This window comes from Psittacula echo, assembly GCF_963264785.1.
Source record: "Psittacula echo genome assembly, chromosome: 10".
Lineage (NCBI taxonomy): Eukaryota > Metazoa > Chordata > Aves > Psittaciformes > Psittacidae > Psittacula > Psittacula echo.
In genome coordinates this window covers 11,598,279-11,742,457 of record NC_137741.1, presented here as the reverse complement: position 1 = coordinate 11,742,457, position 144,179 = coordinate 11,598,279, and the positions used below count along the sequence as shown (strand labels likewise).

Below are 144,179 nucleotides of genomic sequence, written 5' to 3'. Positions count from 1 at the left end.
ACGAATATTGCATGTAATTTGCATAATCAAATCTTGAATTATTTATGTGTGTTTTTTCTTTTTAAGTTAGCCACTTTTAACCCTTCACCTAGGTCCATATATAGCATAACTATAAGTGTAACTTGGTGGCTAAACATTTTAGGGACCATATAAAAATAATTTACTAATAACCTCTAAATCAAGAATTAAGCTTTATTGCCATGAAAATATATATCCATTATTACCATGCCTGTCTGCTGTTCTTTTAATCCTTGAAAACAGTTTCAGTTTTTTCTAATGGGAGCCCCCCTGAAAGCAGATTTTGGAGGACAGATTTCAGTTCTTTTGTTAATTGTTTTGAAATCTTGTTAAACAAATATTGAGCATGAAAAAATATTCTCTTATTCAAATATTTGTTTATATCTCTAATTAAAACCTAGTCATGGAAAATAGCTAGTTTGTGCAAATTATATGGTCCTCTCTTTGACCTGCAGTACAGGTTGCACTCTGATTAATCCACAATAAAGCTGAAATTATTAGTAGGCTTCCAGTAACTACCTGTTGGCATCTAGTTAGATGGCTGTGCATGAAGCACTGCATTTTCTGATACAAAGATGCTACCAGTTAAAGTAAGAAATAAAAAACTGTTAAAAGGATTAGTAAAAAAGTACAGCAAGTATAATGGCACATGGCTTAACATCTTTTATAGATACAGACATGTACATGATGAAAGGACTTGCAGTATCACCTAGTAGTAGGTAACTTTACATGTGTCTGTGTAAGGTAGTCTATAACTCATTTGAGAGTGAGCTGGGTGGACAAAGAGAAGAGACAGTAGTTGCTCAGAATTTGGGGGAAAATGTTTTGGGTGGGAGACCACTAGGATTTCATGAGGAGGCTGGGATTGGACACTCCCAGGAATGTGCAGAGGAAGAGAAAAGCCAGTACTGAAGGGAGAAAGTTCAGACAGGGAACTGAGGAAAGGACAGGGACCTCAGTATGGAAGTTGTGAGTCAGTAGACAAGGAAAAAAAACAGGAACATTTCCAAAATCCTTAAGTGAAATGAAGCTTTGCAGAAAAGCAGTTTCTTCAGCTGCCCTTGGGCCTACATTGCAAATCTTTTGCCATGGCCCCAAATGTTATGTGCCTCTGTCTACTTACAGCCTCTTTCTACAGCTGTGAGTTTCTCCACTTAAATAGGTGTGATAGATCCAATACCTACTGCCCCTGTTGCATACTCTCGGTGTAAAAATGCTCCTGTAATGGAATTTTAAAAATCTAAGCTCACACATATATATGCTCTACATTGAAACGTTATTAATGCTGTGATGTAAAATACTCCAACAGCACAAAATGCAAGTTTTCAATCTCATGCATTAAATCAGGGAGGGAACTTGTGAAGAAAACTATGATAACAAAAATTAGTCTATGCATACTAAGACACAACCAAAGTAGTGTTACCAAAGTAAGCTTTTGGCATTGCCATCTACTTAACAAGTCCAGGATTTCACATGAGGTTTAGCATGATTTTCTTCTTTATGATTCTGTTATTTGCAAGTAGTTTAGGTCTTGAGATTTGCCTAGACATTTTTTCAGTGACTGGCTCTTTTCTATATAAAGTAGACAATAAAGCAGGTTGGTATAGTCAGTACAAACAAATATAAAATAACAAAATGTGAGACTGTATGCAACAGAAATGCTACTGGATTACTACTATGTACTTAATACTTGTTTTTAGGAAGCAGGTGGAGTAAGACCTTTCCTAACCTTCAGCTAATTGTATGGTCTACTATTACACGTGTTCTAAAAGCAAAATAACATAGGGAAAAAATGCCCTGTTCCCCTCCAAAGCTGTACAGTTTTCAGAGAGTTAAAAATTCACCAGCAGATTCAGAAAAAGAGCAATTCTCTGTAATGACTGCATTATTTATTACCCATCTGTCAGAGACAGGGACACCACTTAGTCACAAAAGTGTAAGGTTTTCCAGCTGTTTACTATTTGAATTATAGATAAGCATTTGCTGAGCTGAGGAAATCCAATAAAAGTGTGTCTTCACTAGAGAATCCGCATTGGTAGTTGGTTTACAGAATGAGCTCCACCATATTTCCTCACTTACTGGTAATGAAGTCCATGATGTCCTAATAAATCTATGTGAATTCAGGCCAGAATAATAATTTGATAATCTACTAAGGGTGTGAAAGAAGGAGGTAAAGTGCTAGGGATCTGAGTGCATATCAAGTGCAGGGTTAGAACAAGCATGTTGGCATCATTCCTGAGGTACCTAGTGTGGGCATGGACTGGTGAGACAGATTTTCTAATTAAAAAAAGGAAGTGTTGAAATACCTTTGCATTCAAAGTAGCAGGGTAAATTGAGACTGCCAAAACTGCAGAGTTTCTTTCAGAGCTCATGCAAGAGAATTAAGCAACATATGACACTTGATTTCAAATTGACTGTAATTTAAAGATGCCTACACTGAGAATTACCAGAAAGTTGATACTGTGAGTAAAAAAGCACCATCCTGCTCCTCTGTACATGTATCTTTGTAGATTGAAGGAGTGATCTCTTCTGTCTGTGAACAGCTGTACTTCCAAGAGTTTAAATGTCTCCTGCTGCAGCTGTTGCTCTGTTAGATGGTTGTTTGTCTAGCTTGTGGCATCAGCAAGGATTGAATTTTGTCAGCAACTGATGAAGGTCAGGCTTTGAAAAAGATCTTAATCAGAATTGATGTTGTACTGATGTGCCTCTTTACTCCTGGCTTACTTTGCTTATGATAACTATCACATTACTAAAATAATTTTTACCTTTTTAACATTAATTCCTGTTGCTAGTTTTTCGCACTTTTGACAAAGACTATCTGTTGCAACTAAAATATTCTCCACCCAAACCTAAATATTACTGTTATGTGAAGCTGGAATGCAGAATATTCGGGGGGGGGGGGGGGGGGGGGGGGGAGGAGGAGAAAGGGAGAAGCTAGGACTGTAAGGGATCTGTGTATTCTTTTCTCCCCATGGCAGACAACTTTTTAATCCTATAAAAGAGGAGGGAAAACTTGATCCCCTGATAGGAATTTGTCTAGTGTAGTGGTAATTTCTCCTTATCACCTTTTTATGATACTGGGTTAAATGCATTTGCAGTGGGATTGAGTGTGCCCTCAGCAAGTTTGCCGATGACACCAAGCTGTGTGGTTCTGTTGATACACCGGAGGGAAGGGATGCCATCCAGAGGGACCTCGACACGCTTGTGAGGTGGGCTGATGCCAACCTGATGAAGTTTAACCATGCCAAGTGCAAGGTCCTACACCTGGGTCAGAGCAATCCCAGGCATGGCTACAGGTTGGGCAGAGAAGAGATTCAGAGCAGCCCTGCAGAGAAGGAATTAGGGGTGTCGGTCGATGAGAAACTGAACATGAGCCGGCTGCAGTGTGCACTCGCAGCCCAGAAAGCCAACCGTATCCTGGGCTGCATCAAAAGGAGCGTGACCAGCAGGTCGAAGGAGGTGATCCTGCCCCTCTACTCTGCTCTCATGAGACCTCACTTGGAGTATTGTGTGCAGTTCTGGTGTCCTCAACATAAAAAGGACATGGAACTGTTGGAACAAGTCCAGAGGAGGCCACGAGGATGATCAGGGGACTGGAGCACCTCCCGTATGAAGACAGGCTGAGAAAGTTGGGGCTGTTCAGCCTGGAGAAGAGAAGGCTGCGTGGAGACCTCATAGCAGCCTTCCAGTATCTGAAGGGGGCCTCCATGGATGCTGGGAGGGACTATTCATCAGGGACTGTAGTGACAGGACAAGGGGTAACGGGTTCAAACTTAAACAGGGGAAGTTTAGATTGGATCTAAGGAAGAAATTCTTTACTGAGAGGGTGGTGAGGCACTGGAATGGGTTGCCCAGGGAGGTTGTGAATGCTCCATCCCTGGTGGTGTTCCAGGCCAGGTTGGATGAGGCCTTGGGTGTCATGGTTTAGTGTGGTGTGTCCCTGCCCATGGCAGGGGGGTTGGAACTAGATGATCTTAAGGTCCTTTCCAACCCTAACTATTCTATGTTTCTATGATTTAAAAGTCATCTGTCTAGTTTGCACATTTTGCATCTCTGTTGGCTCTGCCATACTTGATAGTGCAACAGAGACCTTTTCTGTAGGAGAAGAACTTTTTTGATCTTACTTTGTCAGCAGGCTGTATGAATACAACCCTCTTGCTTCAAAGTTTTAAATGGTACAGATTGCCTGTCCCTGTACCTCATGGGTGAAAAACTGTGCCAGATTTGTGAAAAACAATTCTGAGGAATAGGTGTCATTAGAATGCTAGGTATTCGCTTAGGCAGTAGAAATAACGTGATTTTGGAGGCTTTTGACCACAAATAACAAGTCCATAAAACAATTCATAAATAACGAATACTCTCAAAATTGCTGTTCAGATCTATTCCATAAATATACATACACGAGGTTGATTTTTCCAGATACTTGCTAAATGAAAATAAAGCCCACCCTTTTTCTTCCCCAGAAACAAAAGGTTTTGTGAAAACTTTTTTTCACAGTGAGTAGGTGTGTATCACCTCAAGTGCTGAAGTTAGCCTACTGAACTACATCATGCTGAGGTACAGAATGTGACAGTCCCTTAACATGGCTGTAAACTGAACAAGCTTGGGGTTTGGGAGTGTTTTCGTGGGGCTTTTTGGTGGTTTTGGTTTTTGTTGTTGGGTTTTTTTTGTTTGGTTGCTTGGGGGTTTTTTTTGTTGTTTTTAGATTTTTTGGGGAAGGGGTTTTATTTAACTTTTTTTTTAATCCAGTTGACTGAAAGCCACAGAATAAGAAGATACAAATATTTAAGAAAAGTTACTGAAAACCTTTTCTAAAAGAATTCTGATAATGCAGTTTTTTGCTCGTTAACCACATTTCAATATAATTTCTCTCTGAAGATCATGCTGTTTATTTGTTTGTTTCATAGCATTGTTAGACATGCACAATACATTGACAGTGCCTGGTATGAATTCTGAGACTCTGAATCTCTAGTGAATAGTTTATCAAATTTAACATGTATTCTATAATCTTGAGTTGCAGATTAGTTTTCCTGCTTGAAAAAATGGGCTTTGCCCTTTCTGATTGTTCCTGCTGGTGACTAAAACTTTCAGTATCTTTTCTTGATTGAGAAGCCTTTGGAAGACAAGACAGCTGTCTTAAATTATCCTGAAATCTGGGGGCTTGTTACAATTCTGACTCTTCTATGGGGATTGTGATGTTTTATCAGTAATCCCCAATACCAACATAATTTTGATAGCCATTGCTTCAGCAGCAATAAGAAGGTATCTTTTATAGGAGTCTTTAGTTTCTAAGCTGTAGAAAAAAAATTGTGAAAGTGCAAAGAAAGACCTCTGTAAACACTAAAGTTGAAGTGAGGTTAGATGAACTGTATTAATTCTGGCATTTCCCATAATCAGAGCACTTGACTTTGCAATCTTAAATTTCTTCTTATATTGGGATAGATGTTAATTATAGTTGTTGGTTTGCGCAGTTTGTAGCGTGAGGAGGAGGAAGTATAGGATCACGGAATTTATACAAGAACCCCAAAGCTTCCGTTACAAATTCCACTGCAGATGTTTTGCTCTATAGAAATACTGTTTCTTACTCCTCCAGATGAATGTTTGCAATGTCAAGTCAAGGTACTTCTGCCTCTTTTTTCAATGCAAGGGGCGAAGAATTTTACTTAATACTCTTCTAAGGTTCTTTGTTATAATTTTAGGCACCAGTACCTCAAACATAGCAGAAGATATCTCAAAGAATGGAACTTCCGTCCAGTAATGGTCTTAGAACATCCACAAATACTGCTTCTCACGGAGGCTATTGCCTGGGTATGCAAGCTTGATAAACCTTTGCATGAGGGTAGTGATGGTTGGCCCAAGGAGCCTGTTAATGTGCATGCAGGGAGGTGTTGGCATGTGGAAGAGAGTGAAGAACCAGCTATGGGACAAGGGAAATTAGAAATACTAAAAACCTTAAAAGAGAAGAAATAGCTGAAACATTTGGGGAACGCCCAGAAAAAGGAAGACACATATGAGACCTGGGGAGGAGCAAAGTAATGAGGTTCTAATCTATGCAGTATGTCAGAGGAAATAGGAGTTGGAAAATAGGAGACCCCACAGGGGTAAACTATGTTATCATGGGGTCATTCTAGGAAAATGCAGGGAGAGATCAAGGAATTTCTCATATAAATTCCCTCTTCTTCTGTCTGATGCTTTTTCAAAACATATCTAAGAGAAGTAACATCAATGTGTGTTAGGCTGTAAGGCATGGAATTTTTCATTTTTGAGTTCTGGGTAAATGTATTTCGTATTCAGTGTATTTTAGTTTTGGTAATCTGCAGTGAAGGACTTCTAAGGATGGAGTACTTTACCACATGGTGACAAAACTTTATTCACACAAAAAATAAGATACCGATACCCAAAAGAGTTTGTTCATGAAAACTAGAACTAAGTTCTCTCTTCTACCTTTATATGGTGTGCTGTTTCAAGTCAAATTTTTCAGGCCTGATTGTGTGGCCTATGCTTCTCCCACTGGAAGTGACTCAGCTGCAGCAAAATGACCTGTGACCTGATGCAAGTGGGACAGTAATCATTAGAGTTGGTGCTCAGCAGGGCCAACCCAGTCTTTCTTCCAGGCCTTCTGATATTAAGGCAAGTGGGTGAGAAAGTTGTCTTTTTTTTTTTTTTTTTCTTTTTTTAATTGGTCATTTTTCTCTGCAAGTGAAGAAATCTGTTCTTCTAATGCTTGTCAAAGGAAACTGCCACCCTTCTCAGTAGTCTCTGATTCTTGGCCCAGATGTGAAGGTGCAGGGGAAAACATATGGCCTCAGTAGGGCCACACTGATATCTGCAGAAGAAGCTGTGGTGTTGAGGATTGGTCCTGTAATTTCTTTTATGATTTGTTGCTTTGTGGATGGAAATGTTGCTATTTTCTAATGCTTGTAAAAACACAGTTGTTCTACTTTGCGAAATGGCACCATTAAGTTATACTCAGTCTTCAAGATTGCAGATACTAGTCTGCAGTTAGCACAAAGAGAGCTCCCATAAGGGTTGACTTGAAGATAAGGCTTCCATTTACTGGCTTTCTGGAGGTGAAGATAGATAATTTTTTTTGAACCCTTGTATCATACTTACAGGCCAGTAATCCAAAGTGGTATTCCTGTAAAATGCTGAGGTCGAAATGTAAATTATTTTTTTTTCCTATGAGCTTTATCTCTTGTGGATTTATAAGAAAAGCTGAAAGTAGTGATTTTTCTTCATTATGGTGTTGGCTGGTGCACGCAATTTTAAGGTAATGGTGCACTGGAGTATACTCAAAATAGGTGTCTGAAGAACTAGATTGTTTTGTGTTTCTTAGGATTTTTTTTTTTTGTGAGAATTCTGGGTTTGTGTGTGTTTCAGTTCCTATCCCACCCTTCTAAAAGATACATATACTCTCCCTCTTCAGTTTTGAGAAACACCCCCAGGGCATCCTTTTTATTTGAATTGATTTTCTGGTTGTTTATCTTTTTCAGTCTGGTCGTGAAAAGCACATCTGGTTCGTATTTTAATCAGTATTCCAGTGGGAGCAACATCATATTATAGAAGGCTAACAATGCTAAAATAATAATCCATAATGATGCAACTTCTGGTAATTTAAAACTGTTTTATCCACTGTTTGTAGAAGCGTGTTGATGTAGGCCAACTGATCTCTTTGTAGATTAAACTCACTCTGGGTCCTAATAGTAAAGAAATAGCTGACATCCACGTAGGCAAATCTCTTGAACTGTCAGGAATTCCTTTTTTTTTTTTCCTGAAATGTCTGAGCGTTTTAGTACTTACGGAAGGTGCAAAACTGATAGTTGTGGAAACTAAAGTAATCGATTGACAACAAGATTGGGTAAAGCAGCCCTGGTGCTAGTTTATATGTTCTGCCTTTTATTCGTTCCAGTCCTGCATCTAGAGGTGATTGGGCTGGAGGTCTTTGTCTTGTTTTTCTTTACTTTGTTAGTTGGTTCAGTACTTGGCATATATGCCAAGACTACCAGAAAGCAACAGTGGTTATTTTGTTACAAAACTCTGTGCTAGCAGCTAAACTGAGGCCTGCCATTTTAATACTTTACCAAACCACCTTAAGTGATAGGACTTACATTTCTTATCTTGGTTTGAGCCAGCAACAGAGGAAAGACTGCTGTCATTTCTCTGACTAATGCATACATACGTACTTCAGCAATTATGTAAAACTGAAACATAAGATCTCTGCAATTTTCATGTGAGTTTGCAGTAGTCCAGAAAAGTAACAGACTCCAATATCTTTTTTAGGAAAACCTAAAGTCTGAAATAAAAAGAAAAATTAAAATTTTGGAAGTGCAGTTTTTAGACAGGAATGGTGATGTTTTAGAGCACTGAAACTGCAGTTGCCGTTAGTGGAATTCTCCTAAAGGTCTGTGTTCTTGGTAGGAGAGCATGAAGGAGGTATAGAAATTGAACGTAGCAGTAGGTTTCATTTGTATTATTAGCTTACTTTCCTATCTTGAGACAACCAATTAATGGATTAATATCTTAGCACTTCATGATTTTGTTCTTTGGAACAAAGTAAGCTATTTTTTCTCACAGCTCTAACAGTGAATTATATAAAACATCAGAGCAAAGCAATGCAAATGTTAGAGAATCTAAGCTTTGAAAATGCTGTGTCTGAACTTCTGTAAATAAGCTCTTCTTGAGGTCAGAATATCAGGTCAGAGATATCCAATGACTCCATGTTAAAGCAGGGGAGCCACAATATCTCTCATCACTAAAGTTTTTATTTTGCATTTTTAAATAAACCAGGAACAAGTGCAGGGTGTATATAGTATCACAGCCCTATGTTGGCAGAGGAAATATCTTGAATAGCTTTGTTCCATCATCTTGAAACATGGAGTTGGTTAAACTGGTGAAATGTTGTATTTTCAACAACCCATATACAAGAAAGTATCTCCATAAGATTGTGCTTATTTGAACTGGTGCTACGTTCCTGGTAGACACACATGCATTTCAATGGTACATACATGGAAATATTACTACCTACTATGTGCAAAAAGTACTTTGGAACCCTCATCATATTGTGGAGCTATTATATTTCTCTGCCAGATGTTATAAAAAGCTTCAAGAAATACTTTGCTTAGGGGAAATTATGGAATCAAAAAGAATGGGAAGATGGAAGACTCTTAAAAGTTACTTAGGTGAACTGACTTTTATTATTTGACTTTTATTCCTATTTTGACACTATATAATTTCAGAATTTCAGCTGTATTTTATGAATTGTTCTCATCTTTAGAGTGTTCTGCTTTGAAAGGACTTTAATAAGTCAAAAAATGTTTTTGTTTCTACTGAAGAAGGGGGAGGAGAATCACTCAAAGTCCATTTGGCACTTTTAATTTCCCTAGCAGCAAATTGCAAGCTGTGGGTGCTGAAAAAAGTTTCCAACCTGGGATGCTTCTCAAGTCAGAGATGGTGTGCATTGGCTAATGTTTCTGATGTTCAGATTAAGCCCTAATTACAAACCAAATTTGTTTTTCCAGATCCTTGGTTTAATTTCTAGATCTTTGTGGTCTAACTTCAAATGATTTCCTCTCATATTTTTCTCATATGTATCACAATTTAACTTCTACATGAGTTGTATAAATGCTTTCAGGATACTTGGGGAGGACTGCGTAAATAATAAAATACTAAATAATAAAAATAAAATAATAAATAATAAAAAGGAAAAAAAGAGTCCCAATAGGTATGATTTCTGAAACCTGGCAACTTTCTTCAGAAAAAGGTTTGCAAATTCCATCCCAAGAGGCACATGGAAGCAGCAGTCATATGAAGAAAGGAGTCAGTGTTTGTAACTTGGGATCATAGCTGGGGAAAGTGAGGTGTAAAGAAGAGATGTATGTTTTCCAGGGCTATGAAATGAGGGAGCCACAATGCAGGAGCTATCAGGAGAGCAACCGCCTGGGCTGTATCTTGGTGTATGCATTTTGCTTTCTAGTTTTCCCCAAATGGGATAAAGGTTTGGTAAATGATGAAGTCAGGCAACATCTGTGACTTTGAAGAAATACTTTTCCATGTCCCTCTCTGCCCCATATTCCTGAGCTAGTTGCAGCTCAAGCATGTAGTTTTTCACAACTGTCCCCTTATCTTCAGTGCCAGAACAGATACTCTTTTCCTCAGACTTTATCTGAACACTTCCCCTCCCTCTCTCCCCACTAAAAATTATCAGCTTCCCATCTATTCTGGAAGATGCTACTGTCTTGATTATGGGAGCCAGTTTGATATTTTTTTTATCTTTTGGCTTGAGAAACAGCTGGTTTGCTAAAATAAATTTTTCTGTGTATGTAGTGCCAGTTTGATTTTTGCTGAGTAAGTGAGGAAATAAGGTGCAGGGTGGGTAGGAGAGAGGCTGAAAAACATTTGACATGAACTGACTTTCTTCAAGTAGTTAGTCAAGCAAGTAAATAAATTTTAATAAATCTTTGATAGAATGAAATATAAATGTAGGTATAGTTTATAAAGTAAAATGTGTCATTTTTTCAGTGGTCAAACTATTTATAAATCAGTGGCATAATATAGAATCATAGAATAGTTAGGGTTGGAAAGAACCTTAAGATCATCACGTTCCAACCCCCCTGCCATGGGCAGGGACACCTCACACTAAACTATGTCACCCAAGCCTCTTCTGTTTCATTTTATACAATTAAACGTCATTAGTTTTCTTTCACTTTCTCACTACAAGTAAGATTATACCGGATCATATCATTCCTGTATTTTGGAACAGAAAACCCACCTGACTTCAATCACTTTGGTTAAAAACTGATGGCATGATAAAGTCACTCTAGTCAACATCCAATATTATAAGATAAGAATATTAAGAGCAGCTTTATTGTGCAAAATGAAAGCAGATAAATTATCTCTGCTTTATCAAAGCTTTACACATTCTAGAAACAGATGCCTTTTCAAACTAATACAAATTCCTAGATACTAACTTTTCAAGCAAGAACAGCTGTCAGAAATGAATCCCTTGTGATTAACTACTCTTGGAGTAGGCCAGGGTTTTTTTTCGTTTTTTAATTTTATTTTTTAAATTAAACACTATCACAGAATGAGTTCCTAACATCAATGTATTGTTTTCATGCTTGGTCTAAGGACTGCCAGCTAATTCAGAATTCATTGTATATTTCGTCCCATATATGTATTTCATCCCATTCATTTCATAATATGAGAAATCATTTGTAATCCAAGTTAAAAAGTTGATTTTTGTCTTTGATCACAGTTTAAGGACTATGTAATGCAGCTTTTCTATTTCTTTTTTTCTGGTGGTTTTAATCTAATCACAAGAGTGACAAATGAATCAGGGCTGGTATGGATTCTGTCAGTTGTATTGCTTTCCAAGATAAATTATTCTGGCACCTTCTTGAAGAGATGAGTCAGTTTGGGAGTTTGACCTAGTCTCTCTTGCTTTTTTCTTTTTTTGTTATTATTTTTTTAATTGCAAACAGATAAATGTGTAAATTAAATATTTGGAGATAAAGTTTCAAACTGTCAGAGAGTGCCTGATGTCATAGAGCCGGCCTCCTGCTAGATCCTCTGCCACATGCCTGTGTACACATGCAATTCCCTGCCAGACTGCACCTGTTCAAGCTTTTTGCTATTCTGAGAATACATCTGTGTGTGTGGCAACTAGTCTGCTTTTTAAATGGGGATGCATTTCTAGTGCCTTCTGGGCAACAGCATTCAGAGACTCAGATAGCATGGTGCTTTCCCAGTCATGATTAAATTAAAAAGTCAATCATTCTTCCCTTCGCTGTTATTACCATTTTAGCCTAAAAGGATTTGGGACTTCAGATGTTCTAATCTATAAATTGATAGTGCAGTTTAGTGAGCAGTACTAGAGATAAGGAGCAAAGCTTAAATGATTTCTCATTCATAACCCTCATTTTAGATACTAATTTTTACTAGCCAGAGCCAGCTTTCTGTATTTTAGGTGATTAAAAGTGAGATGCAGTTTCACATGAACAAAAAAAAAAAAAAAAGAAAAAGGTGATCTGTGGTTTCTTGTCCATCTTTAGCACCACTGCAGCTCTAGGTTTCCACTCAACTTAGAAGCAGCAATAACTGCACAACTGCACTAATGAAGCTGCTAATTGTCACAGCCAGAAATACTGTCATTTGTAAGAACATAAATCTTTCAAGTTCATCACAAGGCTTTTCGTATACTTTGGCACTGAAGACAAGCATGATCAATATTTGACACCTAATGCTATTTTCAGTCATGAGACACAGTAGTACAGATACAGAATTACATTGCTCAAATGTTGATGTCTGTACTCAAAAAATAATTACATATGAACTGAAGTGTCAGACCCTCAAAATAACATGAATAAATTTGTAGTGTTCAACTTGGAGGCATCCTAAGGGTTCATAATTTTAATAAATTTTTTCTCTGATGGGGATCTAAAAGCACTTGGATTGCTGTGTAAGTGGGAGTAATTAATTAATTGGGAATTATAAGATATCTTCTAATATCTTATAATGTCAAGAAGACAGAAATTAATAAAAGCAGGATTTCCATTACTGTGAAAGAGGAAATTGTATAAAAGATCAAATTCTCCAGGCTTACATAAGCACTTTTGGGAAAGGAACAGTTTTTAGGTATTTACACTAAGAAAAATAGACCCCAAAGATTTGAGTTCCACCTACAGCACCATCTCGAAAATCAGGGAATGTATTAAAGTGCTACCAGGTTCTCATCACCTGATAGTCATTCATTCAAAATTACCGTAATAATTAGAACCAGAATCTTAGCTCCTTCCTTTTTCTAAGCCTCAAATAGCCTCGGAGAATAGAAGGGCCTTGGAGTGTTTCAACATTTACTGAAAAAATGGAACCAAGCTGAATTCCTAAAGGCTGTTGGAGGTTGCTTTTTTAGTCAAAAGTATCATGAAATCTGAATGGCAGCAATGGGGAACAGAACTTATGTGCCCATTTTTTGGGGTGGTATTTTTTGTGTGCATGCATATTTGAATGGCCATTTTTCAAGACTTGCATATAAAAGTTTGCCACCATGATAAAAATGCATCATCTTTTTCTTGCTAATACTCTTCCTGCTGTTAGTCACAGGGTTACGTGCAGTTCTTAATCAGAAAGAAAGCATATACATATTTCTACTCCTTTTATTCTTCTATCATGAAAAAATATGCAAACCCCTTTATATAGATTGTTTTGTGGCCAATAAAAATAAAAAAGACAGTAAATTTATTTTAATTATGGACTGAGTCCACTTTACCCTAAAATCTGCTGCTCTAGGTGGTTAAAATGTTTTGTTAGTGTTTCCCTAGCTGAAAATAGAGATACATCTTTTTCTTCCAGCATGCAAACATGAGAGGTTCTGGAAGCATTCATCTACTATGTAATCTCCCTGACAGTGCAAACACTACTAGTGGAATTTCTTAGATATATGTGCAACAGTCACTGGCCTCGTCTCATAAAATGGGGGAGATGAGATCTCATGTCATACTTTCGTTGATTAGGTAATTATCAATAAAGCCTTATTTTCAGTTGTTAATAATTCTTCATGTCTTTTTCATTTATGGGAATTTCATGTTATGCTACAACAATGAATGACAGTCTAGATACTCTGGGTTTTTAAGCAAAAATAATAGAAAACATTTTTAAGAGTTAAATGATTTCATTTAAGATGGAAAAACCCCAGGAGCGTAAAAGCTTAAGTAGCTCAATTTGTGTATGATGCTTCAACAGGCTCATAGTTCATTCTAAGTTTCTGCATGGCAGCCGCACAAGAAGAGGTATTGCAGAACCTATTCCACAGGTATTATTACTGAATAGTAAATATGAGATAATCTGACTCTTCTTCATGTTAATTGAGAAAATCTGGATTCAGAATTTGGAATAAAATTATACCCAGACTTCCATGTGAGTTTATAAGGTATTGATTTTTTTCTGAGTATGTCCTGTATAACCTTATTAGAGACTCATCTTGAGCAATTTGCTCATGTGGCTTTTCCTCTACACTCCTTCAACTTATAAGTATTTTCTGAATCAGCTCTTTGTAGATACGAGAGATTTTCAACAAATTCTTCTGAAAATGTATTGTAGCAAATATGATATTGTTTCCAGCTGTTTCTACCCAGAACTGATATTAAATACTGGAAGATAACGCAACCAGATCACTTTCTCCATCAAACTTTGACACTGGCTCATGGGAATTAATAATGTTCAAAATATATCTCGTATTGAAGCTGGAAAAGTCAGTCAGAGATATCAACCAGCAGCAGATGTTAAAGCCGAACTCTGGTTTAGTTACTACCTTGCACTGCAAGAGAGGAAAGATATTCTGGACGCCAGTCATGACGTTTGGTTTTCTGGGTGGCCTGCTTGTCTTCTCTTCAAGTCATCTATTCTGAATATTACTGAAGACACTTTCAGGTCAATCAGCTAGCAACACAACTTTTTGTTCCTTCCCACTGCACATTAAGATATTGGTGAAATAAGATGTGGGTAAGATATCAAGAAAGGCAGATCTGAGCTAATACAATCAGATTTGGTTTAATTTTTTAGTGCCTTATTTTGTTTGGGCATAAATAGCTGTTTGGCAAGTTTCCATACTATTTCGTAATTGTCTATGAGAGATAACACTAAAGGTGACATAAAAGTAACAATGTTGAAAGTGCACAAATGCCCACTTGTTCACCAGATGCAGCTGATTCAAAGTACTGGATGTTAACCACATCTATATGTGGTTCTAGGTATTGTTCATACTTCTGGTGTGATGAAAGGGCCACTAATATGTATCTACTTAGACATTCATAAATGAGATAAGGTGTATAGATTGCTGATCTGATATAATTTGCTCATATGCACTATTTAATTTGCAGTGGTCTCTGAAGGCTTTAAGCTTACAGAACTTGGGAGCAGTGCAGTCACTATTTCACCATGATGTGCCACATCTAAAATAGCTTGGTGTGAAAGATTTCCTATACTTGCTGGGACGCAGAACTTTTTTCAAGGATCAAGGTGATCACTTATCTCCAAGTGTTTTTTATGAGTTCATTATGTCTTGTGCAGGAAATTTGCTTCTAGAAACAAAGTAGTTAAAAAGAAAAAAGGGGAAAAAGGGAATAAATCCTTGGCAGCACCTTGTGCAGCAAAGTGGTTTGTCACTCCATTAAGTGGGCTTTGTTTTCAGGTTAATGCATTTCTGCATAACTTATTATACAGAATATAATGTCTGGTTTTCCTAGACAGAATTGTGAATGTCTTAACATTTTCTTGAAAGAACGTCTGCATAAAGCTAACAATCCCAATAAAGGAATAGTTCTGCTAGCAACAAATCCAGGTGAATCCTGAAAAATCGTTGTGGAGCAGAGCTGCTCTGCTCTTCTCATCGAGTTTGCTCTTTCTGCCTCTTTTCCTTCCACTAAGGCTATTGAGAAGAGTAGAATTTAAATTGCTATATACTGACAGTGCCTTAGTGAATAGCTACTGAGAAAAGCTGTTTACTTTAACGTTTAAGCTATTTGTTTTGCTTAAGGACAGAGTTAAGTGAGGTGTGATAGCTTTGTTTAAGGACTGAGATAAGTGAGGTACACTTAACAAATGTGCATCTCTGCATCTTGGTCTGAGGACAAGGTCATTTATAAAAAGAGAGAAGAACTGATCTGCATCTGGATAAATAGTGTTGTAAAATAATCTTCCAGAAAAATATAGTCTGATGTTAGAATGTTTTACGAAATTGCTATTAAATTTTTGGCTATGCTATAAGAAGTTGAAAATACTGAATTCAGAAAATAGAAATTCTTACCCAGTAGTTTCAGAATATTAAATGGGCAGAATCAGGAAAAGGAATCTCAGTTCCTTCTGCCAGAGGACATTTTGGGAAAAGAACTTTCTGTTTGCAAGATGTCTTAATATATAAAATCTTCACTGTCTACTGCAAATTTCATGTTACGAGTTCTCTGATTATTTCCTAATTCTAGCACAAATGAGACTATTAGAATATCAGATTGAACTAAACTAAAATAGAAATAGCTTTTCATACAATATTGTTAAGCACCAAAGAACACTACATTTTTAAAAGTTCCAGAGATTACTGAACTAGCTAGAAGAAACTTGTACAAAGCTGTTGGAATGGCTACCTCTGATTACTGAGCCACAAAATGCTTGTGGCCAAGAGAGATTTCTGTGGAAATGTCACTATGTGCTTCCCACGGGTTTAGTCTTCCTTAGGCATCTGACATTGGTCAGAGCTGGAAACTGGATACTGTGCTCTATGTACCTTTGTTTTGATTTAGTACAGCTATTCTTGTATTCTTTGTTTTTAACAGGAAACAATCCAGATATGCCATGTTTTTTTCTATGGAGAGAAGTCAGATTTGTCACGTATAGTGAAGCAGATACAGCATATAGCTCTGGTGACTTTTAGTCTTAGAAACTCTCAGTGTGTTCATTTTGATTTTTAAAGTCTTCTCATGCAGAAGAGGAGAGAACCTAATCTATAGGTTCTATATTTAAATAACATGGAACTGATGGCAAATATTGATTTTTTTCTTTTTTTTAGATTACCTCATTTCACTCTTACTCAGAGCCTGCACACTTCAGCTCCACAGGCTTGCTTAGAAAGCCATCTCTTTCCTTCTCTTACTCCCCTCCCCAAGATTTTGAGAAGATTCAGAAGAATTAAGTGGTATCTGATGGTTGTCAAAGTTGTTCTTATGCTTTGTTGTTAGAATGATATATTGGTCACATTTTGAAATATCCTTCTATCACTGACCTCTTCTTGAACATAAAACTTGGAATGTCCAGCCTCTGACATCTGGTTTACTTATCCTGAACTTAGTCCTTTTAGTACTGAATGTCCTTCCCTTTAATCTTCCTTGGGTCACCAATTCTTATTTCTTTTAACAAATCCATTTTTCTCCAAGACTCATAGGACTTGTAATGTAGATATTTTCAAATTGGAGAAGCAGGTGACATGATGTTTGCACCATGTCTAATTTTGAGTCCCTTACACAGTGAGGAAGAAGGTCAAGCTGTTCATCAGTCTTTGATGTCAAAATAAAACCTGATGGATCTTAATGTACTAAAATAGATTCGCCTCCATAGAAACCTTTCCTCATGTCTCTGGAACAGGATGGCAATAGCACCGCTATTTTTTGAAGAAGCATTGAATAAGCATTTTTTGAAAAGCATTTTCATAATTCTTGTATATCTGCAAAATGAAATTTCAAAAGTTAGAAGTTACAGCACTTTATACAGCAATGCTGTTCTCTATTCAGGTAATCAGAGGTAGCATTTCTCACTTTAATCATAGAATCATAGAATAGTTAAGGTTGGAAAGGACCTTAAGATCATCTAGTTCCAACCCCCCTGCCATGGGCAGGGACACCCCACACTAAACCATGACACCCAAGGCCTCATCCAACCTGGCCTTGAACACCGCCAAGGATGGAGCATTCACAACCTCCCTGGGCAACCCATTCCAGTGCCTCACCACCCTCTCAGTAAAGAATTTCTTCCTTAGATCCAATCTAAACTTCCCCTGTTTAAGTTTGAACCCGTTACCCCTTGTCCTGTCACTACAGTCCCTGACGAATAGTCCCTCCCCAGCATCCTTGGAGGCCCCCTTCAGATACTGGAAGGCTGCTATGAGGTCTCCATGCAGCCTTCTCTTCTCCAGGCTGAACAGCCCCAACTTTCTCAGCCTGTCTTCATACGGGAGGTGCTCCAGTCCCCTGATCATCCTCGTGGCCCTCCTCTGGACTTTTTCCAACAATTCCATGTCCGTTTTATGTTGAGGACACCAGAACTGCACACAATACTCCAAGTGAGGTCTCATGAGAGCAGAGTAGAGGGGCAGGATCACCTCCTTCGACCTGCTGGTCACGCTCCTTTTGATGCAGCCCAGGATACGGTTGGCTTTCTGGGCTGCGAGTGCACACTGCAGCCGGCTCATGTTCATTTTTTCATCGACCAACACCCCCAAGTCCTTCTCTGCAGGGCTGCTCTGAATCTCTTCTCTGCCCAACCTGTAGCCATGCCTGGGATTGCTCTGACCCAGGTGTAGGACCTTGCACTTGGCATGGTTAAACTTCATCAGGTTGGCATCAGCCCACCTCACAAGCGTGTCGAGGTCCCTCTGGATGGCATCCCTTCCCTCCGGTGTATCAACAGAACCAACACAGCTTGGTGTCATCGGCAAACTTGCTGAGGGCGCGCTCAATCCCACTGTCCATGTCACCGACAAAGATGTTGAACAATGACAAAGGTTGCTTTAGCCTTTTCCCACGTTGCCTTGGCTATAAAGAACTTGCACAGATTTGAGACACTAAATTAGATTTCTTGCAGTGGTTAACAGAGTAATCCTAGATTTTAATTGTAAATATCTTTAATTAGCTCACCAACGCTGGTGTTTTCAAACTATTCTTATATTTGAAAAGCAAGGATCGAAAAATGTGCATCTCAGCCTAGTTTGATGATAGTAGACTGTGGTCATTCATTGTGCAGAAAACAAGATTGCAACTTAGTTTGCAAGCTGTCATGAAAAATAAGCTAGCTGATTTTAAACACCAAAAGGGTGCAGATATATCACGTGACGAGAAGAGTTTAAAAATCTCCAAAGCTACTTTTTAGCATTTCTTTAAGAAAAGGTTTTATGAGAAGTAGTGGCTAGTCTCTTTGTTTATTGTTGAGTCTGTTTGATAATGGGCTTACGTATATTGGGTATCTGTTTGAGGCAGATTGTGCAGCACACTTTAAAGTTGACCTGCTGTAATTTTTTGCTTTCTTTTCTCTTTAGTATGATAAAAGCCAGTCTGAATTTAGTAGCATGTTTCACCAAGCAAACCAGCTTTTCCTTCTCCTTTCCCTCCACTTCTTTCTCCCAACAAGGAGCTGAGTTCTGTTGAAGAGAAGGCACTAGTTCCTTAGCAGTAAGGGAGAAACTGGATAAAATGAAAGCCTGTGAGGCTCTTCTCTGTAGGATGACATGTTGTAAAAATATAACTGTATTCTAAAAAGTGACAGTAGAGATGGCATCTTGGGAGTGAGTGGGGGAAGGTTATGTTTATTATCTGTTAATGACTTCCAGATCAAGTTTGCTCAGTTTGCAAGTAAAAAAACCCTTTTTTAACTGCCTTCTCTGCAGACTCAATTTGGGATTTAAAAATCATGCTGTGTTAATTTTAATCCAAGTATTACTGTCAGCAGTAAAAAGGTTCTTTGGGGTATATTGTGCCTTTCGTTAAACTGTCCATCAGTGAACTGTAAATGAATGTTAATTCTGTTGATGAGAAGCTTGTCAAAATCAGGATTTGTCTAGTCCTGGTTATTATTGATTAAGTCTATTAATGAAGTCTTATTAACTCTTTTTAAACACATCTGTTTAAATAGTTTCTGAACTTATCTACTGTGGAGGAATGTAAGAGGAAGAGGAATAAACCTCAGAGCTATTATTTTTGCATTGCTCATAAGGATTGATGGGTGAGGTCATAGGAGTTATAAAAGAAGTCCTGTTGAGATACTGACCATCTTGCTAAGTTTAAATTTCTTTGAGGATTTGAGTATCTAGTGTTCATGTGTAATACAAATGAGAAATCTGTGGGAAGAAGCAGTGTTTTAATTAAACCAAATGATGTAATTTGGAAAACGTCAGCTTTCAGACATTCAGGTCCTTCTTTAGATCCAATTGTAATCACGTTACCAGAGACAGAGCCAGCAATTGAGGAAATTTTGAGATGCATTGAGGTATGGCCTCTGACGGTGCTTTTATGGCAAGTGCCACTGAGCTTGGTGGTTACAGTAAAAGAAGGGGTATCAGTGGTAATCCTGCACCCCTTCCTCTTTGACAGCTACTCAGTGATTCAAGTTATCCTCAGATCTTGTCAAGACCTCGTTACTGACTTGTCAGTCTGCAGCCCCCAGCCATGTTCTGAGAGGTGACTTCTCCATTGCTGTTCTCACTAGGCTGGCCAACTGGGCTGGATCCTGCCTCTCCCTGTCTTGCTCAGCCCTGGGATATTAAGATCCTTTGGGAATTGAGGGAGGAAGAGAAAGTGTTCATGTTCTTTGGGATCCTTTTCTCCTCCCGTTTCCTCCCCCGATTATCTGACAGCATCTTTGACATTAGCTTGTCTTTAGCCCTGTTGTTGGTTACCAGTTCTGCTCCACTCTGTCCATTTTCTTCTTTCCAGTGGGAACTCTACAACAGGAAAGCACTTCAAGGATTTGAGACCACTCCTGATTTTAATAAGCAATATAATTTCTGCCTTCAATACCCTAGCAGAGGTGCTCTCCATCTTCTCTGTTTTTGCACCAGTAACATCTAAACTTGTTATTTCTATTGATCAGCTTTTCAGGTCCTTGTCCACCTGCTTGCTGCCACACCTTTCCGTGGAAAAGGGTGTTATTTTCAGACAGCATGTTTCTAAACACCACGTCGTGAACAAGGCTAGATTATAATTCAGTTTGAGTTGGGGCATTACTTTGTCTTTGTTTTCTTTCATAAATTCACATCTTAGGGCTAAAGAGTTCCCATGCTCCTTGATTTCAGAAAGTCATGAGCTATGTCTAAAAAACCAAGTCCTTCCAGTGTTGTCTTCATTTGGTTTTATTGCTGAGACATGTGACTACACACGTCCTTTTTCTGAAGCTTTGTGCTTGAACAAAATACTTTATTTGTGCTCCTTGAGTCATTGCTTTGCTAAGAAAACTCTCAGACACACTTTGACGTTATTATTGAGCTGCTAGAGGGGAGTACTGCCTTCTCAGTTACAGTGTAAACAAAAGGACAAGTAAAAACAGGGAAGAGTACTTTCCAGTGACTGCATATTTTATATATATTGCTCAAATATATGTTCACTGTCACAGATCTTTCTCTTTTCTTAAGCGCTTCTGAAACTGTGAAGAACTGAGTATCCCTGTGACTGTGCACATAGCAAGGCTTGAAAAAGGTTGATGACTACATAACCTGTGTGTGCTGCTAAGGCAGAAGGAAAAGTTGTGAGATGCAGGCTGGTGACGTAGATGTTTGCTGTGAACCAGCATATTTCAGTATTAAGTAACCTTTCTTCCTACTTTTATTCTAACATCTTTCTAAGAATTCAGATTAACTGATCTGGAAGTGCTTGGTACCTCCTTACCCTTTTTACTAATTTTCAGCAGTCTGAAACATTATTCTCACACATTCTTCATGTGAGTATATAAATTATTTTGAAGCCCTATGGGATGTCATTGCTGGAAAACTTCTTTTGAACGGTGTTTGTCTGCCAGCATCAGAACTTGAGGAGGTTATTTCATCTTGGCTTCCATTTCAGTTCTATTTTAGCAGTTCTTTGTCTTCCACTTCATCGTCTTCTCTGTGCACTGAGCCGCTGTGTTCAAAGACATTTTTTGAAATAAAGTCTTCACTTTGTGGTTCTTACTCAGTGATGTTATTTCTCATTTTAGGAGCTCTTCTATTTCTTTAAGGCAAATGAGGCATGTTAGTGGTTATTTGTAATTCTTTTTTTTTTTTGCCAGTGGATTTCCTGTTATGCAGAAATGTAAAGCTTTTCTCACTGTTCTTCCAAATTTTTGTTTTCCTGTCTCGATACTTTTGTACATCTGTGTCTGCTTTATAACCTGTGGCTAAGATGCACTTGCCCAGTTAAGATCTGGCTTTGTTTTCATGGATGCCTGACAAGTTACCATAAAACTGCAAGTTAGAACTCTTGCTTGTTTGTTTCAAGACCTTCAAGAAGGGAAAACTTTCTTTTACAGTTTTTCAGAATGGACATGAAGGTACCAAAGATCTATCTAAAAAAGCAGCATGTCACGCTTACATACTCCATTTGTCCAGTAATCATTTTATTCATTTGTTACAGTAATAGAGTTACAGAGGGAGCCTTGTAGAACATAAGGCTTGCACTTGGACAACGCATGCATGTATGTGTGCACTGCATAAAGTGTAGTATTTCTATGTGACACACAGGCAAAATCCCATCAGCCTGCTTCCTGCTCAGACTGCACAAAGTTGGATACTTGCATGTGCTTTACAGTTTATTTTTCACTTCAGTAGATAGGTGGGAGGGGACAGGCAGGCAGAAAGATGCCAGTCTTGTGAGACTGGATATTTACTGTCGACTTTCTACCACCCTAGGAATCTCAGATTATTTATAGCAGCCTTTTAAAAACAGCTGAGATACACAGAGCTAAGAATCTGTATTTTATCACTAGTATTAGCAAGATGTTGCCTAGTTTCCAGTGGATCAACAGATCATTTATGGCAACATTTGTGTATTGCATGTAAGTGAAACTGTATGGTCTTTATATTTTTGTTAGCAGAGCATACAATTTGCAAAAATCTACTTGACAATAGGAAATATATAGCAGATGAAGAAATAAGTGAAGATTATCAATATAAGATATATGCCAAAGGAATCCAAAACCATAACAGAAGTTTGCTTTATGTACTTGTGATATTAAAAGGAGCATACTATGGGTAGCTCACCAACAAAAGCCATGCTTCTGTTACTATTTATAAACTATGGTACTGAAATGCTCCACAAAGTTATCTACGTAGTGCCAAATCAGAATGTGGAGGATTATGGTGAGAAAAGAGTGATACATGTAATTGGAGAAAATAAACTGAAAAATACTCTAGTGATCTGCAGGTGCAGTAATTTTAGGTGTGTGGGGACTTTTTAAGTAGACAAAAAAGACACAAATGTAATCTGTATGTTTATTGCATAGATTATGCTCAGTGGTTTTCAATAGTACTGCATTTAAGTTAGACATTTATAACCTGTATTTGTACTGGTTGCTCTTATATGTTTTTTATGATTTTATCCCAATGTTTCTTTATACCATATTCTGCTTTCAATGTTGAGAAAAGGAAAGTGCTTTAGCCCTAGATTAAGGTAAGAGCATGATTCTGGTAAACTGCAGTTTAGAACGGGATTCAGTAGGTTCTTTCTTGATAAAACTTTAATTTATCACACACCTTTTCTTTTATTTTTTTTCTTTTTTTTTTTTTTTAATTTACGCTGCATAAAATGCTGCATTGGTTTTTAAATTCACTCCAGCTTACTCGCAGGTGTTTGTATTCCATGCCAAGGACTTGGGTTATGCCTATTACAGTCTGCAGTTTTCCTGCTTGGAATGGAGAATGGTCTCCTGTATTACTAGATCACTGCCGTCAGTCTTTGTCAGAAATTCTAATCCCTTCTTATACTCCTATCACCATTATGCAGTACAGTGCTTTGGGTTTTGATTTTTTTTTTTTTTTCTGGGGGGGGGAGACTCAGTTTTAAAAAAAAAAAAAGGCATAAATATTTTTTAATAATATGTATGTAAAAGTTCCCTGCCTGTTCTGTTACTGTTTTCAGGCAGTTAATTTGATAATATCCTGTATTGACATTTCTTCCATTTGTACAGTCCTCTTGTATCAGTTCAGATCCAGAATGCAAGTGTGTGCTCTTCAGACTTCTGTGGCCAAAGCCTTTTGGTCTCCTACTATCTAAAGGCACATGAAATAGATAATGCTGTGTCATATTCATGAGTTGTAGGACTAATTGTACTGAAGTTTACAACCAACCATATCCTTTTTGAGCCCCAACCTGTATTGTGTTTAAAATCTTTTTTCTTCAAAACTTTTTGCCTAGGTGGTTTAAACCAGCTGGGGCAGGGAGAAGAATGCATTGCTAAAGTCTCACCCATTTAATTTGTTTCCTTCTTCTGCTATGATCCACAATAGCTGGGACGGTTTTCTCTTTTCTAGACTGAGACAGACCACAGTAATGCAGACAATCTCAGCAAGTGGTTTGCCCAAAAGAGAGAAACTTCGAAATACAGAAAGAAAGATTTGATCGGTCCATCGTCTTGTTATCCTTTAACCTAACACATGATTTAAGATGTCTTAAGTAAGGCTGCACTTCATCTTGGTTACTTTAGTTCTGTTAGATTTTGGGGGAATAAGGCTGAATGAGAAATGTAAATCAAACCTCACAAAAAGTAATGAAACTCCTATCGTATTTGGATTCTAGCTTTGTATATTGACTTGGTTGTATTGTGGCTCTCAACTAGACTCTTCGGATCCAAACATCTATAAATCTTGAAGAAGTTTAGAGTAATTTCTGAATTTGGACATATTTCTGCCTGACAGGTATCTTTCTGAATGTAGGGAGGATTAATTTGTTTTGAAGGACAGATATTCGGAGCCCTTTTTGTTTATATCTTAAAAGGGTTTCAGAAGCTAGTATTTCCTACTTAATTCTGTTCTTTTCCTGATATATGTAAAACTGCTCTAGCTAGGCTGGCTTTGGAGTTCCCCTGCAACATTTTCTGATGGAAATTAGAATTTTGATCTTCTGTATATTGAAGCGTTTGCACACAACACATTAAAGACAAACTAGTTTGCCACTGCCTTTTGATGTAGAATACTCAGCATAGGAACTGACAGCTGATTGATGAGGAAAACTGTCAAATCTCAGCAGCTTTTGTTACAACAGGGCAACTCTTACTCAGTATATTTAAGTGTCAGATTCTGTGTTATAGTAGTTTTAACTTCAGTGGCTTCAACAAGTTTCGCAACATCATATAGAAGAGTGGAAAACTCTTTTTTTCAGCTTTCAGTGTGGTATTTTTATTTGTCATATTGTTTTTATGAACTTTACAAGGAAAAATTGTAAAACTTGTTGTTAGGCTGACTAATGGGATAAAAAGAAAACTTCAGACTTCTTGTGAAACTGATTATGTTTTTCTCAGCAGATTTTAGGTGATTGTTCACATTATGAGCAGAATTCTGTCTAAAAATAAGTTGTGTCCACTTCTTTATGGGTTTATTGAGAACAGAAATTTCCACACCATTCTCCCTTTAATGTGACCACAATGGGTAGTTGTAATTTGTCCATTTATATAAAAAAGAATAAATTAACAAATTAGCTGCCAGGAACTGTTAGTATGTGCGCTTTTGCTGACATGTTTATTGTAATGTGCAATATGCATGATGTTGATTTTCAAAAGTGTTCCTTTTTTTGAGAGTATGAATTATAAATTCATGAATTAGAGAAAGCAAAACTGTAATAAAGCTTAGAAGTTAGAAACACTACATAGCACTCATCTATGTCACTCTTAAAAAACCAGGATGTTGAAATTTTTCATAGTTTGGTTAAAAGCCTAAAACCTATTCATTTTACAGCTAAAACAGGGTGAGATGGATGGTTTTGTGCAATTATATAATGAGCAAAAGGCATCTCATTAACATGTCAGGAAATGTGTAGAGAGAACCTAAAAATGGGCAAATATGTAAATTTCAGTGCACTGCTCAGGCCATTACACAGCATAGAACGTCATAAAATAAACACATAAATTTGTCTAGAGACTTAAAGTATTTTAATGTTTTGTTTTAATGGTATGTATTTCAAAGGAAAGGAATTTGTCTCCAAAAACACATCTAGGAATTAAAGATGGCCCCTAATGAACAGACAAAGGAAATATAAAAAGGAGAAGCCTTTGCAGCCATAAAAGTAGAGGTCAAAATATCATCCCTCTTACAAAATATTTCCTGAAAATAGGCTTGTGGAGCACAAAAGTCAGTTCTGGAAACTCTAGAACTATGAAAGCAAGTCCAGTAGTCGGCACTTTCAAAAAATAAATAAAACCATCAGGCAACAACTGTATGCTAATTGCATTTAAGAAATAAGAGACCACCTACATAGAAATAAAATAAATCTCATTAGTGGAGCTGAAGTTGAGATTCAGACTCCGTTAACTCAGCCCCTTAGGCTTGCTTGACAGAGTTTACAGTCACTGCCACTTTCTTAGTGATGGAACAGAAGTATAAAATGTGCACCAGCATCTCAGTGCCCTGAACTCAGGGGTGCTGCAGGAGTTGATGTGCATTTCTTGGCATAGTCGTGCCCTCACTTTTCAAGGATCTTACCAGATTTTTCTTGCTAAATAAGCACAGCTAAGACAGGGAGAAACAAGGTCACTGACAGAGCATTGTGTACAAGAGGCTGCTAGTTTAGTACACTACGAAGAAATCACACAAATCATTCTATTTTTTTCTGTTAATAAAATTTTATTCATTTAACCATTTAATTTGTTGTACCAAAAATAAGCTTTGTGAAGGCAAACCCTGAAATCTCATAACCAAAAAAGTTAAATATTTCATGAATTTCAGACAAGACAAATTTTGGAGTTTTTCAACAATAGCGAGTGGCCTGTAAGTCATCTGTTGAAGCAGCTTACACTAGCCATGTATTCCCTCTAGAGGAAATACTGAAAATCATTTGCAACAGTGTCCCACTCTCTCCCCGTTTGCCATCATCAGGTTATAGATCTTCAGAAACAAAAGCTGTTCTTGCCTCCTCTCCTTGTTGCAAATGGTATCCTGAAAAGAAATCTTAAAAAATCAAGGCTTGTAAAAGTTCGTCATCTGTTCTGCTGCTGATAGCCCTGGATTGGCTGTAGAAAGCATTGTACAGGAATTTAACTGGATAGAATCTTAGGGTCAATGCCTGACAATAACTGCCTATAAAAACAGCACAATAGGTATTTTTTCCCTTGGTCTTTAACCCTTTATCCTCAAATCTTTCCATTCAGTGTTGGTATTTGGCTCTGATTAAGTTTATATTCTACTGTGAAGCTTTAACTTCATCTGACGGAAGTTCTGTAAATGCTTGCTAGACTCTTTTACTTCTGATTTTAGCTCCTCTTTTCTGTTAGACTTTTAAATTCACCTATGAAAGTTAGAGCTTTACATTTCTAGCATAAAATTAGGTTCAGACCTTCATAAAAAACCCTGATTATTCCTGCAGCTGTTACTGCTGCTTAAAAGTGACTCAGTGAGTTTTTCCTCAAGGACAGGGTCTTCTTGTCTTAATTCTTCTCTAGACAGAAGTCTGGACAGGAAGGGCACAGTTACAAGAAAAGATGTCCACTGGGAGAAAGCCAGCAGAAAACCCTTCAGCATTAGTCAGAACAATTTAATTCTGCTGATAATTGATCAATAGCAACATGAGTAAAAATCCCAATTGTTTTAAGTTGGAACAGCTTAGCCAACAAAAATAAATATATGTATTTGTCACATGAGGGACAGATAAGAAAGCAGAAAACGTAGAACAACACGAGTAAAACCCTCTATTGTATGAAATCTGGCAAAGTAAGGCATTTAATAATAATCCTCAGGAACTGCTGTAAGAGTTTCATACAAACTCGCTTCAGTGTCCTGTCAGAAATTAATTTGAATTAAAACCCCCACCATCCCATACATTTGGCTTGATCCTTTGCTAATAGAACGTATTTTTATTCCCACCCCAAATCACACACAGCTTGGCTGGAAGGGAGACAGCTGCCTGGGCACTGGTGTGTTTCAGTTTGAAGTACATCTAATCTTTACTGAGTTATTTGAGTCTCATGTGGCAGGTGCAGAAAGACATGCTTTTGTGGGGAGAGGGTTTTTATATTTTTTTCCTTTTAATATTAATGTGTAATTTTGGCCAACAGTGCAGTGCTTAGGAGACAACAGCAATTATCAAAATGCATTACACTTAAAATCCAGTAAATATACTAAACCCTTTTGTATAGATCTTCATCCAGTTTGTTACTTCTGCAGAATCATTGCTGTTGGAAAACAATCTCAAACATTTTATAGGTTAATTAATTCTGAAAGCTCCTGAGTGTCTTCTCATCTGATTAGCTTCAATATTTTTTACTCCTGTGTAGATTTTCCATTACTAGATCTTACATTATGACAAATTTGGCATGAGTGCCTTAATTACATCTGAGACTTTGGGTGGATCAGTTTTATGTGCAAACTCTCTCTCAAGGTAACTCCATGTTCTGCTGAACTCGGTGACCAAATCTGCAGAGGATTTAGGGGCTCCAAAAGCTGTTCATTAATTACAGCTTGGTCCTACTACCTTAGTTAGACTGAGTATTGCAGCCCTACTGAAGTATGAGAGATTATGGAAGAGGTTAGGTTCTCTCCACCATCAGCACCTTGCAGATTCTGTCTCCTGGTAAACACGGTGCTGTTGTTGGAGGCTGTGATGTGGTATCTTGCAGAATCTCATAGTTAATTACTTCTGACACAAGTCTAAAAGCAGAGGGCAGAGAATAAGAGATAAGATCAAGAACAGAATTAATCTTTTGTCTCTATTTTATGGGATATTGAATATCAGAAGAGTGCTCAATGAAAAAGCTGGCCAAACTGAAGAGCTGAGGTAGGACAGATGTGACAGCAATATTGCTTGGCAGCACTTTCTCTGCCAGTCTTGTGTGTGCTGGGAAAAATCTGTCAAACAAGGCTGTATCGCAGGGAGTGATTTTCAGTTACAGTTTTATGTTCTCCACTGTGCTCATTTCTACATTGTGGACTAGTCTGTTACCAATAGCTAGCCTTCCATCTCAAAATTAGCATTTAAAATATAATTTCATATGCTGCATGATTCACAAGTTCCACGATGTTGAGCCTTACCAGTCTGTTTTCATGCTATTGTTACTTTGCAGTGTAAGTCCTTTTATAGAGTTCATTTTTCTTGATGAAGCATACAGTCACAAGAATGAGAAACACTAATTCAGTCCTGCCCATAACAGCTATGATTTGCAAAGTATCTTTTTTTAAAAACAACATAGTTTTTGTGAATCTTATTCTGCATCTATCTTTAAGTGTATCTGATTGGGATTTAGGATGCAAATAAACTGTAGTTAGCTGAAGACACAAATCTTTCACTTGACTGGATCTCTAGCAGAGCTGTTGCTCCAACATATCAAAATGTTATTAAAGAGACACATGGACTCAGAGAGGAATTTCAGAAGGTTTATACTGAGCAAGTGCACAGCAGTTACTAAAATAAAAGTTGGCATTCAGATCATATGAATGAGAAACCAGTATTCCTGAAGATGTTATGTAAGTAACTACTATATATTAGGTTGCTATATGTGTATATGTGTGTGTGTGTATGTGCACTGTGTCCAAGACAGCAGATGTCAAATATACAGTAGAGATCCTCTTCTGTCAGGTGAATGGTAAAATTACTCTCATTCTATTCTGGAACATGAGCATGTTCCTGTGTACAAGATACAGTCATAAAGTACAGTGATGAAGACTACATGTCAATGGGATTAAGATAATACAGAGTATAATACGGCACCAGGCGATGTTGCTGCACTTAGATGTCTTACAGTATCTCCATTCCAAATACCTTTTGGAAAGATTTAGAACCCAAACCCATGCACAATAAGATTAAACTCATGATTGAATGACTTATGATCAGACATTATAGTAAGATAAAATCACACCCCACTGATGATAATAGGTCATGCTGACCGGATGCATTGCCTCTGCATATGTTCTGACATTTAATGTTGTTAGTTTTCCAAATATACATGTATGTGCGTGTGCTGCAATGGATGGCTGTAAACTTTTCCGGAGGGATAGGCAAGGAAGGAGAGGCGGTGGGTCTGCACTGTGTATTTTGACATCAGTGGGTGTTTTGATTGTCTGGAGCTCAGTGATGATGACAATAGTATTGAATTATGTGTAAGAATCAAGGGGAAGGCCAACAAGGCAGGTATCATGGTGGAGCTGTTACAGACCACCCAATCAGGGTGAAGAGGCAGATGAAATATTCTAGAAGCAGCTGGGAGAAATCTCTCAGTCGCTAACCCTTGCTCTCATGAGGGACTTCAATTTACCAGCTGCTTGCTGGAAATACAATACAGCAATGAGGAAACAGTCCAGGAGGTTCCTGGAGCATGTCAGAGAACCCCCAGACATTGCTGGCGAGAGAGCCAACTAGGGATGGGACCTGTTGTTTGTGAACAGAGAAGGGCTTGTGGGTGTTGTGATGGTTGGAGGCTGTCTTGGGCATAGCAATCACAAAATGGTAAGAGCTTTTGATTCTCGGAGAAGTAACAAGGGCCCCTCACTCCAAGGAAGGCACTGAGGTGCTGGAGTGCGTTCAGAGGACAGCGAAGCTGGTGAAGGATCTAGAGAACAATTCTCTTGGGCAGCACCTGAGGGAAAACTGGGGGTGTTGAGTCTGGAGAAAGGGAAGCTTAGGTGAGACTTTGTTGCTCTCTACAACTACCTGAAGGAAGGTTGTAGTGAGGTGGGTGTTAGTCTGTTCTCCCAAGTAACAAGTGATAGAAAACAGCCTCAACTTGTGCCAGGGGAGGTTTAGGAAACATTTTTTCACCAAAAGGGCTGTCAAGCATTGGAACAGGCTGCCCAGGGAAGTGGTAGTCACCATCCTTGGAAGTACTGAAGATACATAAAAGATTATGTAGATGTGATGCTTAGGGACATGGTTTAGTTGTGGACTTGGCAGAGCTGGAGTGATGGTTGGGCTTAATGATCTTAAAGGTCTTTTCCAACCTAAACGATGCTATCTATGGTTCTATGTACCAATTAGCATTATTTTAGCTACAGAAGAGATTTTGAAAATATAGTTAGAAAAAGCTATTAAAAATAAAGATCTGGAAAGACTAACTCAGGAAATATGCTTAGGAGTTGCTGCTTTATACACGCAAGTTTTCATCCAAACCAAGATCATCTTGCTTTAGTGTTAGGAGTACTACTAATACCCTTGCTGCTTACCTTACACACTGTTGGTATATTTTTTTCATGCTCTGATTGTCAGGGGGTTTTACCGTTATGTAGAAAACTTCTTCAAAGGTTTAAAAAGCCAACAAAAAAACCCCAAACACAGATTCATTAAATTGAGGCAATACAACAGACATTGAAGGCATTGAAGCAATAAAAAAGGAAAGAAATTAATCAGAAGTTTTCTGGTTAAAGAAATTAATGAGAAGAAAGAAATTAATCAGAATGTTCTGTATGATTCTTTTATACTGTGCCAGTTTTCTGTTTTCCTTTGTTTATGAGAATATCTATTTATAACATTCATTGACAGAAAAATTCTGAAAGATGCTGCAGCCTGCATGTGCTGGGGAAGATTCCATGGCTGTGTTGTGATGATAAACAGGAACTCAATTAAGCTGAAGATTATATTTAATAAGGCCATTTGTAACAAAACTATGGCATTATTTTACTTAAAATTTTGGTTTTAAAAAGCCTTGTTTTTCTTGGAGATTCTTGAAAATATTTACTTCTTGTTGTTTGATTTTGTTAGAGTTCTATGATTACAGGTTCAGTTGAACTTACTTATCTACTATACATTACAAAAGGGTTACAAAAAGTTCAATTTCCACAGATAGCAATAATGAATGATTTGAGAGTAAACCTTCCTGTAATTGCACCTCTTGTTCTTAACTGTCTTGCTTATCCCTTGCTTTCACGTTCTCAAATGCACCCTTTAACTGTCCTCCCTCCAAATCCTTTTCATCTTTCCTTGTGTCTATGCCTAGACTCTATACTTTTCTTCTCCTGAGGACTTGATTTGCTTATATCTACAGCACTCACTGTTCCGCTTTTCCTGGCTGTCAGACAACAGGAATCTTCTCTAGTGATAGTGTTACCATTACATGTCCTCTCTGAGGTTCCTGAAAAGATCTGGCAGTTTGTGTTGGCTGTTGTTCATCTGCTGTGCTCAGATTTGGCAGAGTCCTCTTGCAGAATTAGTAGCCTCTAAGAATTTGGTTTTGGCCGGAATTAGCATGGGTAATGTACAGAAGATCTCTGCTGAGAGATCTCTAATTTGATGCAGACTTCTGAACATTAGCTTGTGCTTAGCATCGCAAAAATGTGCAGAGGGACAAATCTTGCTGTGTCTTTAATGACTGCAAGGGTTATGACACACACACAACTTCTCTTTGGTTTTCATGTTGGATATCAGAGAAGTAGAAGTTGGTTGGCTGTGGGAGAGGGCACAGGTCCCTAAACTTCCCCTTGGAAACAGGGTTTGGGCATCGTTGGGTATCTTGAGGTACAGTCACCTTTCTGTAATCACCATCATTCCTCCTGCCAAAGAGATGTGTCATGAATTGCAGGCACTGCACTTCAGTGCTCTGCAGCTACAATCTTGAGATTCAGGAGTGTAAAGTGGGAGTGAGACAGGAGCTTGTCAGTAACATATCAGTGACATTTGCTCTTGGTCTTGCCTATTTACTTTTGCTTGGTACAACTGAATTATCTCCTTAATTATTCCTTATTGATTTTAGTTGCTTCTTTACATCCTCAGTGGGTTATATTAGTCCTTTGTAAGTTCTTCATGCAAATGCAAATGCTCTACCCTGTAGAAGAACAGCTAGGGCTCAACCATCAGAATACTGTGTCTGGAGAACTCAAAACCAAACTCCGCCTCATTATTTGTTCATTCACTTAGGGGAATATGTTCTCATACTGCACAGCTCACAGCATTTGTTTTTGTTGAAACTTTCATAACAAGTCACCCTTGCACAAAGATACGTCAGACATGTAGCTGGAAGGAAAGTTTTCTTGCTTAGAATAATGTATTCCTAATGTTTTCTTTGGCCTGTAGGTGTTCCTCCAATATTATAATTAATTGCAACATTAATAATCCTATTTGAGGAGAGTATAAAACTTCTCATGTTTAGCAAAGTCCTCCCAGTTTTTTGAATGCTTCAGTTTAATCTTCCATTTTTACAGGCCTCTGAACAAAAGAATACCCAGCACCCAAAGAGAATTAGCACTGCATAGGCCTGCAGGCGTTGCAGGCTTCCTACCCTGCAATGAAAAAGCTCATTGCTCCCCCTAGTCTTACTTTTATGAGAGTAAATGGAGGAGAAGAGATCCACTGTAACCAAGTATCATCTTTATTTCAGTTTCAGTTTTCCTTATCAATAGGTTTTGGTAAATCAATGTTTATACTGAAAGATATTTTTAGTATGGAAGAAAAAAAGACTTCATAATCAAAGAGTGTTTGTTTAATCGCTTCTTCAGGAATATATTTTGATAATAGCAACTGCTCATTACAATAAAAACCAGCAAAAGCATTCATTTGCTGTGGCATGGGAAGTACTGCCAGTTCCAAATGCCCTACATACTTTCAGAGTTTCTATGTTCTTCAGGCCTCAACAAAAACCAAAGCTCCTCTTCCAGGTTTGGTGGCAAACAGGCTGTTTTTCTCCAGTGCTAACCTTTGGACATCACTTTGGTAATAAGCTTTTTTTACATCTTTTAGGAAAGTGTTCAGCTTGTCAGTAGGCACCATTGACACAGTACAGCCACCCCATCCAGCTCCAGTCAGACGTGACCCAATGGCCCCAAATTGCCTAAAATGAAATAACAAAAAGAAAAAAGATCATGTAAAATAAACCATAAAGGGGTAATTTGTCATATAGAAAACTCCTATAGGAAACGTGAATACTTAAAACACATCTACATCATCTGATTTTTCTGAAGTATACTTGTTTGTATGTGACATTACAGCAATTTGAAGTTACCATTTTGGAGGAAAAAAACTGTACTATCATCACTAGTAATTTCTGTCAATTCTGAGAGTCACCCTCTTTTATAATGCTTCAGCATCAGCTATTTGGAGGATCACAGCACAGCCAAGATGAAGAAAGCAGGAGAAGAAAGGAATTGCGTTAGCAACATTCATAAGACATCAGAAGTGAAAACAGAAATACATGACAAAAATAACAAAAGAGGGTTCATAAACTAATTGCACAGGATGTAGGCATGCAAGCCATTTTCTAATGTGGCAAAGACAAATAGCTCTATTCTTCCAGGACAGATCTAAAACACGCTGAAGATTCACAGGCTTCCGCAAGGCTGCCGAGCGTGCCAGTCAAGAAAAGGAGAGTTCAGAAACCCTTCAAAAGTCCTGCAGAGCCACTGCACTCAAACATCTGTTCATGCCCAATGGACAGAGCTGGGCATCTGTCCTCCAAAGGAACTTCATGAACTTCACAGATTTACAGCAGTAGAGGTAAAACAAGAGTTCAGATCCAAAAGAAAAGAAATGCTGTTACTGAGGAGGGTGAATAGAAAGAACAATGACAAATAAATGACATCCAAAATATAAACCATTCCCAGCCTGAAGATACTGGCCTGCTAGAAGTGTTCTACAGCAAACCCCACACCATTACTCTGCAATATTCAAGTACCCCCTCATTAGAATGTAGTGGAATTTCATTAGTTTGCTTATCGGTGTTCCTGATCTTTACCTAGGTAAGAAAAAGTAGGAAAATACCGTGTAATAACCTTCTTTGGGGCTTTTCTAACTGAGTCAGAACAGGATGACTTAGAAAACTCATTTAAAACCTTATTTGCAGGACAGATCTAATCTGATTTGCAAACAGATACTTTTGATACATTTCCAATAGCCAGGCACGGAGATTTACCAGTCCTCAAATGTGTTAGAGGGGAGACAGCATCATTTGAGTAACGCTGGAAAATGACAGCTCATTCTGAATAGGCTGTGGTGGTTTTTCATATGTGCATTTTATGTTAAATGAATCTGGTATACTGCTGGGTTAATAGAGGTTTAGGTCGTATTTCAAGCAAGTACTTGCATATGTGTTTGATTCTCAACATGCTTGCATCTCTTCTTGAACAGAAACACTTTCTTCAGTGTGTCTGTGTGGTGCCACCCTTCATATTGACTCGATTTTATGTTCATTCTTTATTTCCTGTTGGTGTTTTATTTTACTTATTGTTATTCCTGTAAGCCACTCATCCTCTGATGCAATTTTTGTAGTTTCTGGTCAATGGAGCAACCTCCTAAAATGTGCAGGACCCAATTCAGTCTCGATTGCAATCAATAGGGAAATTCCCATCAACCTCATAAGGCCCAATCCACTTTTCAGAGTCAGCTGAATCAACTCTCTGTACTCACTTGGTCTGTTACCTCAATCAGAACTTTGTATTGCAGATAATGTCTGGCTTTTATTTTGGTAGGCAACTGAAATCCCTTCAGAATTTTTCTGAACCTTTTATTGATTTCATAATTCTCTGTGGTCATGCTCATGCCTCATTTTTACTGAGTCATTTTAAAATACTTAGCTGAAATAAAGCATAATGTAGACAGAAAATATGCCTGTCTCAGAGCTGAAGTCAGTGTGTTTCAAAATACTGTGGCTAACAGTTTCAAATGTGGGGATGTGATTAGACACTTGGGGCTTAATGCCGAGGAACTTGTTTTGATGGGCAGTGCTGCAACATCTGAAACCCAGGTACCTGATACGACACGAGTTCAGAAGGGAGCACTTCATTCCACATCAAGTGGAGATGCGGTTCATGGGTGCGATGTTAAACATCGAACACAAGGAAGTTAACTTTGGAACAGGCCTGAAATTCTCTTTCAAGTCTTCATCAGTTCAGTCCTACGCTAGACCCCTCTGGTGAAGTGGGATTTGTAGCCAGACACTCTTCTTGTGCACTGGCATGCAAATCATGTGTTTATGAAGAGGAATATGAACAGACAATGATCTCGTGGATGGAGTGCTCCTCCACACAGCAGATGATGTGGATTTAACGTGTGGGGAAGTGCCCCGTGCACTGCCTGGGCTGTGCTGCAGCCGTCAGGACAGGTAACGGAGGGACAGTCAGAGCACGTGAGGAAGAGAACATGTCTGTAGCCCAACAGTCTGAGGCACTCAACTCCCAGTATTCACTGGATAAACAGAGAATTATCTTACAAGGAAAGGGGTGTGGTGTGTAAATGCCAGTAACTACATGAGTACTGCAGCAAATACATGGGGGTGGGGGTGGGGGGGGTGGGGGAATTAGTCTATTTTGTAGCTTAGTATGCATTTGAATAGCACCTTTGAGCCTTTCTGGCTCTGAAAGAGCTGCCAGCTTCTTTCTGTAGGGTGTTCTGTTTGTTTTGTTGAATTTTCACACTGTGCCATGAATGCACATGAATTGCAGCACTAGGAGAATTACCAGTGGTAACAGCCTTGATAAAACGCAGAGGTGTTTTGGCTACCATAAGGCACTTGATGTAACGTAAAAATTGTATCATTTAGCCAAATCCTCTCTGATCACTTCTGTCTTCAAGTGCAAGGGGGTGGCTGGTAAGACCAAAATTATCAGGATTTATACCACCAAAAGATGGAGAATAAGAGAATGAAAGTAAGTTATCTGCGGCACTTGCGGATTCTGAGGGATTTTCGGAAGTACCTACTGAGCTCAGGAGCTCAGAGCCAAGTTTTTGTTCTTATTTGTTTTGTAAATTTTCTGTGTTGCTTACTTTAAAAGTCTTAACAGGTAAACCAGCTTTTAACAGCATGACATAGGTTAGAGAAAGTACAAGTCTTCTGTCTTTGCAAAAGGGAAAAAAGCAACTGACCAGCTCGTGGTTACAGTTTTCAGCACTACAAACCACAGCAAGTATGGATCCCTTTCTCTCTTGGCAGAAGTTGTAGAGTAAGACATAAAGATCTAGGCAAAACAGAAAACATCTGGATATGCAGATTATTCTTCACAGTTTAAACCTTGTAAGGAGAGAGCAGCAGTAGACTCAGGCAGTTCTGTGGAATGTATTTTTGGAAAGGCTTTTTAAAGTTACAGGGCAGCTGTACAGTATCGTAAGTAAAGAATGTAATTTATGTAGTTCCTGGCCATTTCTATAATCACATCAGCCAAGCCTTCCTAGAGTGACTAGTGATTTTATGTCCTTTTTTTAATGTACAACTTGAGAAAAATTAAGGCTTTTTTCAATAGTTTCCAAAAGTTAGATTCTGGCTTTAGCTGCATTCATCTAGAACAGCGATACACTTTTAGAGATTTAATCACAGAATAGTTAGGGTTGGAAAGGACCTTAAGATGATAATTACAGAATCAGAAAAGCGCTGAAGAGTATCAAAATTCTAAAGGAGAAATATAAATTTCTGTGGAAATTCTCTTGGTGGAATAAGCCTAAATTATAATGAACAAATAATTTACTTGTTTCTGTGCAATGAATGTAATAAAAAAAATCCCAGATTAAGTAATTTTAATATGCCAGTTAGAAATCATTTCACACAAATGACACTGCTGTGGTGCTTAGCTATGCTCATCATACTAGCTGTGGGCTCTTCTGCTGGTAAGTTACAAATCTGATGTAACATGGGCTCACACATAAATTTTTTTCCTTCACTATTTTGGTCCCTGGAACTGAAATGCTCCGATTAATTTTAATTTAATTTGGTAAAATCCTAACTGTGTACTCCTTTCCTTTGGGTTCTGTGGCTGGGTCTATGCTACTGCCTGCAAGCCAGTGTCACGATACCCGAGCTAGCTCTGAGAGCAGCAGCTGTCTAGCCGTGAAAGCACAGAGCTCAGCAGAAATGAGAAACAGAGAATTTCCATCTCCGTGCTGAGCTTCATGCTGCAATAGGCAGTTGCTAGCATCCATGGTAGTTTTATTTCAGTGTTGCACAGGTAACTCCACACTGCAGTGCCGATCTTACCAGTTTCCCCCTTCTTCACTTGTTTTTCCTGATTTGGAACAGGATAGTTTTCTCCCAGCATATCTGAGAACAGCCCCCATCAATGTGATTCAAGCTGGATACCCTGTGTGAAGACACTTAAAACGGCTAGTTACTTCTGCAAAGGTCAGTCACCAGGCGCTATTGACTGACAACACCCAACACTGGTAGTTACTGTACCTAAAAATAACGCAGATGGGAAGTTTTAGGGCTCTTCATCTGTCAGTAGTGTTACAGAACAGGCAGTGCTGATACCTTGCACTGGATCAAGAATTTGTAGCCCAATATTTTTGATAATTCACTGGACTATAGTTTCTATCTTCAGCTGAGGCTCTGGGGACAGTTCTCACTTCTCACACATAGTGAGGAGCTGGGATGACCATGGTGGAATTGCCCTGTTGAGTGACCATCATATTCTGCTATGTGATCATTATGTGATACAATAAACTGAACATAGCCTGTGAGTTACCTATGGGATTGGTTCCCAAGAGAAGGAACAAAACCTGTATTGCTAAATTACTATCAGGCTGTCCAATGGCTATCAGAGCTCCTCTGTCTGTTATCATAGAATCAGCATGTGTATGCCATATGCAAAATAATCTGTGGATGTCCAAAAGTCTCCTGTTTGGATTTTAAGTTTGTAGATTTCTGGCTCAGAGGCCCTTCTGTCTTGCCTGCTGAAGAAATGAGACTGACTTAAATAATCATCTGTATCATACTCTTATCAATTTACAAACCTGGTAAATGGGTGTTACAGCTTACAAAATCCATAGGATTATAGAAGTAAGAAAGCACATGGCAAATGGCATGATTGTTAAATTCCTATTTTCATAATAATCTAGACTTAGTTTAAAAAAAAGAAAAGCCAGTTGCTGGTAAAGAACGAGTATTTTGTAACTTTCATTTTCACGGGGTAAGGTATTCATTTTCTTCAGCTTCAACTCAAAACAGTTTCTGTTTTTGTCAAGACTGAAAGATAGAGGATGGGATATTTGCTTTTAAAAGACAGTGAAACAATGTTTTCTGACCTCAGGCCTGAAAATACTTCTGGCACCCTGTGTTTCCCTTCTGGCAGGGCAGTAATGCTATTGCTTGGGGCAGAGCTTCCTAAACTAAGTGCACTCTTCTCCAAGGAGAAGCAGGAACTGTAGCAGATGAGGAGCTACACACAACCACTTGTGTGTCTTCGAGCTCACCTCATGCCATTTCCCAAACTCAGTTGATTCTGGCTAGAGGATATGAAACTGGGGAGGAATACAGGCAGAAGAGAAGGGAGAAAATGACACCCAGTGAATGTGTTTGGGAGTTTAGAGGGCTTGTTTTGCTACAGAGTTAAGGTTTGAACAGAGTTAAGGTACAAACAGAGCAAGGTAAAAGAATGACGTCTGTGCAGAGACGGAGGCTGAATAATGTGGGGAAAGCTCAGACACACAATGTGGAAAGGAGAAGTAGAGTGTTGGCCATTACAACAGCTCACACACCTTTTGAATGGTAAAATACTGTGCAACCTGATACCCTGGACAGCGTGTGTTTCTAATAGAAAAAAAATGCAATAGCATTTCACAATATGCCATTAGGAGTTCGAGGCAACCTCAGAATGTGTAACAGTTTCTGCTGTTCCCATGGTGATAGTTCTGAAATGGTTAAGAAATACCCCGAAAGTACCAGTGTTCAAATAGAACAACTAAGATAATGTTTTAAGAAAACCAGTCATGACTTCTACAACTTAAAAAAAAAGAAGAGCCAACAGTCTAACGTAACACTTGTGACGATGCGTCAGCCCAAAAGCAGAGTCTGTAATAAAGCCATAAACTGCAGCTTTCATCTGAAAATATTACACACATGTCAGTAGGGAAACAATTGACCATGTAATGTCCCTGCAGGAGATTAATTTTGTAATAAGAGACAAGAATACTTTCATTTTAAAATTGCAATAGCCAGCAATGTCATATTTTCTCATCAGTTCAAACAATATTCTCAATAGGCGATGACTCTTCCTTGTGGTCAGAACTTACAGGCAGATGTCTACCAGGCGATCCAGTTCAGGACAGCTGCACTCATACATCTCCCTGCAGCTGATATAGCTCTGGTTCATTAATTCTCCCAGCAGCTGGAGCGCATTGGCAGGTGCTTCGCTGCATATCTTCTTGAATTCCAGCACTCTCGCAGCCTCGCTGTACACATGCTTTGCACGCTGGTACAACTTAAACGTGGAAACTACGCAAAATGAAAACACAAAGTATCACAGTTATTCGTTAATATTAACTACAAAAGGAACATACAAAAGCATAGCAGAATTGTGGTTTTTTAGTAATTCATATTCTATATTAGAACACTCTGGGCTGCAAAAGCTCACCTACATCTTCTTTCAAAGCCCTAATAAAACAGTATTTAGAGGTCATCTAAATACAATGTACACATTTTTTTTCATGTTCAAAACTTCATGCACATGCTTGGGTTACTTGCTGTATCATCAAAGAGACTCATTCTCTCCTTTGACTTTGCAGAGGCAAGCCACAAGTTCGAGTTAGCAGCGCCATGCACTAGAGCATTAATCTAAAGCTTTCAGGTTTCCAAATACCAGCAAAACTGAGTCATGAGAACACCAGAAAGGCCCCCAGCACCAGGGTGCTGTGTGTGACTGCTCCACCCAAGTCCACATCAATTATCTAACTGTGCCAATGGACCTTTTCTTGAAAAATCAACCACCAAACCACAGAAACATCAAACACTTCTTTGTTTGTTTCTTGAAGCCGAGGTTAACAAAACTGCTATTATCCCTGTTTCCTGGTGCATTCATAAGGAAGCCCTCTCAAATACTTTCACAATGATGCAGGCTCACCCTGACTGTAAATAATACTAGATTGGAGGTACAGTGCAGAGCACAGGTGCTTTCAGTTTGGTTTTCAGGGTTTACTTTTGGTGTGTATTACCAGCCGGAGTGTCAGTGCTGCCTGTGTGGAGGTGAAGAGATGTTGAGCCCACACAGGTATTGCTTAGTATTTACCTGCTGAGATCAAATGCTAGTGCAAGGATTTGGGCAAAAATACTTCAGTTGTGCCGTGAAAAAGCAATTCATCTGGGAAGAGTGACTGGGGGGGTACCATAGGGTGTGCCTGAACCTGCATGGCTGTCAGGGTAGATGCCCCTCTACCAAACCACTGTTCAACAGTGGGAAGGGGATGGCTGTAGTTAAAGGCTCCTCAAGCTACTCCTATTTACAGGAGGGTTTGGTTTGTGACTAATACCCAAGAATTGATGTGCCTTTCCCAAGCTCGTGTTGCAGTTCATTGTTTATGTTCTCCCAATATAGTTCTGTTTGGTTTAGTACCATGGCTGCTATTGAGGAAGTATTGTTCACCAGGAGCATGTGTGACATAATTTAATTCATGATTAAATTGGTTTGCTTGAGCTTTTGGGGCGGTAAATATTAGATAAGAGCACTTTATTCTCTATGGGGGGGGGGGGGCACCCACTGCAGTATGTTGCCTTATTTCATCACAGCACGCTCTTGTTAGAGCACCTCAGAGCATCTCTCATTTTCTTTCTACACGCAAATTCTCCTTTACGGCAAGGTTTCCCTCCTCATTTCAGTTTCTGGTCTCTTTTGCTTTCTAAAATGGCTGATGAAACACTCACATAGAGGTAAAAGAAGAGAGACACGCCCTGTATTCAAAACAGAGCTCATGATCTGACCCAGACACATGGAGTTCCTACTTGATTGCTCTGTGGAGACAGCCAAGTTCTGGAACCACTTCTGATGACTTCAGCAATCTACAATTGCAAGTGTATGCAGAAATTTTCCTTGAAAGACTGGAAATAAAACTGTGTCCAGTACCAAGTCTCTCATATGTGTACTCCAGACTGCAACCCAAAAACTAAAACTTCATCAGCACCTGTATAATCCCTTTTTATTTCTCCATTATCAAGTGTAAATCACAACTTTAAATGCCAAAAATACAGTGCTGAGACACAAGCAGTCTAAAATGATAAACACTGAACATAGCAGTGTTCTGCTACTGGTGATATTTATTTTGTAATCTGATACAGCCTGCTACTGAGAAGCCCTGTGTTGCTGTCTTTGAGCAGGCCTTCTGAATGCATTTCAAACTAGGACAGAAAAGAGAAAACTGAGTGCCCTCAAGAAACATCGCCTTGAGAGTATCCACAGGAAGAGCAGACTTTGGTTCCCATTTTTAGAGGTCTGTTTTACTCCACTGGATGTGTTGCTGCTGCAGTCACTTGCACTGTTTTGCAGAGTGCTGCCTTGCTATTTTTGAATGTTGAAGAAAGGCAGCTTGGCCTATTTTTAAGGATGGTTTCTCTTTAAATTTTCTTTTCTTATAAGCCATTGTTTTAGAGCAAGGAGATTTCTAAATGTGCATTCGTTTAGGGAATATCTAACATTGCGTGAGAGATTGCCATAGCTCACACTCTCTTGTAAATCACCATTGAACAGTAGTAACCCAAAGAATGAACTGAAAACATGTCTGGTTTCAATTGTCAGGCAACAGACTTGCCAAAGGCTGTGATTGATTCGGAGACCACCCTTTGGTAAAGCAATGCTCCACTGGCCAGATTACCTTAAAAACTGCTGGGGTTGTGTTGTGCTTGTCATGCTGGGAATTGGCAACCCAAATGGGCACTCCAGTGACTGGCTGCCAGCCAGAAGATCTGAGCTGTGTCCTTGATGACACTAGCTCCCTGGAGAGCACCTTGTGGAGGGAAGAACATGCTACCTTGACACTGGCTTTCTCTGGCTACCAAAGCAATCCCTTCATGCAATTCTCGAGCAAGAAAGTGCGGCTGTACTTTATTTCCAGACTCCTTTGTGGGTGTTCACTGAATCTGTATCAGTTAAAGGCTGGTATCGTTACCTTAGCTATTGGTTGGTTATCAGCTGTGTATTATTTCAGGAAATTCCATTTGTGTTTAAAAAGCCTTTTTTATAGCTTGCTTTTCCCCTCTGGCAGTACACTCTTCAAGCAAAATTACTGTCAGGACAGCAAACACCTCTGTACTCTATCAGTACTATTCTAAAATAATGAAATGGTTCACATGTTTTTGGCTTTCAATGCTTAAATGTCTCTGGTAATAGAAAACCTTCTTGTATCTCTTCTGTTTGGATGGGAAGTCCAACTAACCATCTATATAAAACCAGCTATATAAAAGATAGCATTGTATTTCCAAGAATTACACCTATTTTGGAATCTCCTTGCTACATCACAGCCTGTATATTAGTTCCACTTAAGTAAAATCTGAACTAACAGGACATGCCAAAGAGCATACAATTAAAAAGGACCGAATTCTTAAGCCATACTTTGTCACAGTTAAAAGAAACAAAACCAAAGTGCACACAACTGATTAGTTTATATCTGAGCTAGGGCGAGAGTGCACTGAAAGAGGAAAACCGAAGCCCTCAAAGTAAACTTTCCAGTGTTGCACAGGACTGGATTATATGGTCTCACCCTCTGTGGTATTCAAAGGAGAGCAAAAAAGCAGGGTGTAGGGAACTAATGCCAGATTCTTAAAAGCGTGTCAATCCTTAAATCTATTTAGTGTATGGAAATTAGGTACTTAATCTGTCTGAAAATGTGAGTTGAAGAATGGTCTGGGTTGGAAGGGATCTTAGAGATCATCTAGTTCCAACTCCCTGCCATGGGCACCTGGGGGTTGAAACTTTGGTTTCACTAGACCAGGTTGCTCCAAGCCCTGTCCAACCTGGCCTTGAATACTGCCAGAGATGGGGTAGCCACAGCTTCCCTGGGCAATAAATATACTTTCCTAATCCAGTAAACTCTAAAGGCTTGGTTTCTCCCACTTAAATTTATTTCTGAATTAGGGGATATAGGTACCCTCAAATCCATCTTCTGTCAGTGAAAAGGGCAGATTAGGGAACCACTTATCCCTCATGAGACCTAGATTGCCCTGTGGTACCCATCTCTCTGGTGATTAGAGAGGAACCTAAAAGTTCTGGTGTAATGAAAGTAGCTGGCTGCCACACTGAGGTAAGCAAGAGCAGTTGTTCTAGGGCATGTCCAAAGTATCGTTTCCTCTCTAAGTGGATCCATGTGATACCCAGTGGAGGTGCTCTGCTTGTTTAAAATGATGTAGTGCCATTTGGACTCATGGAGAGTTGTATTGGCTAGGATCTGGTCTCTGACCAGAATCATGCTCTCAAAAACTGTTCTTTGAAAATCATTATGCATTTCCTCCCTGCCATGTTCTGCAGAGCTCACTGCCATGCAGGAATGAACCCTTTAACTTTAGACCTAGACACACACAGTCAGAATCTCAGGTCTCTTTTGTCCCCTCCCCAAAAGAAGGTAGGGAGATAGGAATTTATTTTGTATGGTATCGGCTGCACACAGAAAAAGTCTCTTGTGTACTCAAGTGATGGTGAGTAACACCGTTTATGGATTGAAACAGATACAGATCAGAAGAAATTAAAGTCAACCTGAAAAGTCAAAATGAGACCAAAGAAAATTTTGAAGACAAGAAATTCTGTACCTGGGCCTGCTCTTACTGACATTATATCACTAGGTTTTAACATGTTTCACCTGTATTCAGGAGCATCTAATTCACCTTCCAGGTCACAGCCTCAATAACTGTGTTTCTGAAGTCTCAAAGAGGACACAATGAATCTTCTACAAGGAATCTCCTCCACTGTTAAGTGCTTTGTATTACCAGTTCTCACCTATTTTTCAGAGCATGTCAGTAACCCTTGCTGACCCTTTGCCTAGCTTTGCTCTTCTGCAGAGGGTCTGTAATGTCATCCACAAACAGGTAGATTCAGTTCACTTACAAACCACCACATGCCCTTGAAAGAAACAGTGACATTTTCTAGTGCACAAATAGCTCACACTGCAGCAAGAGCTTTCCAAGTTGCTAAGATACAGCAGACTAACATTAATGAAAGTTTGTCCAAATTCCATATAAAAATCTCTCAAAACCAAACAAAAATCCTGGGCCATTAGTCCCAAGTAACTGTGGGTTAATTAAATATTACAGAAAAGTTTTACTGTGGGTTTTCTAATGTATGGTCATATTTTTAATTTTAGCTTCACAAAAAATGTGCAAACCTGTCCACTCCATTTACAGGGACTTTTTTCTTTATAATTAAGCATTGTGGCTTCTCAGCAACTCATACTATTTGTTACAACTTCAACTTCAGCAGATTCCTTTCCTTAGAGGCTTCCTGTACAATTCTATCTGACCTTTAGCTAAAGACCAACCTCTTCAGGCTATATAATTTTTTTCTAGTTGCTTTGGCAGCTAAAGATGTGTTTCACTGTAGATTAATGAGCTACACATGGCTGATGGGACTGTTAGAAATTTACAACAGGAAAAACTCACCGACACAAAATCATGTAGGGGACAGTTTCTACCACCATTACTCATGTGGAATAGTACCCTTCTCTGTTAGGCATCCTGCTGATTGAACATGATGAGGGTGAAGGTTTCTGGCTCATAATGTATATAAGAAAATGCTGCCAGATGGCTTTAATTTGAGCCAGATTGTGAACCCCCTACTTGCAGTGGGGAACAGTTACTCTGCTGGGACCGCTCAAGTAACTGTTTGCAATCTGACTTTCTGAAAATAAACCAGGAGACGAGTCATTGCTGGATTCAGTGACCCATTTAGCAGACACCTGCTTTGACATTATGGTAACTACTGGTTTAAAGTGATTTTTCCTCCAGAGGAATTCTAGCTCCAGCAAGACTTTTGCAACTAACCTAGACCAGTCAGTGCCTATGCCTAACCTGTGGCTCACCCCAAAGGCTGACAGCCTCCAGGTAGCTGTATGGGATCTGCTTAGAGCAGCCACCTCTCTGGGGCTCATCCCTAGTAAACCGTGTTATTATGGAAGGGGATGGTTGAGGCTGGGGTAGGCACCTGGACCTTCAAGCTGGGAAGTGCTCTAAGGTCTACTAGTTTGAAGGTAACTTCTGTTTACGTAAGACAAGGACACTCTACTAATGCACACGACAGAGCTTTATGTATCACCAAGCAGCCTGACAGAACATTTGAGAGTCCACCTTCACGTATGCCTGTCTGTACAAATAGAGTGGAAACTGTTCTTGCCCAGAGCTCACCATTAATACAAATTACTTGGCAGTGGGAATGAAAGGCTAGTCAAGCACCACTCACTGAGGCTACAGCACAGATTTAGAGCTCTTTTTCCAGGGTAGAGATAGGAGATCAGTTAAACAGCCAAATCCGCACAGCAAATGGATGCCTCTTCCTCCCATGGCGATTTCATTCCCAGGTTCAAATGTCAAAATTAGATTACAGTTTTATACATGAAAAGGAAAAATGGGTTTAAAAATATCTCATTTAAGAACGAAAAAAACCACTTCATGGTTAAAGGAATACCGTGTTTTACAGAAGAATATCCTTTTGCGGTGAAGCTTATAAATACTTAATGTCCCACAGTCACCACACACTAAATGTTCTGTGAAGCACTCAAGTCCAAGCCAAAATTATGGCACAGTGCACCTTAGAAAGTAATAAATATTATTTTTCTAGAGATGTTCAGAAGCCACAAGTGCAATCTATGTGTAAACATTTGCAAGGGAGATTGAAACTCAGGATTTTGAGTTGGCCAAGGAACAACTGCACAAAGTTTAGAGAGGCTTTATGCACTATCTGTACTTCTCCAGACCTGGGGAACAAGTTGGCTGTACAGGAGGGAACTGCAGAAATCCTTAAGTACTTGTCTATAAAAGGGATGCAGAGCTGGCCTGAGATTTGCCCAAAGCCTGTCCATGCCATTTTTCCTTGGGATGGGCAGTTTTAGCCTTATACATTTATAAAATATAAGTACCATGACTGGAGGAGTAGAGGAAGGGAAGTTAGACTTCAGGCTAAAATAGTATTTATGTAGCATTTTCAGATCCTTAAACATGAGACAATACCAGTACAAAACATTATCTGTAGCTATCATTGGGCTTTCAATAATACAAAATTTAAAACTACTGGCAATTTATATTCAGCCACAGAGAAAACTTAGAATCCAGTACATCATCTAAAGAGTAATTCTCATGCAAACACTTTACCTTTAATGTTATAATATTTTATCAGAAAAGTTGATAAAATGGTAATAAAAAGTGATAAAAAGTGTACAAAGGAAGAAGGATACTCTAAATGTTATGGTTCTTTCTTCATGTTGAACAAAGCGGTTCAACAGCATTCTGAAATTCTCTGCAGAGATTCTCTAGTTGTCAGTATGTTTCTCTCACATGAAGCAGCCAGGCATTGTCATTAAAATATAGTGGGAAAGTAGAGGGGAAATAGGAAAAATATTTTCATCAAACAGCCTCTAGTTTCCCAAAGACAACAGAAGGTGCAATTGGTTTGGTGTGTAACAAAAACAGTGGATCTAGAGTCCTCCCTTCTGTGTCTTGTTTCTTTTTTGCATATAGTTCTACAGAAATCTGTTATTTAATTCTATACTGTACATGCAAAGAGACTTTGGCATAACCCATTTTAATTGGTCTTATCAACTGGAATCAGGGTCATGCAGGTTTAAGAGATTCTGTTCACCAAACATCTGCAAATGCTATTCAGAGCCACAGTATGAAATTCCCTTTGAGTTTCTTCTATAGCTTTTATGCTTAAATTTTTTATCCAGACTTTGGGGTTTGGGAAAAAACCAAACAATAAAAACCCCACCTATATAAACAATTCAATTCTACAGAACTGTAGAATTTTGTTTTATAAACCAGGTATAAGGATTATAAACATCTGTAAGTTAATAGTCTCGCACTGATTCATGAAGGGGAGAGTAAGGGGACAGCGTAGATTTACAACCTTGTAGCTTCCCATGAAAACGCTGCGGCATGCAGGTACATGGCTCAGTATATTCCTCATGTACATACAGCACAGAGTTACCGTAACTCTTTCTACAGAGATAAAAGGCTGGATTAAGACATCATTTTCTATCCGGATACCCTCTGGCAGTGTAATTAGGCAATAAGATAGTTCGATACTCTCTGATACCACCAAGGTCCAAAATACATTTTAGATTCAGGACCTGGTCTTGGTCAATATGTAGTTTACAATTGTTCCAGATATACAGATTATTTAAATATAAGTGCAAGTACATATAGATATGTTACTGATTTATATGCATCAAATACATGCGTCCCTGAAAGTGGTCTTGGGAAGGACTGGCAAGGATATAATTCAGCTGCAAAACAGTGGAGGTATTAAGGTTACAGAATGGAAACGAAGAAGTAAGGGTTATTTTAAGTTCTTAAAGAAAGATTCTGGTCAGAACTGGAAACCTATTGTGAACATAAATTAATTATTTCATAAATGCTCTATTATTCAGTGATATTAGCAACCCTACTATATGTATCCAGGATCCATTCCACGTGTGCCAATGCTCATGATTATTCCATGCCAATGCATGGTATAATCATAAGCAGTAATCCGTGGGAAATACTTTTTAAATAGTAAATTGTTCATCTCCACCAGTGTCTTTCTTAAAGAAGAAACATTACTGAGAGTGACAGGAACTTCTCTCTCTAGGAGAGACCTAGGTGACTTGCTACCCAGAGCATGTCTTATGAAGTGATCATGTAGTTATCAATTCAAAAACAGAAACACAAACCCATCTATGCTGATTTCTAACACCAGTTAAGGGAGAGCAAACAGGAGTCATTTTAACGATGCTGTAACTATCCAAAATGTCTGGCTTTGTTAGAGCTATTGCTAAAAAAAGAAGCCCAGTTTAGACTTTTCCCTAGAATAAAACCTGGGTTATTTAGAGACAACTCTCAGTCAGCACAGGCTCATCTAAGCCAGTAAGTGATCTGCTACTTCTGCTATTTTAGAAACACTTCAATCAAAATCCCAGTTTTGCTCCAAGTTAAAAACTAGAATGAAAATTGTGGTATCAAGTCTCTCACTGGCCACCCAAAATTCTGGGGAAGTATTCTGGCAAGACTTCCACTTGCACTACTTATTAATACATAAACTTTTTATGTAACACACACATCATACACTAAACCCCGCCATTTCATATATGCTTACTGTCTTGCGTGTTTTGACTCAGGATCTGAAAGCGGAGCTCCTCCAGGCTAATTCCCAGGCATTTACAAATTTCCTCTGCGCTGTAAGGCTCAGGATGTAATACCTCCTCGACAATGGTCAGCATTTCCTCCAGGCTAACTCCTAGCCTGGTTTGCACATCGTGGAGTCTCAACATTTTTTCCCAGTCCAAGCCTTTTGACTTTGAAAGAAGCTAAAATTCAGAAAATAAAAGAGAAAATATTGAGCCTTCCTGTTTAAGACTATTTAATTGTCCATAAGCACCATTTGCTCTTTTCACTCCTTAATTGGGAACCATCAGAAGCTACTTGCTATAAGTACACAGCAGATAGTCATTATATTTATTTATAAAATGTCTGTGAATGACAGATATTCTTGCCTCAAATCAGGTGTTGTCTGTGAAAGCCCTACTGGTATTATTTGTGTGGTATCAAATCAGTGATTTATCCTTTTCCATGGATGTTTTTAAGTCAGAGCACTTACTTACAAACCTTTTACAACAACAGACAATTGCTTATGCAAATGCTATGATACTGTCACACTAGAAGTCCCTACGAAGTCTGTTTCTGTACTGTTAGAGTTTGCACTAACATTTAAAACTCAGTTCAACCTTACCAATATGCTCCTGGAGTTTTCTGATGAACATTCCAGGCTGTCATTAAAATCCTTTCTCATAATAGCCTTAAAAATATGAAAGCAGGCATATGTTTTGTGTGGGATTAAGGCTGTAAGGGTGTGAATTAACTGTAGCCTTTCTCAGTCTTTACAGTTTAAAGTAAATTTTAAGTATGTTCTTTTAACATCCAATTTAAAGGAAGTTTTGAGCCCTGCAGGAAGGTTATGACGTGTTAGTTGGAGTCTGCTCTGTTCCTATGTGATTGCTATGATGCCAGCTGGTTATAGCTGTATCTGGTTTTCCCACTCCAGACAACTATGTTATGCTTTGTATATATTTGTGGTGTTTTGGCAATTGACAGTAGTTACTTCAACACACCAGAATCCTAAAAGGAAATATGTCAAATAGGCTTTAATCTGGAAGGGTGTTCCACATCTTGATGCTCTCCTGTGCCTAATGAAAATGGTTCAGTAGTTTTCCTCATAATGTGGAATATTTTTAATGTTATGACTTACGTATTAAGTCGTCATTGTGGGACCCTACAGAGGTACCACCTTTAATTGTAACAGATTACTACGAAGTAAGACCCAGATAGGCCAGTGTGGTTTTAGTGTATTCATAGGCACATGACATACCTCCAGTTCTGCACCATTTGAGATTAAAGCTTCCAAGGCCAGGTTGGACAGAGCCTTGGGTGGCATGGTTTAGTGGGAGGTGTCCCTGCCCATGGCAGGGGGGTTGGAACTAGATGATCTTAAGGTCCTTTCCAACCCTAACTATTCTATGATTTTAAGTGTGCCAGATCAGGCTGTATGATTGCAGACAGTTTAAACCAGAGCACTAATACCCATGAATGCAATCCTTTTCTGTTCAAGTCAGTTTTAAACCTCTCATCAACAGGGCCAAGATATCACCCAGTGTGTTTTGTTATTCTTTCCAATAAACACTGGTTTTGAGATTGGTTTGAAATAATTTACGTCTCAATTCAGCAAAGCTACTTAACTTCCTAGGTTAAAAAAACTCATGGGGTTTACACTGAAAAGTTTAGCTGAAAAGTTTTTGCTTGGCTTTGTGCAAAGTTAAAGCATGAAACTTGAGCAGATCTGCTGCCCAACTACCTGCTATGGATTCTCACTCTCCTGCTGTCCTCCAACGGTGCTCTTGAAGGAGCTCTTCCAGTTTTGCTTTACTACAGTATATAAAAATTAACTACTTTTGGTGCCATCTAGTGACTTGCTAAGATTTATGTGAGGCTTAGTGGAGCAGAACAAACAAAATCCAGTCAAAATCCTAATCATATGACTCTGTCGCCATCTAAAACAGTTTTGTATATTCAGTGGTAGAGGAAGAAGCACTAGTGGCAAATGCAGAAAGCAGGGGGAGAAAATATTCTTGTAAAGACTGATTAAGTCACTTCTGGTCTGCTTCTCAAAGGCTTTGAGTAGCTAGAACTCGATAGCCTTTATGTAATTGTATTTTAGCTTACTTACTGGTAAATTAGAATAACAATTACGGCTTTCTTTGTTTTACTTAAATACTCACTATCTCTTATGTTGGTGCATGTTTGTGACATGTTCTTAAATCTGCTTCAAGGTGCTAAATGAATGGATTTTCTTTTTTTCCCTCATACTTTAATCCTAATACTTGGCATCCTCTAGACATTATTACCAGTAGTGAGACATAACTAAGATTTTACAAATAAACTGTTTTATAAGACAACAAAAATTTTTATACTTATTAAAATAAATAATCCCATATAGAAATTTGTCACAGGTATTGTGACATCTGTTCCTGTTTCTATGTTTCAAGGGAGAGGCTGTATCTTAGATGTACAAACTATGCTGGGCATTTACAGGCCAAATGTTCTAAATGGAAACTGACCCCATCAGGCCAGTGGGCAGGGCTTAGCTGGAAAGGTCTGTCCTGCTTATAGCAGCACCTGGAAAAGTGTTACAGGCAAACAGAAATGGTTTGTGAAAACAGTCTAGCTGCAGCGGCTCAAATTGTAATGGGCACAGAACAGAAATGGGGAAAAAATCCCATCTATTTAATGAACAGATGTAATCCCAATACTGATCCCACAGTTGGATATTTTCTTGATGATCTCTGACTGCGTGGATTAAAGATGTGGACATCATGCAGCTGGCTCTTAACTGCCAGAATATAGCATTTGTAGGCTTTATTGTTCAACACAGGCACACTGTAGAACTGTAAGCAGCTGGAGGAAAACAAGCTTAGTAAATGATGGGACAAATATAAATAAAATTTGACTAGGAGTATGTATAGGAATACATACATAGCAGCATCTTTTTTACATTTGACATTTCTACATAAGAGCATCTTTCCGCATTTAACAAACATGAGTTGATTAACAATATGGCATTGGAGTTGCAGACATTCTTGGCACTACTCTGTAGCTGACAGTGAAGCAAACCACACACAGTGAAGCAGGGGAGAGCACAGCATTCACTAATGTTCGTGTTCATCCTGCAGCACCTACTGTGAGAGTTTTCTGAAGTACAAGTTAATTTCCTTTGGAATCGTGAGTGTTCTGCAGAACATAAATGTCTTTAAACATACTGTCAGAGTATAGGAAAGCACTTGGAGGCTACAAGAAGAATAGAGAAAGAAACAAATCCTAATAATCAAAAGAATGATTATCCAGAAGGGAAGGGAAAGGAACAGAACCTGAGAAAGATAATTCTGTGAGGATGATCAAGAGCTTACTTGCTGTAGGGCAGAGTAAAATTAAAATATTCTACACTAATGCCAGCAGGGATATGTTGTGTTGGCTGGCATCTGTACTTACATGGAGCTTCCTGCAAACAGTATGAAATTATTATGACCTAAAGCAGAAAGGGGAAAAAAATCCACTTACCAATGAGAATTTCTTTTAAAGCATTACTGCGAGGCCCAGCAAGTTATTTCATAGTTCCATTAGCTTAATGGTGCTTAAAAAACTTCCCTGCTTCCACTTACATACCTGCCCTCTTTCACCCGACTGTGACCTGTTCCTAAACACAGGGTTTTTTCCTGGCTCAGTGTATTTTTATAGTGTGTGCAGCTTTCCATCTGGGTAGCATATGTATAAAAAAGGGCAGGTGTATGTTGTTAGTTTCCTTCAAATCAAGCATCTGCTAAAGGCACTTCTTTGGATATTGCACCACAGCTAGCAGGAATGTTAAAAACTAATTATCTTTCTTTACCACCTTTTCAGTTTACTGCATGGAACCAATTATTTAAAGCAATTCATAAAACTGTGATTCAGTTCACAAAGTGTGGCCTATGGAGCAATACTTCCAAACATTTTCCAGCTCCATGTATTGTTCTAGTTTGCTTTTTTTTTAGAATAAATCTTCTTTGAAGGTTCTGTAGTTCTTATGTAAAAAAACTTCCAAAAGAAGCTCTTGCTAAAATACCTACTTAGTCAATTAACTCCTAAATTAGAGGCTTATCAGTTACACCAGAACCAACACACAGACAGGTCCTTATCTTTCTTAATGGCATAAGAATCTTTTTATGAACTTCAGTGACAGCTTTAACTCTGGTCACTGGTGCTATTATTTGTGCTGTATCTTATATACACCTAAAATCTAGCTACATTCTTTATACTTGTGTTTAAAGCCCATTTAAAAGTCATCTGAAGTTTAGCTTCCATCCTCAAAAAATATCTCAACATGGTGTTTTATGTTACATTTTGTCAGTATCTGAGCACTTCAACTCTTTTTTTTTAGCATTAATTATAGTAATTTTTCATAGAATTATGATGCCACCAGATGCTCAAAATACTTTTAAGTATTGCTTCAATTTTGGCCAAGTCTTTTGTGGCAAGGAGTGCCATGCTGCAGTGTTTAAAACTTTCATCTAGACTTCGTGACCCAATCCTGTTCCTTCACACAGCACACTATTTTGGGTATAACTGCAGTGAATCTTTATGCTCCTCACTTAATCTAATCAAAGGAAAATCCACTGTATTCCTGTAACAAATTCAAATCAAACACTACATCTGCATATTCCTAACTGTATGGTCTACAGAATCCAGAACTAAAGTGGAACTTAAATTTTTCATGTTCAAATTCCATACATTATAGAGCTAATTGCAAGCTGTAAACTGGCAGCACAATCTAAATGTTGGGGGTTGATTCAAGCCTGGTTTTAAACTTTGCACTGACATACATGCTGCTATTCAGTATTTCCAATATTACTTCCAGGCCTCCAACTAGCAGCTTTGATGTCTTCTAAATCCTAGAAAATACACATCTATTGCCATATATAAACGTGTGACCACACTGGTTGCTTTCCATTATTTGTCATTATTCAGCTTTAATTAGAAACAGTCTATCTTCTTAACTGAGAATATTTTTTGCTGAAAAATAGACTTACTTTGTCCATTGACATATAATACAAAATATATTTAATAGAGCTAAATCACATAATCTTCTATATAAGGGCACGGTCTCTACACTTCCATTAAACTCAGCAGGAGTTCTGTTTCTGCAGAGGTGAACGTGTCTGGTTCTGGAAAGAAAAATGCTACTTAAAGTAGCACCTAGCCAGGTGTTAAAGACATGATCAGTCAGAAGTGAAAAAAAGCACTTTTTAGACGAAGGTTTCATTAGAGTTTGACATAAACCATATGTTACCTTTGTAGCCAGACGACACTCCATTACCCTAATATTGTAATGAGAAGTTGCTGCTTTGTTCATTTCAACACAACTGTTAGCAATAACAAACGCTGCTCCACTTGGAAGTCTAACATCAGTTGCCCTCAGAGGACTGAACTTTATCAACTTGGCCTATTGAAAGAAAAATGAATGGTTAGTTTTAATTTACTACTAGCTAACAGTGCACTTAGTTCTATAAATCAAATGCAAATTTGCATGTTTTTTTCTCTTGAGAATCCAGGGACCGTTAAGGCAAGAAAACTGACATGAAACAGTGAGAAAAGAGCTTTAACCTCATTGGCTAAGTTACACATACATTTCAAACCTTCCCCCTGTAGCTGGATTTTAAAATGTTTCCATTAAGTCTTTGGGTTTTTTCAGCATTTCACAGAACCTTACCCAACCTATTTTTCTTGCCTGTTTAAGACAACAGTTTTTCTTTGATCTACAGAAGAGTACCAGGCCTGGCTGAAGCTAATGTGCATGCCACTAGAAACACGGGGCTTCACATTCCCTTTCCCAATATCCATCTTCCCCTTAGTTTTCTGGCTTTCCACCAAATCAAGATTAGGCCACTGAGGTACAGTACAGTACCAAAATTTTAGGATTGACTGGAGATAGTAATCACATTATGTATGGGCAGTCAAACAGAGAAATGAAATAAAACTGTATAGAAAATTGTAGTTACAGTCTCCTTCCTTCTGACATGAGACTGCCTTGCCTCACAGATGCCTTACAATGGCTGCATGAGATGTTCCCAACATTTGCGACCTTTTCATGGAATAAGCTAGGCATCCATTAATTAAATATTTCAGGATGTAATGTAATCAAGAGATTAAATTCACATCTGGTTTTTCATTGGGATAAACTGTAAATCATGTGCCCTGCTTTGGCTTCTTAGAATAGACTGTAACTCTGCAAGCATGGACGTCTTACTGGTTTTGGCATTGTTCACCCCCAGAGAGTTCCTTGAGCAGCTAGAGTGCTAAATAAACAATGACAAATCCGCTTGTACATTATGTACAGCATGTGTGTTAGTCCGTTCCACTGAGATTCTAGACCATGTCACAAAACTACTATCAAGACAGACATGCTTGCTTACATTTAAGTGTGCCCCTTTAAGAACTGCTACATTAGATCAGAATGTACCACTAAGCTGGTCGAGTGTCCTGTTTCTGACAGAAGCCATAAATGGATATTTAGGGGGAATATAAAAATAGGACAGATACAAAGCATCTTTTTCTTGGGGTAAATTTTTCCAGCTTCCCATAAGTAAAGATTACGGTGGTTACACTCACACTGGAAGAAACATCAGACTTAACGTTTAGCAGCTACAAATAGGCTAGAACTCTATCAGAGTATCCAGAAAGGTCTTTTTTTGCACCCTTTTGCTTTTCCACGACATACGGTATTTCTCAATTTAACAATGAATGTTTTGGGGAAAAAAAAACAACTAAAGTTCGTTGTTTGTTTTTAACAAGCTGTTTGCTAATGTCATTGTGTTTCTATTAGTTCTTCCACTACGAAAACCACTGAATTCTCAATTTACCTTCTCTTGACCATTCAGGGGTTTTACAGAGCTTCAGAATATCACCTGCAACGATACTTGCTTTCCAAGCTTAAAAGTTTTATATGATTTAGTCAATGCTCATATAAAAAACCAGCTTTGATCAAGCTCAGTGTCCTTGAATGTACTTTTCACATTCTTTTTTTTTTTTTCAGATGGGAGGCCGGAAGTGAATTCAGCTGCAAGTATACTGGAGCAAGGACACTTTCAGGTGTGTTCACAATTTCTTTTCTAACATTTTCTTTGCCTTTTTGATCCCCACCTTGGTACATCAGAAAAGCCTCCACTTTATGATCATCTCTCTGTATGCCAGGAAAACACACTGCTTCCTTCAGGATTTATATAGCTGTGTGTCTACTACTAACAGTATAAAATGTGAAGGAAAGGTCTAAAGTAGGTACAGGAGATGTGAAACTGAATACAACATATGCCTAATGACAGAATTAAATGTTTGGTGTAAATCTAGGAAATAGCTTATTTCATACAAGATCTAGCATTAAGGAATGAAAGCTGTAGATGTTGAATAGCACAGTTATAAGGAAAGTAAGTAAATGTTGTCATGAAATGCTACATTGATTTCAATACAAGTATTTTGGCAAGTTTTAGGTTTGAACAGTCACAGTCCTGTGCACCTTCTGGGCCAGTGGATGAACTTCCACTGCAAGCACTCATGCATAACTTGGCAGGTCTTGTTTATCATTGCTAGTCCACCTTCTGTCACCACGTTTAAGACAGCTAAATGCTTTCTGCATCAGAATCCAGCCACAGAATTGTCTGGAATTAGCAAAACCGGGGAAAAAAAATCCCCATTGTCTTTGCAACTGAACCTGGCAAAACTTCCTAGAACTTCTTGGTTATAAGACATTTCAAGAAAGCATTTTTGTAATAATTATCCCATTTGCACTGAATACAAGACATACCGACCATTCAGACTTCATTACATTGCAAACATTCTAAGTACAGTGATCTATCAGCCAAATAGTGTGGAGCCTAGTGGTCTTCTAGAGTACAGCTTTCCCCACAGCTTTTCTTTCCTCCTTCTAGTCATTTCTTATTTTCATCATCTTACTCTTTCAAACTTGTCATAGTCCATTGTACACAAGTTTATACAATTCCTGTTTCATTTGCATACTAATACTGAGGTATTCCAGTTTCTTGTCTTTCTGCCAGATACATATGAAGGTATTTTTGTAAACATAAATTAATATTACATTGTTAGTTTAGATTACAAAGATCCACATACAGTTCCTTCTTCTGCCAGAAAAGAGATCGACTGGTCCATTCCTCCACCTTCTGTGCCAATGTAACGTTCACTCTTTGTGCAAATTTCTGCAAGTTCCACCTGAAAAAAACATTAACATAAACCTTCAGCCAAGGTTAAAGATGGTATTTTTATACTGCTTACATATGAACTAGTGAGAAAACAAAGGAGATGGTGATACAGCTCTGAAACCATTGTCTCCCACACACCAACTAGTGTAAGCTGGTATCAACCAGGATGCCACATGGCCCCTTTTTCCTTTTGTTCTGAAGCAAAAAAGAATCCACTATTCAGCCTGCACTGGACCCACCATAGCCAGATGCTTTTCAGAGTATCTCTGTTTAGATGCTTAACTCTTGCAGCTGCCCTCCTCCCACCTTCCTCATTCCCTTCACACCCTTCCATCCCAATAGCCATTATTTTGTTGATATATTAGTTGAATCCATCTATCTATGCACCTTGGTAGCTTACAGAATAACAGCAAGTTGTTACATTTTACTGTTTAAATGCACTGGCTCCATAATCAGAATTTATGTATTCAACCTAACTCAGAAACACTTTCTCAATATAAATACTCTAATCAGTGTTGCTTGTCATTTCTGCTTGAGATACTGTACTCTGCTTACACTGTTTATCTGAACTAATTTGTAACTAGATGTGATTTGAATTCGTGACATTTTAGGCATATCTTTGTGCATTCTGATATCAGCAGGTCAGAGGATACTATGGGATGGTGGAATATCACTATGTAACTGTCAAAACCAATAATTTACAGTAAAGCTTTCAGCCATCAAGCCATGTCAAAACATACACAAGAGAAGCCTTGGAAAATGGTCAAAGAACATAGGCTAGTAAAAAAAAAAGTAAGTCAAAAGGAAAGCATCCATGTCTACCTACTGTGACTCCTACTATTTTTATTAAGCACAAGGTGACCACAGGCAAGATGGGAAAAGTACTTTAGAAAAGCCATAGTCCTGGTGTCTAGTGGCAAAGTCAGATTCAGATTCCACACTTAAGGATGTAGCATCACAGGATTGAAACAAACTAACCAGCAAGACAAAGACATTAGCCAGCACACAGCTGTAAAAGGCAGCAGATAGAGGCAGTAAATCACCATGCTAAGAGAGAGGTATGTGCAGGGTGCCTGCCTGCTTACTCCTCAATTTCTGTAATGGCACCACAGACAAAGTTGTAAAATTGGTGCTTAGATCAATATAATCAGGCTGAACTGTTTGCAAATGCACTAACAACCAATTTACTCAGCTCACAATGCATTTAAAGCCAATAAGCCTCAGGCTGATAAGCAGAAGTGACCAAAAGAACATTAACAGAGTTACTCTAAAACTATGCAGACTGGATCTCTTTGAATCAAACATGGTAAATGACCACTCCCAAGAAAAAGACCATTAATGAGAGAACACAGAAAGTACAATCAGCAAAAAGACTCTCCCTTTCTGCACTGCTTTCCGTTTGTGCATTTTAAAGATGAGCTGAAATAGAGACAAAGCTTCTTTTAGTTTTTCTTGAGAAAGTACAGGAAATCCCACATTTTGGTGTTCTTTCTTTTGAATAAAAACCATCTCCTAGTGCCTGACTTTCGCTGAAGATCAGGTTCACCAAAATTCATTTTTCTTCCTTTGCCCCATGTCCACTCCAAGCAGTCCCATTTCCAATTTGCACCTTAGGCCTCTTGGTCCCGTGTTTAACGTCCAACCACCATATGTCCCTGCTCCATTACAAGCGAAAATGATTCTGAATGAAATGCTAATGAATGTGGTGATGCCTTTTTTTCACCCATTTAATGCTAAATACTCAGCAACAGCTCCACAGAAGAGAAAGCACAAACCTCCTCATGCAGCAATATCTAGATGCTCACTCCTTTCTACATGTGAAGGCGTTACTATTTACAAACATCTGTTGCTGGGATGTGGAAATGCTGGCATGTTTCACCCAGTTCTGCTGAACCTGCCTTTCACCCCTCAGAGAACAGAGCAATACCACATCCCTGACTTTTGTAGCCATTGGCAGAAGACATCAGACTGGAGTTCATGAATATTACTCACTGGCAGCAGTAGAAACTTCTCTACACTGGCTGAGAAGACTACGCCAGCACACTGGTTATGCACACTTAAATAGGAGCTGTTGCTGTGCAAACCTGGCCCAAAGTACAGTTCCTGAGGTACTCACAGTGTATACTGCACTCCTGGACACAGCTGCCTGAGGTATTACTTCATCTGCAATTGCCAGATAAAGCTTTGCAGTCTGAAATTAAGCATTTCACCCTTCACTTAGTCTGGCTGCATGTCATCTCCGTATACACATCAGCTACCACTTGACTGCTTAAATCATTGAGATTTTATGATCCTGGGCTTATTAAATAAATATCAGGAGAAGTCTTGCAGAGGAGGAATGTTAGCAATTAGGACAGTGCCACTCCCCAGTCCCTTTACATGGTTTGGTGAATTGTGCCTGGTTAAGCACTGGGCCTCGCTGCGTCCCAGCTCACTAGCCATCCAGCTGCGTATGCTGGGCTAACAGCGCTGTTTGAGCTTGAGCAACTTTTGTTTTGAAACTTAGCAAGGATTGGCAGGACCACCAAGTAGTAACTGGCAAGGGTTGAGAAGAACCCTCTCCACAAGACAGCCTGAGGCATCCCTGAAACATTATTTGGTTTCTAATTTAAACAGGCCCTTGCTGACACAGGCTGGCCTTCCAATACTAGGATGAGAAGCATGTGAATGGAGAGGAAATCGTCATCTGTATAGAAAGCAGTTTCTACTTACTATTGAGACAAATGGGCAGATGTTTGCCTTCTTGCTAAAACGAGTGAAAGGGCAAAGTTCAGAGGAACTGAATTGTAGCATTGGAAACTAATGTGAAGACTTAAACTGGAGAGCATTGTGTACGTATCTGGTACTTGGAAAAGGATGGTCCTATGACTGAAACAGTGAACCGAATGGAATCCATTTCTAGCTCCACATTAAGTTTCTTGTGATTCTGGGAAATTCCCTTTAATTCATTATGGCTCCATCTCCTCAGTAAAATGAGTATCTTCTCCCTCTGTAATTATTAATTCCTCCTTGGGATTCTTAGAAGACAGTGCTATAAATATGTGTGACTTCATTACTAGAAACAGAAAAAAACTTATTTTGCTACACAAGTTCTGTGACTTCAGGCTTCCACAGAAAATATCTGCAAGGAAGAAAATTACTAGAACCATGTAGGCAAAGGAAGTAACTTCTGCCTATCCCAGAGCAATGCCTTGTTTCCGTTCAGCTTGCAACACTCAGAAGCTCTTTAGGGCAGGGACTGTTCGAATCATCTGTTATTTATCTCTATTCCTAGTGTATGTCTCACCTGTAAAAATACAGAGCTTCCCAGATCCCAGCTTTCACTGCACAATTTGACAACATCTCAAATGTATGTCTGAACAATACCTAGGCATTGCATCCACACCTTCCACCAGGCTGCACTGCAGTTCCTGCAGCGAACTTCGAGCATTCTCACAGCCACATTTAGGGGGACCGTGCCCCAGAAGATACAGCACCGTGTGCCAGGTAGGAAGGTCATAGGGGGCCAGCCCCTCCTTGGTAGGGTCCAAAGTAAACTGTTAATGCATATCAAATAAACAATGTCACCCCTATTGAGTTCTTCTGCAGGAGGCTTAAACAGGCTTTCTTGTACAGCTAGGTGAAAACAGACATTTGCTCTTCATGAAGGACCATGAGAAATATGTAGCAAGAATAAACCCCATGTGCACACAGACTACACTTCATCCCATGTATTCTGATCTGTGGAGAGATCACGTCAAGCCAACCACAAAACATAACTAGTTCTTCACACCCAAGATTCATTAGCATGTTTTTCCATTCCTAGAGCAGTATTTCAGAAACGCTAATAAATCATAATTTAAGTCTTCACAGAATTTTACATACTTTAAAAACATTCCTATAAGGCTGCTGTTATCTTCAGTTTAGAGACAGCACAGATATCTACATGATTTGTTCAAAGTCACGTGAATCAGTCATAAAGCTGAAATGAGAATTCAGAATCCTCCCTATTTTCCCGTATTGTGGCTTATTTCTCTAAAGAATATTTGGTCTCAGGGAAACCTTTGCAGGGAGAGTTTAAGGTCTTTTTAAGATGATGGTAATGAAAAGTGGAAACAAAAAGATACTAAAATCAAAGTAAAAATGGGTCTGAACAGTAGCATTATGACTCCAGAAAAAAATTACTTAACCAGATGACGCACAAATTTCCTTATCCTACTGTTCTGTGATCCACATATGCTACTGCCCTCTGCATTTCTGTATTATTGTTTCACAAAGTTGTTCCAACAGGACTGGCTAGATCAGGTCATCATTTGTAAATAAAAACTATCATGTAGACAGTAAGTCTGAAGCTGTCACCTACACTATTAAATAATCAAAGTTGTGTATTTAATGTAGTTATTAAAAAAGTAAAGCTCAAACATCACGAGATGTTTCCTTTAATTTTGCCCACACCTGGCAAAAAAATAAACCCTAGCCAAGAAGGGAAGTGCATATAATGCCTGTTAGTAAGGGGTTGTCACCTAGCTGAAATTCATTCAAAGACTTGGGTCAGAATAAAAATATAGACTATATTAACATAAAAGCAGCCTTTGGTCAGACCAATGCCACTTCTAGTTCTGTATCTTGTACCTGAAAGCGGGCTCTTAGTACGGACCAAAGGACAAGTATTTGGGTTATTTCCCCAGAATGTTATTTTTTGATAAAAGAGCTTTCCTAAGCTGAATGCAAATTTTGCACACTTAGTTCTCAACAATGGACTTTTTATATATGAACTTGTCCAGACTCCGTTTCAACTCATTCAAACTTTAACAAGTAGAACATCTAGTAATAAGGACTTCTACAACTCATCAGGTGAAGAATCATCTCCTTTTGTTGATTATTAACATGCACCTGACTAGCTTCATTTAATACTTTTTAGCTTTTATAATGTGAGGGCAACGGAGAATTGATTCCTATCCGCTCCATCCATTCCATTCATCATTTTATGAGCCTCTATCACTTCCTCCTTCAACTGCCTTTTTCCAAAGAGTCCCAGCCGACTCATGGAGGTTATGCTGTACCTTTGATCATCCACATGGCTTTTCCCTGAATCTTTTCCAGTTTAACTATCTCGGTTGATCAGAAAGAAGAGAGGCAGACTTACATCCTTTCTTAAAACTACCTTAAAGAAAATGTCAGTGTATCTTTTGCTATTTTTATGTGGCAAATGAGCCACATGTGTGCTAATTAGTGTTGATATAGACATATGGTAATGCCATTTCAACCAGTTCAGCACTAGTATTCCATGTCTTTCATTGAGGTTACCGTCCTGACACCATAGTCAGTCAACAGGAAAGATTATGTGACCGTCAGCCACTCTTGTGCAAAGTCCCTTTGTTTAAACCTGCTTTGCAGTGACATGGCTAAAACAAACTGTGCCCTTCTGCTGACTGTAGTAAGGTCTGCAAACATGAGCAATAGTAAGTAGGGAAGCTGGGATGGAAAGTTAAATATCTAAACCTAATCTAGCACTACCCTGAGCTATTTTGTACGATTAATCAGTTCAGCCTCTGAACATAGGAGAGGGACAAGCATAACACGACAGCAGTAGTAGCTGCTTGAAGTCTCTCTGGTGATCTGTCAAGAAATACTAAATATTGCAGCTCTTGAATGCCAGACCCAATATGATGCATACAAACGCAAACAGTACTTTTATAGCTGTTGGCAAGTACACATGCCAGGTTGGCTGTGCTTCACTGGGAGATGTTCAGTGTCAGTGAGTTACATAATTAAGGGGTTTTGTTGTGTATCCAGCAAGAGAAGATGCAACACATTAAATGAGAATATCTATAATGAAAACAATACAAAGCATCAACATTAGGAGTAGAATCTCAGTGCATACAATTCACCCACTTGCCCTATAAGCAATTAAGCATTAACAGATTTACATGAAGTAATTGATTAAGGAAGCTGCTGTCTCTCAAGATTTCAAAATAGAACTCTCAGGTTTTAGATGACTTTAGTTGGAGCATTTGGAAAAATCTGAAGCAATGTACAAAATGGTTTTGTTTTCAGACTGTTCCTTGTCAGAAGTTTGATTCTGAATGTATCCTATTGCAGGAGGCAGCACCTACCAGTTTGTCTACCAGGCAACAGGCCCCCATGTGCAGACCTAGGTTAGCCTTTGATCTAACAGCTCTACTAACTACCTCTGCTTTTTGTTTGAAGCAATTTAAGGTTCTTCCTGATAAGGAGCAAGTCAATCTTGGGTTACAAAGAAAGAAATTACTACCACTTAAATCTGTTTTATCTTTGAGCCACAAGATTTCCTATCCAGCATGCAGAAAGTCTAATCTGGGAAATCATATTAGTGGAGATACAATTTAGTCTGACAAAGAAGGATTGCGATATTTTATTATTAGTTGCTGTATGTGTAGTTATTCTAGATGGAGAGATTTTTTGTAATACGAACTCATCAATAGCTCTGTATTATGTTACCTTGTTTGGGAATTTTAATAGAAAAAGTGGGTTTTCAGAAAATTGATACTTTTCACTAGTATGGATTGTTTTTCTGCTTGTTTATGTTTCAGTATGAAACACCTAAAATTCAGGTTGTGATTTTCAACCGAGTATTTTTGGTCTTCCGAAAATGTTGAAGAACACATAAAAGAATATTTTTCTGACTGTTTCCAGGCACAATCCAGCATTGTGTTAAATTGGCCATCTATACTCTGATACTTCAGCAGCATGATAAATTATGAACCACCCAATACAGGTCTGATTCTCTGTTGCCCCATCATTTATTTTAGATTCTCTCAGTTTAATATTATTGAAAATAAAGGCCTAAATATACAAAGGTATTTAGGTATCTGAGGAATAATGACAGTGAACAGATGATCAGTTACTTACAAAAAAATTCCTAAAAATGTAAACCTGAAGATTTATCTGAGTGAGAACAGATAAAGGAGTTTCACCTTTAATAGTCCCCTTGCTCACTAAGAGGCCAAGGGCCAACTGCTGTGATTTTCACTCCTGCAATGGGTCTGGACAGTATGTAAACTGTGACAGAATTTGTCCCTATATAACTGTCACTGTCAATATATTCTATCCCAGTGATCAATCCCTTTCAATCTCACACAGACCTTTAAAGAAGTAAACTTGTGTAAGATTAAACCCCTTAAAAGAGTAAGACAATTAGTGAGTAGGAGACAGGCAAATATCTGTTAGTAAAACAGAATTAGTGTTGCTTAGTATTTTTTTGGAACAGTTCACCCTGCATTACCCAGAAACTTGATACATACAAATCCGTAATGACAGCAGCCAAAATAAAGCAACCTTCTCTATAAAATGATAGTATTAAATTACATCTGCCTTGGTGGTTTTATGTAAGCTCATTTTGGCCCAAGTTAAACATGCTATATTTTCTGTATGGAATAATGTAGGAGTAGCGAGAGCTAATCTTTAAAATAAAAAAAAACCCACCATTTTCTTCTTGTTTTAAGTTTTGTTGTTTGTGAAGGGAAGCTCCATGAAGAAAACACATTTGTAAATACAAGCTAATTTTAGACTGTCATTTTCAGTGCTCCAAAAGTCTCTTCAGCATGCAAATTTAAGTAACTGGAGAAGTTAAATATCTACTGAGCCGTAAGTCCTATGCCTACATTCACTCTACAGCAACACAGTAATGGTTCCCCAGTGCACATTCATAAACATTCTGGCCAGTTTAATCTGAAGAGTCAGGCTCAGTCTACTGTTTCCCTTTACAACAAATAATGTTGGTCATTTTATGGCAAATTTAGTGTAGATTTTCTATGAAATTCTACAGGGTTTGGTTCACAGCACACAGGAGAAGAAACATTTATAGATAAGGATGTGCATTTGACATTCAGAAGAAAACATTCTCCATCACTTAAGGAATATTTAGAGTCTAGTTAGATGGTAAATTTTTTTTCAATCTGTGCATGTTTTATATATATGTAGAGACATGCAAAAATAACTTCTGAACTCCAAGGCACTGTGTTTTATTTCTTAAAGTATAAAATGATGCCCAAATTTTGAGGTTATTTTTACCACCAGGAATGTCCTTATTTTTAATATCTGGTCTTGACTAGGAATAGACTGCTGGAAGTTGCCATCTGCTTCCAGTTTGCATACAAAATCCCAATTAGCTGAACTTCATATATGTTTTGCAAGGTAATTATGCTTACTTTTTTCCGAAATGGGAAAATATTTGTCAGATAGTATCTGGATGTCCTCATTAGCACAGCAATGTTAGCTTGATTTTGTCTGCCCTCTAACATGTTCAAATAGAAGGTTATCAATTTGGTTGATGAGAGATGATGGCCTTAGATTACCACTGCTCCAAAGTACTCTGTTTCTTCTTGATTACAAACACACACAGTCAAATTTACCAAGTTAAAAACCCCTAGGTTTTAATTCCACAGGGAGAAAGGAACTTTAACATTTCTCAATATTAACAGTACTTTAAAATACAGTATCTATGTACCAATTTTTGTGTAGGCAGTTTGAGTTTCTCACATAAATAACCTGAGCATGCATCTATCAAACATTTTGATGCAGCAATATTACAAAATAATCCAAACTTGCATTACCAGCATGCATTGTTAATTTCAGCATCATACTATCAATATGAATACTCACGGATTTTCTTGCTGGAGAGCTAGATATTAAAGTCCTGCTGCACAGCAGAAAAATTATTAGGAAGTGGTAAAGTATTCAGGTAAAGCTCTTTCGTTATTATATACAGGCTCCAGTTGAAAGGACCCCCGTTAGCCTATCTGTTCTCCCACTGAAATCAATGACATTATCAGGTACCATAACTGTTTAAATATGTTTAAATCATAGAATCATAGAATGGTTAGGGTTGGAAAGGACCTTAAGATCATCTAGTTCCAAATCTCACACTCAAATTCATTTGAGCCATAGTCTGAGAAAATTGAAGCCAATGGACACTGTGCCATTACAGATTAGATTTGGTTCCTTTATCATTCTGCCTGATTTAGATTTTTCTTAGTCTAGATAGAGCCAAATATAATTCAACTTCCTATGTGCAACATTTCACATTAAATTAAGTAAACCTTATTAGCTTTTGATCTATTTTTCCCAGTGTGTGCACAGTTGCCCTTGAGCAACAGAAAAAAAGGGTGGCTGGAGATAACTTAGTACCACAAGATTTAACATTTGGACAGCAACACTATCATCACATCTTTCAAGTAAATCTAGTTATTCAAAAGTACTAAGTGATTTTCTGTACTCATTAATTCCTACCATGAAACACAAAGCTGGGACAATTTAGAACATTATTATATTTCCTTTACAAAATATATCTTCTCTTGATGAAAAGTTCTACAAAAGATTGATTTTGTAACAGCAAAATAAAAAATCATTTTAAAATCAAAAGCTAATACTGAGCATTGCTGTTCTTTGAGTGATGCCAACACAGTGTTAGACTGGCATCCACTTTGGAGGAAAAAAATGGATGCTTTTTAAAGATTGCATTCTAAATTTTCCATCCTGTTACTTGAATGCTATTGCACTGCTGCAACTAGTTAGCACTGCACATCTGGCTGAATTGTCTCGGACTGGTATTTTCCCTAAACTATTGTGTATGTGTGCGATGGGTTTGTAGAAAAAAAGACCGTATGCACGCTGAAACAATGCCCCATTGCAGGCTGCTGCACACAGCAATTAGTGAGAGCACAGTTTTTTTCCTGATTTTGTTTTCAACATCAAAAAAGATACTATTTTTAAAGTAAGCCACCATGAAATTCTAGCTATCCTTTTACAATATTGTTCATTTTTGTTAGTTTTGGCTCTTAATCTCATAGGCCCAAACTTCACACTGGAAGTGTTATCTCATAAAAGCTCTGAATTTCAGAAACTTGTACTCTACAGCTACTATTTTAAACTTACATTTATCAGGAAAAAGAGCATATAACTAAAATATTCTCATAAAAATAGTTTCACAGAAACAAAACAGATAAATGTTCTATTCAGTAAAAGGTCATTTTTTCATAACTTTGGCTACAGAAGCCCTACAATTCAGCCAAATTTGATTCCAGAGCCAAAAGTTTGTGTCTTGCTGCTACAAACCATCACATTAAGATTTTGCAAAGTCCATCAGACTAATGAGGGGCATCTCATCTCTTTTCTCATAAAATTACCACTATGACCAAATATTGTTACTTATAAATACCACCATGTACAGCTTTCGTAACAATAAAACATTTGGGGAAAAAAAAAAGGCAGACGGGTGATGTAAAGCGGTATTTCTTCCTTAAAAATAAACACATAAATATTCAGAGCCCTAAAAATGCAAGGTCCTGGTTTGCTTTCTAGTAGAGAGAATCTGTAAAGTCCCTATTTCTAGTCAGCTAAGAATTCCCCTGCCATGCGGGAGCTCCCAGCTGATACACGGCCAGCATTACTGGATCCTGCACAGATACCATTTGACACCAGCACAGGATGCATTAGGAGCTGCAAAGAAGTGGCCAGAGCACGTTTTATACTTCTGAGGCCTCACATGCCTAGATTGTTCTAATTTATACTAGACTAGCACTGCCTTATCCAAGGCAGTTCTGCGAGGCTAAGCATAAATTCAGTGCAACAGAGAATCTGGATTTACCTAGATGTAAGAGGTCTCTAATGCTAAATCATAAATTAGCCAAGAACACTGAACTTGGTTTTATTGTCCTGTAAGATTTGGGGAAATTTAAGAGCCTGGACAAAAGTAATTGCCCTTCAGAGCTGTCATTCTTTGTCTTAACTACCACAAACAGGTCTCTTGGCCTGTGCAAGCACACAAAACCGTGGATATGTTCTTAACAGCTCCTATATTGGCTATTGGAAATTCTCATCTGCACATTAATTGCTGGGTTTTTTTACATAAGTGCAAAATACTTGGCTGCAGACAGCAGGATTTCCTGACACAAATGTGCAATTGTGTCTCTAGTATTTGTCCAATTATATTTGAGACACAAGATTAACTTTCAGCACATTTCAACCAGCAAGCAAAAGAGATTTTGGGCTGATTGAACAAGACACATGAGAAGGAAAGACATCCAGTGGAGTCTCTGTCTTCCTTCTGTTCCTCCACAAGTTTCTATGAAAATGCCAAAAGGAGTTTTGCACCTTTCTTTAAACAGGTCTGGCATAATGCTGGCCAGTACTCCCAAGCCATGTGTAAATTCAGCTCAAGATACACGCTGTATCACTTATTCTCTGAAGAAAGCTGTACAGTATTTCTTGGAATAATGAAAACCTGGCTTCTGGTTTTCCAAATACAGATTTCTACTATCTAGTAAAATTTGGGCTTTCTGACCTCTATCAGTTTTAAGTATTTTACAGATACCCAATTTCTGATCACATGCACTCCAGTGATTTGGATCAGTAGTTCTCAAGCTTAGCTCATTTGGTTACCACCATCAGAGATGGTGCTGACCTGTGGGAAGATCATCTGTGGTAAGATCATCTGTGCAGAACCAGACACTTCTTGCCAGACCAGGTACACATGTATAAAAAAGCACATCTGTCACTTGAAGCCCTCTTACTGCAAAGCCTCATTCATCATAGTGAGATCCTCCACTCCATGTTTTCATCTACCATTGCACTATATGTCTCACCTCACAAACTGGAGCCTCTGTTAAGTGTCCAATCCCTTACTTACCTTGTGATCACATACCACACCAACACAAAGCAGTGTGACAGTGACTGTAGTCACGTCCCCCTACATAAAAAAGCCCAGCCCTGCTTCCTTCTGTCTTAACCCTGCTTGATACCTTCCTGAAGCAAACACTGTGAGCTGCACAATGTGAGATGGAGCACTTACTCATGAGCGGATTGCTGCAGCTACATAGAGAAGCGAGTCACAAACTGATCAGCAAAAACTTTCTATGTGGATCTGTTTACCTTATTGCTCAGATAAGTGCTTGTATACAAGCCCAGTTAACAGCTGCCATCATCATGTACCACTTTAAGTTGGCTTTCTACCACAATTGGGGAATGTCTGCCTTAAACAATAGGCACAAGTATGTGTAACAGTCGTATTTAGATCTGTTCTTTTCTCTTCCTGACAATGTTCTAATTTAAGATCCTAGTTTCACTTAACCAGATATTTTTACTGGAGAGAACTTCACTCCCATATGGCACTTTCAAGGACCATGACTCCTCCAGAAATTTGTATTACACAAGCCAAATTGTCCTCACAGTTGTACTGCTAACAGGTCACATACTTGGGGTTTGTGTTTAGACTAATGTTTGTTTAAAAAAGTGAGGAATACATTTTGGATTGTAAATATGTTCATCCAGGAAAAAAAAAAAAAAAAGTGAAGAGAATAAGGAGAGTCAGATGGAAGAATTTTACCTCTACTTTGTGCTGATTATATAATTTATCAAGAAATTGCTACACAGGCCTCCAGCAGATGCTCTGCTGTTAAAGCCATGAAAAGTCATTCAGGGAGAGGGTAAAGGCCTCGGGGGTGTGGTCCACATGCTTCAGCACATATATCCTCAATCCTGGCCTGCAAGATAGCACATCTGGTCTAGGCATGGACCTGATGGTTGGCCAAAATACAGGCTTACAATAATGCTCCTTTTTTCAGCTTTAATGTAAGCCTGTTTTCTTGCCAAATTCAAATCCTGCCAAAATTTGGCCAAAGATGTTTGCTCAATTGTGCAATATCTTAAGTTTATATCCAACAACTCTTTGCAAAAACAATTGTATCGTGTTTTTAATGTTTACAGGCATTAACAATATTTAATTTTAAGTAGAATTTTACTGCTGACGCTCTCGTGTTTTACAGTAAATTACCTTAGAGAGGGTTTTTCCATTAGCTCTTAGTGTCACGAGTCCTGCACAGCACACCAAAGCACTGGAGCTAGAGAGACCAGAACTTGGAGGGATGGTTCCATCTACCAGACAATTCATTCCAGTTGGGTTATTAAGACCAAAATGTTCCTAACAATGAAAAAATAAACAATCTCAGTTTCAAGAACAGACAGGCTCAGGCTTGCAATTATCTGATACTTAGAAAGAGAATCGTTCGGCTGAGCTGCTGGAACCAAGGACCTGCTTCTGGTATAAGCAGAATAAAGCAAATTTTCATTTTATTCCTTAAGAACAAACCCAGTGATAGGGCTTTGCCAAATATATGTCTGCAATTCCTGTATACAAACATATATAAGCTAACAGAACTGTACCCCAAGCAGAATTCAGTATGGGCTAAACGCCCGAGAATTTACGAAGCTTTGTGGGTGGGCTGTGCTCTGAGCTACTATGGTGACAGTACCAGAGGTTACCAATCACTTTATACCCTACTTTTGTCCTTTTCTCCATAGCTCTTCACTTAAGGCATCCTAAAGAGCTTAAGGGCCACTTTATGCTTCACTTTGTGGTATCAGGGAGGCATATCACAGTGATGAGGAACTAGTAGCTATGGCAGCTGTACTCAAAGCCAGATCTTCCTATCTCATGAAGCACCCACAGGACTGACAATGAGAAAACCACAATGGTACTTGAAGGACACCATGCCTTGGGAGGTACAAAGACATACCTACAGCAGCAATGGTCTCTGTTATGCTATTTTTGGAATAAAGTTGAAAATATTTTTACATAATGATGGATATCAAAGATTATACATTTAATCCGAAGTCATAAATCCTAGTGTACACACTCTTTTAATTACTCTTTTGTTGCTCTTTGTATTTAGAATCACTTTAATATAACTTTCTCTCTGTTGTTACTTTGAAATAAACATGCAGTACTTATTAGAAACTCATTGAATGTATATGGGGGGGTATATGAATAGCTACATTCTGATACAGATATGTATGTCAATAAACTAAGTTGCAATGTGAATAATCAGAAAAGTTAGCAGTATTTCCATAAAGAAATGCCAGCCTTCAAAAAAAATTCTACTACTTTTCCTGAAACAGCTTCAACTGTAAATACCAATGGTAGAGATCAGCAAACACAAAGAGCCTCCTTTAATGTCTTTTGCCATCATTTAGAAATATTTTAAATTTCCCTTTCTCCAAGTATAAGGGAATTCATACCTAAAATACTATTGCTGCCCATGCCCCTTCATGAAGAACACTAGACAGGCTTGTTCAAAAACAGAAAATGCTTGAGTAACCAGAAACTGATCCACAGTTTTTGGATTGTCTTGAATGTGAATCAGGCTTGCAAACTTATCACGCAATGTTTAAATAGAAAATGTACTTCAGTTTCAAAAATGAAAATGGACTTTGCCAACTTCTGCAATAGTTCTGTCCCAAAAGGATAGCATGTTCAACTTAATATAAACAGATTATCCCGCTGGACCCTCTGAGTACTTGCATTTCAGTGTTTCTTAAGTCTGTAACATTTATGCTTCTTTTCTGCCAGTGCTAGAGTCTGCAAACCTGCTCTGCAAATTAACCTTCAAGTATGAAAGCTTGTCCTTAGGAAACGAATCTCAGTAGCAGACTGCAAAATAAATAAAGTCAATTGGTCATGCTAGCCTTAATATAAGAAAGGATATATTGTAAAGAAACCTAATCTATATCTCTACAGTCAATGCAATTTAAATGCCTGTGTTACTGAGCAATACAAAATTGAAAATACTTATGTTACTGCAAACCTAAGTAATTTATTGGGGTCTAAACACATGGATGATGGTCTCTTTAGGAACTGTGGATTGTAATAAAGTGATTTGTGGCACTGATTGTTCCACATACTGTATTTTGAAGACTCCTGTGGCAGGTTTGAGGCAGGCTTTGTTGGCTGTCTGAAGTCCTTATCTATGGGATCATCCTGTGAGGTGACCTAGATGGCCTATCCTCAGGCAAGCTTCATGTGCTTTAAAAAGCACATTTACCCACAATTTTGGCTGGCTGTGGTGACCTGCTCCTGACCTAGCCCACACTGTTTATCCCATCTGCCCTTCCAGAAAGATCACTGGATTGACATGGACCTCAGAAGTCATCATATTTTTCCTCAAAGAGCCATGAATCACCTGCAAACAGCAGGTGAGATTTCTAGAAAGCCTCAATTGTGAGTTCAGGCTGCCTCCCAGGACAACACTGACATCAGCACTTGGTTTCACAAGCCATTCAGTTTTCAAGTCAGTCTGGAGACAGGCTAGCTCATAAAGGAGAAGATAAAGCCCAGGAAAATGTCTGTTCAGTGTTCCTGCCCTTACCGTAACTGCGCTGTTTCCTGCATAGCTGCACTCTTAACTCAGGCAATTTTGAAAATCCCACTCAAATTCCACACACTGAAATTCTGGATGAGTAATGGTTCTTACTGGAATATTTCTTCTGTATGCTGTTTACCTACTTTTTACACTTTCTTTTGCCTACTGCATGAACCATCTTCACTCTGTTGTTGTGCACAAGTTGTAGATTAGTTGTAGAATTAATGGAAATTTATGCTTTTTAAAATGTTGCCATAGGAAGAAAAGGACTAAAACAAGATCTTTGTATCCTGACAGACTAAGCCTCCAACCCTTTTTGAATGCAAATTCTAATTAAATGATTTAATTGGAAAGCATTCTTTTTAACTTCAGACTACAAAAATATCATCTTGATAATGAGTTTGATAATGACTTTACTAAATAATTGTTATTGCAATTTATGTAATAAATGCAATTTATATAATAAAAATGAAAATAGTGCTCTGCAGGTATTGTAAAACAAAGCCACTCATAGCTCCTCTTCAAATTTTAACATTAAAATACTTAACTGTATGTCAAGAAAAGCTATAGAATGCAGGGAAGTACTTTGAAGGTGAATAGGTAGGCTTGTTGTATTTTACTTGTACATAATTTCGTAAGTGAAATGGATTTGGCTTACCTGAATACCCTTCAGTCCACACAGGAAGTAGTTATGCCACTGAGGTTTGGTTTTGTTAATCTGAATGTTATTAACACTAGTACTGAAATCCCTGCGAAAACAGAAAAACCTTGAGGCTTTAACTTGTCAGGAAATTTAGTTTAAAAAACATGGCTTATTACTGCCACCTGCTGATGAACAAAAGCATTCCGATGTTCATTTTTTCTGTGCCATGTTTTTCAAGGGTTTTTTACAGATCTTTATTAATCAAATCAGTAAGGATATTTTAGATGGAAGCATAAGAATTTTTGCTTCAGTTATAGACTTCATTAAATAAATTCAGAAAGAAAGCTACCTTTGGCATCCTTAATTAAGGCAGCATGCTTTCCATCACGTGTGCATGTTCTCTTGATCCCTTAGAGAAGTGAATATCTAAATAATCCTATCTGTCAAACCTAGAAAGAGATAAATACACTTCAGGCTCTCTGGTAATCCCTGTTCAGGAATTCATCTTCATTACCTTTGCTCTGAATGGCACTTCACTAGAACAGGCCTAATGCTTCAAAATTACATTATTTATGTTACATGATAAAATAATTTAGTTTAAAATAGTTTATTTCTTTCAGGATGATTCTGATAGTGTTCTTTCTACTCCATTGTCATTTCAAAACAATAAAAATGGTAAGCCTGAGTGTTTCTAAGAAAGCTAATGGTAAGACCGGTGCTGTCAAAATGGAGTGATGCACAGTGGCCTCCAAAGAGTTAATCACCAAGAAGCGTAGATTGTTCAGAAGTCTATACAGTTGAATGGCCAATAACTGTATCTGCCTGATATCATTATAGCAGATGCTCAACACACAAAGAGGAAAGGCACTGAGAATGTCAAGAAAAGCTAACAAAAAATATTTAAGAATTGCAGGCTAAGCTGTGCTTTACAAGGCAAGCTCTGCCAAACACCATGAACAGAAGCAAGGTAATTCCCTGGGAATATTTAGGTGTAATGGGAATAAAAAAACTTTCAAGAAACTAGGCAGTCTACAACTCGTAAGAGGATGGAATTTTTTGGTTTTTGGCTAGTCCCAGTCTGTATCTGTAAATAATGTGGTGGTTTTATTTTTATCCAAAACAATATTGCAAGTCAATACCTGTAGTGAATACCAGTGTGATGTTTTTATTGGTATGAAGAAATAGTTATTTATTATAACTATAATACATAAAGCTATTCACAATAATATAATTGTCTTCAAATTATGGCTGAAAACTTCACTTTATTCTGGTGCAATTAAAGGCTGAAATTTTTGTGTTATGCAAGCCCTAAACCCAACAACCATTGTAAAAATAGCCTCACAATCCTGCAGGTGGGGGGGGAAGTGGACTTCGTGGTTCTGATTTACGGCCTGGGCTTAAACCACGACACTCCTCTTCCTATGGTCTAATGCTAGCTATGCTGTAGTGAGTTACTCTGCTTGTACTTCCAGTCTACACCCCATTCCTAGTGCAGTGTTACATGACAGATCATACACTCTAAGTATCAACTCAGAATGATCATTGTGTCAGTTATACATTCAATTTCAACATTCAATATTGTGCAGAAATAGCAGAGATTGCTGTCTTTCAATCTGAACTGTTCAAAATAATGCCACTTACAGGATTTTATCAACAATGCAGCATCAAAGAATTGTACAAAGTTAGTGTCAGGCATTACTGGGGTTTGTAGGGTAACACGAAAGATCTGAAAGGGAGTTTTGAGATTACAACATAAGGAAAGTTTGAGAATAGCTGTAAATTCTTCCAATTGGAGATTTGTGTGTATTTAGAACAATATCCCAGAGAATAAACCAACATTTTGCTTATGGCTTTTAACTATAATATTAACAAAGCCCCACAGAAGTACTTGTAAAATAGAAAATACTTGTCAAAAGTAACAAAGATTTTAAAAAAGTATGTTGGCTTACAACTATGTTCTTCAACAATTCTATATTATTTTAAAACAGGAAGGTTGATGGAAATCAATACATAAAAGTGCTTAATACAAATCAAATTTGAAGTTCCCTTCCCCCCAAGAAAGTTCTAAAATATATTATCTTTGTCATTCTTTTTGTATGATCAGACAAACTAAAACTGCAATGAACAATGGATATAAGGAAGAAGTTCTTTACTGTAAAGGTGGTGAGGCACTGGAATGGGTTGCCCAGGGAAGTTGTGAATGCTCCATCCCTGGTGGTGTTCAAGGCCAGGTGGGACAGAGCCTTGGATGACATGGTTTAGTCTGAGATGTCCCTATCCATGGCAGGGGGGTTGGAACTAGATGATCTTAAGGTCCTTTCCAACCCTAACTATCCTATGATTCTATGACAAATACTACAATTGTATTTGCTGGTTCTCAAGATAAAATAAAATAATGACTTCTTAAAATGTATTTTGCTCATTTCTGCAATCTTCTGGTAGAACATCAAAGAAAAATTGGCTTTGATTTTGGCATGTTTCATATGGACATCATTCACACAAACACATTGTAGAACTGTCAAGATCTTTATGCTTAATCTGTGAATGTTCAGGCTTGCCTTCAATGCTGCTACTGGAAAGTAGGTAGTTTGCTCTCAGGACTTTATAATAAAATAAACAATTGGGAAAAACATACCCATAAAGTAAAAATCTCTGATATTGTCTGTTCCAGCCTTTCTGTTCTAAAGGATTCTTGGGAAAGCTTGCCTTTCCCTTAAGGCTAGGTCTAAGCATTCCAATTCTCCATAATAAAATGAGTTTTTTGAGTAGTGTGAAAATACCATCTGGCTGAGGTGGTATTCACTGCTTGAATAGTTAATCAACCCTTATTTTTGAGAGAACAGTTTGGTTATTTCTCACAGAACCTCATTGTCTTTCCAACCTGGTTACTCTGCTCGAGTCCTCTGGGGAAAAATAAAATAAATCTGAGGTTTTTAAAAAAAGATTTTCATATTTTGCCACAAGATGGAAACTGATTGGTCATTACCAGCCTCTGGTATTTCTGAAGGTATATGGAGAAGTATCATGTCAGATACTCTCTGCACAAGTATTTCTCAATTACAGAAATGTCATGTGAAGGAGAGGTATCAGGAACTTCAAAAGACTTACTTTTGAATACCATTTTAGCCCAAATAACATAAAATGCATCTGATCAGTTGGGGTGATTTATCATGGAAAACACATGGGTGCTTTTCCTTGCAACCTGTTCTCTGTCCTGGTTTTCCTAAAAGTTAATATGAACTATCGAGGTGGAAGAGGGCTACAGAACTGTTAAACGTTTCACCAGTCCACAAAACAAGAATTAAATAAGAAATAGTGATTCTGGGGAGGCTTATAGTTCTTGTTCACCAAAGGCCTATATATATGCATTCACCACAAGCATAAATCTACCAGTGCAACATGATTGGAAAGAAAGACACACTGTCAACAGTATTGTTATGTGGTGTAGCATTCAAAGTGTTGAAAAATATTTGTTATGAAATTATGGGAATATTTTAGCTTTGTTTTTAAGCAATAGTGTCTCAAAAAAACAGAAATGCTTAATGCTGTATTCTGAGACCTCTTCTTGGTTTATGGTTTAAAACATATGATTTCAAACTGGAAACAAGGGCAGATATAAAAATACAGTGACTGTGCATGCAGCCTGAATTCAAAGGCTGTAATTCTAGATTTGGTAGGAACTACATACCTTAGGAGAATGCGATTTCAATTGCAATGTAGTGTGCCAGAGCTTGAAGTTGAAGTAAAAATGCTCACCTTTTGGTTACTGCTTTATTTAGTATCCATTATGACAACTTTTCCTAATCAAAGCTGTTATAATTCTGGAACTATTCTTGCAGAATGGTTTTGCAATGCAGCTTAAGCCTGTTGAGAGGTTGCTATTGAAGAAAGGGGAAGGTCCCACTCACAATTCCCTTCCCCCATTTCACCACTGCATGTTCCTACTGTTTACTCCAAGTCAGCTTTACTGCTGAGTGCATGGCAATTCAATTCATTAAAATGACACAAAATTAACCAGGCAAAAAAAAAAAGGGTGAATAGTGCACTTTACCGTAACATCAGACAAGTACTACATGTGGTAAAAGGCAAAGGGTGAATCAGTGTTAGAAGCAGGGAAACGGAGACTAGGGGTAAAAGAAGCAAGCCATTGCCTTTTTGCAGTGACAAACTCTCAAGTCAGCCCAGCTATAATGGGAAAACATACACAAAGTAATTGGAAAATATTTGAGTATTTATACTCATCACAGAAGTAAAAATTCAACTACCTTAGCCACAGGCAGCAGCTGAGAACATGTTCATACAACAAATCGAGCTTCAAGCAGGAATACAAGCTCCAATAGTTGGTTTAAGAAAAATAGGTTCAACTACGCTTATGCTGATTCTGATTTTTGCAAAATGCCCGCAGAAGTTCATGTGGATGAGTGACCTCATCTGAACTGCCATGCAACTACACAAATACCAGTCTGTTACAAGGAAGGAGGCAGAAGAATGTGGCTGAAGTTGAAAAGAATGGCGGGATTATTTCCCTATGTTCAGCACTTGTGAGACCATAGCTGGAATACTGTGTCCAGTTTTGGAGTTTCCCAATACAAGAAAGACATGGCAAACTGCAGGGAGTCCAGCAGAAGGCGATCAAGACAGTTACAAAGGATCTCCAAAGGTCCCTTCCAACCTAAATTAGTCTATAATTCTGCAAACAAGCAGCTGTGGAGGAAGTGGAAAAGATGGAATACAGAGGTTTTTAGCCAGGACTGTTGGTTAAAGCTGTTGTATTGTGAAAATACAGCCCCAGGTTCTCCAGAACAGGGGAGTGTTAGCTTACATATGCCCTAATTGATTACAAAACATTTCAATCTCTTCTCCAGGAGAAATTGAACTGCTGCCAGTTATAGGAATTACATCAAGAAAGATGAGCTAAAAGAAGGGAAGACAGGATTGCACTTTTACAAAGACTGAAAAATCGGAGGCCTCACATGAGAAATCTGAACACGTGGGAGACAAAACTAGCAAACCTATTGCTCTAAACTAATATGCACAGCATAGAGTCAGTGGGATTCCATCTGCTTGTATCGTTCATTTTACACGATTAAACTCTATTGCAATGGAAGGTTGTCAGATGTGAAAAGTTAACCTGAATTGCAATTGCAAAAGAAGATCCATCAGTATTAGTGAATAAACAAAGTAATTACTTACAAATAAAGAGAACTGGTATTTGCCAGGTGCACAACTTGAGTTTTTACAGGTTCTACTGCGATCAGTATATCTTGTTCTATAGCCATAGGGAGCACAGCATAACCACAGTAGTCTATATGTTCTCCTACCAAAGAAACAGACAAAATATTTTGGAATAATTCTTCCTAGAATAGCAGTAACAAGGATTCTCCAGGGCTTCGGTGTTGGTTACTGTATGAGACAATTTTTGAGTAGAGGCTCAACTCTTTATTATTTATTGGGGTGTATTTCCTGTATTTCATATTATTGCACAAAACTTTGGTTCTTGCTTTAGTGATTTTATCTATTGCATCTGTTTGTAGATCTGCATGTTTTAATACTGGCTATTAAAAAATTAAACAAACCGCAAACTACACTACATAAATTATTGTCCAGTAATGAGAACAGACACATTATTTGTGCACTGTTGTGACAGTACAAAAATTCAGTCAAATCAATTGCATTTAACTGATGACTGGAAGAGATAAAGGCAGCATATGACTCCTCATGTGATCTCTGCTCGTGTGGATGATTCCCCAGCCACTAGATAAGGTTTGTGGAGGAATTTTTCCCACCCCCATGGAATTTCTAGACCTTTATCCAAGAAAATGATAATTATATTTAAAAAATCATTAACACAAGTGCATACAACACATATGTATTGTAGTAAACATCCTCCCTCTTGGGAATAATTCCCACTTAGCATATGCTGTCTACTTATACGTTATGTTCACATAACACCAAGGTAAAAATCATTAATTGCACAATGGACTAATTAATTTTAAAACTGTTTTGCAGGATCCTTTTACTTAAAATATCTTCAAATGTGTAGAGTTACTTTAAGAGTATACACGAAATTGAGCCCTAGGGAGAGAACAGTCCTAACCTGGATAGAGAAATCTCAAAAATAAGGTTACCACAGAAATACAAGTCCTAAATACAAAATAATTGTGTCTCTCCAGTCTGCCAGTGAATCACAACCAACTATTCTAAGTTCTGTAGATACAGCTCTATAGAAGAGTAAGGAAGATGAGCTTATGATAGAACCATTCCATGCTTTATCATATGCATTGCTGTGTGGCTGGTTATATTTGGTAACTTAAATGGACAAGAAAAAAAGGTACTAAGTTCATTTGTGGATGCCCTGTTCACCAACTACTTTAGGTTACATTTCCAAAGCCTTTAAAAAAAAAAAAAGGTATCCAACCATCAGCTGGGAAGAAGTTACCCCAATTTTCAAAACTGTCACTACTGTCTATAATATTTTTTTTCTGAAACTGACATTTGAGTGTGCAGTTGTTTATAACGAGGTATAGTAAAAGCCAGTATTGTATTTTCCATTCACCTTACCTTATAAAATTAAGCCTAATACTATTTGGATACTATGTTTTTACTAATAGACTTCCACGATGGCAGATAAAATAAGATTAATTTTTCTCTTTTACCTATTAAGTTGACTCGCCCTGGCGCACGAACATAAAACTTGGGAGCTGATCCAAATTTTGATATAAACATCTCCTTCAGCTTCTGCAATCTGAAAGGGGGATTAGAAACATTTAGAAAGACTGTATTTGCATAAAAATCAGGAAGTTTCAATGTTTCTCGAAGTAAATTCAAATTAACTTTTTGAAATACACAGAGTTTTCTCTGTTACATCAGGAGCTACATTAAGCTCTTTATTTTTGCTCTTCAGTTACATTGACTGTGACCAAGAAGACTATTTAGAATATTCAGATTAACAAGAAATATGTATGTTCACTTGAAAAGGATGGAAGGTGACTTATTTTATTTAAAACTCTGCAGCTCTGTAAATCTGTTAGCCATTGAGGAAGAATCTGTCAGTGTGGACCAGTGGCTCTTCTGTGGCACTGGGATTTGTCACACACACACACACAGAGATACTCCCTTCAGAGTCAGATCTGACTGTACCAGGCCAGAGCAAATTAATTTTCCTCTAAGTTTTAACTTTTATCAATTTCTACATTAGACACTACCCTATTTTTGTGCAAATGTGTATACAGAGAACTAAAGTTCCAAACTTCAGATTAACCCTGCTACTTAGTATTTACTCTACAGGTTTACAGCATCAGTTCCCAGAAGGTTCTTCAGGTTTTCCATTTGGAAGTGCTGGATGTGCTGTGAACTGAAAGTTCCAATGCAAAGCAAAACCTGGCATACTGCTTTATTTCCTAAGACTGTAAAGGCATCTAGCTTCCACCCTGTGTTTGCAAAGTTGGAATGGTTTAGCGTGTCATGCAGGAACAGGGGTGAACAAAGACCTGGAAGAGACTGAGCCATTATCTTTGTGAAGCATAAGAAATTTGATAGTGATTCACTTCAAAACTACCTTAAAGCAATTTAGGTTGCGCGCTAACCCATTAACTTTCATTACTGTAAGCAGCAGACTAGAATGATGCAAAAGCACTATGAATACAATAACCTTTAGAATGGGACTTACAACATTTCACTGGCAAACGCTGTTGGCTTTCACGCATGTAGCCAACTAAATTTATTTTTTGGGGTTTTAGTCTATGAACAAGAATCCAGTAACAGGAACTGTGCTAAGGTTTCTACATTTAGTCTAAAACTTGAACTGGAAGTCTAGTTAATCCAAAGCATAAGTAAGAAGACAGCAAGGAGAAACAGATGTTACAATATTTCACAGTCAATTATTTAGTTTGTACTTCTTTGTAAAAGCTATGTTATTGTCCAACTGCATATATTTGAATGTTTTTTTTTGGGGGGGTGGGTTAGATGGAAAACTACAAAATATTATTTGTTGTGATTTTTTTTTTTCAACAGATCTTTCAGTACTTTTCCATTGTGGTGCCCAGTAACAAAGCCGTATTAGGTCCCTTTATAATTTCCCCTTCTTATAATCTCCCCTAGTATTGACTGGTTTATCCCTATTCCAATTAGCAGAAGCAGTTTCTGCCATTTCATTGTACAATCTCTTTTCTAGATCACATTAATACTATTATAGTCCATGGGGGAAATCTGTTGGCAGAATTTTAGGTGTTAACTTTATTCCTTTTTGTGTCAGTATTTAGAACACTTCATTGTTTCAGATATTTTTATAGTGGTGTTGGTACCAAGAGACCAAGAACAAACAGCGCAGTCATGGGGGCATGTTTATCTAAGTGCTGACTGATCTCTTTTGAATCTGGGTTTTACAAGCAGGCCTGATGAAAGGCTATTTACAGACTCTGGCCTTGATGTTGCAACTGGCACGCTGCATTTTAAGCACCTACATCAAAGATCATTATCAGAAGTGTTAAGCAAAGGCATCCTTAGCAACTTCACGCATCCACGTCTGGAAATACCGGACTAAAATCCTTGCCACGCGACTGTCATCGAAACACAGTGCAATCACATTGAAGTGACACAAATGGAAAAATTACCCTTCTCCAGTGCTAACACAGGTAAAAAGGTTCATTTGAACCATTTGTGCATCCTACTTCCACACACCGAGTGCAGCTCCATCGTGAAAGTGCATGCGTTGGCACATGCTGTGGGCATATCAACGCAGAACCAGGCCAACGGTGTTCCAGGGAATGGCACGGGCATTTCTTTTATAGCCAAAAGGATGAGAGGATAACCGGTATCCCCAAAAATGTGGAAAAATAAAACATGTTCGGAGGAAAGACGAGTGAATTGTGCCTCCTGCCGCCCCGGCGGCACTGTGTGAGGGGCTGCAGGGAGCCGTGTTCCCTGGCAAGGGGCGGTAGCGCCTGGCGGGAGAAGGAACCCGGCCGGCCGAGAAACCAAAGTCCGGGCCAATGTGGCTGCGGAAGGGATGCTGCCGGAGCCATGCAGAATGCAAGCGCCACCCTGTTTGTGTGGAGGCGAAACAAAACAGCACAAGACAAAAACCCCGCCACCTCAGACCAGGGGGACGGGCACCGACAGTCCCACCTGCCCTCCACATCCCCTGCCCGCCTGCACAGCGCCCGCCCGGGGATAAACGGCCGCGGACTTCCGTGTCCCGCCTGCGGACGTGGCCTCCCGCTGCGGGGCTGGGGGTCGCGGGGAGCGACCCACCCACCTGGGCTGCTCCACCAGCTGAACCGGGAGGGTGGCGGGAGCCTCCGCCGCCATGGCGGCTCCCCACGCCGGCCCCTGGCTGAGGCGGGCAGCGGCACGATGCGGTGCCTCCGGCTGGATCCCGGTCACGGGACAGGCAGATACCGTCCTTCCGGGCGGCAGAGCTGGCAGCCCGGCCTCCTCCCCGCCCCGGCGCCGGTGGCAGGGCACGGATGAGGCGCTCAGCCCCAGGCCCGGCTCGCAGGCACACCGGCATCCCGCAGCGCGCACGCTGTGGGGCCGCTCAGCCCTCAGCTCCTCGCCCACCATGGCCCAGCCGTGACACGAGAGCCGCTTCGACACGTGAAAGGAATAGTTTTCCCTTTAATCCTGTCAGAATTCAGCAGGCAACAGGGGGACTTAAAGCCGGTGCGTGGGGCCAGGTGTAGCAGCCCCGGGTTGGCATTGCCCTCAGCGCCATACCGACCAGCGTCGGTTCCCCGGAAAAACAGGATAATAATGGAAGCAATGAACTGACAGTGCAATACCCTCGGCGGTGTCCACCCCTTGGTTTTCCTATCTTTCTGGTGTGTGGTTCTTCCAGCCTCCCTCAAACAAGCAGCCTCGCAGCTCCTCCTCACCCCTCAAGGTTAATGGCTGCAGTTACTTTGAAGAACTAAGGTTTTCAAATGCTCACTCATTGTATTTTGCTGTCTATGTTAAAGCCTCTAGAATTCAACTTAAGCTTTTAAGTGCTTGGACTGAGGGAAGCATAGTGACACTGAGATTTCATTGTGGATTTATGTGTTTTTATGAGGCAAAACCTTTTTCGCCTGATTAGTGTGTTAACAGAGTAGAAACCAGGTTTTTAAAGAACTTAGTAGCCACAGGGAAGACAAAAGAAAACCCAAACCATTAAAAAACCTGTAATAATATAGAAAGACCACCATAAGAACAACCTGAACGCCCAATAAACACTGTGAACGTATGAGAACCACGGGCCTCATGTCTGTGGAGAGGCAAAGCTTGTCTGTCGGGTGTTTTGCCCCAGTTGAAGGTGGCAGCAGAAATTACTGTTTTTAATTAATCTTCACAAAGCCGGTGTTCTGTAAGGGCCGTAGGTTTTACATTTAGGCAGTTCAAAACTGCTGCTGCGGTGCTGCTGGTGTATAGCACCGCAGTTCCTCGAAGTTGTTCGGCGGCACCGAGGGGGGCACGCAGCCGGCTCTGAGGACCGAGCGGCGCGGCCGGCATGGCCCGAGGCCAGGCTGTTTGAATTTGCCCCTCGGGGACGCCCAGCCCCAGCACTCGCTGCGGGCCCGGCGCGCTCACACCAGGACACACGGACACCCGCCCCGCCATCGCGGCCCGCCTAGGGCTGCGGCCCGCCTAGGGCTCTGGCCCGCCTAGGGCTCCGGCCCGCCCTGGCCGGCGGTGGCAGAGCCGCGGCCCCGAGGCCTAGCCCCCCACCGAGGCGCGGCGCCGCCGGGGAGGCCCCTCTGGCGTCAGGGGGCGAGGCGGAGCAGTAGCGACCCGCTACAGCGCGGGAGAGATTGAGGGAGGCGGGCCGCGGTTGCTAGGGGCCGGTTGCTAGCAGGGAGAGGAAGCCGGCGGTGGTGCAGCGCGGATTGGGCTCCGTGTGCTCCGGGACGGGGGCGGGAGGGAGGCGGGCGGCTGCGGGTTCCGGGCGAAGCGGAGCCACATTGGGCAGCGCCGCGCGGGGTTGTGGGAGAAGGGGTTGTCTTCGGTGCCTCCTTCCTTCCCCCCCCCGCCCGTCCTCCGGCCAAGATGTCTGACATGGAGGATGATTTCATGTGCGATGATGAGGAGGACTACGACTTGGTATGGCGCGGGGAGGCGCGGCGGCTTAGCGGTGCGGACAGGAGTCTCGCGGGGGCGGGGCGGCTCCGGGCCGGGGGTAGCGCGGCGCGTCCACCGCTCGCCGTAGCCCCGCCGGGTGCTGCTCCGTGCAGGAGCACTGACAGGATGAGCTTCTCTCCCGGGGAGGAGGGGGGGGTGGCAGCCTGCAGCGGCTGCGAGGGGCGGGTGCTGCTTTCGGAGCGGGCCCCGTGGGGCGCCCGGCCACCTCGTCGCAGAGAAAAGGCCAACTTCGGCCCCGGACAGCTAACTAGGCCCCGGGAGAGCCTGGGCCCCCGGCTGTCCTCCGCAGGAGTCAGGGCAAGGGAGGGCACCGGCTCCCTGCCTCCCTCCCTTCTCCTGCTTCTGGCCCAAGTGTCGGGCACGAAGTGGAGTCACGAAGTTGTCTGTCCTCCTCCCCGCCCGTGGCGGCTGCGGGGCCTTGGGGGTAGATGTCATTCGTGTGCTTGCCTAAGCGTCTAACTGCGGGGAAAGTGGGGGGAAGAGAAAGGAGAGTGAGGGGAAATGGCCACACAGCCGGTTTCTGATGCAACACGCCAAGGATGCACTCGGTTTTAACTTTTTGTCTTTATAGTCTTAGCAAGCTTCTCTTCGCCCCACCCCCCTTCTTTTTTTGTCACTTGCAATGTTTTGGGGATTTCATGTTGTACGTGGTTACATTTTTCACATCAGATCTTGTTCTCAGGTTTTACAGTAAAAAAAAAAAAGTGCTGCTTGCCGTTAGCAACAGACCAATTTTTCCGGGGGGATTTGGGAATGTAATGGGATTGTTTTGATGTAATGGATCTCCTTTGAATTACTAAACCCAAATCTTTTGCAGTTAGTGAAACCATCTTGGAGTATGTTGGTAAATGAAGTAGCTGTTACATTTGGAACAAAAAATGTTTTCTCTGCTTTCTGATTAGTTGTAATTCTATTGCCATTATCCTATATTGGAGCTTGAGGTTTGGCTGGTTGGGTTTTGAGTTTTTTGGGGTTTTAAAAGAGGTATGTTTAAAAAGCTGCCTGGTTGAGCTTTGAGTGATCTTTCATTCATTCGTTCCAGCTAAACCTGTGTGTACAGTACTGCAATTTCACTGAAAAACCCCAGACACTTGCTTCTGGAAGATTTGCTTTCTACCATATCACTTAATAACCATTGCTACTTAAGTATTCACTTAAAAGATTTGCCTGATTTTTTTGACATCATTTCTGGGCCATTCTTGTTAACAGCTGCCCAGAATGGCTGTATGACATTGATGACATTGGCTATAGAATAGAAGCTCAGGTTTTGAGTTTCTGAAATTCATGTAAGAGCGCTTGTTTGATGTGCATTATCACCTTAACTTTATGAGCTGCTTGTGTTACTATTACCAGGACTGTTAGTGGCCTACTTAAGTCAATGGATGAATTCACAAACTTTTAGAAACAAGGTTTCTGGAGGAAATACACTGAGACTATTAAAAATACGTTATTGGTCCAGTTTGTTCCAGAATAAATTTCCATTCAGTTTCATTAACACTGAAATCCATGTTGTGATTTAAGATACTGTGTTTATTTTTTCATGCTATACAATCAAAAGAATACAAAACAATACAAACACAGCTGAATTCGTGGTGAATATACATAGCATGAGAACTGGACATGTAGAGAAACCTTTGGAATTGCATTTTTTCAATCCTTAAATGCAGTTTTCTACATACGAATCTGAGTAAGAATGCAGCTGTAAGCTAGTGGTGCGTAATGTTTTCCCCTAGAATAATTACTGGTCTAATGCTTTTTCCTGTAGATCTGTTTTCTGAAGAGCTTTCTTCCTCATTGGAAAGCCTTCCTCAAACTTCTTGCTTGTGGCAAATTTCAGCTCCTGACTAGTTACTTTTCCTGGATCGTTTTCATTGTTATAAATTACCACTAGCCCAGACCTTTCCAAAATGAAAAAAAAAAAAATACCGCTTGTAATAATGAGAAGTATGTTGGTTTTTTCTTTTCAATATGTAATTCCTTTGTAAAGCATCAGATAATACATGGGATATTTAAATAAAACAGATTGTTTAAATGTAATTTGTGTTTATAACTGATGGGGGGAGAACCCCCAAAATAACACAAGAATAAAAATATTCTAGCCAGACTAGTCTCAGCAATCTCGGACAAACCAACAATGATTGGATGTTGTTTCCAAATGTGCTTGAGACCGTAATAGCAGTGTACCACAAAATTGTTTTGGAAAATAGTTAGGGGCCCTGAAGACAAGGCCCGATTTGTTCCTTTCGTGTTGATGTAAATCTTAGTTAAATTAAGGAATGGCTATAAGGAAATCTGTGGTTCTCAAGTTCAGTGTAAAGGCTGCTGCAGAAGGGTTTGAATCAACAACAAAAAAAAGAGTACAAACCAAAGTGCTCCAGATGAGTACAGAATTGAAAATAAAGGAGCACATGTGAGTGATAATGAATATTTCCTTTAAGGGATTGGAGGAGAGGCAGTAATTATAGAAATAATGAAAGGAAAAATAGCTATTTAGTAAAAATACAGCATGGCAAAACTAGATTCAGGTCTCCCAGGGTAGCTAGTGGCATAAAAATAGTAATGAAGACTCCCCAAAAAGTTTTCATTTTGTCAGCTCTTACTAGAAGGTGATTATGGCTGTTCCTCTTTAAACATGCTCTTGAACCTGCTGATTATGTGGAACCAGTCAGTTAAATGTCCTTAAGTATGCAAATGTTTTACACGTGAACCAAAATGTGCACAGATATTCTGAAGCCCCCGCTCTTTCCCAGCTTCATCATAGATTTTTGTACAATTAGAGTAATTACTACACTGTTAAACAGCTGAAGTCTACCCCCTTTATAGACAAGATACAGTAGGGCCATGAGGATGCTTAGAGGGCTGGAACACCTCCCATGTGAAGATTTTAAACTTAAACAGGGGAGATTTAGGTTAGATACAGGGAATAAATTCTTTATTGTGAGGGTGCTGAGGCACTGGCACAGGTTGCCCAGAGAAGCTGTGGCTGCCCCATCCCTGGAAGTGTTCAAGGTCAGGTTGGACGGGACTTTGAGCAACCTGCTGTAGTGGAAGGTGTCTCTGCCCGTGGCAGACGGGGTTGGAACTGGATGAGCTTAAGATCCTTTCCAACCCAAACCATTCTATGATTCTGTTCTATGATCAGGGTTGACTGTTTCTCTTTATTTTTTTTTTTAATTGGGCTAAAAGTCAAGGGTTTTGCGTGTAAATGACCTCAGCCACTCCTATAGAAGTTAATAAGATCTTGATATGAGGAAAAATATCCATTTATATTTGTGGGTGGATGAACCTAGATTCACAATTTGCTGGTAATGCACAGTGACAGCCTTGATTATAATATGGATTATTCCACTTTATGCTTCAATGACCAGAATAATGTTTACTGGTCATTATGAAAACCACTCAATTTTAATTTCTAGTTTGGTGCTGTTAGGTGCCTTGTATGATTTCCACCCAAGTTCTTTTTACTAGCTTCAGCTCAAGGGTGGAGAAGGAGAAAGAAGGAAGGGCCATTGTAAATTTCACTTTTGTTTCCAGTCTCAAACAAAGAGCTATGTTTAGAATTGACTTTGAGACTAAACTCAGCCTTTCTCCAGAAATTGATTCTTCCAGGCACAATGACAACACATTGACAGTTGTTGTAATACATCTACTTGATTTTTTTTTTTTAACTTGTTTTAAATAAATGAGGACTTGTCTGTGGTGCTCTTAATGAGGCATTTTATTGTGTTCTGGAGGATAGACAAATTTGTTTGCTGAGCAGCTTGTCTTTTTATGTTACAGATTTGTATTATTTCAGTCACTTCAGTAGAAAAGCTGTACGCAATTTCAGTGAAGAGCTAGCAGTCTGCACCCCAGTGAGATGGCTACAGGTTCATGGAGGCAGCTCAAATGTGGGAAGCGTGCCTTCAGATTACTGAGGATTTCCTTTTTCAGGCTGCATTGATATTAACAAATAGGCAGTGTTACTTTTTATTTCAAGCTCTAAGAGTGGTAGCTTAGTAAATGTGAATCGGTTCACTCTTTCTTTCCAACAGGGAGAAATACACTCCATTTCAAAAGGAATTTCTGTATGTTACCAAACTTGATCAGTCTCATCAATGGAAAGTGAGATTTTCCCACATTATATGGATGCATTCAATAAACTTCAGGCAGATATGGTCACCTTTTCCCAACTCTTTGTTTTAGTGTTGCCATCATTTAAAAAAAAATACATATATATATATGTATATTGCAAACAATTCCAAGTCGAGCAGATCCACTTTACCCTCTTCTGTTTCTTTGTTAGGTTTAATTACATTGGTATGTGATTAAAAAAATAAATAAGTGAGCTTCAAGGAGGACAGGATATCTTGTTCTCTGAATTAATTGCAGCTTCATATTTGTATGGATTCACTGTGTGTCCTGATATTTTATTTTATGCATTTTCTTCAGACTCATCTTTAAACACAGAATTCATATATTTGGGGCTTATTTTGCTCATTACAATAACATCTCAGAAGTAAGTATTGAGGCAAAAAGCATGAGAATAATTAGTCAGTAAATTCTTTGCATCTGAACATTGACAAGCGCCAGTAAGTTCTGGGTTTTGTTGGTTTGGCGTTTTTTGAGAGAGTTATTCATCACTGTGTTGAGAACAGAGTTCCCCAGATCGGATATACAGTTGGGTGTTAAACAGAAGTAAATTAGATCTAAGGTATGCTAAAACCTGGACTTTTAGAAAACGATGCACATAGCAAACGATAGCTGTGTGATAGAGGTAGAATGAAAAGGCACTTCTTTGCAATACTCATTACGTGTCATAATACCAGGGGTTTTATTTCAGCAGTCTCCTGTCTCATTTCTGTGCCTCTTCCAACTTTTATTTAAAAGAAATAAAAGACCGAGCGCTGTCCTTCCATGGGACTGTACTGACCCCACTGCAAATAGCTGGCTTCACAGACTGATTCCTGGTGTGAGCCAGCAGTCACTACATCACTTGTGGTGTTAGCGAGTAGGAGCAAGACCTGGAAGTTGGAAAAGAAAACCTGGATACCCAATGAATGGTTGAGTGGTTGCAGACTTCTTACACAAATCACACTCTTGTTTTTACTCTCAGGGTTTGTCTCTGTTCTTTTCCTCATTGCTCTTTTGCATTCCAGTCTGATTGCTTTTTTTGTATTCATGCGCCTGGATATCAGTAGCAAATGCACACAGAAGCTGTTGCTTGTTGTGTGGGTGCCTAGGGCTAATGGTCCAGGAAGAGCAAATGCAAGTTGTACTTGCTGCTGGGATGGTGTTTGGTTGGTTACTTTGGCAGCCAGTGTGTATGAGCTATGTGAAAATAGTGCATGTTTTTTGTAGGTGAAATGTTCAAGAAATTTATCTGGCAAGCTAGTATATTAATATATTGAGGAGTTACTGTCTTCTTTTGTTATTGCTGGCCTCATTTGGGCATTTTTGTGTTTTTAAAAGCAAACAAAGAGCCCCCTCTCCCCCAGCCTACATCACTAGTGCTCTTGCAAAATACCAGATCTTTGCTCCAAATCCTAGAGTTAGCAGAGCTCCTAAATGTCATGGTTATGAAACAAACTTAGCTGAAGTAAAATAAAATTTGTACCAGCCTTATTCTCAGAAACAATTGCACTTCAGAAAAAAAGAATTGTTTGAATCAGCCCCAATGGTTGAAATTTGGTAAAATTACCAGCAATTGAAAATTGACAGTAATAAGTATTATTAGCAATGTCCTTGAAGGATAAATTTATACAGAAATAGAACCCTTTCTATTGTGTCTTTTGTCTGGAAAGTTGTCCTCTCTCTTGCTACTTTCCCTTTTTTTGGAAAAAGGTTTGCAAAGTAGGAGTTTGGTTCCTATAGAGTGAAGCAAAAGTTCAGACTGCCCCTCCACTTTCCATATAGAGGTTAGGGAAGTGCTTTAGGCAAGAAAGGGGACACAAAAGTTAGTTACAAGGGTAGTTTTCACAAAATATTTTTATCTTGGTTTCGTACATGTTTATTTTAGAGTGGCACATTAACCTGGTCATCTGCCAGAGTGCCACAAATCTGCTGTTACATGTCACTGATACAGTGTTAACGGTTTCCAACTTCATATGCCTTATTCTGCCATGCTTCAAGACCACAATATAATCTCTCAGGACCACATTGACTAAGACTCCTGCTATAGAAAGCCACAGCTGGTTTTCTTACCCTTGCTGGTCGCCCGCTCCATCGCTCACCAGCCTTAGGACTTCATCTGGGTAAGCGTTGACAGGCCTCTTTTCTCAGCCCCAGCAGGATCTGCCATCCTGAAGGACTCGTACAGCATCAAATGTTGAATTGCTGCAGTGAAGGGGAAAGAGGATGCTAGGACTAGAGGGTCAGGAAGTGCTGGATGCCTTTAACCTGCCTTTGCTACTGGAGGAACTGCAAATGGATCTGTGCCCTAGAAAGGATGACTAAAGCTGACTGGGGTGAACTGTCTTCTGTGCATGTTCATTTTAAAAGCTGAGGCTTAATGTTTGAAAGCTGTTTACTAGTTGAAATGAATTTTGTGGAAACATAATCCATAATATAATAAAGACTTAAATTGGTTCCTTGGTACTAATTTATCTTTTATTAAAATTATTTGAAAGTGCTATGTTCCAGGCAGAGTAAGCTACATCAGAGGTTCTGTCTCCATTACAGTTTAGCTACTAGAGTAATTTTTCTTCCCTCAAAAAAGTGATGTGATAGGATTGGATTGTTTATAACTGACTGCATTTAGAACACTCAGATTTTCAGTGGAGCAGTGCTTAAATAATGTCTAACCTGTCTTTTAACTGCATTTTTAAAAAGCTGTATCAGGGCTTTCTAATTTAATGAGTAATGATAAATAAACCCCACTTGTTTGTTTTGATCCTCTCAGGAAGGGAGAACTAAGTGAGTTTCAAAGATCAGTTCTGCGTACTCAGACTTCTGTTGTTTTCATTTGAACTAATAGTGTTGACGTCCATTTAAAAGTATCACCATGATCTTATTAAAAAAAGTTCTTCGGCCTGTTGCCTTTTTTACATCAGCTGGAGCTAAATTGTATCACACAGGTGCTTTTATACCTGAAGGTTATAATTAAAGGTGTTTTCACTATGCAGAATATTAGGTCTAGATGGTACAGTAGAGATGCTTAGACTTAGGTAGAAATCCATTTTGTAAACCGGATATTCTGCCTAATTTCTGTGCACTTCTATTTTTACTGCATTGTTTGATGCAAGAAACTTTCTCCCCTAAAAGGGCTGAGCTGGGGAAGTTTTTCAGGAAGGAAGCATAGGTGTTAAAAAACAGGGTGCAGAAAGGTCAGGTGTTTGGTATCTGAATTTATTGTTAAAAGAACTTTCCTGTTTTCAGTACTGGGAAGGAAATGCATCTTTTTCTTAGTTTGAACTTTGAGGATACAGCTTCACACTTTTCCTTTCCTTCTTTCATTTTGCTTTTGGCAAAAGCTGAGTGATCTCACATCTGTATCATACTGCACTAAGCCATCTCTGCATCGAAAGAAGATGGAGTGCTGGTCATTTTGAATCGATCAGCATTGGCATCATTAGCACTGATGCTTAAATTAAGATGCAGTACCTACTACATAGCAGGTTTGGAGTTTCGTAATTGTTTAAAGATTCACAGCATCATCTCGTACTTAGTTTGTAGTTGAAAGTTTTCTTCACAGCCATTAAGTCTAAACATGTCTTTTAAAGTAAGCACCTTAAATTACATTTTCTGGAAGTAGGAAAGCCCTGTCTCCTTTAGAGTCATGAGTCTGTATCAACATCCTAAATTAGATGTAAGGCAAATAGGCATCAAGTGGTGAAAAAATACAGCTGTGGGAACATAGAACACTACCTTTGATGCATTTTGAAGCATTTCCATTAGAAAAGCAAGATGTCTAGACTTAACACTAGTATGTATTAATACTATTATAAAAATAGCTTTATGGGATATTTAAGGACCATTGAGAAAAATTATCTGAGAAAAGGCTTCCAGAATCACTGCCAAAGCTAAGATGAAAATTCAGATGTTTCTGGCTTTAGGCTAACAGAGTGCATTGCTTCCTAAAAGGAATTAATTTAGTTTGCTCTCGTTTTATCTCTACAAATAGATACTTAAGCCAAAAATACTCCCTGTTGCTCAAGTTCAGTATAAACAAGACATCAGCTGGTTACATGTATCTTAAATGCTGTGTTGTTTAAGCTTTGTCAGCCTGGATCTTCACAAGGTGCCTGATGTGCTTACAGCTGTTGAGATCATGTGCATGTTCTTGTATCAGCTCCATCAATAGGGTAAAGAATTACTGAAACCAGCCTAACCAGAATTAAAGTCTGTCCAGTGAAATAGGACACTTGCTTCCTGTTTTGTTTGGAATTTTCAATACCAAGTTTTATTATTCTCTGGGAATGTAGAAGACAGGTTTGTGGGATTCACTAGGCGTTAAAGTCCATTTCATTCTCAGTAAATACTAATATGTCATGTGAGTATAAATACATACATACATGAGCAACTTGCCTCCCTGTAACAAATAGAAATATTATCAGGTTGAAGGGTAAATGTTTCAAGGACCGTGTTTAATAAAATTTGGGACAACTGTAAGCTCCCACAGTTAGTTCTTCCGTTAGAAATCAGAAAAATAATTAAACTTATGAAAGATTTGCTTGCACTGTAGGGAAGAGTGAGCTAATTTAAAACTTCTCTTTTGCCTCATCTTTTTTTTATTCCTTCTCATGGTTTTGAAGGAGTCCATTAATACTTGAAATATATGAATGAATAAAAGAATAAATGTGAAATGCATGGTGAAGGAGTAGAGTAAAACAAGAAAATCAAACTTAAAGAAGGGCACCTGACTATGCAGTTTATATTGTTACAAGGGAAGGTTACTCTGACAACAGTAACTTTTGAGATTGAAGAGATTCTGTTAAAACAGTTTGTCTCCTAATAGCTAAGCAATCTGTTCGGAAAAGTTGGCTTGAAAATGCAGAGGTATGAAATGGTTTTGAATCGTGTAAACCTCAAATGAAATGATTATTTGAGCTTAGCTAGTGTTTTGTCATTCAGACATGCAACACTGTCCTTCAGCAAAAGAAGTTAAATTATTTAGGGTTTGTTCATCAGAAAAAGCCTCTGAGTACTTTCTTTTTTTTAATGAAGTAATAATTGGTAGAAGTAAATTATCCCATTTGTTTGGCGCTGGTGTACATGATGGGTAATTATTTGATTAAATTATTGTGCCTATGCCCCACCCCACCCTCTTTGGCACTAACTGTAGCATTTTCTCAATCATCTCCTGCTTCTCAGCACAGAAGCAGCTGCTGTTATCATCGTTATTCTTTTTTTTTAATTTCCTTAGACAAGTATGAATCGTTACGGCATAAAAAGGCAGATTAGAGAGAGATTCATGGCAGCATTTTATATCCTCTGTAGCTGAATCATTACTTGTGTGACAGCTCAGCTGGAGTCTTTTCTGTGGATAGCAAAGGCCATATAACTGAGTGCCTTTCAGAAGACTGGTGGCCAGCATGTTCTCATCCACATACAGAAATCACGTATGCTATTAGGCGTCTGTCCTTAAAATCCAAAATTGGCAGGATTTTAATAATACAATCTGTACTTGTCATAAAAGTGAAGTTGTAGAGCTATGAGTTCGTCAGTCCAGAAAGAAATCTGTTGACAGGAAAGTGCTGGTGGATGGTGAGGCTGCCTTAGTAATAGGAGAGAGGCGAAACCATCGTAAGAGCCCATACCTGTTACATGCTCTAAACCAGAAGATTCCTGTTAATATACAAGCATTTTGAGGAATATACCTTACTACATGTTTTTTACAGAATATTAAATGGTCTGAACTATTTTTTTCTTTCTGATCTTTTTTTTTTTTTTTCTTTAAAATGTAGGAATATTCTGAGGACAGCAATTCGGAGCCAAATGTGGATCTGGAAAATCAATACTACAATTCCAAAGCTTTGAAGGAAGATGATCCCAAAGCAGCATTAAGCAGTTTTCAGAAGGTTTTCTTTCTTTATATTCTCTTTCTTATATCAGTTCACATTTTAGAAATATTTGCTTATTATTTGGGTTATTTTCTGCAATTTTAAGAGTAATGTTTATATTTTAACTTATTACATGCTAAGTTTATCACGTTACAATTTAGACTCCTGGCTGACTGCCTTTCAGGATCATTTTTAGGGAGCAGAAATAGGACATGAAATAGTCCTGTTTTATCACAGAACTGAGTTTTTAGTCTTCAAGATTTACTAAGTTAATTGAACAGTCCTAAGTGTGTTTTCATGTGTCAACTATAGAAGCCAGATACATTTATTTTTTTAAATGACATGGTGTTTCCCCCAGTGTCTTACATATTATATTTAGTTTGCTATCTAATTACAAAGCTTTAAATGTATAAACACGAAGTGACACACAGTTTTCTTTCCTTCATGTCAGTTTTAAGTTTTTAATGTTTGCAAACTGTCACCAGAAAGCAATATGTTATATGTAACTTCTTAAAGGAAAAATAGATCTTTGCATCTCTTGGCTTATTCATGGTATATGACAGTATTACATACATGACTTAAACAAAAACTTGCTAAAATTTTTACTTACAAGACATTCCCTTAATTATGTTACTTTAAAGCCCAGGTGCCTTTCTGATAGATGAAGAAAATAGAGAAACCCAGAAGTGTAAATTTGTGATTAATTTAGTCAAGGGGGTGGATTGAGTCAGTGTTGCAGGGGGTGTTACAACTTTCTTGTGTATGTGCATTTATGGAGTGGCATTAAAGTTTAATGTTTGCTGTTAGACTTATTTTTGTTGCTGTTGCCTATAAATAACAATTGACTCTCCCTGTATCAGTCAGTTTGTGAAAACTAATAAGGTACATACCTCTCACTAACTTTCTCAATATCAGGGAAGAGTAAAATTGAAAAGCAGGGCAGAGTGGAACATTACTTTGACAGGAACAAAGCGGGGGGAAAAGGCATGTATGTGACATATGCATTTTAAACAAGCTGCAAATCAATTTAGGTTTGAATAAAGCTTTTATAAACATTATTTTAAAAATTCTTCCATTTCAGGTTTTGGAGCTCGAAGGTGAAAAAGGAGAATGGGGATTCAAAGCTCTGAAACAGATGATTAAAATAAACTTTAAATTGGTAGGAATTACAGTTATCACTTGAGAGTAAATGGCATAAATATGTATTTGACCCAGAGATCTTACACTGTTGCTATAATTTATGGCTATGACAACTGAATCTGCTAGGACCTGTCTTCTGCATCTGTTAATGGCTACTACAGACAGGTAGTGCTTAAACCACAACAGAAGGCAAAATGGATGCAAAATAGGTGCTGTAGTTCTTGCTCTCCTGAGATATAATACCAGTGAAACCAGTAATGTTTCTGTATATGTGTACTTCACCAGAACAAATCAGTGAAAAATTTATATGCGACATACGCAACCATTCCAAATTGTTGTATAGCCAATTCTGCTTTCTTCATTGAGATAAATGCCTATTCTATGCAGTCTCCCTGAAGTTATCATTTTGCTGCTTATGAATAAAGTGGTGATGTAAAAGCTCCTAATAGCAACCACTGCTGCATAGTCTTTTCTGTTATGCTTTCTTTTTTTGTATGTTTATGTGCAAGATATAATTCTGGCTTTAATCATTAAAACAAAAACTGTGAAATAATTTTGTTTTTCTTTTAGACTAACTTTCCTGAAATGATGAACAGATATAAACAGCTATTGACCTACATACGGAGTGCAGTTACAAGGAATTACTCTGAAAAATCCATCAATTCTATTCTTGATTATATCTCTACTTCCAAGCAGGTTAGATCATCAGTTCTTTCTCCTTCATGGTTTTCCATTTTATGTTTTTAACTATGGACTTTTTTTGTATGGTACTCTGTTGGTTTGGGGTTTTTTGATCTTAACAGAGAATGTTTGCACTATTAATTTGCTGTCCTCTGTTAAAATAGATTTCCCCCTTTAATGGATTCTGTCAACACAAGTAACTTTTTCATAAATTTGGGGCTTTTTGGCAATGTTTACCTGGTATTTTTATGCTAATGAGTAAAGTAAATGCCAGTGGTTTCTTGTGGGGTTTTTGTTTTGTTTTTTAGCATGGATTTTAGGCAGCTACACACTATGTAAGTGCCTTCTCAAATGTGATTTGTAATTAAACAATACGTTTTTCTGGGAGTTTTTTGTTTGATTTGGGGGGGATGTTTGGGTTTATTTTGTTGTGGGGGGGGGTTGTTGTTTTTTGTTTGGTTGGGGTTTGTTTTTATGGCTTTTGTTTGGTTGGTTTGGGTTGGGTTTTTTTTGAGGGAAGGAGGGAACCTTAGAAGAACGTTGCAATGAATTGTTGGTGTTAAATACTGCCTGTCTTCGGGTGTACTGTGCAAGCTAGGTACATGTTCATAGATACACAGCCCAGCTCCTTCTCTTTTGTGGTGGTGTAGAAGCTTTATGGAGAGTAAAAGCCCCTGCTAACTGACTACTTGAAGTAGCACCTGCATACAGAGGATCACCGGTCTTTAGTGATGACTCCTCTGTCATTATCACATTCCTTCCTGTGCTGCCACTCTTAGGAAATGAAAGTTTAATAGTTGAATGATGCTTTACTCTTAAGGTCTAAAGGATTGTCTTAGACTATATCTTGTTGGCAGAGATCAGTGTATTTGGTCTAAATGCAGTTGGAGCCAGACCTGGAGGGCCAATCCGAAAATTCGAACCTGATGTATAGCCACAGATCTGTTGTCCCCCAAAGAACAATAGCCATTAACAATACAAATGCATTTTCTGTAGAATCTTTGTTAAAGGTCACACTCACTACCTTGATTTCCATTTTGGGATTTTTATGCAAAGAAATGGTTGATGTGCTCAAAAGCTTTCTTCGATGCAGCATTGCTAGTGTAGAAAGGAGAAAGCATTTTTTTTCCTTTGACCATTTCTCTCTTTGTAAATTGTGTTTTCTTTTTGATATGGAAATTATCTTTGTTTTTCTCCTTTTAAGTAGGAGCAATGCTGCCAGTGTTTGTCTTCTGTTACACAACAGAAGAGTGTTATCGCTTGGTTATATAAGATGGACTTGTGTAAGGTGGCTTTCGTTTTCACTAGCATAATAGATGGTTAAAGTCTTAAAATGTAAATACTTTATTGATAGCTATTTCATATAAGAAAAGCAAATGCACTTAGTTTTGTTACTTTTAGAAGGTCTTTAGAGTTTAAAAGCAGACAGTAAGATGCAGATACCTTTCTTATTTTGAAGTTCAAGCATGCACTTTTAGTTTGTTCAGATTGACTTTATTAACAGGTACAAATTTGCTGTTTACAATTATAGAATTCTGATTTTTTATGTCAGATGGATTTGCTTCAGGAATTCTATGAAACAACACTTGAAGCTCTGAAAGATGCTAAGAATGATAGATTGTGGTTTAAGACAAACACAAAGGTAAAACATACAACTTACCCTTCTTTGCTTTTGTTTGTGACACCTTCAGCTGACTCTATAAATTGTGAAATCTTAGTACTTCAGCTTTTTTTGGGTTTGTTTTTTTTTTCCTCATTACAGCTTGGCAAATTATATTTAGAACGAGAAGAATATGGAAAGTTACAAAAGATTTTGCGTCAGCTGCATCAGTCATGCCAGGTACGCTTATATTCCAAATCACTGCAGCTTAGTAAACAGCGTTGTTGTTTGTAGGGGGTTTTATTTGTTTTGTTTATTAGTTTTTTTTATATCTGTTGTTGGCCTTTGAGGCACCGTTGCTGGGCCTTAGTAGTGAGGGAAGAAATAATGTACTTGCTTTATTTTGCCTGTTTGATAACATGAACAAAAAAGGATGTGTTTTATTCCTTGCCTAAAGATGATTTTTAAAAGATAGTCACAATTGCTGATTAAGTTTCTTTTTAGTCAGTTGCAGGGATGAGAAGGAGATACGAATAATTATGAATAATCTGTAATGCACAGACACTTATTTTAAAATATACTGCAGATTCCAAGTGAGCTTTACTAAAACCTGAAAGTACAGTTGTCCCTTTTCCATTTGGAAGGGGGGTGGAAATTTGCCATGCTGCCTGCTGTGCCTGTTTGTGTCCCCTTTTCTTCTTACAGCATGAAAAATGGGTTACAAATATCTGGGAAATGGTTCTGTTATAGGCAGCAGGAGAGTCGTATGTATTTATATATATGTATGTGTGTCAGTCATTGCATTTATATGCTGAGAGTGTGGTTTAAGGAAAGCGGAAAATAAAGGGCAAAGTTATGAGGAAAATATTTAATTAAATAAAAATAATGACTTTTTTTAATAACAGTCTTCAAAACTTGGCCTGCGATAAGTTCTTTGAGCATTATGCTTTGTGTTAACTGCTATATCAAAACTTTTTAAGCTTTAGGAATATCCTTATTTCTGATAGGAAATAACTGAGAGTGTCTGGTACTAGTATAAAACTGAAATCACTGTTCTCTTAAAATTTCACAGTATTTATTACTTAATCTATCCTAGACTGATGATGGGGAAGATGATCTAAAAAAAGGTACTCAACTACTGGAAATCTATGCTTTGGAAATTCAAATGTATACAGCACAGAAAAATAACAAAAAACTTAAAGCACTATATGAACAGTCATTGCACATCAAGTCAGCCATTCCTCATCCACTGATCATGGGAGTTATCAGAGGCAAGTTAATCTTGAACTTTTCATTTAACTTCTGTCGCATGGATGGGTTTTATGAAAATTGGATAATTAATGTTTCTTCCAGTTCCAGCTGTAAAGACAGGTGATGCTGTAGGTCGAGAGGCAGACGGACTACAAATGCATTGGCTACAGTCTCATCATTCAATGTTTGCTTCCTGTGGCACTTCAGCTCTGCTGTTTTTGGTGCCTAAGTAACAGATGCACTGGTCAGAAGGGCAGGACAGTGGCTACCTACAGTGTAGGAGAGAAGCAATAGAAGAGCAAGAAGACTTGAGCTTAAATGTTTAACACCACAGCAGGCAATAAAGGATACACGCAAAGGCATTTGCAAAGGATAAAAAAAAGGCTAGACAGGACTGCTAGCAGAAGGGACAGCTATTTCTGCAGTCCTCTTTCGTAAATTTGTGCTTGATGTCTCACCTCAGTGAAATTAATCAGAAACTGAAGGGCTTTAAGATGTTCCTGAAGATATTATTTATTAATCATAATGATGAACGATACTGGAAACATGCCATTTGACTTGAAAAAAACTCTCCAGAATACTGTGCTTTTCCCCTTCCCCTGGTGCAGGCACTTGCACAGATAATTGGGCAGCAGTGGGTACTTCAGAAATAAAAGGAGACAGATAATTTCTCATTTTTAATGTGTGGTTTTGCTCAACAGATAGGAAGAGTTCCATAAATACAGGAAGTCTGTTACCTCTGAAATGGAGATAAATTCCATTTTGGGTTTTCTAGTATTTTAACATAAGGTTAAACTAATTATTGGCTGTAAGGATTAGTGTTCTTTCAGATTTATGGTGTGGGTTGGGTTTTGTTTTTTCTTCTTTGGAATGGGTTTATTCAAATGGCAGTGCTGCATGTGAAGGCCCTAATGCTTTTTTTTTTTTTTCCCCTAGCAATTTCAGAGAATGAAAAGACTCCTGAAAATATTTCAGTAATCTATTTAGAAATAGCGTGGAACTTCTGAGTACAATTATTGTAGTCAGCAGCAAGCATGCAGTGTTCCTTTGCTCTTCATCTTTTTTTTCTTTTCAGAATGTGGAGGCAAAATGCACTTAAGAGAAGGAGAGTTTGAAAAGGCACATACTGATTTTTTTGAAGCGTTCAAGAATTATGATGAATCAGGGAGCCCCAGAAGAACCACTTGCTTAAAATACTTGGTCTTAGCAAACATGCTCATGAAATCTGGAATAAATCCATTTGACTCTCAGGAGGTATTTCTTAAATTTTTCATCTTCCCCCCCCCCCCCAAAATGGATACAGAAATTATCCAAAAGATAAAAAATCTTTAAAATGTAAACATGCCTATTGTGCTTTCTGTTCTCTTTAGGCGAAACCATACAAAAATGATCCAGAAATTCTAGCAATGACAAATTTAGTAAGGTAAGATTTTAATTTTTCTGGAGAACAAAACTAAGAAGACGTAGTGTCCAAACCAGAAATGGAGCATTTTTAGAGATGGCTTTTCTCTACACAGCTACCATAGTTATTTCATAAATATTGGGAAAATATTTCTACACTGTTTGTTTTTCTTAAGAAACTTATTTACTGTGACATGCCAGTAAATATATATACTGTACCAGCCAGGGATACAGAAATGCACTGTTATCTTCTACTATGCTGCATTTCTTATGCAGTGGCAAAAACCTCATTTCTCCCTTAAAAAAAGTTGTCCCACCTTGCACTGCAACTGATCTTTGCATTTGGCTGGTTATATACGAGAAATTGAGATAAGATTGACCTCTCGTACCAAAGCCAACAGACTTAACTGGATGCATGGACGTGATTACTAAAGGAGTTTCATAATCTAGGAATATGAAACTGAACTGTCAGGTCATCTCCTCTATCCTTCAAACGTGAAATTCAAAGGGAGTCTTCATTACCTCTTTGATGCAACAGTGATGTGAGAACCTTTAGTATATTAAGATCACTAGGTAAAATAAATTGAACTGAGTCAGTTTTTGTATACTGTGCTTTGAAGCTAAGTGGTTCCATCCACCCATCCTGCCTTTGCTTTATCGGTAAAAACAACGAACAAGTAAAAACAATTTTAGGAAAACTTTTCCCACCTTTTCATTACGTAAGAAGTAATGCCTGCTCACACTTTGAAATACACAGTTGATCTCATGTTGGAACAACCCTTACTCTGATACTGCTATGGTGCTGTACCACTGTATGCATACAAGTTGTTTCTGAAAGTGAGACTGTTTGTCCATTATTGACATAATCATGAATAACTTATCTGGCAGCTTATTACGGGACTGTTTCCAATAGCTGCACTTTAGACATGTCTTTCCTACTTCACTATCATAGTTCCATGTGAATTTGAGGCAGAAGGAACTCCAGATGGCTTTACCCAATCTGATTTGCTTCATATTCCTGATTTATATCTTTAATCTTGACATTTGAGTGTAACTTCTTTAAAATTAATAATGCAATTAAAGCAGTGTAGATAAGAAATATGCAGAAGGTAAAATGAATTCCAAACATTACAATTATGTTTTTAATTCTTCCTATATTCTACTTTGGGAACTTGAATGTTTTACATATGTTAAAAAGAGACTTGAAGAATAAGCAATGAAATATACTTGACTGAATTTTCTTTTAATTATGAAGTAAAATTTACTGGTTTCATGTGCTACAGTCCATTCCACTCATATAACTCTTTATAAACTCAAGTTCCTCCTTAAATTTAACAGGTCTTTTTCTTGCTCATTTTACTGATATTAAAGAATGACTTTTTTTTTTTTTTTAACCAGCTTAAAAACAGTTTAAAAACATACAGAGACTATGAAGGAAAAATAATGTTGTTCTTAAAATGTTTGATTTTAAAATTAAACTAAAGTTGAAAGCGTGTATTGGACACTGTGTCTTCCAGGTTAAACATTGATAGCCTGTAGCTTAGTATAACTAAATTACTGTGTAAGTTTAATTAGTTAGTAGGTAGTCCCTATTACAGCTGATGGTTCCTGTAAGCAAAGATGATAGATTTTAATTGTAAAACATTATATTTGAAGAAAAAATAAGTTTTTCAGTGTTAACTGTTCAGTAGTTACAGCTTTTACCCTAATGCTCTTAACTAATGCTGTGGTGCCACTACTGAACAACAGGTGTCTGAACCCACCTCCTTTTTGTAATCTGCTCTCAGATAACAAGATTGACTAGTTTAATGATGTGTAAACTAAAAATTAGCTGCAAATAAAAACCTAAAAAGTAATATTGCACCAGAATTACTGATGGTTGATCCTAGCAGTCAGGATTTCTTCCATCTTCTCATATTTTTAGAAATCAGCTTAAAATGGACGTTCTGCAAACAGCAACAACCCTCTAGACTCCTTTTAGCTCATATCTGTTCCATAGAGCATAGCTTTGTGAAGCCAAAATTCAAGTAGTAATACTTCTCTAAATTGGCCATTTTAGGGTCTAGGCTTATTTAAAGAATAACTTTTTAAACTACAGAAGTTTTGAAACTAGTGTGCGCTTGTGGAATAACTGAATGCTCATACCGAACTTTTGTAAATGCTGCTCAAAGGGAAATGGGAGAAAGAACATTTCTGTTACATCTCATGTTGAAATAGCTTTTCCCTATAAAGGTTCTGAATAAAATTATTTGCCACCAACACTTACTACAAGAGTTTTTTTAGAAGCATAGAGCACACTCTTAGGAGTCTGTTTAACTTTTAAAAATAATAAGTCAATCTCTTGGGTTTTGTGCAGTGCCTATCAGAATAACGACATCACGGAATTTGAGAAGATTCTGAAAACAAATCACAGCAACATCATGGACGATCCCTTCATAAGGGAGCACATTGAAGGTATTTTTGCAGGCTATTTTAATCCTTTTTGTTTTCATTACTTGGTAGAATAAGAATTCTTTGTAATTACTTGTGGCTGGTTCCTTTACTGTTTCCAAGTTCTTTAGAAGTTGATCAAGGCCAGCATGCATTCAGGCATGTAGAATGACCATGAAGAATTGCAGGAATGAATGGGAAAGTTCCAGCAAGAGTGGATATTCTAAGATAGTATCTACGGTGCTGTTATGCACTGAATATTTTGAGTAGTGGCTTTTTTTTTTTTCCATTGAAACGATGGAAGAAGAGCAGGCCTTACTTGTAAAGGTGGTTTGTGCCAGTCTCAACAGTTAGATGTTCATAAGGTTATTTTTCTTCTTCGGATTAAAGACAAATTATGTAGACAGTGTAGTGAAGGTTGTATTAATAAATGTGTAGTAATAAAATAGATAACAAGACACATACTTCTAATGTAGAAAACAATGTTTGGATTTCTAGTACCTATACTTAAAATACAAGGGGAACACACTAAATAATGCTCTTTTGTTCCATTAACATAAGGAAAATACAGTTACCCCTGCATTTACCACGTATCTGATAATTTAAAAGTCTCTTCACTTGAATATAGTGTCCAGTTTCTCAGACAACTACTGTTTTCATCAAGAGTAGGGCTTACTGTGGCATAGCAAGGTCATTTACCTGGATATTTACATGAAAGAAAAGAGCAGAGACCTGGTTTTCTTACACTTCTTGTTTGTAAAACAGACCATAGCAAACAGCAGGGAAAACTAAATATAACTCCTCTACTGCTGCTACATGTCGGCTACTGGTAAGCTTCAAAGTCTTGCAGGGAGATTCTGTAAGATTAGAGAGACGGATGCTTAAGGAAGAAAGTATAACAGAACTGGAAAGCAAGTGATGGAGGACAGTTGAATTAAATGTTTGAAGAGAATTTGAGTTTCACCCCTCACATGCTAGTGATTTCTCATCGTTTTCACTCTGTAATGATACAGAATGTACATTCATGGTTATAATGTTTACATACCTTGCCACATTGTTTTACCTCCTTAGTTTTGTTGAGATACATAAGCTGGACTTCAGTATTATTTTTTGTTATATAAACAGTGCTTGTATAACTAGTTAGCTAAAAATAGATCTAGCTCTTTTTCTGTTAATTTACAATTGTAATTTATGCTTTCATTTTATCCAAATTTAACAATGTAGAAATTTCTAAAACAATGGCTGCACTGTCTTATCAAAGCAAAATCAATCACTTCATGCAGACTCTCTTTTATACTTCATTTCCTCGTCGTAATTATACCATTAGGCCCTGATCTTTTAACTTAAAATCTGACTTTTCCCCATGAAGTTATGTGCACACAGACTTAAGTTTCAGAGCCTTAAGAGTACCTCTTTTCACTTCCGGACAAGACAAGCTTTCCAGCCATCAATTAGAGGGGGAGATATATTGTGCAATAATCTGTATGATTTATCCAGTTTGAATAATACAAATTTTTACTAGGGAATATGTTGCTCAGTGTTTAAACAGTTTTCAACTCTATCTGTCCATCATCAGAATTACACGTTGCTTGGATCCCTGGAAAAAAAGGGGCCCTTTACTTTGCTATCCTTCCCCTCCTCAATGAATTACTACCTTAAAAGATCATGGTATTTAGGATGTCTTTCTACATGGATCTGTATCCCATCTTATTTCAGTACTGTTGTTTTTACAGTATTTATTTTCTCTTACAGAGCTTTTACGAAACATCAGAACACAAGTGCTTATAAAATTAATTAAGCCTTACACAAGAATACATATTCCTTTTATTTCTAAGGTATGTGTCAACGGAGCCTTTTATTTGCTTAAGTAAATGATTGTGAATAAAAGCTCTTAAATAAATACAGCGCTTCCAGAAATAGAACATCTAAAATATAAACCATGAAGTAATACTGAGGCACTGCTGGCAGCTTTGCAGTGTGAAAATGTAAATTGCAAGTGTCATCCCAATGTTTTTTATAATATGTACTATGAAACATTTCTAAAATACTCAATTACCATGTTATACTTGGTATAGAAAAGCAGCACATTTCCAAAGAGAACTATAAAAAGTGAAATTTGTGTAACTCAAAATGTAATTATGAATGTAAATATTGTGAACATAAAAATCCAAATTTTAATTCCTTTTGTTCAAAAGATATCATCAGATGTCTGTGTTGTATGAATTACGGAACTGTGGTAATAGAACAAACCAACTATTATACTAGAATCACTGATTTCATTCCCTAGTCTGGAAAGAACAAAATCAAAACCCAGTGACAATAGATGACTATTTCCATCTCCTGTGAGTCCATGATTTTTCTTGCAAAAATTCACAGCATTCCAAAATATGTCATGAAGTATTAGAGATGCCTGGGTTTTATGCTTAAATTCTCTCTAGAACTCTATATGCCTTTTTTTAAGATAACCTAAGATTTGTAGAACCTGCCTGAGCTAGAAGATGCAAGTAGCCCTTTAAATGGTTTTGAGTGCAAACCAATTATTTTCTGACAATTATTTCTTTTTATTTCCTGGGTTTTGGTGGAGGGATTTTGGTTTTGGGGTTTGTATTTCTTGTGTGTGCGTGAGGTTTGGAGGGGAGGTGGTGTGGTGGTAGTGGTGGGTTTTGTTTCTTTGTTTTCCAGTAAGTCAGCGAAGGAACTCATTTCTGGAGCTTGCAAGAGTTTTGCTTTAGGCTTTTCAGCCTTTTCTGAGAGGTTACTGATCTCTTCTTGATCATTGGCTTTGTATATTTTGGGTGGAGTTCCTTTGCTTAATAGTTCATTACTTAATTGACTCTTTCGAACACAAAGAAACAGAAATTAAATCAAATCCTGTATATAAAAATACTACAGGAATTTAATGTTGCAGCATAATAAGTTTTCTTTTTTTTTTAGGAGTTAAACATAGATGTAGCTGATGTGGAAAGCTTGCTTGTGCAGTGCATATTGGATAAGTATGTACTTTATTCTTGATCACTGATGTTTGATTACTTTAAAATAATCAAAGCATATACTAAGGAACAAAACAGTATTTTTATGTCGTTGTGACAATAGTGGTTGATTCTAGAACCAAAAGATAATGACGCTGACTTTGGATTTGCTTGACTTATAACCAGTAAAGCATATTTGTAACGCATGAGCCAAGAAAATTAAACATAGAGATTGAGCAGTGTGTCCGTACTTTAATTTTGATTTACGTAATCGTTTCCTTAAATTATCATGAAATTATGAAAAATATTATTCTTAGTAATTGCTGCTTATACCGATACATGTTTGAGTATGTTTTCAGGTTGACAGATTAGCAGTCTGCTCTGCTTGACTTTAAAAACTTCATTACAATTTGTAAAATCTTTTTTTGGAGGATAACTTGTTATAGCTACTAGGAAAATATAATCCATATGTGGGTTTAATTTCTTTTTACATAAATCACTATTTTCCACGATTTCTTGACTTTCAAGAACTGTTTACCTCGTATTGCTTCAGACTCTTATGTGTGTTGTAGCTTGGCAGATGAAATACGCATTGCCCAATGAATTAGTTAATTTGATTTCCAATCATGATGACAACTAGACAGGCAGGACTACCCAAGTCAATATATTATAGAAGTGCTGAATTTTGAAATGAACTTTTATGTCTGTCTTGCGTAAGACGACCTCTTATTTTACTTCTGATTTACTGCTAGCTCCTATTTCCATGTGCATTAGAGATTTATTTTATTTATTTACTTACTTACTTCCAGCACTATACATGGCCGAATTGATCAAGTCAACCAGCTCCTAGAACTGGATCATCAGAAGAGAGGTGGTGCACGGTATACTGCATTAGATAAATGGACCAACCAACTAAATTCTCTCAACCAGGCTGTAGTCAGCAAGCTGGCTTAACAGAAAACAAGCTTTTACAAACGTACTTAAGGCAACAGTGCAGTGATGTAAACCTTAAAAGAACTGGGAATGGCAAAACTACTGTCGGTTGGTGTGCCCTGAAATTATTGGAGTTATGGCAGAAGTGCTTTTTTGATCAGCTGGTTTGTGTTTTGCTGCTGCATTTATCCCAAGAAAAAAACAGCTTTAATCTCCAGAAGAAAACCAAAATGCCACGGGATTTATGCTGTATTGACATCTTGCCCTAAACATACAACATCGTAGTAATTTGTCAAAGGGGCAATTAATGACCAGAGAGAAGATTTTTGTCGTGATTTTAAATACACTGACACATTACCGTTCGTTAATTTTAAACATGTTTTACCTATAGAAATTCTCTCACAGAAATAACCTGCAATAACTTGAAATGCATACCCTTTGGAACACTTCCTTTTCTCATGTATAAATTGAAATGTTTGCTGCATTTTGCAAAATGTCAATTCTCCAAAAATGTGTCCGTATATTTCTGTACCTGCAGTGTAGTAAAGGTTTAGAAGAAACCCCATAATTATAGTGGCATACTGTCACTTAGGTTTCAAGCAGCAAAATAAACAGTGCAGTTCAGAAATTGTACAGTTTGTTTCTTGATGTGCTTTCGCTATACTTTTTACTTTTGTTGTTTTTAAAAGAAAATAGGTATTACTTCATCTTCACCCCACTTATGAAGGACAATATGGAGATTTTTAAGGCTAAACCTTGGTATGTGTGTTGTTGATTGTTATTTTTTTCTCCACTCCCCTTCCCTCCTGGAAGTAGTTAAACATAAATATTTAAGAGTTTAAAAGCTGGCAGGTATTGTGCAAGACACCCAGCTATCACTAGTCCTGTCTAGTTGATGTTGGTGGGTATTTGGCGTTTCTCAGGAACATGCTTGGTATTTATTTCTGTACTTCAAGAATACAAGTTTGCCAAGCAGTACCCTGGGAATAGAAATGCAGACCCTGATTGTTATCTCTCTTTTCCCCTAATCTGTGGTGGTTTTGACCAAATTCGGTGTATATAAAATGACACTGTGTGTATAGTGTGGGGACACGTCTGTTCTGTCTCAAATGCTTGATTGTAATGTAGTCCCTTCAGAGCTGCTATTCAAGTCCTGAAGTCCTGTCACATAGTAGGAACAAGTCCTGTCACAAGTAGGAACAAAACCTTTCATGTCCGAAGGTTTTTTTGGATCATCAGATCCATTTAAAATATAGAGCTGCGGTGTTGACCCCAGCAGCACTTATCTTCCTGTAGCTGGTTTTCTGGAGCTGGCAGAAATTATCCTGCAGGTCTCAGAAATGTAGAAGAAATTTTGTAGAGTCACTTCTTCCATAACTGCAACTACTCTGTTTTAAAGCTGAGGGTATGGTGTAATGGTGCACAATGCAGTGCCACACACAGTCACAGTAGAAGGAAAAAAATACGGATGCAGAGCAATGAACACTACCCCAAAAATAATGAAAAAGCCTAATAAATGACACATGGCAATCACATACATGCAAGACAGCATGAAAACCTCAATTTTCTAGGACAGGATTTAAATTTGTAACAGTGTATAATTAAATAGGATAAAATTAACTTTCATGTGAAGGGTAATTATGTCCCTTAGAAAATTATTTTGCTCTGCAGTTGTCAAAGCAAGTGACTTTTTTCCCTAGAGTTTACACAGTAAAACTTAAATGTGTTGCACGAGTAGCAGGATGCTCAGTCTTGGGTGAGCCATTTCTCCTTCACTGGTGCATATTTTTACCAATAGGTGTTTCTAATCTATCCACTTAATAGTAAAATACAAATACAAATTGAACTTAGTTTTTATGCAAAGGCAAAGTTTTTTCTTCATAAAATCTGTAGATAGTATTTACTTACAGTGCTGTAATGTGCAGCATAGTTTTTACCTTGAAAATTTCACCAAGATCTGGTGCTGTGAAACTGAACTTAATAATACTGCACATTAACTGGGACCCTTCCTACAGATAGAGAGACTTTAATTTGGATAGCAAATCTTGCAAGGTTCTTCCTCCCTTAGGGACAAGGGACTGTCACAGCTATTTCAAGGTTCTCCTTCCCATGGGGACCATGACAGCTATTTCAGCACATTTCCTTTCTCTGCCATTTCCTGCCACCCTTGCTGTGGGAAAGAACAACTATTTTCTTCTAAAGGAGGGGAAAAAAAGAACTGTGCATAAACTTAGTATCACCTAAAAAAAGAGTCTAGACTGTCTGTTGTAACTGATATAACCTTTCCCATCCCAGCTGTGTCTGTTCAGGAGGCATGTTGGGTTTTTGAAGAAGGAAATAGAAATAGTGCAGTAAATCTTGTCCTATCCATCTAGTTCCCTTGTTTTATCTTTTTGTTGTGAAGGACTAATTGTAGTAGGACTAGTCCAACTAGTGAAGGTATAAATTTCAATAGTGAGGGCTAACACTGTGTTTTTTGACTGAAAAAGTATCAGTCTACCTCTAAGAAGTTGTGTGTTTTGGCATACTTTAGTTCTTACTCATGCATATAGTGCCTTAGCATCTGTGCTCTAGGCAAATAATGAAGATTTATATAATCCCTAAGGGATTCTACCCCTTTTCTGTGTTCTCATGATTCTTAACCTGTAAGATGAGAATTCTCTGCAGGGAAATACACAGGAGCTGTGTTGTCATACAACTGCAGCATAAACTGCTAATAGTTGCTTTAGCCCACTTAGTCCATGGTAGATGTGGCTCTAGTGTCATGTCTACCTCCTCAGGAAAAGTGAACAAGCAGTTGAAGGAAGAGGGCGACTCAGTTTGTTTTCAAATAACATTATTGCACTGCAGGTTGTTCCAGGAGTGCTGAGCAGCCTCACTGCATTCTCCAGTCTCAGTTCCAGTCATTAAATTTCTGCAATTGTCATAGTTGTCAATAGTTGTCAGAGCCACACTTTTCACAACTTTGATGTTTTTGTATACCTTTTGTTGCTATTCGTACAAGACAAACTGGCACTTTAGCTAGTACCAGTAACAGTGTTTGCAAATAAGCATTTTAATGGCTGTTATAATCTTACGAAAGATTACAATAGTGATTAAGCTGTGTATATATAAACCCCTCTTTTAAGTTTCTGGCAGCTTATGCATTAAAACTGAACATCATTGCAAATGAAATCTGAGAGGATGTGTGTGCTGTGTCTGCATGCATTTTACATTTGTTTTAGTAGTAGTATTTATCAAACATACTTTGGAAGAATGTATTTTTTACTCATCTCAAAGTCCTTCTCTAATGGATTGGATCTGAAACTGCGGTGTAGTGAGGATTTAATTTTCATTTTAAGTAGGCTTAAAAATATATTAAGCAAAAAGAAAACAGAATAAAGGCAACACAGCTGAAATGCACCTGGCAGAATAATATAATGAAGGTATTTGAATTGTAGTCTGTAAATAAACACTGGTTTTTGTAATTACTAAGAAATTGTCAGCTGTAAAACATGTCTGTATTTGAAGATTGTATTTTCACTTTTTTTTTTTTGAGAGGTGGTGAATTAATTTGCTTGAGCAGGAACTGCATAAATATGGATTAAGAGTAAAATGACATCATTCTGGACAGTACCCCTTTGCCTTCTTGAAAATACAGCAGTCATTTGAACTAAATTTTCATATAGAGATGTTAATACAGACTTAAAAAATGAAAGTTTAGCTGTTACTTTATTATTTTCAAAGTGCTAAAAATACATTTTAGAACCAGATTAGAGAACTAGGTACACTACTACATTATAGCTAGTCATAAAGTGTTAATTAAGATATTGACAGAAAGGATTATTGCTGCCATAAATGCTTCTAAAGCTGTGGAAAGGTAGATTGCAAACTGCATCTGTATTATAACTGCATATTTAGCACTATATTTCAGATGTAATGACTGTAAGCGTTAGAGCAAGCGTAAAGGTTAATCTCTTTCTGGCAGTATTACAAGGAGTTGCAAGGCAGGATCTGTCCTGGTTGGCTCCACTGCCTCTTTGCAGCTGCTCTCAGTGGGAGTGCTGGGCTCACTCTGGCTGCCGCCAGGTAGTAATCTCATGTTGCTATCAGAGTCGTGATTCTCAGCTTCACGTACTGGTTCGCAGCTTACCTTCCCACTTTGGTTATGTTCTCCGTGGCATCTGCCCTTAACTGCCTCTGCAGGATGCTACGTTTATCACAGATACAGATGTTATTTGCTAAGACATACTTTGCTTTCTGTACTGGTCTTTTTCTATAATTAGGCTGAAGATTTTAGTCCCAGTCCAGTAAAGCAGTCATTTTGGAGTCAGCTTCATTCTTGCTTCCTCTTCCACTTGCTCCCTGTGGCACCTCCAAACCTGCCAGTGCTGTTGCAGTGCTCGTTTGTGGAGCTCAGTCTCAGCCTGCTTAGACCTCGGGGTGGAGGGGGTGTTACTGAGCAACCCTTATTTCATACTTCCATGCCAGTGCGATTAAGCTTATACGTATGTTCAGCTTTCAGTATAAGAAGCTGCCTTGATTTCAGTGAGACATGCTTAATTACGTCCTTGTGTGTTTTGCAGGACTTCATACCTAGTAGATGTAAATAGAGCCAGTGTAAGTAGAGAGCGAGTAGCCATGCATATGCTGTTAGATTTCCTTGTAATCCTGTGATTTTAATTCTGAATACAGTCATTACCAAGTGCCTTTTCATACTGAGAAATTTTGGTTTAGACCCCATTTTTTAAGTTTTGTGTTGACCTAGATTTAATTTTTCATTTGGTCGGTGTCCACCATTGTACTTGGGAAGGATATCTCCACTATCCAGCAGATGTAACAACTTATTAGCAGAATTGCAGTTAGCATCCACTGGGTTGGAACATAATTTTTGCTTCCAGACTATTCACTTACTTACTCCATGTTGCAATAAAAAAGTAGCAGTAATTGTTATAAACTGCCAGATTTGAGAACTGGACCCTTAGGAATGAATATTCAAAACCAGCTACTGCAGTTACCAGTGTGTTTAAACTGAACAGGGTTTTAAAACTTTTTTTTATGGCTTCCTTAAGGACTGTAACATTGTTCTCTTACACAACACTGGATCAAGAGCGATGTAACCAGATACCCTGACATAGTTGTGATAGCTGTGGACAGAGGATTTAACATAACTGGTTCTGAGTGCTTTGGTATGCTTCTCTGTACACTGATAACACAGAGTTAAATTTTATGGGAGACTTGAGTTCTTTTCACCCAAGTGGCCACTCAGGTCACCCAGTATGACTTTCTGTATTACATATATTGTAGATTTATGTAGATCCGATGTCTATTTAATCACTGCCCAATTTAGATCTTAGAAGCTCTTGTTATTGTTGGTTAAGTATGCATAACAGCCCTTCCAAGTGTGACCTTTCTGTTGGTATGTATCTTGGGAACAAAAGAAGGATTTCATAATGAAAAGCCTTGCCATAATGAGTCATTATTTTTTAAAAATACAGCAGCTATCTTAAGCAAATGTCATAATATATATTCTGTGGTCAGCACCAATTTGGACAAATTAAGCTGCATTCCACACTAAAATTCTGGTGTGCTAATACAAGAATACATTGTTCTAGTTGTTTCAGTGGGATTTTTTCACTGTTTTCTGTCCAGTTAGGCAAGTTCTCCCACATTACTTGGGAGAGGAAAATTGACTAGGTTTTAAAGGAGTCAACCTAATTTTGCACAAAAAAGCAATACACATTCAACTATTGGGAATAAAATACATTTCACTCAGTAGAGATTTGTTGTTTGATTTGCAAAGATTAAGTTTAGGTGGCTTATTTTATGTTTCATCATGATATATCTGTAGATTCACATCTATTTAAGTTCATCAGTTACTGATGAAATGCTGTTCCATTGCATCAGCTGAAAACTCTTGATAGCACCAGCTTAATCCTCAGTTTTATTTTTGTGACTTGTGTTGAAATAACAAATGTCATTGTGTAAAAGCCCCTGGGAACATAACATCATAACTTCAAATTAATCTGCGTTACTACCTTGAAATGGCTTCCTAGGGTTATGAACACTTGTGTTGGTTCTGCTTACCATTTAATCTTGTCAAGTGCTGGGATATAGAAGTGCATATCAAGTGTACAACTGCTGCAGCTTCTCCCATTAAGATGAGGTTTTCCTATCAATTAGGGTACAGCAGCAGCCAGTCTGTTTTCTCCACTTGTAGTAGAACATTGTACTCACTGAAGTTACTAGAAATCCTTTGGGATTACAACTTCACCCTCTCCTTTTCCCCTGTGATCCAGGGGACCTATGATTTTGTTGGCTGCAAGCCCATGAAAGCTTAAGGCACAGAATGCAAGTAATGTTGTAGACATGGAGGCAAAAGTTACACTTGGATGGTGATCCTCCCACTGTGGACAGTATAGCAGACGAGGCACTGAGTCTCATCTCACAAGATGAGAACTTGCTGTGCAATGTAATAGCCATCTTCATAATACCATATGTTACATATGAAGTTACGATGGTGAAGATCAACTCTTAAGAAAATACTAAGGGATTATGATGATTAATCCAAGAAACAATTTTTTTAGAAAACACAAACTGTTACACAGCATAATGAAAATAAATAGGGAAAGATTAAATAATTATACAGGTTAAATCTAGGAAGCTCTGGCAAAATTGCTCTGTAGAGATGTTTTAGGTGGTTTTATTGCCATCAAATTCAGGTACAGGTTTGCTTTTTCCCTTTCCATGTATTCTTCACAAGAACCTCCATCAAGAAGCAGCTTGCTTCTTGCATTTACATATTTTATAAATGCGCTTCACCTGGAAGTGCTAAAGAGTCTGCTCCAGAATGTCCTTTGCGTGTCTTTTACAGAGGTAGTCTAGTTCTACTTTTTTGTATCTTTGCCACGATTTAGTAATGTTCATATAGCATGATGTCCATTAATCCCAAGGCAATAGACATTAACTTAATGAAGGTAGGAACGTAACACAGTGGATGTGTGTATGGGAGGACTGTTGTTAGCACTGGCTGTACTGACCAGGCTCAGTGGTGAACGTGGTTTCATGGTCTGTGCTGGCATTACAGTGACTAAACACAAGTTAGAACCAAAACAGCAATGAAAGAGGCATGAGCTGTGCTGGTGCTACGTCCCTCCCGTGCTGGTGGCGGCATGAACCGGGCCCTCTCCGGGACCCGCTCACAGCCCCGCCTGCCCCCGAGGCGCTTCTGACTCAGTTTTAGGTTTCTGCCTCTAAATGAACCACGGGCTTTTTCACTTTCCCTTCGATGTTCCAGATAATTTCCAGGACGCCGCCGGCCCGAGGCTCCCCTGACACCGCCCCTGAGCACAGGGCCCCGCGACGCACCTGCCGCAGACTGCGGTGCCGCGTACGCTTCGGGCGGAAGGGACAGGCCCGATCCCCCTCTGTACCTCCGCAGCTCTCTCTAACGTTTAAGCCAGCGCCTCGCTTTTTCTCGGGAGCCCGAACCCGCCGAGAAGAGGGCACCTACCACAACCCCCTGCCAGCGCCGGGGTAAATGCGCTCCGCGCCGCTTGGGCCCGCCCGGCCTCCGTCCCTGTGGCTCCCGCCCCCCCCGCCCCGCCCCCAGCTGTGGCGTCGCCGGGCTCGGTTTCCGTGATAGCCGCGAGTGGGGCCAGCGCCGCGCTGGGTGTGTGCGGCAACGCGGCGGGGGAAACGGGCGCCATGGCGGGGGCGTCTCGGGCTCTCCGCTGTCCTTATTAGAGCCGCCGCCCAGCCCAGCTGGAGCCATGGACAAAGCGGACAAGGTGTGAGGGGCGGGTTCGGCGCTGAGGAGACCGTAAACAGCTGCGGTGGCGGGAGGGGGCAAGCTACGCCCCCAGCTCCGTGGTGAGGGCGGGGGGCGAGCGGCCGGGCGGGGGACGGAGGGGACCGCTGGAGCGGCGGCCGGGCTCTGTCAGACCCGCAGCTGTCAGGCCTGGCCCGTCGGGCACTGGCTGAGCGGAGGAGTAGGGCGCGGCTCGCGGCCTGCCGGGGCCGGCGTTGTTGCGAGGGGTGCGACGGGGGCCTGCCGCGCCGGGGTGGGGGCTGACATACCTCCCCGCCGAAGAAGGGCTCCTCTGCGGCTTCACACGGGGCGTCGTCCAGGCTGCGCACCGGAGCTTGGCGTGTCGTGTTGGGTCGGTGGCGCGGCCGGTGGTGCCGGTCGGGAGCGCCCGGCCTGGGCGCTGCCCGCCCGCGAGAGGTGTCCGGCCGGGTAGGGGCTGCCGGGGTGGGTTGTGGAGCGTGCGGCGCCCGTCGGTGCTTGCGAAGGGGTGTGTGGGTCTGACTTGGCCTGTACCGTTCTTGTTTCTGCAGGCTTTGTTTCAAGCTTAGGCAATAATTGCATTTAGTGAAATCTGATTTAAACTTGCCTGGTCACTAGAGGAGACTTTTACGGGCTTTTTGAGAACTTTGCAACATGAGAGATGTGTCACTCTCGTTGAGATACTGCAATACTAGGTTCAGGCTGAAATTCTCAGTGTTGGGAAGTAGCTGTTGGTCACAGCTGGTTAGCTGAGAAGGAAGGAGTTGGGTATAACTCATTAATCCTACAAGTTACTATTTTTTCCCCCTCGATGTTTAACTTGGCTTTGTCAGGGTAGTCTGTTTGAGTTGTTTTCAAGACTTGTCATACTATAGTTAAGAAGACGCTTAAGCTCGGACTGAAGAGTTTGTAGGGTTTGTTACATATATGCAATAAAATGTTTCATCGTCAGGAGTTAGTTCTAAAAGGTGTATCTAGAATGAATGCTACCATCCGGAACAGCCTGATCTTACTTTTGAGCTTTTGTTTCCACAGAATGTGTTGAAAATGCATGAGTTACTGCGCTTTTTTTGTAATTTTCAGCTTTGGCATTTCCAGGGATTTTAATAGTTGGGTTAATAAAAGCTCCTGTAGCAAAGTCCATACTGAGTAATGATGGATTCTGTGAAGAGATATTGCTTTTCATTTTGTACATATGTCTAAGGAAGTTGGTGAACAGTGTCTTTCTTACTAAACCTTCTGGTGTGAAAATAACTTCAAATTCACTTTTTTTCACACTTTCTTATTTACCTTCATATGGAACTAATCTTAATCTGTAAGATTAACATTAGTCTAACCTTTCTGCTTTAAAATCTTGGGTTTAAGGTTTTACGTGTGCTCCCCTTCTTCCCCCCAGTTCATCTGTAATTAGTACTGCAGTACACTTGTGAAATATTTATTCCTTGCCGCATGAGTTCATTACTGGAGGTTCAAGCACGTGCCACTATCAAACCATTCTCTTTATACTTGTTGGAAATAGCTCATGAAAACTGAGCATCACTGTGTTATTCATAGTGTAAAATGTTGACTCTGTCTGATTAGCTTAACTAAGTCCAGTATTTCAATTTGGAGGTGAGTTTAAGCTCTTTGAAGGAAGAACTATCTTATTTATTCTGTTTGCAGCATATCTAGTCCTGTTGGTTCCTTATTCACTAGTAAGGCTTCTAGGCAGACAAGTAATTGACACCTGGTGAGTTTCTAAAATGATTCAACTATCTTATTGCTTTTGTCTCCTCATTATGCAGTAGCATCCTGATTAGGAGATCCCTAAATGCTTTGGGTTTGAACCTTTAATGCTGTAAGAATTAAATGTAATCTCCTTTTCCCATGTATTTGATAAGGTTGCATCAGTTTTGGGTGCTGTTCCATCTTTTCTTTGATATGAGCTCCTTTCTGCACCTGTATTGCATGGCATCTGATATATGAATATTAAAGCATGCAGATGTGTGTTTACAGTGCTTACACTCTTCTCTCCTTTCCCCCTGAATATTCTTTCAGCTGCAATATGGTAACTGTGCGTGCTGATAGGAATCATTACTGCGGAATTACAATATGAAGTAGGAATATTGTACTCCATTATAGTATTTCAAGAGTAAAGGGAGATAGCAAATGCTTTTGGGGGAATGTATTTGAACAGTGCTTTGTGGTGTTGGCTCAGTAAATCCATGTGAGATGCCATGCACCAAGAACATTTGGACAGTTAAATGACAAAAAGTTCTAGATAGCTATTCAGATGTCTCTTACCTAATTCCTGGTGCGACTTTGCCTGTTGTTGTATGCTCAGTGATATTTTGACAGCTGACACAGAAGAAAACATAGTGATGTTGTTTAAAAACAATTATTTTATGATATGATGTGTTGTGATTTTGGTGATGGGTGTGGAAGTTTACTTTTGTCTACACCACAACTGTAACTGTTCCCATTAAAAAGCATATGGGTTTCAGCAGTTAAATGTAGGTTATATTTGTACAAGAGATAGAACTTGCCACATGACCTCTGGCACTCTTTCCGTTGACGCTGATTGTGATAAAAAGCTAAGGAGAAACAACTTGCACCTTCCCCTCTCAAAGACACTGCTGTGCTCTGATTTTTCTCAGTGTTAACACATGTGTCTTGCCCTATGATTAAGACATTTAGTTCTATTAGTGCAGTTGAGAAATCAGGTGAAGTTGCAAAATCAGTGACCTGTGTTTTGTATTAGTATTGCTTAAAGACAGCCTGTTCTGCTTGCCTCTGCTCTTCTTGACCGTTCAACAGTTGGCTTGATAATATGCTTATCGTAGAAATAGCACTAGTTCTATATGTTGTGCTATTTATCCCCTGCAATTTACTTGAGTGTTTCTTACCCACGGCAGAATTTTCAACTGAGGGAAAAATGGAAAAGGTCGATTTTCCTGTCCTGTACATTTTGTGTGGGTTTTTTTCTCTTGAACCTTGAAAATGCAGAACTTTGAGTTTTGCATTATCTTATTAGAGAACATCTTCTCCAGTGAATTTGAATGTTAATGATATATATGAACATCTTTTTGATCAAATTTATTTGTCCTTGACTAGTTTGTGGGGATGAGGAAGCTGATTTACATTAATGGTTTCTATTAATACTTCTAGTCCATAAGTTACAAAGCATTCAAATATTAGTACTTCACATTGGTAGTGTGAGTTTTGAAGTCTGTGTATGTACTGTTGAATGCTGTAAACTAAAGTGAAGAGGATCCTCTTGGTAGCCTTTTTAAATCTTTGGATGAGCTTTGTAACTGTAAACATTAAATTTTGCCACCACCAGCCCCCTTTTTTTCCCTAGAATAATCTTGTTTTGTGTTTAAACATGGCAACTTGTCATATTGTGTCACTTGCCAGTATCTACATATACATACAAGTGTTTATACTTAGCTTTGTTACATTCGGAGTGTGGTAGTTTCTTCTGTGAAAGGGAAGATAATTACGCATGGTTCCCTTATGAGCTGAGGGGAAAGGGAAAGACTTAACTTCATAGAGTATTTACTTTGAGTGTTGCGTTGAAATTACTGTGTTAAATCTAAACAGGGAGGATTAAATTTTGTGCTTTGTTAAATGGCATGCTGCTGGTGTTTCCAGTTGGACTGCATATTTACCATTCCTGAAGTATTGCCACTTAGAAGTAACTAATTATAGAAACAGTGATTTCCATATTTGTGAGGTTTCTCTTAAAATAGAGGAAATCTGACCTGTCTTACTACTAAAATGACTTTTAAATTACTAAATTCAAAATGCAGAAGTAGGATTGTTTTTCTAAAAACAGGAAAGTTTAGAGCTATGTTTTTTATCTTACGTTTGTGATGAGACTTCTTGATTCCAGACTTCGAGACAGCAAAGCAGCTGATTTTATTATAGCCCTCTGAAATGTGGCATCTGTGTCTATTTTCTCACCCTGTAAATGGCAAGATTGATATCCAAGTGTTCTTTTCTGAGAGCAGGCTGACAGAGATACCGTTTAATGGAAAATGCTGAATGACATTAAGCTACAATGAACAAAATCTTTTCTAAGATTAAACATACAGTGCTATAACTATAGGACAAAGTTTACCAGTCTGTTCCTGCTTGTGTCATCTTCTGTCTTTGCAGCTGTTGATGACTACAGTAGCTTTTATATAGGAAACAAAGGATCACTTCAGTATATATGCTGTCTTGAAAGAGTTGTAATTGTTGGACTGAAATATGTAATGAGCTACTGCAAAACATTTTGTAAATCGAAACTAGGCATATCTACAAAAGAGACTTCTGTGAAAGTTGATTTCTTTTGCAGGGGTGTGCTTCCATTGATAGGCAAGTGATTGAAAATCTGTTTCAGCATGGCTTAGGTTTATGTTTTTGATTTTGGTTATGAAAGATAAATTCTAATAAAGCTTTTTTTAGCATTGTGATGTGAAAGGTTGAATAAACATGAAAAGATTGCATTCCAAAATAAAGTTTGGTCTTGCAACATTTGCGGTGTTTGCCTTTAGACTGCCTGATCAAAACTATACACTATTCTGTATTAACTATTTAGGGTCTGACCCTGTATTTACTGTTGTCAGTGGCAAAGCACTAATTTCTTAATGGATGCAGGCTAGAATAAATCTTAGTACTGTGAGTGCAATTAGAGCATAAGTTAGTAGCACAAGTGTTGTGTTGAAAGGATTAGGAAAAGTGTGGAAACCTTCCCTCAAATCCTTCAGTGCTTAACAAATTTTTCTTGTCTAATCCTTTTTGCTTGCTTGTGGTTATGACCCAGTGGCATGGTCAGTTTTGCTGGTTCTCTTTATTTCCACTTGTCACTCCCATTTGTACTGTGTGGATGTAGTCTTTGAGGAATTGTGTTCATACGTATTTGCAAGCACTTTGTTTATGCATTTAGTATTTGCTTCTGAAACAAAATACTATTTAAAAAAAGGATCTCATCTCTTACTCTGAAGTTTACTTCAGTTGGCACTAGTTGCATTTTCCATTGAGCCTTAAGCCTGTCAACATGGTATTTTAAAAAAAACCACATACAACAACAACTGTTTTATCATTATTTCTGTGTCTGGCCAAAGAAACACAGAGACAACCTGTTAAAAGTAATAAGAAGTCTTTGTTGGAGTTACTTTTTGCTTGTCCAGCACAATAAGAAATTAGCAGCACCTTTACTTACTAAATTGATTATTATTCATTTTGGTTTCTGTTTCACTTTTTCTTCTTACACTGTTAAGGAAATACTATGTCTGTTATTCTGACAACATACTAGGAGCCAGGAGACCTAAAAGGCTATTTATAAAAAGAGAAGTTACTTTGCTGGCTTTTTTCACCAGTCTTCCCTCCCAGCTGAGTAAAGGGTAGTCCTAAAAAAAAATCTGCTTAGATGACTTTGGGCAAATTACTTGGCATTGCTGTTTTGTTTCCTTCAGGTGCCAGATGAAACCACTAACCATCTGTGAAAAGGACTGAAATGTCTGGGTAATCACATTGGAAAGTTAATTCCGTTTATGTTTTGGTTTGGTTCCTGACTTGGTACATTTGCTTCACCTTTTTGCTTTCAAGTTAAAGTTCACTATCCTCATCTGAAGATGCATCCTATGTAAAAAGGAACTTCTAAGTATTTTAGAGGGACTGGTAAGGTGCTATAAGGAAGCAATATGTTGAAGTTAATTTGTTTATCTGGTAATACACTTGAGCTGTCTTTGTTTTCTACCCTGAAGTGAAAATGGGGATTAGTTGTTTCATGAAATGTATCAGTTGTGCTGAGGACTGCTTATATTATGCTTACAGAATGATGTTGAAACACTTGTATTAAGGTTTTTAAGTTTTTAGTTGCTGTTCTGGTGAGTTAGCATGTATGTATTTTATATATATATACACATACACACACAGTTATACAGTGCCCACAGAACAAATTGCAAAATTGAAAACCAGAGCTTTGCCTTAAATTATTCTTTTTGTTGAAACAAGTTTCTTCCAAGCATTAGAAAAAAAAAACAAAAACAAACAAAAAAAAAACAAACCTCAAACTGACCCAACCTGTAGGTACAGTTAAATTGCACAAGAAAATTGTGTTTAAGATATAAGGTATGTAAAAAATTTTTGAAATGCAGTTTTGATTCCTTTAAATAACAGACCTATCAAAGTTCTGTAGGTGAAAAAAGAAATTAACTTTCAAATACACCCATATGTGTTTATGATTACAGGATATGCTGTATATTTATTTCAGCACTACAGGTAAGCTACATATGTTATGAGCTGTACAGAAAATGGTAATTAAATACATCAGCCAATTGCTCTGTCGTAGCAATAGTTAATCAGAACCTGTAGAAGAGGCCGAGCAACAGGCAAGGAAACATTAAAGTTGTTCTACTTTGGCCATCTCAAAGTTGTTTGAGCCTAGCAAAATCAAGCAGAAGAAATCAAATCAAATTTTCTGAAACTTGTGAAGTTACTTAAGAGAGTTGGGTTTTTTGGTTTTTGTTTTGTGGTTTGGGTTTTTTTTAATTATTAATTAAACAAAAAACCAAAACCAAAATATAATAATTCTACTTTTACTGGAAAGATTAAAGTAGGTCAGATTCCATCCAAAATACTTAAATTGGAAAAGTAAGGTAGGGATTATCTTTGCAAATTGACAAGAAATACTTTGCTATGGCAGCCTTGCTGATGGGAGTCATTTGGCTCCTGCTTTGATCAGTTATATCTCCTTCTTTTAATATTTGATGCAAAAGACTGTTCTCACATAATACTAATAACGAATGATGGTATAATACAATATCACAAAAAACACCGTAATGAGACCATTCTGCAAGTGACTCACCGTTAAGGAATGATGTTTGTATTTCCACATTATTTTTCCAAAATAATATAGGGAAAGAGCAGAAAGACAGGAATAAAAATCCTTTTAAAATAAGGGATCTTGTCCCAACCTCAATCACAAATAAAATGTTTTGACTATTTTCCAAACCAACACTAGAGTGGTTTATAATTAGTATCTTGGATAAAGTTCACTTGACATGTTGCTGGGAGATACTGACCAGTAGATTAGGGGTAGTTGTTTGAAAGTTTTCAGAGCTTCATGAACAACACCATATTTATAAAGCACTTATCTAGTTTTTACTGTTTAATTTCTTATGGATGAGACAGCCGTGGTGTATTCCTTTAACGTTTATGCTCTCCGGCTCTGAAGGCCAACCCACAACTGAATCTATTCATAAATATTTTTGCTTCACGATCTTAAAATAGCATAAAAAAAAAAAAACAACTTTTAGTTTCTGGGAGGGATTTCAGTGTTGGTGTTTCTGTTGTTATGTGTAAGTGTACGTAAGCACTAGAGGAGTTTTTTTTTTAGTTAGTTATTTAATGGAAAGTGTTTATCCTCATGGTGCTGTGTGTGGAGGAGAAGGCCTTGGAGTTTTGCATACGGGTGGGTGAGTCACCAGTTGTGGAGGGATGTGCCTGAGGTCAGAGGAAGCTCTCTGCAGAGCCCTGCGTTTGACTTGTTTTGCACAAGTTAGGTGCTGCCATTGCATCCGCACCATAGCTTGTACTCTGTATGTAACTTCAGGAGCTGAAAAAGATTTGATTTATTTAATACTAAGGTGATCATTCCACTCTAAAGTAGACCTTGTTGCGCAGTACTTATGTACTGGTGCTTGTAGCCATGACCATTTTCACAACAGTCATTAATAACCACTTTTTTGACAAGGATAGCATATCTTGTCACTTACTAAGACATACCTTTTCCCTCTCTGCCACTCTAATTCTACTTTTATCCTTTATTTAGATGTTTTGTTTTACTCTCTTGATTGCTGCTAAAACTTCACATCTCTTATGCTACAATTTTATCTGTAAATGACTGATGTTCTTACTAAATAAGCGTATCAAAACAGAGACTCATTTTGTTGGGATGTTTCCGCTTTCTCAGCGCACCTTGACAAGCCCAAAGTCAGAGAAGCCTCTCAGGAAATGGTTAAAATAACAATGGACTCTCTACTTCACAATTTTTCCTTCCCACCCCCTCTTCTTGTCTAACTTTTTAATTCTCAGTCCAGTTATACCAAGCTTTGCCTTTGGTCACTGTGGCTTGCAGAGCATTTCACCATTGAAGTTGTTAAGGATGTAACTTTGATCTCAAGTTAATACTTGCAGACATCCTGCAGACAACTGTCTGCTATCCTAAATAATGTTTCACTTAGAAAGCTTATGACTGTGTTTATGAAATTCATTTTTAGTTAGGTGCTCAGTATTTGGAAAAAGTGAGTGATGTTTTAAGTAAAATTATTTGGTGAACTGATGTTTACAGGAAGTGGCTGGTGAAATTTGAGCTAATACTGTAGCTAACTGCATAAAATCTCATGAAAGTATGAATTGGCAAATTTGATAATGGAAGGGTAAAAATAAAAAGAGGCAGATATTTTGTATATAATAACACTTTCTTTATAGAAGTTTGATTCCACTTGTACTAGTCATCCAGATGGCTGCTACAGAATGACCATCTTTACAATTACCTAGCTTGAATGTTGTATTTGGAGCTGAAAATGCATTGAGCAAAACGTTTGGTTTAATTTTCAAAATTGGCAGGGAATTCTAATACTGTAATCATAAGTAATCTCTTGAAAATACTTCTGGTAGTTCTGATGTTTTAATAGTGAATGTAGTAAATGAAAGGGAACTTTTACAGTCTCAACTATGGGGTGTTTTTTTCCCTTCCTTTCTGAAGAGTATGTGACAGTAAAGTACTTAAATACCAGTTGGTTTGCAACCTGTTTGGTGAATTACAGTGTAACTCATGGTCTTAGCGATTTACTTAATGATGATTCTACCTTTTGCTTAGTAATTAGATTTTCTTGTATGTAAGCGCGTCAGACTAACTTAACAAACATCTAGTACTTCGCATGAGTGGGTCTTGACCTCACTTTTTCTAGTTCATGCTGATATATTAAAGTACCTACTCATCAAGTAAAAGTAGCTTTCCTTGCTCACTGGAAAAACTGTATTTTCAAAACATTTTTTAGACTTACCCCTTGACCTCCAAGCTCCTAAACAAATGCAGGATCTTACTAAAAAAAATGAATGTTGGGGACTTCTAGTAGGTTTATAGATTCAGATATTGGCCAGGAAGGCTGCCTCTGGGTGCCCTGAGCAAGAACATGGACTGAGAAGTATGTGGTAGGCACAGGACTACGAGCCATGATATTTTCAAAGCTCCAATTGTTTAACTGTTTCTGTTCATGTGGATGTTTTACAGGTAATGGCAAGGATATAAGGCTGTCCTCAGCACATCAGTCAGGCTCTTCTTTTGTAGAATAGGAGCATGTACTTGTATAGGTTATGCACTGTCTTTGGAATGCTTTTAGACAAATGGAAGGAAAAGTTTCTGGAATCCTTGTCTCCTTTAGAGAGAATTGGTATTCATTCAGATCCTAATGTGACACAAGTATAAGTGAGCTGAAGTCTTTGTACAGAAAATATACTTTTTGGCTGAATGTAACTTAAAATGGAGTACAGAATTTAAGGGTACTTTGGATCTGCAGTTGTCATACTGAATAGAGATTTTTTCTTTGTTTAAAATCCAGCTATTCTGTACAAGACAAGAAGCGTGGGTAAAAACACCATATAAGCTTTGGAGGATACCTTCAGGATTGGGAGAGATACTTTTATTTGAAAGCAGTCTTTAAATTGCTTTCTAAAAATTTCTAAGCAGTCTTTAATGCCTTCATGGCAAAATATGATCATACTCTTAACACTTTAACATATGTTAAAATTGTGCAGATGGAATATGTGTGGGGGGTGGTTCTGTGATACACCATCTATTTTAGTAGTAAACCTATGGTTTTCTGCTGAAAAATCTTCTTTATAATTGCCTAGGAACATGGTCAGATTTGTAGAGCAGGCCAGGCATTACTATATCTTCCATATGTTGGTTTCACTTTTGAAAGTCTCCAGAACTGTGTTCCACCTACAGTGCTAATTTGATTTCTTTCTGTGCTCAGACTAGTATATCCTTTACAAGATCTGAACTTCAGTCCCTTTTAAATTAATTAGTTTTTGCACTTTGAAATGTAAAGGTTAATACAAATGCCAAATGTTGGTGATCTGTCTTACACCTGTGATGGGAAGGATATAATAAGTGCTTGCCAACTGTTTTATGTCTCTTTCAGTTTACTGAATCCTGTAGTCTTGTCATACATTTGCCTGCTATTTGTGGTACATACTGTACGACGTTATTAATCTGAATTTTCCCAAGCAATCTATGGTTGTATTTAATGAGGATACTGTTTCTATTTTCTTTAAGAATGTCAAGCTGTCAGCTGAAGTAGAACCATTTATTCCTCAGAAGAAGGGTCCAGAAACACTAATGATCCCAATGGCACTTCCTAACGACAGTGGAGGAATTAATGGCATGGAACCAACTCCTATCCCTAGCTACCTGATCACTTGCTATCCCTTTGTACAGGAAAACCAATCCAATAGGTAATAAATAGTTGTGTTCTTCATGAAAGGTGATGTGTTTTTAAATGAGTTTAAACTTTTGGTAGACTTGAGAGGAGGGTGAAGTTTCTCTGTCCCAGATCTTTTTTACTTCTGTGCCTCTGCTTGTCTCTCTTCATACTCTTTGCAGCTTTTCTTGCCCTGGCTACAGAGGTCTGGTACAAATCCAGTGATTCTAAATTCCCCACAATGTCACCTGCTGTGCTCTTGCATCTTCTAGGACAGTCAGTAGGTCTGTATCTGAATCTGTGATGCTGAAGCAAGGCTCCATGTGTCTAACTTGGATCCAGCCATGGCAAAACAGTATGCAGCTGACACTTGTGTTGTGTAGCTGTATCCAGGGTTGTCTTTCTAGCATAACAAGTTATAATACATTTTGTTTAGGAACACCTTTATTCTAATCCACATGCTCTTTATCCTTACCCAAATGCAGTATTCACTAAATGCACAACTTCAACATAAATAATCAACTCTGAAGGCATAAACAATTATTGCTGTTTGGTTTTGAAAAATGTACTTAGTGTTTGCTTAGGACAGCACTTCAGTGCTGCTGTACTGGAATATGAAGAACAAAAATAATACTTAGCAACTGCCTGCTGCTGATCTATAAAATTATCCTGGACCTTTTCTTACTCTCTAATACTCTGGCCTCTTCATTTTCCATGTAGATTTTCCGGTCACTTGGGGATTTGAAGAGAGAGATAAGAGACTTGGGTTCATAGTTTCCAAGGGGGTCTTCTAGTAGTATGCTGTATCACAGATAAACGCAGGAAGAAGTCTTTGTGCTTGGTTTCAGTAGTAAGGTCCTAAATGTCTGTTTTCATGTGTGTTGCTTAAGGCCTGCGTTTTCATAGGAATTTTGGACAAGGGTGACTTAGCAACTTAATGTACTTAAGTACTTGGCCCGGTGCTGGCTAATGAATGACACTGTTCCATGTATCTGCTAGCTTAGCTTGTGTAAACTTAGGTGTGTACTTCAGTTATATTACTGAATTTGTAATGGGACCAAAGTACTTGTGAAAATAAATGCCTACATTTTATTTAATATTGGAAATATAATAAACTTGTACAAATGCAAGATCAACAAAGGTACTTGTCTTGCACTTGAATGTAATATGAGGTTGTGAATCAGTTGATCAGCATCTTGAAGTCCTAATAAATTTAAGTTCAGTTATTAAAAGCTAAGAGCTCATGGAACAAATGAGTTGAGATTGGTTGTTTTCTGGGTTTTTTTTTTAAGGAGGTGGTAAAGATTGAGAGAGAGAAACTTACTGAGCAGTTGCCTTTCCTTTTGATTTTTACAGACAGTTTCCATTATATAACAATGACATCAGATGGCAGCAACCCAACCCAAATCCTGCAGGACCGTACCTTGCTTATCCTATAATATCTGCGCAACCTCCTGTTTCTACAGAATATACATATTATCAGCTGATGCCAGCACCATGTGCTCAGGTCATGGGTTTTTATCATCCTTTCCCTACCCCTTATTCTGCACCCTTTCAAACAGCAAATGCTGTAAATACAGTTACTACAGAATGCACTGAGCGTCCCAACCCATCGGGCCAGGTCTTTCCGTTATCCAGTCAGCGGAGCAGAAGCAGCAACAGGGGACCAGTCATACAAAAAGTGAGTCTGGTTTTTAACAGGATAAGTAAAACTGTGTAGAGAAAATATCTTTGCCCAGGAAACATGCATCTTATTTCAGTAAAAACAAGTATGGCAGTAGTATCAATGGAAGGTGGGCAGAAAAGGTAGATATTAATGGGACAATAGCAAAATTCTTGGTAAAGTACTTGGTAAGTTTATAGAGCTTGCAAGTATAATGTGGGGAAACTCCCACTGTGTCTTTGCTACTTTGGTCTGAGCTTAGAGTTAACTTAGAGAGCAAAGAAGTATGCCCATACTTTTTTTACCTTTTTTTATGGATTTCCGTATTATAAAACCCAATTCATTCAGAAGATACTGCAAATAAGTCCGATATTTTTATTAATACTTCCCTTACTCTTTTTTGTCTTTAAATATGTGGCTTCTGTAGAGAGCATTAGAACTTTTAGTTGCCTTGTTTACAACTGTGAAGTCAAATCATGACTTGTGTGTGTGTGGCTAATCTTTTAAAACAGCAACAGCAGTTACAGATGCACATAAAAAGTAAACGTCCTCCAGTGAAAAATGTTGCCACTCAAAAGGAGACCAGTTCTTCAGGTCCTGAGAACAGATCAAAGATTGTTTTGTTGGTTGATGCATCACAGCAAACAGGTAATGTTTTTTTGTGTTCTGGGTGTACAAGATAGCTAGTAGTACATATCAGTCACCATCCTTCCTAAAAGAAGGTGGCTCTGGTTTAGATGTGACTTTTGAGAGAACTTTGTGGATCAAAAATATAATGAAAACATGCTGCTAGTTGCAGAGGCCTACTCGGTATGTCACATTGGAATGTTGCAATGATATGGTACTTCTGCGGGGATTTTCTTTCGCCTGTCAAAAGCAGACTGTTCCTGAAAGAGTTGGTTATTATTAATGGTTGTATCTAGACATAATATGTTCAAATACAATGCTGTTTTTAATTTTCTTAGGAGACAGTTGTCATATGAAAAGACTTTGGCTTTCCCTCTTCTTTTATGATGTGTAGGTTTTTTATGTCCTTTAACAATTCCTGCACAAGTAACTTATTTACTATTTTCTTGCAGATTTCCCTTCGGATATAGCCAATAAGTCACTTTCTGAGAGCGCTTCTACAATGCTTTGGAAATCAAAAGGCAGGCGCAGAAGAACTTCTCACCCTGCTGCAGAGTCCTCTAGTGAACAAGGAGCAAGTGAAGCAGACATTGACAGTGACAGTGGCTATTGTAGTCCTAAGCATGGCAATAACCAGGCTGCAGCCGTGACTTCAAGAAATACAGATTCTTGTGCAATGAATGTATGTAATACATAACTGAATAAATTAACTATATTTGTTTCCTAAAGAGTAATAAAAATTACTGAAAACTTTTTTTTTTTTCCCTTTACAGGTTGTAGAACCATCAGTAAGTACAAGTAAGTATTGTCTTAGCTCATGAGCTGTTTAAAATTTAACTGCGTCACTTTCGTATTTATTTTTCTTTACATTTTGCTAGCAATCATCTTTGATCTGCTTCCAGCATGCTACCCTGATTGATCAGATACTTCTGAAGATAACGTCTTTACTGTGATTTCCACCACCTCCATTAAGGCCCCAGTTATTTGTCAAGTGAATGAGTGTATAAGTAGCTATGACTAATGGCTTGTCAACAGCTGCTTTTAAAGAGTTAAAGAATGCCAGAGACTCCAATGGAAGCATTCAGATAAAGCTGTGCTTCTGTTGTGTTTTATTCTCAAGCTTCCTTACCCTGTGAAACTGCAGTTGCTAGGGCAGAAATAGAATGGAAGACTTCTCATTCCCTCTTTGAGAAGTACTGATACTACTTTACAGCTTCTATAGAAGTATGGTAATATGAACAAATATTTTTATTCTGGTAGTAGTGGGTAGGGCTAGTGGCTGCTATTAATGACTGGACCCAAATCAGTATGAATGTTAGTATGAACCTGACAACTTCCTCATGATCAGTTGTTGGCAGCTTGAATCTCTGTAATCTGACTTTTCCGGTAAGACTTCCTTCATTTTGCTGATGTCTAGATACAGCTACAGGAGTAAGTCTTGTCAGAGGAGAATTAGATTTTCTCAGAGAACTTTATTTGTATCAAAATTGTGTTCCTGGCTCTGACGGCATGTGTATTGTTATGATGTGTTCTGTCACACTGATTTTTTTTTTTTTCAATGATGGCATTTCTGTTTTTCAGCTGGTATAAGTTGGACTAATGTAAATTCCCAGGCAACTCAAAAAAAACCTTGGATTGAAAAAACTCAGATGTTTTCTAGAGGTGGAAGACAAGCTGAGCAAAGAAATAGTGCACAGGTATGTTGCTAATGGTTCTAAAATCTAAGCGTTCAGTTTCTTGTAATACGTGGAAACAAGGAATTTTAAATGCATTATAAAATTAAAATGCAAAGAATAGTTAATGAAAATGGTGAATGCAAAGTGTTGCAATTCAACCTAAAAGTCCAGTTGCACATTTCTACCTTGCATGTTTCTTCATCTAGCACTATATCGTATATATATACACACACACTTTTATATATATATATATAAAAATAAAATTTCATGTGTTTGGCAATTTTCTACTTGCAGCCTGTTTTTTATATGTATCTACCTAGGAAGAACATTGCATATATGAAGTAATCTGTGAAATCAAGACAGTGTAGGTGTAGAAAAGTTACTTCAGTTTTTGACCCGTTCACACTTCAAAAGGGGGAAAAAGAAAAAAACCAACCCTCCGTCAAACTTGCTAAAGAGAGATTCTGATGTGAAGGGGGGAGGGGGGAGAGTGATGTGCAAAGGGAGACAGAGAGGAGGCTGAAACATCTGCCTTTGCTTAAACATAAGTTTTTCTTGAATTCGATTATTGCAGACAAGAATAGCTGAGGTTGAAGTGGGAGCTTTCTCATAGATGTCTGTATGCTCAGATACATGTGAGCTAGCTTGCCCTGTTTAGTTTTGTAGATGCAACTGTTAATTTGTCTTGAATCTTCCCATTTGGTATCCATGGGTTTATTATATAAAGAAGCTCGATGCTCATATTGGGCGGTGTAGCAGTTCAGAATCTTTATAATCTCTAGTCAAATCAGATGCTTTTAGAACCACTATCTGTCATTTGTGGAATTGGGAGAGTAGGAAGAACCAGATTTCCTTTCATCTAGTTATAGTTTAGACTCTAAGTCTGGCAGTTATTTTAGATATTTAAGAGCAAAGCAGGCACAGAGTTTTAAATTAGGTTTCCCCAGCCAAATTCATTGTACCTCAGGGCAGAATTGCTCTAGAAACTATTTTCCTTTGAAACTAAATTTTTACCATGTCTATAGGACATTTTCTTCAGAAATACATTAATATGAAAGATCCAGAATTTGAGATTCAAATCATGCTTTGCTTTCAGCCAGCCAGTCTTGCACATGGGATACCACCACCCTTTCACGTAATAGGAGAATGTTCATACTACAGAGATCTCTTGTCCTTAGAGAACTCTATGCCTGTACTTTGGCCTGAACATTGGCCTGGCAATAATTGTAAGCAGAACTGTTTTATAGTGGGAGATAGTTCTTTTGATCATGGTTAGAGACAGTTCCTCAAGCTTAGTGTCTGAGTTACATACTCACCAACAGCTCTTGTGGTTTTCTTCATGTTTGGCCAAAAGGACCTTTTGTGTTGTTTTTAATTAGAAATTGGGAGGTGAATGTATCCTGATGCTGCGTGTGACTTGGGAGGGGGTAATAATCTGGTATTAACCTGTAGAATATATTGGTAAAGGTTTTAAAACAACAATAAAAACCCAAAACAACAGCAGAAATACCCCAGGAGAACCCAAAAGCACAGCTTATTAAATCTGATTCTGTCAAAACTGTGTGACCTTAGTTGATGAGGGCAGACATGAGAGCCTTACATGCATGTACACGCACCTTGAAAAACTGCAATTGCAAAATGCCAATTCTGTTCGTTATTTTCAGTCTGGATTCAGATGCAGAGACCACAGCACATCCTCAGAAAGAAGGCAGAATTTGCAGAAAAGACACGAAAAACCTCTAACTACAAGCCAGTCAAGCAGAACAGAGCAGAGTCCTGAACCTCTGTATTTTGAGGTAGTGTTGTATGAAAACTGTTTCTGTGCTATAGTGGTGCATGTTGTGGAATAAGTGATGTTTCCTCCTAATTGGAATTGGATTTCTCTAGTTTAAAACATTATTCTTCTTTAAAAAAAAGTAAATGAATACAAAAATGTTTTGTTAGGTTTTTATTATTTTTGTGTCACTTTTAAGCCCTACTAGCTTATGTGGAACTTCAGGATTCAATTTATTCTTCTAGCTTCAGCTCTTTCAATTGATGCTTTTCATGTGACTTTCGGTTCCATTCTCTTCGTTCTTGTGTATTGTTTAGGATGAAGATGAATTTCCAGAGCTGAATAGTGACAATGGCAGCAGTAAAAGTGGTAACATCCAGCAAAAGATTTCACCCAAAGTAGTAAGTAATTATTAATTTTGCAAAGCATTTCTAAGTTAAGTAATTTTGAGACTACTTGATATGTGTAATTTCTTCATCAATCTTCACTACTAAATGCAGTAACTGGGCTCTTCGTGGAATATATGCATTACCAGCTGTGGATGCTAAAGAAATGCCAATTAAAATAAGTGGTGCAGAGAGCCCATCTTCAAAAAAACAAAGCTGGATTTTTGTCTGTTAATGAGATTAACAAGTGAAACTCTAGGATAGACAGACGCATGGTATCATAAACTATCACAAGTTAGAAGCAATTTATAAGGACCATTAAGTCTAGCTCCTAGCTTCTCCATCTCACTGGTTTCTGACAAGTTTTGTGCTTTTTGAAGTCACATGCTAAATTTTGTGTGACCAGTAGATGCAACAGGTTTTTTGAGGTTAAGATTAGTTTTGAGGATTATCAAGCTTTTTTTGTGTTAATACGTAAACTATATCCTGGTTATTCTTTGTGACTCAAAGGGCTTGCGTTCAGACTGGTCCTTTGGTGCAGACTTCGCTTGAAACTGTTCAGTCTACAAATACGTAGTAATGGTGTCAGTTTTTCAAAATAGCTACAGTTTGTGTAGTTTATTTTGAAATGAAAATAACTGAACTTTATTTGTTTCAAGGCTGTAGAAACAGGTTTTTTTAAAAGATACTGTTTTTAATATCTGATCTAAATGTTTTTGTTGCAGGACCATACATACAGGTTACTTAATCTTTACAAGAGGGGATAAGAACACTCCCTTATTTAGCAATCAGACTAGAAAGCCTTCTGAAGGCATAATTGAAGATAAATATAGTAGTGTTTTAGTGCAAAAATGAAAAACATGAGTTTCCATCTCAGTTAACTTACTGTGTCACTTTGCTGTATTTAATTGGGATGTCATACTAGTGACCAAAGCACTGAAATGGTTCATTTGGTTTCTGGAGTGCCACGTTTCCTATGGTCTTTAGCGAAAAGTCTTTTAATTGTGGTTTTTCTTGCATTTTGCTTAAAATCCTAGTTGGATGATTTGCCAGAGAATTCTCCAATCAATATAGTCCAAACTCCAATTCCCATCACAACCTCTGTACCAAAGCGTGCAAAAAGTCAGAAGAAGAAGGCCTTGGCAGCAGCACTTGCAACAGCTCAAGAGTATTCAGAGATAAGCATGGAGCAGAAAAAACTTCAAGTGAGTAGGACACCCCCACCTCCCCAGCAGCTGGTAAAGAGGTGTATCAGTTACTTGTTGGTCTTCTTTATTCTGTAATGGCAAGATTCTCCTTGTAAAGAATGTTTTGCAGGCACTATTTCTTTGTATTTATCAGCATATGATGTTTGTGTTAAAGGAGGCTCTATCAAAAGCAGCAGGAAAGAAGAGCAAGACTCCTGTTCAGTTAGATTTGGGGGACATGTTAGCAGCTCTCGAAAAGCAGCAGCAAGCAATGAAGGCTCGTCAGATCACCAACACCAGGCCTCTCTCATACACAGGTATTTCTCGTCTGCCTGACATGGCTGAATCTGTTTTGTGATAATATAAATGTGATGGGTTTGAGCATCTTAAATATGGGTTGTTTTTCTGTCAAGTTTTCGGTTTTGAATGTAAACATAATAAAAACCTGGGAAGACTTTCTTGATGTGTTCTCAAAATTCACCTGTGCTGTCTTCCTCTGAGCTGCAGTATGCAGTGGTGAAAGTCCATGTATAACTGAGGGCAAACTTCTCCTAAGACCTACTATTCAAAACTCAGGATTCGTGTCTTGATTGTAATTCAGTGCTAAAATGAATATGAGAAGAATTGTATTAGGTCAAACCAAACAATTACCACAGATACTACAAAATTCTCTTGGAAAGCAGCTTAGTGAGGATACCTGTGACTGATACAGAGGGCTACCTCTCCAGGATATTCTTCCACCTCTACTGATCATAGTTCAAGGCCTTCTGACCCGAGACTTTCTAAAACCAAATTTGTTCCTTAATCTGTCCATCACTTCTATCACATGCTTTTGCTGTCTATAAGGTCTGATGGCAGTGAATGTCTTAAACTTACCACGTGTGGTGTGGAGATGCTTTTCCTTCTCTGTTTTCAGGTTTTTTTGTGGGAGTGGAGATCAGGGTCAGGTTGGTTTATGCCCCACTTGCAGTTTTGTTAGCTTTCATAGCCTCTCTATTACAAAGACTGAAAAAGTCATTCCCTGCTCTCCTCTGAGTTTTAAAGGTCTGTCATATCTTTTGTAGTCTGAAGAGTCCTGATCTAGTTATTCTATTGTCGAAGTATGTTCCATGTTGCTTTCTCTTTACCTCCTTGTAGTTCTGTTGTATCTTTTTGAAAATAAAGGAAGATCAGACATGCACAGAATACGAAGTTATAGTTCCATCATGAATATATACAATGGTTTACTTAGGCTTATTTTTTCCCCTCTATTTCTTTTTCAACACTTAAATTAGCTTTTGTAATGTTTGCTGCTGAATACAGCGTTGACATTATTGTAGTTATCTATTGTAACCCATTAATCTCATTCCTGAGCAGTAATACGTAGCCTAGAGTCCATTGTTATGGCCATAGTTACCATTTTCCTTCTTGTGTGTTGCTTCATTTGCCTGCTTTGAATTTCAGCTGTGTTCAAACATTAATTCATGTTGTCAAGGTTATATCAAACAAAGTTCAGCAAAGAACAGTTGGCATTTCCACTGAAGTCTGTTTGTTTTATTCTTTCCTGTGGAAGATATACTAACTACATGCTTCAGTCTCCTCTGTTTTGTCCTGTCGACTAATCAAGTCTTTGACAACTGAAACTCAGTGTTTGGATAAATATTTGCAACGTATCTTGCTATTAAAATCTTACTAATAAAATTCATTAGAGAGATGATCCCTTACCAATTAAGTAGTTCGTTTCCTGGAATCCATAGCTTCCTAAAACGTGAGGCTAAGTTTGAAGAAAGCTTAAAACCATCTGGGAGCAACAATATCTGATGATGTAATTTTCCTGTCATTATGAGCTGCTTTTTTCCAAGGAAGGAAAATGTACTTTGAGAATTCATCAGTGGAAATACTGAAAACAGTGCTGAAATGAAGCTGACATGTCTTTTGGTGGAATTAATATCTTTCTTGTATTTAGTTGGCAGTGCTGCTCCCTTTCATACCAAAGAATCCACCAACAGAAAGTCCTTAACAAAAGGGCAGCCATCAATGGGTTGCCTTAATCCTTTGGATTCAACTGCTCCAAAAGTGAAAAGAGGAAAAGAAAGGGAAATTGCAAAACTGAAACGCCCTACAGCACTTAAAAAGGTAAACATATCAACCGGGGGGGTGTGTTGACCCACAATCTTCAAAAATAACTGGTATTTCCTTACTTGAGGACTCATGACCATGAGCATTGGGTAAGGGAGTCGTGAGCTTCTAGCTCCTGTTACACTGATATCCTGTCCTTTGGATCTAGGCATGCAACATAACTTTCATATTCCCATAATCGGTTGTAGATGGTACAAATCTATCTCAACACAGATTACAAGGATTTTTTTTTTTTTTTTTTTTTTTTAACCATAAGCACTAGGACATATGGGAGAATTTGCAGATTTTTCATGTTGTATCCTAGCCTGTAGTGCAATATAGCATGCTAACCTTATGTTTTCCTTCTCTGGTTTCAGAGATTATTTTTTGAGTCAAGTTTAGAAATGATTGGCTGTGCACATGTATGTATGTGCACATGTGAAGTAGGTATGTACACAGAATACACAATGTATGGAAATCAGAAGGGAAAAATGAAAGCCTTTTTTAACCACCACATTTCTTACCAAGATCACTTTATGATATGGGCAGTTAGAACTGGTAAAGCTGGGCCTGTACAAAGGCTGGCTTTGGCTAAGCTGCTTCCCTCCCTGCCTCCCTAGCTGTCTGTTGTCAATACCTTTATGTTGTTATTTATCATAGTAATACAGATCTATCCATGGCTACTTACCTTTGCTCTGTCTCTTCTTGTATAGAAAGGATTTTCTGTGCTCTGGTGCTTCACAAAGATGACTAGTATTCTTGCATAAGGTTTCTTTACAGGGGTGGGAATGAAGGAATTGTTAATGAGAGTGTTATGTGTCAGAAAAATTGTGAAAATAGTTAATATTAAAAAGAATTGTTGAAAGCACTATTTACGTAGAAGTATGAGTATTGTGTAGACAATCTGTATAATGCTGAAATGAAATACTGTTTGTGATCCAAGAGGAAATTGAAATGATTTCAGGGTTTTCTATGCTGGCATGAGTAGGAAAGTTCAAAACAACTTGTTTATTTTGTGTTACATTTGAGCAAAAAGACATTTTTCTTTAGTTATCTGTAATTTTCAAATGCTGATAGCTGTTGGTTTTGTTCCTAGATCATTTTGAAAGAGAGAGAAGAGAAGAAAGGCCGTTTGTCATCTGACCACAGCCTGTTGGGATCTGATGAGCCAAAAGAGATTCATATAAATGTGACTGCTGATCAGTCTCAGGAGCTGGCCTCTCAAGAAGGTTGGTCTCTATCTCTCTAGCTCCCCTTTTCTTCCCCCAAATGCAGTAAAGGGCTTATTTTAATATTTTGTCCTTTTTTTATGCAACACAATTTATTGATGTTATCTTTTAACTTTTTTAACATTATTAAATACTAGAAGTCAGAACCGTCTTCTAAAATGCCTCGTCTGTCCCTCAGTTGTGGAAGGCTGAGTGCACTGTGGGTTCTAAGTACGTAATCTCCATACAGACTTTTAATTCATTCCTCTTCAGTGGATGTTCCTAACATGTCAGAGTTCCTAGCATTTTTGACAAGCAGACAAAATGTGATGTGGTGTCATCCATGCCATGTTGATCACAATGGTTTATAATAATGAGCAGACTGGAAGTTTTCCAGATACAGAAGTTGCAAACCGTAAACAAGGTTTTGCAGTCTTTTTAAATAGTCTTGTCAGGCAACTGCAGTGTCTGGATCATTGATTTGCAACATCAGCTCTGAGCAACTGGGAAACTCCAGAGACTTTTTGACATATTTGGGTAGGGAGGAGGTGTCTGTCAAGATTCCAGATGTATTTCTTCAGAACTGTTCTTCTGAGTAACCTACCTGACTGAAGTGTGAAAAGCTTAAATATTCTAGGAATAAGTTAGCTAAATATTATATATATTTAAATGGTAAAGAAATACTGGAAGAAGTTTTTATTTTTTTATTTATTTATTTATTTAGGCAACCTTTTCCTTCTGTTCTGCCAGTTTCCTGAAATAAGCTTTGGAAATTTTAAATGAATAATCAAATATTGTTTATTTATCCAACCTATGCTGAATGTTGGGTATGTGCTTGTTTTGTCCTGATCCCGCCCTTGTCCCCACTCCGGGGGAGAACACTCTTCAGTTTTTCAGAACATTATTTGGGAAAAGCAAGGGAGCGATCCAGAAGTATGATGCTGTTTCTTTTATATGAAAACGTCTTTGCCTTTTATAATGTTTCACAATTGTCTTTTCAGAAACCGGACTAAGCATGACTAGTGATACTTCGCTTTCACCGGCAAGTCAGAATTCTCCGTACTGCATGACCCCAGTGTCGCAAGGTTCACCTGCTAGTTCTGGAATAGGCAGTCCAATGGCATCTTCCGCAATAACCAAAATCCACAGCAAGAGATTCAGAGAGTAAGAGTTTTGCATTATTAATATAAATTCAAGGCTTGTGCTTCAGTCATCTTTGTCTTTTAAGTGTAGATAGCTTTAGTAGGCTTACGAGGAGTTTAATGAACATAACCTACCCTTTCATCAATAGAAGTTTCTGTAAGTTTTCTTTTTTTGCCATAGGTGGATTGCTCTGTCCATGTTTATACATACAGAAATGTACACATCTGCGTGTTGGACTACTTTGGTTACTGCAATAAATAAACTAGGTGGAAGTATTCTCCAAAAAAATTTTTTTAAAGGAGGGCTACGTACACTTGGGATGGGATGGAATACTTACGAATGTTGAAAATATTGTAATAGTCACTCTTACTGTATTACTGCTTTTTCTTTCATCTATCTTTATAGAAAAGCAAATTAAGGAATAGTGGCTTATGGCGCCTAGTATTGTATCTTTGGTATTTTTTAATAATCTTTTTGACTGACTTCTTGAGATGAGGGATGTTAGTGGAAATACAAATTTTCCTGGATGGATTTTTATCTTACAGTATACAGTCTGCTGTCTTAAATCCTTTTAATAACTTTAATAGCAGTTTAGTAACTGTTCCAAGGAAGTAAAATGACTTGGTGAAAGAAAAGGCTCAGTGCAATAGTATTGATTATGTGCTATGCTAATATTGGATGGTTTTTGAATTGACAGATACTGTAACCAAGTGCTAAGTAAGGAAATAGATGAGTGTGTGACTCTCCTGTTGCAAGAGCTTGTCAGCTTCCAGGAACGTATTTATCAAAAGGATCCCATGAGAGCCAAAGCAAGGAGAAGACTTGTTATGGGGTTGCGTGAGGTTACTAAGCATATGAAGCTAAATAAGATCAAGTGTGTAATCATATCTCCCAACTGCGAGAAAATCCAGTCAAAAGGTATAAATGATAAAAATAAGTGGTGTATTTAACTGCTTACAGTTTTCTTATGCTGATTAGCATGGTTTAAACATTTTTTAGTTCCTATGTATGATATAACACCCAGAATCAATTGCGTAGTTGCCACTCTGTATTCATTCTCTTCTACTCAATTCTGGAAGAAACTTGTTCATGAGAGGTGGAAAGCTTAAAGAAAAGTAGATATTATAACAAATATAATAGACTTCAATTTTTTTCTGTTCAATCTTTGATATAGCTAGAGTTCTGAGCTTTGGGTGCTCTTATGGAAGATTCCTTGAGAGGAATGTGAATTATTTGGTTAGTCAACCAACACGTTTTGCTACAGCCAGAAGTGTAGATAGAGGCATCCTGAGACAGGAGAATAGGAAAACTCTGCTTAAGAAAAGAACTGTGAATAAATTGTGATTTGTATGCAGGAGAGAATAGAGAATGTTGCCTTGATCTATACTGATTATACTTGAAATGTACAGTTTGTTATCCTGTAGGACAGAGTAGCTGGTGATTGTATGTACTGAAGTTTTACTGACCAGTTGCAGTTCAAATATGATAGTGTTGTATAGCATCATACTATGACTTTAACTGACTAGGTATGTATTTAAAATTGCTTTCTCCAAGGTGGACTGGATGAGGCTCTATATAATGTAATAGCCATGGCACGGGAACAAGAAATTCCTTTTGTCTTTGCTCTTGGCCGTAAAGCCCTTGGGCGTTGTGTGAACAAGCTGGTTCCTGTGAGTGTAGTGGGTATCTTCAACTACTCTGGTGCTGAGGTGAGTAAATCCATTAATGTAAATGGCTGGAGTAAACAGTTATGTGCCTTTTAAGAATTTATTTGGCATAGAGAGCCCACCTAACTAATATGCATTTGATAATGGCCCTGACCTGACCTCTTTGAGTGTGTTTTTCTTTGGAGGGCAGTATTTACAGAACTGAGAGACTGTTGAAATGCTTTAGTTGCAACATCTTTGTAGCTTTTAAATAGATTTAAATGCCATCTGAAACTCACTGGAAGGCTTAAAATCGAAAAAAAAAAAAAAAGTATATATATCTCCAGTATCTTTTAAATTTCCTCAAAGCTGCATAAACACGGGGTAGTATTTTTATTTAATACATAAAATAATTTGTAGTTGAAGTAAAGGTATTTGATACTAATAAGCTTAAGGCCTGCTCTGTGGTATACCTCTGACTAAAATGAGTAATTTAAAGTGGAAATTATTAGTAAGAACTACTGATTATAAAAACTGCCTTTGTACTTAGGACCTGTTTAATAAGCTGGTATCACTGACTGAAGAGGCCAGAAAAGCATACAGAGATATGGTTGCGGCAATGGAACAGGAACAGGCAGAAGAAGCCCTGAAGAATGTCAAGAAGGCACCTCATCATATGGGCCATTCTCGTAACCCTTCTGCAGCAAGTGCTATCTCATTCTGTAGTGTTATTTCTGAACCCATATCTGAAGTCAATGAGAAAGAATATGGTAAGTGTATTAAAACTTACTTTTGTGTAACTAGAAGCTGGAATTTTCCAGATGATGCTTATTGCAAACTGTAGCCAAAAATATAGTATTTCTTCATAAATTATGGTGTTCTGCAGTTTTCAGGGATAAGAGAAAATGGGTTAGACTTCAGGGACTTCTGTAAGGATTTTTTTTTTTTCTCTGAACTATATAAAAATACTAATTCAAATTTCTAATCCTCAGAAGTGTTAGTTACCTAACTTGCAGCAGTGGAGGTGGCTTCTCCAGTTTTATTGATCTGGTGTAGAACTGGTACCAAATGCAGAATTGATTATTATATGCTTGAGGAAAAACTAATGACAGAGGGTAGGAACTAAATTATTGAGGTCTCTGAAGAAAGGATATGTAGTTTAATTATTGAAACATGAGAATGGTAGCGAGTGATTCCAGTGTGAGCAAAAGGCAGATTTATGTAGCCAGTTGCTTAAGCCCAGATGACAGAGCGGTTAAGAAGGAGAATGCTTGATTGAAATCAGACAACTTCTTTTTTTCAGTCTTATGGTGTATTAAACAGAAAATTATCTTGGTTTTAATTAGTTCTTTTGTGGTGTCTTAGACTTATTTGTTAAATGTTTTTAAAAAAAATCCTTAAGCAGATGGCTTAATACTGTAGTAGTTTTGTTTTTAAATTATACTTGAGAGTAACCTCCTTGACCACACTCACTGATACATCCCATGCTTCTACAGTTTACACAGGAAACTAAGTGCGTGAGCTTTCAACTTGTAATGTCTGGTTAAGGATACTGTGAAAACCTAAAGTTATTCACAGCTCTTTCTCTATTTCTCTTCTTCCTTTTTCTAATCGAAATTTTTCTTGCATGCATAGAATAATATTAAAGTCATTAGCTCTTACTGCTACTTAAACAATTCTGAGGTGTTCAGGGAAAATTCTTTTTTGATAGAAAGAATTAATGTTTTCTGCTTCTTTTGAAACTTGTAGAAACGAACTGGAGAAATATGGTGGAAACATCTGATGGGTTAGAAACCTCTGAAAATGAGAGAGAATCCTCATGTAAGACTGCGGTAACAGAAAAAGCTGGTAATGGTCAAATTGAAAAAGCCACTATTAATAAACAACCACCTTTGGCTACATCTGGCACTACCTCCGCAACAAATTACGGAAAAGCCACACCAGGTGACAAAGATGAGGTGAAACCAGATGACAATCTGGAATGGGCCTCACAGCAGAGTACAGAAACAGGATCACTGGATGGCAGCTGCCGAGATCTTTTGAATTCTTCCATGACCAGTACCACCAGTACTCTTGTACCAGGAATGTTAGAAGAGGAGGAAGAGGAGGAGGAAGATGATGAGGAGGATTATGCCCATGAACCAATCTCTGCAGAGGTTCAGCTTAACAGCAGAATTGAATCTTGGGTTTCAGAGACCCAGAGAACTATGGAGACTCTTCAGCTTGGAAAGACCCTTAGCGGTGCTGAAGACAACACAGAACAAAGTGAAGAGGAAGAATTAGAGACTTCTGAGCAGGCTGATCCAGTCACTGATGGTGAGGAATGGACAAATGATAAGCACGCAAGTACCACTCAACATAAACCCACAATTTGCAGTTCTTTGAATAAAGAGCACACAGATTCCATCTATATGCCGTAAAAAAATAAGCAGGAACTCAGGAACTTTTTAGAAATAATATTAAAACTAACTGTTGTAAAGGTTGCAGCCATTATTTCGTATGCTTCATCTCAACATTTTGCACTGTTAAACATTTAATATGTATATTTAATTCACAACAATATTTTTGTAGTTGTCTGTTACTTGATTTAAAAACTAACTTAGCTTTTAATCAGTATCTTTTTCCCAGAATAGAAACTGTGTGGAAAATTTGTCAGGAAGTATTCATGTGATCTTTTGTAAAAGGAAACATCTTGTAACTGATCAGTTTTAAGCAACATTCATTAAGATGTGATCATTTAGCTCATTTTAACACAGATAACCTATGTTAAGACTGACAAATGACCAGCCCTTTATATTGGTGTTACGCTGTTATGCCAGGCACATCAGTGTATTTGGCTGTGATTTTCTGGTTCCATCTAGAAGTAGAATTTTAGTTTTCTTCAAAGAAAAGCTGTAAAACCCCATTTGCAGTCTTAATTAAAAGTAAATAGTAGAGAAATCTATGCATGATTCTTATGCCAAGATGTAGCTTTTTAGTTGGGTCTCGGTGAATGCATCATTAAAAAGCTGATGATAGTTGAGATGGTTACAATAAGCTACAACAACTTTGATTCCAGAAAAACTTTAAACCAGAGGGATATAATTAATATTTTGGGTTGTGGGTTTTGTGTGGTGGTTTGGTTTTGTTTTGTTTTTTCAAGGTGAAAATACAGCATTAAAAAACAGCAAAGAAAACAAAAATTCCTCATTTCTCTCCACAGTTGCTGTCTGCCAAACCACACAAAGTGAATCACTAACCATAATCTCTATCCAGGGCTCTTAGTCAACTGATGACTTCCTCTTTCTCCTGTCACTTACCTCAGGAATGCTGTTTTGCATATTGTAACCTACATAATGTTGCAAAAAGCAAGAATAATCCTTTAGCAGCAAGTGTGAATGATGTGGTGGCTCAGTGTATCTACATGTTCATCTGCATGCTCTGATCCTGGCCACCCCTGTGTTGAGTTCAGGATGTATCCTAACAATTCTTACTCAAAATGTGACCTCTCTTTGTTCTTGCAGTTGTAGCAGCTTTGGGAGTTGATCTCTAGAGTAGAAAAGGAAGTAGTTTTCCAGGAAAGGAGGAAGTGCCCTGTAGTTATGGGGAGGTATTTCAGTGGTTCTGAGGTAAAAGAAAAAAAATATGCCCTCTCCGAAGCATAGATGTTGCTGGAGAATTGTTCCATGTTTTGTTCTGAATATTTAAGCAAAATCCATTAACTAACAATGAATTCATTTTAGCTTGAAGATGGAGTATGTGTCTAAACGTTGCATGTAAGGAGTATATTTTCCATTTTTGTCTTATATTGGCAAGGGAAGTACTGAAACTGCCAGCAGCAAGAGCTTCACTACAAGAGTAGCCAAAGAGTAACTCACATGAGTAACGCTTTTATAGTAAATGTATGTTTCTTTTAATGTCACTTCATTTTTCTTGATCACTTGTATCAAAATGCATAAAAATCCTCTGGGTAGGCTAAAAAAAAAAAAAAACCCACAAGAAATGAATAGCTTAGTTAGGTATTTAATCCACACATATTAATATGGGACCAACGCTTATAGTACTAGTGATGCTGGCATTTTAAGTTGCACTGGGAAAATAAGACTCCAGGTTTAGAAATCATCTACCCCTGGGTTTTTGTGGATGCTAATGAGTGTAATAAAACCTCTGTGTATTATGTAAATAATGCTTTGATAGGCATAGCAAATGCTATGTAGATAAGCAGTATAGAGAGCTGCTAGGACAACTGGCTGTTCTGTCATGTTCTTAGTTCCTTAATATAATCTTCCTAGATGTTACAACAGGTTTTTATAGGAAAACAGAGACTAAGGAATGATGCCTCCTGAATGTTAAACCTTTTACTGTATGTAAAATGGCAGATTTGTACCGTCTGTATGTTTTGAAAGAGTTTTTGCTTTAGGAAATGATAAGTGTTTGAACTGCTGACAAGCAAAACTTGCCCTTGGATGTGTAAGCACGTCTCGACACCAGCTGAGATACATGTATACACTGAGGGCAAAACTTCACTAGAACAGCAAAAAAACAAAGGTGTTTGTAATTTTTCCTTCTGCTTTTTCAGTGCCAGTGATTCAAATAACTTTTGATCTTGAAGTACGAACATCAAAGGCGCATCTTTTTATATGTCTTTTCTGAACTTGGACTGTCATTTTAAAATTTTCTGATGTTTGTATCAAAGAAGTCTTGTAATATTCAGCCCACTATTTAACTGCAGTTTTGCTACAGGTTTAATAGAGTTCTTGAAGGTGATACAGCACTTCTAATATCTCTCAATTTGCCAGCAAATAAGGAACTAGTCTCTTTTTCAAATGTGGCAGTTCACCGTTAGAGGAGCAAACAAACTGAGTACAGGAAACTGGTTTTAGTGCTTCCTTTTGATGAGCTGGAAATGAGCAATAACTGAGAATGAAATTGCAATTCCTTTGGGAGTGATCCATTTGCATCTAAAATTAGGGAAGTTCCTTGCCACTTGAAGCACTTGAAGAGAGTATCTCACTGTGGTAATTTTGATTCTGTTATCACCAGAATTTAGAAAGAAAGTCTACAAATGTTTTACAATACCATGATTTAATTTTTTTTTTACTAGTAGCTGAATTTCTATTTCAGTATCAAGGTGTGCAGTGTACTATACAGGTTGTTACTGTCCCCAGGAAGAGGTGTTTCTGTAGTTACAGGTGTATAGATATTTTTGTTGTGAGAATGATTATTCGGAAAACAAATCTACTTTTCTTAAGACATTCTTTATAGAAATTATTTCACCACTTAATTTATCTGGTAAAATCCAAACTAATGTATCTGTGGTAGGGGTAGGGATCTTTAAATCTGGTAGAGGTGTCTATGTATACAGCCTATTTATATGAATACTTTCAGTATCTCTGTCAAAATAAGTGGATTACAAATATGTAAAAGGGAAAAATCTGAAGAACTTTGTCCTTAGGTGGACCAAGTAACAATGTCTGAGTACAGTTAGGGACCTGATCCTGCAAGCACGTGCTTAAGAGCATTAGTTCCACTGGCTTAAATCGGTGGCCTGTTTATCTGCTTAAGTTGTGTGCAGGTAGTTGTAAGACTGGAGCTAAACGGTGACAGAGGGTATTGACCTGTGTTTTAAAAACTTATTATAGAAAATGTTCAGTAATGCACTTGTTGGTGTTCTTCTGGTAAAGATAAGAAGTGTCTTTATGCTTATTTGGGTGGGTGGGAGCTTACACAATGTGATTCTGTCCAGTTCTTTAACACAAGCTTCAATTTTAATAATGTTACTTTAAATACATATGTAAAAAGTATTATTGTTTGAAAAGCTGCTGTTTGCTGAACTGTCATTAAGTATTTCCTGTGAAGTTGTGCCAACTAATGAAAGTTTACTGAGTTGATGTCAATGTTAGCCATTTAAAAATTGGACATGACAATTTGTTAATGAAACAAAAACCAGCAGAAGTAAGCCATAGAAACGTGTAATGTGGGTCTGCTACCCACCCTGCCACACATAAGGAAATACAAGAATGTCAAACCCAAAACTTCCTCGCCAATGAATGATAAAGCTGAAAGTAGAAACCCAGTTGGCACAGCCCACCTTCTAAATGTTGATAAATAGTTCATATATTTTACTTTTAAATAGATTCTACTAAGGAAAGCTGTTTAATCTTTAATGTCTTAAAATTTATAGTAATATTTAGGTTAAAGCAGTAGAAAAATCATTATGAAATACAATATGAAGGGTTTTGTTCCATTTCTTTTTTGCTGTATGAAGGATAATTGTTCTGTCTACCGTACTTTTTGGAGTAATAACAGCTTTTTTGCACTATGTAAATACTAGTGGGGAATTCTTCCATAACTAATAAAAATGATTGTAGAAATTTACAGCTTTATTACTGTGATATGTTTGTTCACAACTAGTTTACCCTGAGTTTGTTTGCAGATGCTGCCCTGGCACTACAGGAGGTGAAGGTCTGCGTTACACCGTACTTGGCCACAGGGTGGAGAAGGAGCCATGTGGGGGCTCCTGGCCTCGGCCCCAGCCGCAGGGGTGACAGCGCAGGGAGCTGAGCCCTCCGGTCACCCAGACTGAGTGGTGACTGCCAGGGGGGCTGAAGAGAAAAATGGGGTTAGCAGAGGGTTTCTCATGTTACAGAGCCCGGTCCCTTTTGTCACGCATCATCTCAGTGATGAC

The 144,179-nt window shown here is 38.3% G+C and overlaps 3 protein-coding genes across 6 annotated transcripts; 2 read left to right on the top strand and 1 right to left on the bottom strand.

The window, feature by feature from the left end:
- Positions 1-32,990: 32,990 nt before the first annotated feature.
- GALK2 (galactokinase 2) lies at positions 32,991-81,746 on the bottom strand (the record flags this gene model as incomplete). The annotated part of the gene is made up of 10 exons (XM_080626643.1): positions 81,637-81,746; positions 79,037-79,125; positions 77,574-77,697; positions 72,396-72,486; positions 69,373-69,519; positions 56,494-56,592; positions 53,663-53,815; positions 48,386-48,596; positions 39,360-39,561; positions 32,991-33,198 (listed from the first exon to the last, which is right to left on the bottom strand). Exons 1-10 carry the CDS (start codon positions 81,687-81,689, stop codon positions 32,991-32,993), a joined length of 1,377 nt encoding a protein of 458 aa, XP_080482769.1. The 5' UTR covers positions 81,690-81,746.
- Positions 81,747-83,289: 1,543 nt separating this feature from the next.
- Positions 83,290-106,631, top strand: COPS2 (COP9 signalosome subunit 2). 2 transcript variants are annotated; one of them, XM_080625948.1, is made up of 13 exons: positions 83,290-83,456; positions 93,380-93,493; positions 94,557-94,634; positions 95,186-95,311; positions 96,849-96,938; positions 97,059-97,136; positions 97,993-98,167; positions 99,223-99,401; positions 99,518-99,570; positions 101,905-102,002; positions 103,731-103,813; positions 104,913-104,971; positions 105,757-106,631. In XM_080625948.1, exons 1-13 carry the CDS (start codon positions 83,403-83,405, stop codon positions 105,899-105,901), a joined length of 1,332 nt encoding a protein of 443 aa, XP_080482074.1. In that variant the 5' UTR covers positions 83,290-83,402; the 3' UTR covers positions 105,902-106,631. The 2 variants fall into 2 exon arrangements, with proteins under 2 accessions (XP_080482074.1, XP_080482073.1); XM_080625947.1 differs by having other exon boundaries at positions 96,828-96,938.
- Positions 106,632-112,931: 6,300 nt separating this feature from the next.
- Positions 112,932-143,869, top strand: SECISBP2L (SECIS binding protein 2 like). 3 transcript variants are annotated; one of them, XM_080625943.1, is made up of 18 exons: positions 112,932-113,649; positions 123,961-124,139; positions 125,462-125,786; positions 126,281-126,416; positions 126,848-127,077; positions 127,169-127,193; positions 127,977-128,092; positions 129,736-129,867; positions 130,163-130,246; positions 131,269-131,436; positions 131,594-131,735; positions 133,364-133,533; positions 134,612-134,744; positions 135,725-135,887; positions 136,564-136,784; positions 137,421-137,575; positions 138,063-138,282; positions 139,262-143,869. In XM_080625943.1, the coding sequence occupies exons 1-18, from the start codon at positions 113,632-113,634 to the stop codon at positions 139,930-139,932; spliced, it is 3,288 nt and encodes a 1,095-aa protein (XP_080482069.1). In that variant the 5' UTR covers positions 112,932-113,631; the 3' UTR covers positions 139,933-143,869. The 3 variants fall into 3 exon arrangements, with proteins under 3 accessions (XP_080482069.1, XP_080482071.1, XP_080482070.1); XM_080625944.1 differs by having other exon boundaries at positions 113,578-113,731; XM_080625945.1 differs by lacking the exon at positions 123,961-124,139 and having other exon boundaries at positions 112,936-113,649.
- The last annotated feature ends 310 nt before the right edge of the window (positions 143,870-144,179 follow it).

What these genes read in the sequence shown, in the direction of transcription:
- COPS2 (XM_080625947.1), top strand. Translation starts at nt 83,403, where the DNA reads ATGTCTGACATGGAGGATGATTTCATGTGCGATGATGAGGAGGACTAC. An exon ending in AGCTGCATCAGTCATGCCAG is followed by an intron (nt 97,137 to 97,992) that starts GTACGCTTATAT and finishes AATCTATCCTAG; the next exon opens with ACTGATGATGGGGAAGATGA. An exon ending in GTGCAGTGCATATTGGATAA is followed by an intron (nt 104,972 to 105,756) that starts GTATGTACTTTA and finishes ACTTACTTCCAG; the next exon opens with CACTATACATGGCCGAATTG.
- SECISBP2L (XM_080625943.1), top strand. An exon ending in AAAAGATTTCACCCAAAGTA is followed by an intron (nt 130,247 to 131,268) that starts GTAAGTAATTAT and finishes TTAAAATCCTAG; the next exon opens with TTGGATGATTTGCCAGAGAA. An exon ending in GCCCTACAGCACTTAAAAAG is followed by an intron (nt 133,534 to 134,611) that starts GTAAACATATCA and finishes TTTTGTTCCTAG; the next exon opens with ATCATTTTGAAAGAGAGAGA.